Source organism: Apus apus, chromosome 2, assembly GCF_020740795.1.
Source record: "Apus apus isolate bApuApu2 chromosome 2, bApuApu2.pri.cur, whole genome shotgun sequence".
In the NCBI taxonomy this organism is placed as follows: Eukaryota; Metazoa; Chordata; class Aves; order Apodiformes; family Apodidae; genus Apus; species Apus apus.
The window spans coordinates 31856379-31983798 of record NC_067283.1 but is presented as its reverse complement, the minus strand read 5'-3'; the positions used below and the strand labels follow the sequence as shown (position 1 = coordinate 31983798).

Genomic DNA, 127420 nt, shown 5'->3' with positions numbered 1-127420 from the left:
GGCGGAGGCGGGGCCGGGCCCGGCGGTGAAGTCACTGCGCCCGCCCGCGCCTCTTTGTTCGGCGGCGGCTCGTAGCGCTCGTTGTTCGTCCCCGCCGCTGCTCGCCCGGGGAAGACGGGCGGAGGCCGCGGGCACCGCGCTGCCCCGCACGCCCCCGCCGCCCCTCGCCCGCAGCCGCGGGGGCGGCCCCGTCAGCGGCTGTCGCCCTGCTGGCGGTTGTTGTCGCCGCGTGAAGCCGGCTGCCGCAACCGGCCGCTCGTGCTTTCCTCAGCCCCGCTTCCTCATCCTCATCCTCACCCCCGCGTCGCTGTCCCCAGCCTCAGGAACACCCCCGCTCCCTCCCCGCCCCCCCCTCCGCGCCGCTGCCCGCAGCGCGCCCGGCCCCTGCTGCGGGCCGGCGAAAGGTGCCCCCGCAGCGCCCCCTCGCCCCGCCCCGCCGAGTGCTTCACGTTACCTCAAAATACCTCCCGTCCTGTTATCACTGCTATCGCCCTCCCCGAGTAATTTCTGATCGGAGTTTCCACCCCTCGGGGCGAAGTGGAAGGAACGCAAAGGTTAACCATGCCCTGGGCCGGGGGGAAAGTACCTCGCGATGCCGGCCAGGAAAGCCCCGCCGTGCCTAGGTGTGTGTGCTCCTTCCCGCCCTGCCCTCCGCCGCTTCGGGCTCTTGGCTCCTTGGTGTTATTCTTTTCCCCTCGAGGGCTTCGCTCCCAGAGGAGGCGGTGGGTGGCGGTTTCCCGGCAGGAGAAACGCACCTGAGCATTTCGTCCCGTCACACCGGATTTTGGGCCCCACCGCGGGAAGCGCCTCAGGGCGTCTGTGCTGGGCACGGAGCCGGTGATAGCCACCACTGTGCCACCACTGTGCCACCACTGTGCCACCACTGTGCCATCGCTTCGTTTCTGTCACTGCCGAGGAGATGTCAGTGCACAGGGGTCCCAGAATGGTATCTTGGTGAGGCACCCAAGTCTGCCTGTGCAGGGTACAGCGTTAATAAATCATGCAAGTGCAACTAGTGTAAACACTGTGCTGTTTCACAGTCCTCACAAACGAAAGGCTGCTGAAGCATTTTCAGACCCTGTGCTAAGCCTCGTGCTGCCAAGATAAGGATGGTTTATGATCTGCGTGTCAAAGGTCAGAAACTGAATGCACGTTGCGTTTGCTCAAGGTTGCCGAGGAAGAGGCTGCAAAGGAGCAGCCCTGCGCTCCCACTCTTGGGAGTTTTTAAACACTGTCATCTTTCTGCTTCACCTTGGAAAAATTCCCCATTTCAGACATTTTTGTGTTTGTTATTCCTCAAGCGGCTGTGGCCCAAATGGGGATATGGGATGTGAGAAAGCTACATGCAGTAATAGTAACATAAAAGGGTAGCAACCACATGACTTCAAATATTGTGGCATTCTTGACCTAAAAGCACTTGTGATTTCAGAGGTCACAGTTTCTAACTATGTAAGTGGTGAGATAAATGTCCCATGAGAGCTCATCTCATTCTTTGAAATGAGATGCATTTGTTACAGGTGAACTGAACTCCGTTTACTGCAAGTTGACACTGTAATGTCCGGTTCCTGGATCATGTTGTTGCAAATCCACAGTGATTCAAATGTTTTAGGAAAAAAGGATCCAGGATGAGACATAAAGAAATTAAAGGAAATAACTTTAAACAAAATCCCTGCACAAGCAAAAGTTTCTGAAACTTGAGTTCTCTCCACTGTGGGATTTTCACCTTCATAGGTGCTGATGAGAGGAAGAATACAGCTAATACTCCCTACAGATATATGCTGTATGAATCTCTTTGTCAGATGAGAACTTTAGTTATCATATGCATCATAAAGTAAATGGCTCTGTCCTCAACAGCATGAATTGTCTTGAAAAAAAAAAAAGGATAATTTCGAATATACAGTCTGAGAATATGATAACAAAAATGAACTAGTCTTTAGTTTTAGACTATACTACAGTCTTCAATTTGAACACTGAGAACATGAGAAGGTTCTATCTCAGGACAAAGGCCCTTAGAATAGTAAAATCATAGAATCATAGAACTATTCAGGTTGGAAAAGACCCTTGGGATCACCGAGTCCAACCATCATCCCTGTTCTACAAAGTTCTCCCCTAAACCATATCCAACAACACCACATCCAAACGACCCATAGGCTGCCAGTATTGGGTGAGAACTATGCACCCTGAATAGTAAAAGTCACCATTAACAGCAGTAACACTGAAGCCAAGAGCTGAAGGTGTCAGTGACTGGGCCTCTGTCAGTTGAGGCCACTCTAACTGTTCAAAGTATCTGCTGGTTTATGAAAAATGGAGCTTCTCCCTGTTTCCCCTCATGGGAGAATACCAGGACTTAAAAATATTTACTTTGGAGTGATAACATCTTTGACTATATTATGTAGACAGTGTTTTTAATACATTAGTATAAACCCCATCTCAAAGAACATTATGCAGGAAATCTGAATAATAATTCTAGTTTTGCAAGTGGAGAAACTGAAACATCAAGGTCACATGACAGACTTGTAACCAGAAGTTTAAGACCACTGAAGCTGGATTAAGTCTCAGTCCATTGTCCTATAGACAAGGCCCCTAATGCTTGAAGTAGTGTGGTTGTGGGATCTCCATCCTTGGAAATATTTGAAACTCAACTGAACAAGTCCCTGAGCTACCTGATCTAATTGGACCTGTTTTGAGCAGAGGGCTGGTTGGGGGCTTTTTCCAACCTAAGTTTTTCTGCAAATTTTGATAGTGGGAAACATGTAATTATCTGTTCTTATATTACATGGATACGCAATTTATTGAAGTGTTAGAACTGTGCTTTCTTTCCAGCACATACATTTGCTTTATTGAAAACAAAACAGAATTGTTTATCACAGCACTGGCGAATAGCCTCTCTTTTCAGAAAACAGTTTTGAAAATGGTGCATCTGCAATGAATATTCACTAGAGCTGGTGAAAAAACCCAAAGCATTTCTTACAAAAACCATGTTCCTTTTTTGGTTGGATATTTCCAACCATTTTTCATGTGCCATTTCATGGGGGAGAGTCCAAACCAAGACTGGAAAGGGATGAGTGATGGTGTTTCACAACTTCTAATATAATTTTTTTTTTTTAAATGAAAAATGCATTATGTGTTCATTAGCCTATCATGTAACTATCATGGCATCTTAGACACAATTAAAATTCCCATAGAAAGCATTTTGATATACTTATGTGAATTGCACTTTCCTCCAACTTCCCTATTTCGGTAATTTAAAATCTTGCTGGAGAACAGTAATTGTTTTGGATTTGATGGCTTCACCTCATCCCACTGACATGCTAATTGTATTTATTTGCTCTATAACTAAATAAAAGGATCACATGCTTGTCTGTCAGATACAATTGCATTTGCTACAGCTTGGGTTCTTTTTTTGCACATTTGAATATAAACTGCATCTGTTTCGTATAAATATGTTGGTGTATTTTGCAAATCTTTCATAACCCATCAATTTAAAATGATGGAACAATTCAAATTTAATAGCTGTTTCCAAGAAACAGATTGCCAAGGAATCATAGGCCTGTCCCCCAGCAGTATGAACTATGAGCAATCCACCTATGCTGGTTTTGTATCTGGTGAAATTCTACATATATTCGAACTGCCCTGTGCAATACACAATTTTTTTAACAAAATGTAGTTTTGTCATTTTCATGAAGTTGTGAGCATTTCCATGCAATATATTAAAACTACATACGTTGTTTTTCATTTCTCGGCTCTGTTCTCTCTATGAAAACTGGTAATGTCAGCTTTCAAAATAGAGTGTTTATGCCCCAAAATAGTATTTTCCATTATTTTTTTCATTAATGCCTACCTTAATTACCAGTCCACACTACTGAACTTCCTGGTGCACATGACACAAAGAGGAAATTGTGCATTTTAAGGAAAATCAATAATCCAAAATGACTGATACTCTATTTATAAAGCTTCCAGTGATTTCACGTGAGCATTTCATGTTGGCTTACAAGCCTTGCTTGTGTTTGCAACTTCAGTGGCTTCAGGAGGCCTGCATGAAACAACCTGGCAACACCTGAAACATTATCTTTTAGCATTTACCGTCTTGATGTTGACAGTGTAGTCAATGTTATGCAGAGACAGGTGGAGTAACACCTTTTATTTTTCATACATTCAGCCTGGTGATTTGTGTATACTGTGTCAAACTGCTGTTTCTATTCATCATTTATTTGTACGGGTTTAACTATGAGATTTTTTTTTTTCCTGGTCTAAGTGCCAGCAATATTCCTTCCCTCCTGCTTTCTTATAGTGAATTACTTGTAAAACCCCAGCAGTACACTTCTCTTCCTTTCTTATACAACTGATCAAATTTTAAATTTGTATATTAAAAGTAGAGTATGCAGTCCCCTAGGTATCCCAGATCTTGATCTTGTGTGATTCAGATCTTGATCTTGTGTGCTTCAGTTCTTGCCAGTAGCCCACTGAAAAAGTATGTGTTGTAAGACAATAAACCTGAGATATTTCACACCATTTTGAGAGAAAAAAGCCAATTCAGCTAGATTCTCAACCAAAGTAGTCAATGTGCAGTTGAGGAAGAGACCTCAGGTGAGGAGGTATCAGTCTGCTTAGGGTTTACTAGGTGAAAACCAATGCTTTGAGTTCTATAGAGACACTAATTTCCTAGGGCATCTGTTGTACAGAGAGCTGATCTGTAAATTAGCATTGAAGGGGGGGTCAGTGAATGTGCCGTTGTCCTCTTTTTAAGAAAGAGTAGGATGATTTTTCTAGAGGCAAGCAAGCATTAGAAAATATCTTTATAATCCAACTAAGATGCTCAATAGCATCAAAACATGTATTATAACAACCAAGCAAAGCTTAGGGTTGTTTATTTAAATGCTCTAATATCTCTTTCTGGAAGTATTTACTGAAAAAAAACCCAGCAATATATTCAGTTAATAGACATATTCTGAAAGAAGATAATTTTAATTGTTGTCTCACACAGAGTTTTAAAGAATACTGTGACACTAAGATTTTTCAGTACTTGCACTATGCTTTTTTACATGACAGAACTGCTATTTCAGATAGAAGTTGCTTTCCTCCTTTTGACAACAAAACTTGTGGTGTGCATTGCAAGTCTTTCTGACTTAGACAGAAGAGCTCCCCTGTGGCCTATCTTTAAGTAAAACATTTACCTGGCATTCTTCTAAATGCTGTCAGTAATATTTTCCAGGTATTACACCAGAGATTTACATGCACTACAGCTTGATTTCTGGAAGGAATCGGATAGAAGAGCAGTAAGCCAGATAAGTTTTTTCATTAACCTTATTTCAGTGGGACTTTTGCCTGAAGGAGTGAAGACCAGACCCTGTGTAACTAATCTTTGTCCCATTTTCCTGTGGTCCTTCAATGATTAACAGAAAATTAAGATTATATCTTTTAACTTAGTTTTATATTCACAGAGAACTGCAGCCCACCCCAAAACAGTAATTCCAATTTTGATGCTAAGTGTATGGTTTTCCAGCTCCACTGAGGATGGGTGAAGGCCAGGTTTTTCTCTTGGTAGATCCATGGATGCTAAGGCTGCTGAGCTCCCTTGGAAACATGCATTTCAAAGGACAGTTTGTGACATAAATAGCTTTCCGTTTCTACAGGGAAGCAATAGCCACTGTGAAGTCCAGCAAAAGTCACACACTTTTATCAGGTTGGTGTTTTGTTTGGTTGGTTGGTTGTTTTTTGTATTGTTGCAAGCTGAAACTATCCACATTACTCTGGCACTCCACATTGTTTTGCTTTCTTTTACCTCCACCCATTTCCTTCTGTTCTTGTTGCGTGTCTGCCTGTCTCCTACCTTTCTCTCTGGTACTTGAAAAAGGTATTTAATCTCCACTTAATGCTGAGAGCCAGCTTAGGTGCCAATGCAGTGACTGTGCTTTATATTAGTTTTTGGGTTGTTTTTTTGTTTGGTTTTTTTTTTTTTTTTTGCATTGAAGCCTGTTACTACCATTATGCCTCCCTCCACACCTGCATTAAAATTATTTTTTATTATTCTATTTTTTCCCCCCAATAACTTCTAGATGGATTCTTAGACACTTAACAGGCCTCTTGCTTTCCCCATCTTCCTCCTCTCTGCTTCTTTCACTTCCCTACTCGAGTCCCAAGGTCATGAATGCTGTTGTAGCAACACTGCAATTTCTACCCTCATCCTCTTTCCATGACTATTTGAGCCCTTCTCCATCCCCAGGATTTAAGAGATTGTGTTACCAAAGCTGAAGATTACACATTCCATAACAGTACAGTAGGCCTAACATTATGGAAAGTTTTCAGAGAAAATTCCCAGGTAAGCCTCTGTCACCATTACCTCACTTGTATTTTTTCAGAGGTTTCCTATGTAATATTTTACAAGGAACTAGTAGAAAAAAAAAAGGTAGTATATAATGGAGAAAGAGTAGGAAATATTTCTTGGGACTTCCGAAAGATAAAAGTTCCTCCTGAGAAACTATGGAGGAGATTAACTGTATGAGGTCAAAAGGGAAAGTTAAATTGTGTTTTAGAAACAGCACAAGTATGGTTTAACAGAAATTAAAGTTCGTTTTTAGCACAGTATAGCCTCCATAGATCCAACTGAAAAATATCCTATAGTTACAATGGAAGATTGTAGCTGGGTGATTGATGACTACAAATAATTTTCTCCTGTCCTTAGCTAAGCTGCTCGATCTGGTGCACTGAGTGATGGCTGATGAGTGGAAAAATCCCACAGGCAAACTCTGTGTGTGAGTGGCAGAGGGGGGGAGCAGGAGAGCTTGGGAACAGGGGATGAGAGAGTGTGTTTTTCTGTAATTATCAAAGGTTTCGAGCCTCTCTGATGGATTGCATCTGATCTCGTCTTCAGTCTTGAAACATGTTGTGCACGTTACAACCAGGATGCTCTCTGTGGGGTAGTTATCTGCATATTCCCTCCCCTCTAACCAGATCACTGCTCTAGACTCACTGCTAACATGACAACTAAAATTAATCAATAAATGTTTCATGGAAACATTGAGGAAAAATTGAGACAGACGGGGGCATTTAGAAATGTTTAGAAAAAAAACAAAACAACAACCAATAAAAACATTGCTTACTGATTTTTGCAATTGTTTCAAATACGTGTTTGTATATATGTCTCCTTGCTCCTGCTCATCCTTAGATTGTTATCACTTTGGCATATCACCTCATACAAGTTCATCCCTACTTCTGGAATTTTTAAATTCAAATCAGTAAGTCTTCCATTGTCCAATTCCAGGATCCAGTAGAACTGTAGTTACTGGTTTTACTATTTTGCCATCATGACATAGTAAATCTAAGATTCTTTTTAAAATAATGTAGAATGAACTTGTGGAATTAATGGACTCCAGATAAGAACTTTGTAGATTTTAAAATAGATATTTATATGAATTTTGTGTACCTTTACACTACTCAGGATTAAAATTTATAACAGAGGTAAGCTTTCAAGCTTCATAACAAGAACCAACAGCTGTATGGGGCTACAGAGAAATTTCCCCAGCAGGCATATACTGAAGTGGTCCTTTAAAGGTGATTTCTGCCTTTGCTGAAGCATCTCATACCAACTGTTACTGAAGTCAGGATAAGGCATGAAAGGGACTGTGGGATTCTGGTATAGCTGAGGGACAGACACCACTTTGGGACAGACACTTCTAGCCCTCTTTCTCCTTATTCAGATCCTCACTCTATATTCTATATCCTACCAAAAAGGTTTTGATGAGATTCACTCATCTAAGGAGCAAAACATAACAGTCATTGTATAATGATAGAAATTCTAGATACATAGATGCATTAGAAAAACAATTACCTAACATGTGATTTCATCATGTAAAATTGATAGGTCATTGAAATTCAAATTTTTATAATAGATGTAAAATGCCTGTGCAACAAGTCAGTATTGACCACCTAGTACAGACAGAATGAGTAAGAAGAAATGACTTTGAGTTGATTGATGGAAATTATAGATAGTTGTAGCTAAACAGAGAGCTGAGGCAGAATTCTGACAGTTGATGCAAAAAGGAGTCAGTGGCCAGGGTATTATTTTCCTTCAGAGCTCCTGCTATTTTCAAGTAGCTTGAATTTCTGAAGAGTGCCTACACAGACCAATCTCTTCTCTCTACAGAGCATAAGACCTACACAACCTGCCTGCTGCCCCCATTCATTTACCCAAATGGGGGCTGGGCAACCCCCTACCCCCTTTTGCTCTTAAGCCGTCTGTTGCTCAGTAGTTAATGCTTTCTTTTGCATTGTTTCTTTATTCTAGATTTCTCTTTACCAAAACCAAGCAATGGATACTATTTTTGTTTGTTTGTTTGTTTGCTAATTAGATTTGCTTTCAAATCCAAAGTATACACAGAGAAAGGAAATTATTCTTTTTTTTGTTGCACTGTTTGTCTCTTTTTTTTTTTTTTTTTTTTTTTTTCCTTTAAGCTCTTTGAGCCATAGCGACTGTAGAGGCTGCCAGTAACAGCAGTGAGCAAGCATGTTTCCATTCCAAACATAGGAATGTCGTCTGACGGTATTCCTCTAAAGAACAATATGAAACCTTTAGGTGGCAGCCAAGGGCTACAGTTTGAATCCCTAGATTTATTAGTGGTGTGGTTTTACGGTCTCTGCTTCAGGTGGCAAAGAGGATATGATGAAGAATTAATTTCTGCTCCATCCAGAAGTAAAGCAGAAGGAATTTCACACACTGGAAAAAAAAAAAACAAAAACAACTATTAAGAATCTGGCTGTGTCTGGATACACAGGAATGCATTTGGGAGCTTTCCTTGTGGTCTGTTGCCCTTCCGCCACCTCCTGTTTCCTTCGGAGTACTCTTAAAAGCACACCCTAAAGTCTAAAATGTTACTCCTGTTAATAATTTTGTTGTAAAAACGGCATTCAATGTAGTGCTTTCACAGTGTGTTCAGAACATGAATGGTAACGTGTGTCTGGATCTGGGAGGAGGTTGGAAACCCTTGGTAGTCCCTGACATGCATCTCCTCTACTTGAGGGCCCACCACAGCAGGGTGGCAGGGGCTGCTGGTCCCCTTGGCTCTATGCCACTGGAATACCTCTGCACCTCTCCTGGACAACCTGGAGCATGCCATGGGAGAGTGTATCCCAACAGTGGTCATTTAAATGGTATCTTCAGGCTTATCCCCATGCCACTCTAAAACAGAGCTTTGTGAAAACAAAATGTTTTGGTTTGTTAACTTACTTTTTTTTTTTTTTTCATAAATTGGACTTGTCAAAATCCTGCAGTTAGGTTGCTGCATTAGAAGTGTTGAAATTCTGCTGAAATATCTTCTTACGATATGTTAATAAGTAATCTAGAGATGTCAAATTGTTTGTTGATGGAGATAAAACTACTTGAAAGAAACTGTAGACTCCAGTGACTTTCTATTATGGAAGAAAATGCAACTTTGTTTTTAGACATGACTGCACAGATATGTTTTGATACCTTCTGATACAGCACTTTTTTTTAACTGTCATTTTCATGCAAGAAAAGATGGCCACATTTGTATTGCACATTTTGGGCTTTAAAACCATAAAATGAGACATTTATAAATAACTTCATCTGTTTATTGTACTGTTCCCAAAGTTTTTCTTTGTGTAATTAACAACCACATGCAGCTACCAAGCATGTTATTTACCTCTGCAGTCTGATGCAGTATACGTTGTCTCACCATCCCACAGATAAGTCTGAAATATTCAACATAGCCGTGCCAGAAACCTGTATAAGCGCAGGACAAACATCCAAATTTAGCAGTCATACAAGTAATTTGTACTCTGTCTACAAACCAGATGTTAAAAATCAAGTAGTTTAACTTAAATGACTAGAGATTCAATGATTATTTATCCTGGAGAAGAGAAGATTCCAGCGACACCTAATACCAGCCTTCTGGTACCTGAAGGAGGCCTACAGGAAAGCTGGGGAGGGACTTTTTATAAGGGCATGGTGTGATAGGGTGAGGGGTAATGTCTTTAAACTGGAGGGGGGTAGATTTAGATTAGACATTAGGAAGAAATTCTTAACTATGAGGGTGGTGAGACACTGGAATAGGTTGCCCAGGGAAGTTGTGGATGCCCCCTCCCTGGACGTGTTCAAGGCCGGGTTTGAGAGGACTTTGAGGAACCTGGTCTAGTGGGAGGTGTCCCTGCCCATGCAGGAGGGTTGGAACTAGATGATCTTTAAGGTACTTTCCAACCCAAACCATTCTATGATTCTTAGATTAACGAGATTGGTTTGCATCAGTATTTGCATTAGAAAACATAACTTTCTTTTAAACAGCTTGTAAATGTAGGTCTTTCTGAGTATGTGGGTATTTATTAGGTAGGAAGGTTTGATTTTCTCTCCTTTTCATTATCTTTTGACTTTCACATTTGCTGTTTTGTGAGTACCCATGTCAATGACTGGAGACATAAGTAAGCCCCATTTCCAGTATTTCTGACTCTTCAAGTACAAACAAAGGTCTTTCCAGAAGACTTACAGTTGTTTAATACAAACTGGGACTGAGGCTAATATGTCTGCCTCCCTGCAGAGCCTGTCCACTGGCTTGTGTTTATTTAGCTCTGAGTGGAAGGAAAGAGGTGAGTGAGCCTGGCTTTTCCCACCTATGGAGAGCAGCGATACCATTCTTATTAATGCTGTTGTTCTCTTACTCCCCCGTGTTGCTCCATCCTAGTTCACCTCCTGTTGCATAACGAGGCAGGCATCAAGCTTTATACTTTCTTTGAATTTTCGTTGTTCAGTCCCATTATCTGCCCAAAACTTCCTCCCATTCAAGTTCCTGCTTGATTGCTTTCACCTCCAGGAAGCAAAGAATAAGGCATCTAATTCATATGGTTGAAATTCCTTAGTAAACAGAATGGTCTGAGCTGATGTGGAATACAGCCAAGATGCTACAAAAGATGCCGTTGTTATTCAGGAGGCACCAATAGATGTTTACATGATAGAAAAGGTAGAGACAAAAGTTTTCCACCCAAAAAGTTTTCCATGGCCTTTCCCCAAAAGGCATCCACTCATTTTGAGTGCATATTCCTTTTTACTGGCATTTTGTTTGTTTGTATAACACAATACTGGAGCCTGTCTTACTAGAAGTAGAATTACTGGAGAAGTAGAATTAATGGTCCACTTACTTTTTAGTTAAAAATTTATTACTGCATAAACGTTTTATTCAATTAAAGAATGCCTATCCACCTCCTATTCCAGCCATGAAGTCTCTCCAGAGTTAAAATATCTTTGGAAGGTCTGCCTCATTATAATGGTTTCGAAAGCGACAATGGCTGTCTGGGCATTTATGCTCTGTCTTGTACTGAGCTACGCTAAGTTATTTTGTGACACGTTTCCTTTCCAGGGGAACATCTGGGGTATGGGGGTGGTTTTAAAATGTTTGGATGAGAAAAGAAATTATCTCACAAGTTGCTGGGAAGAAGGGGCTTAATTCAATGGTAGGTAAGGGAGGACGTGTCCAGTATGGTGAGGAAGGAATTACACATTAGCTCATATAAATAATAATAGCAGGTGTGGGTAATTGCACTTTAGTAAAACCGTATTAGAAAGCAGTTAAGTTGTAGTTTCTTAGCAACTGCTGCTGACAGCCACGTTGTAAGTGGCCAAGGCTTTCAAATTAGACAACACCCATAGACTGCTATACAACAGCATTAAATGCATGGAAACACTACAGCAGAAGTGTTTCTACTCTCAGAAGCAGAAACACAAAGAGGGCCAGAGCCACAGAGGACATGATGAAATAGAAAAAGCAGAAATTACGTTTACATTTCTAGGTGAGCCTTTTCAGGAAGAACTGTGTAGAAAGAACTCCTGCAGAGAAAAGCATGATCCATAGCCTACTCAATACAATGGGTAGACTTTAGGGAATATCACCAGGGGCATAATTTAGATAACTTGGTTATTTTTTAACATATTTTGTTATGTCTGTTTATATATTTGTCGTGTAAAATCTACGTGTGTGTATCTAAAGGATTTTATTTTATAAGAATAACTATATATGTTTATCATGAAATGTAAATGGTGTAAGAGACATTGATCACTTAAGACCATGCTGCCAACAAGATGATTCTGGATTTTGAATAAAAACATTTAACAGAATAAGACAGTCCTAAGGCCAATGAAAAAGAGGTGAAGGATAGTTAAAGAGGAGTCTGAAGTGTTCATCTTTTTGACAAGTAGACACACATTTACATTTGGCTAATTCACCCTGCAGTGTCTGAGTTGTTTTCAATTCCCTATGAAAAGCACTTTTTCTGACTGTCAATATTACTCCTAGTTAGCTAGGTCCTAACCTAGCAGTCAATAACATGCTCTTAATTCATTATCTATAGAGCCAGCAAAAAGTTCTCTACTATATTTTTTTTTCCTCTTTTGAAACCAAAATATTTTCTGGCAATACATAGGCTTGGGTACATTTTCCTGGGTAAAAGTTCTCAAACCCAAGATGGAAAAGCTAATATATTAATTAAGGCACTCTGGTTTACTGTTTTGGTGAGTGGGAATGTCAATTTGCCTCTTACCTGAATGGTGTGGCATGTTGTGCCTTTATTCCAACTCTGTAAAACTCTTTTTATTCTTTTAAAGTAAAACTTATGTATGCAAAAGAACAGTGGAGTTGCCTTCTATGAGTTTAAGCACCATAAGGTGTTTCCATATTTTCCAAGTGCAAAGCACATTTCTCCAGCCTGATTTTCTTTAACATAAATATATAGAGAAGATGTTTGTGAAAAGAGCCTGTTCTAACATGACATGCAACTGTGTCCTTCAGGAGGACAGTGTTTATTTAGAATGAGGTGAACCTATACAAAACATACACAGTACCAAAGACTGATAAATAGCAATATGACTAATTTTATTTAGTCCACTAGCTCTTTAACTTTTATTCTGTGCATCTGCATGCGACCTCTAGTATGACACAGATTCCAATATAGCCACACTTAAAAGTCACTTAGTTGTTATGTGATCTGAAACACGTACAGTATTCCCAGGGGCTTCCTATGAAGTCTCCACACATTTAAAGACAGTCCTCGGGTTTGAAGAGAAGAGCTTATTTATCCATGGCTGTTTGGTATTAGATGGCAAGTCTCCAAATATTCCTTTTTCAGGAAAAGTCTTTTAGCCTTTTAATAACATCTCATGTAAGTATCTATCCACCAGCATTTAAAAAACTGCATGTGACACTTGCTGATCATTTTAATTTATTGAAATGAGTCTGATTTTTTTTCTTCTCACATTTCAGTGTTTTCTTCCTGACTTGCTTGTTAATTCTCCTATTTCTTCATATGACATAAAAAACATCTTTGAGTATTTCACTGTCTTGTTTTTTTAATTTATATTCCACAGAGCTGATGAAAGCCCACGATTTTCACCATGGGATAGTACGCAGATGTTACACTACAGGATATATTTATCAGAAAACACCAAAACACATGAACCTGAGTAATAATTTGTCTTCCGTACCTTTAATTCTGATGTACATGCTTCTCTTTCTTTTTGCAAGTTTTCATAGATTTTTCAAGCCAAAGAACTGAGTTACAAATATGAATGGACTCTGGAAGTGAACATGGTCTGCTGCATGCTGATACCCAAATTTTCAGAAATGGCCTGGGATTCAAAGTACCTCAGTACTGAGCAACACAATTTTAGGTATCTGATTTAGATGGTAGCTGGTTATCTCTCTAATTAGCACTGAAATCAAGTGGATTGCAATCTGAAATCTGAAGATGGTTGACTACTTTGGTGCACACATTACAATAAAAAAAGCCACACATGCCACATGGAATTTCTTATTAGAGAAATACAGTCTTGGGTCCAAACAAATCTGCCACCCTTTTCTGTGTTCCTTTTTTTTTTTTTTCCTAGCTGAACTAGGAAATATTGGCTTAAATGTGTAACAACAAATGGCCACAGATACTGCCTAATTTCTTTCTTACACAGGATTTTATTTCTCTCCATCATTTTTTTCAAAAGAAATGATGCCATCTTTCTTAACTCAGTAGCTATTTTTCAGTATTTTTATATCCCTACTAATTTTGTATAATTCCAGTATATTGTTCTGAGTGATATTCAGAAACCGCTTCTGTAATTGTATGTCCTGTTTACTTACACCATACAATTTTAAAAGCTGTCTTAATTTGCTGATGGCAGGACAGCTATCCCAGAAACGAACATGTTGTTGTAGTTTAAAAAAGAAAATGCTGCCTCTATACAGCTATTGTCTATTACTGCCAATTAAACCATTGACACTTCATTTCTCTTTTTATTGCCTGTAGTCTATGATTAAAATGCAGCAGTGACTCCCTGTTACGGAAAATGGATCCATATTTTGATTCTTAACTTTATGCTTATTTTCAAAGTATGGGTCTGCCAGCTCTAATGTGCCTGTGGCATCATTGGAAAGGAATTTGGGGGCAGAATAAAAGTATTCATTCCTTTCAGCAGAATATTCCACCTATTTAAAGATCATAAAGCAGGCAGATGGGAAATGCCTTAAAAAATACAAACCCAGGGGAAGCAGAAAAAGAACAGGTTGAAATGGACCATCTGTGAAAACTTTTTGAGTGTCAGATACAAGACTTGAATAGCTGGCATAGAGAATGAAAGCCTCATTACCTCCAGATGATGCAGATGCTGGGTCTGCCTGAAAATATTGCAGAATTGTTCAAACTTCACAGCAGTAATTCTGGTAAGCTGGCTGAATGGCCTTGTCTCAGCTGGATTCAATAAGCTGACACCACCTGAGCAATTAAACAAAACAAGGGTCCTTCCTTTTATGTCAGTTTATACACAGGATTTTCAGTCTTGCTATATTGTGCAATGCAGGAAAGCTGACTTTAGTCAGATAAATTTGGCAATTCCATGAGAATTCCTGAAATTATTTGAGTGAAAAACTAGCTGGATCATTTTACTACAAGACATAAAAGTCCTACTGGCCTATTAAAACTGGTGATAAATAACCTTACTATAAAAATAGGGACAATTTTTTCTCAGTTCTTTTTTTCTCCTCTGATTTTTTAAAATGTGATTGTATTTCCCATCAGATTCCGATGGACATATAACATCTTGTTTGTTTGTTTGTTTGTTTTTAAGGGTGCACACATTTGAAGAAATGAAGAAGCCATTGTTTCATTTGCATTAATGTTGAAGAGCAGTAATTTTTTAAAAGAACTGTTTTTAACACTGTTATCTTTTAGTAATAAATAGTTCTTAACCATAAAATTAACAAGAGAACAGCTACAAATATGAACAGGCAGTGATACTGGCTATAATTTAAAGACCATCTAAAATTACCGATGTTATCTTGAAAGTAGTTTCAAAGTCAGCTTGCCCTGTTCTCCTCCCCTCTCTCCTCTTGAGATTTTTGTTTATTGGGTTGTTTTTAAGTGAAGGTCCCAGTTTCTCAGCAAAACCTTGGAATGTGTATATATAACATAATTAGTAAATACAGTGTGAGGTGTTCAAATTGGAATGAAAAATTCCCCACCAGATTTTATAACAGCTGCTGTAAGTCATGTGGATAAGCCTGCTCTGAGTCTGAACATCATGGGAGAGGAAGTTCAAAGGATTGTTCAGAGCTAACCATGCCTACAGTAGGGTAAAAGAAACAAGGGCAAATTTATGCGGGTTATTTTTTAGGCTTTTAAAAATTAGTTTTGTCCTTAATTATTTTATAGACAACAGAAACATTGTTTTAAAAATTTCAGGCTCAGTTTGAAATTATTCATCCAGATTCTCCGTAGGAACAAACGTGTTGCTATGGAGATGGACCAGAGCAAAGGCAAAATATAGATGCAGATAGATTCCCCAGAGGAATGTAATTTGAGGCCTAAGTACCCTGCTTAAACAGTATAAACACTGTCCTGGTATGCCTTGTTTTCTCCATCAACAGTACAATAAAATATCCCTAATCCTAAATGATTTGTTGTTGTTTTAGGAATAGCTTTTAAAAGATTAGCCATTCTACTGAGAGTTCTTTTTTTTGAGAAACTTTTTTGTTCTTGCTTAAGGGCTATTAAAAGGGGAAATCAGCAAAAAAATGGATAAAACTTTGCAGAAAAAGCAGTGGTGAGAACTTTGCTGATGTAGAGATCTTGCTTGCTGTGAGTTCAATATTCATAGCAAACATGTAAAAATATATTCCTTTTTCTTTGTTGCTGTAAAATATGCTGAGCCCATGTGGAGCTTCTGAGAGAGAAAAGACAAGTACTTCTGCTCTGAAACTCAACCATCTGCCACTTGGAATACACAAAACATCTTCATTAAGCTTTTGGATAAGAGTTGTGGAGTTGCAATTCTGTCCCTGAGAAGCCAGCACAGTACTCCTGAGCTACCTACCTGGACCATTGCACTCAAAAGTAACGTTCATGAAAGAGACACGGCCTCAAATAATCAGGGAGAAAATATTATAATGATGTTTCTCTCTTGTAACCAGTAATTCAGCAAAGGGAAAACTCCTGCAAAGGTCAGGGCTACATTTAGTGAAGTACCCTGGTTTACCTGCATATGCTGTCTAAAATAAAAGGTTCATTTCAGATTAAATAGCTCATTGTATTACCACTTTTCTCTAGCTCTCTGGGAAAATAGTAAGAATCCTAGCACATACTGCATTTCAGCCACGACAACCCCCAGCAGCTCTACAGGCTTGCGGAGGAGTGGCTGGAGAGCTGCCCAGCAGAGGGGGATTTGGGGGTGCTGATTGACATCCGGCTGAACATGAGCCAGCAGTGTGCCCTGCTGCCAGCGTGCATCGGGAATAGTGTGACCAGCAGGGCCAGTGAGCTGATCTTACCCCTGTGAGGCCACACCTTGAGAACTGTGTTCAGTTTTGTGTCCCTCACTACAGAAAGGACATTGAGCTACCAGAGCATGGCCAAAGAAGAGCAGCAAAGCTGAGGAAGGCTTAGGAGCATAGGCCTTAAGAAGAGAGGCTGAGGAAGCTGGGGTTGTTTAACCCAGAGAAAAGGAGGCTGAAGGGAGACATTATCACTCTCTACAACTACCTGAAGGGAGGTTGTAAAGAGGTGGGGATCAGTCTGTTCAATGAAGTTACAAGCAATAGGACAAAAGGTAGTGGCTTCAGGTTGCACCAGGAGAGGTTTAGATTGGATGTTAGGAAGAATTTCTTCACTGGAAGGGTTATCAGACATTGGAACAGGCTGCCCTGTGGAGTCACCATCCCTGGAGGTATTTAAGAGTCTGTCACCGTTTGACTCAGGTCTGACAACAAATGCTCTCGATCCCCTCCCCTTCCCAGCCAGGTAGGGAAGGAGAGAGAGAAAAAGAGAGAGACTTTGCTGGATTGAAAACTAAACTACACAGCTTTAATTAAACACTAATGATATAATATATACAATTATATACAAATATGTTCAGATATCTGCAAAAGCCTCTCGCCTTCCCCCACCCTCAGCAACTCCCACATCACTCTCCTTAGCTATGAAGAGTCCCAAAAAATCCCAGACTGCTGCTGGAGAAAGCACAGAGTGACGAGGGTCAGGAGAGCTTGAGCCTGGGGGTTGATGGAGATGGATGGACGGAGTCCTACCCGGATGCCGGCCATGGACAGAAGAGAAGGGAAGAAGAAGCAGGAAGGAAGTTCTGTGATCTCTGACTTTCCTCTGAGCTTACGTAGATATATGGAATGGAATATCTCTGGCCAGTTTTGCTGTCTGTCTAACTCAGCCTCCTACGGGGGTGGGTCATAGATCTCCCCATAGTGTCTGAGCTGGCAGAGTGAAGGTGCGACCTTGAAGACCCAGCAGTTAGAAAAACATTCTGCTCTTATCAGTTTTAGTTGGAACACTCTGGTACTAGTTAAAAAAAAGCTTACTGAAGGAAAGAAAAAAAAAATCAGTAAAAGGAAAATTGGCTTAATCCTGGCTCAAACCAGTACAGAGTCATATAGACATAGTACTTAGTGATATGGATTCCTATAGTGGTAGAGGAACAGAGAAGAAGGCATGAGCAATGTCAATAGTAGCAACACCACCTGGCTGCTTTCGACTCCAGCTCATACTGAAGTTCTAGCATGTCCGGCACAGCAGCACTGGGTGGTGGTGTCACCTCATTCAGGCCGTGATAGTCCACTGTCAGCCTCCACTTGCCATCAGGCTTTCGCACTGGCCAAATAGGACTGTTGAAGGGTGAAACTGGAAATATTCTGAGGGATGTTGTCTCTGTAGACAATTGTTTGGCTTTCTACAAAGTGAGTTTTTGTTCCTTGGCAGCTGACCTGGGCACCCACAGTTAGAAATTATTAAAAACTAGAAATTATTATTGCAGTTGATCATCTGGGTATTAAATGCAAGAAATCTTTTAGTACCAGCATGGCAATGGAACACTTTAAAAATACTAATATAGCAGGTGAAATAGAGCAATTTCATATCTGAATTTTCTTTTCATCTTTTGCCTTTATATCATCATCAGCTGTATTCAGCTTAGAGGGTAGGACAACTTACACAATATAGTCCTCCTGGGGTGCATCTCAAGACTAGCATCTTTTTGGGAACAAAACCCAGAGATGAAATTCTGGATTGATATATATCAGTGACAATTATTTTTAATGAGACTTTTATTGCATTCTGATTTCTTTTTCCAAGTATTATGCAGATCTATGAAATTAAGTAGTCTTATGACCCTGTTTTTTGAATCAGCAGATCTCATTTGTTACCTTCAAGTTGCATGCAGTTTATTTCAGTTGTTTCTGTTCTTTCCTATGATTTCTTTAAACTTTTATAAATTGGATTTTTTTGCCATTTTACATTCCACACAGCTTTTCTATGAGAGGGGTTCTCTAGACTGTGATTATAATTTCTCAGCATACCTGCCCTTTTATGCAGAACTCTCCCAAGAATTCCTATTTTCATTTTATGCAGTAGTCATTCTTCTGCCCTCCTTGCTGGCCACTGATTTGACATGCACTTTATGACTTGCTTAATCATCGTGTAGTTCACTTGACATTGCAGTTTATTTAGCATATCCCTGTTGTGGGGATTTTCCAGCTTCTCATTCTATTCATCCTGACCACTAACATTTAAACCAACATTGTTATTCACAGTCATTACCCATGAGTTGAGATATTTCAGTACTTGTGTGATCTTTGTACATCAGCTGAGGCATTTGAATGATTGTGTAATCTTTATATAATTGAATTTTACTGGAGTCTTTTTGTTTTCCTCATCATCACATCATTCTTCTTCTGCCAACTGATTTTTAAGCAGTTTTCTACCCATGTAGATTTCTATCAGTCTAAATAATTTTTCAGTTATTTACTTTCACAGTATAATGTAATCATAGACTCACAGAAAACTTTCTGCTGGAAAAAACCTCAGGAGACAGCTAGTCCAACTTCCTGGTCGCACCAGCTACAAGGGCAGATAAGGTTGCTCTGGGCTTTATTATGGTCTTGAATCCACAGGATGGAGACAATGCACCCTCCTTGTAGCCAGTAACCTGTTTCAACTGCCTGTCCTCATACTTCGATTTATGATTTATACCCATTGTCTCTTCCCACTGTGCATAGCTATGAACAGCCTGGCTCCTTCTCAATTCCACACTATCTTCTTGTAGGTAGTCCCTTTGAAATCCCCTCAGCAGTATATTCTCCTTGCTTTATTTGGCCACAGATGGCCACTGAACCTAAACTTTTGTGTTGTTTGGTCATAAACCATCATCGTAGAAAACTAAACTAATGCCAGTAGGTGTGATTTTTCTACTGCTTTACCCTTCAATGCAGCCACATTGTGTCCTCTGCTAGCCTTTTCACACAGAAGTTGATTAATTTACTCCAGTCAGCTCTCACAGGATCACTTTGCCATGTTTTAGACCATTTTATTTTATTAGGATGTGTCAGACTGGGAAATGATGGCACTGTCATTACATTTAATTAGGCACTTACCTCCACCTTTCCAATGTATATTTTGGCAAGAGTCAGTCCTCCCTATTTCTTTTCAATGTTCTGTATTTTTGGCATTTTCTTTGGATTCCCTGCTCCCCTCTGCAATAACTACAGATAAAGATTGAGATACCATGTGCTTTATGAACTTTAGCAACTAACCAAGCATAATATTTTTGCTTGGAAATCACAGTTGTCCTTCTCCTAGGGAGATGATGTACTGTACCTGATATGTCACAGCTGCCCAAATCTGGCCGAAGAGAGTGCCCTATCTTTATACCTTTGCCTTAGTTTAGAACACAGGGAAAGTAATAGAAAAGCAGTTTCTATATGCAGTTTACAACATTTTTCTATACATAAAATTTTTCATTAAACTTTCTTAGCTCAGCTTTCTGAGGAATATCTAAGAGACTAAATAGCTAAGAAAACCTACAACAGTTTACAAAATTAATCTCCTCTGATGTACCCAGAGAAGACAACTATCTACCTTTCTTGGCGTGTGCTGTGAGCCTCTCTGCTTTAGGAATCCTGGAGTCAGGATTAGCAGAGTGCTACGTGTGCACTGTTAAAATACACTATTCAGAAAAGTTTGGTCCATCCATTGGCTATTCACCTCTATAGTGAACCATATAAAATTCCTTCAGGATCTCCAGGAGGACTAAAAATATTTTGATATTGACTTTGATATGTGTAGGTATAAGAACTTGTCAAGAACTGATGGACAATTCTTTCTTTTCCTTTGTGTATAAATACAACAGTACTCCACCTTAACTCAAAGATATGTGAGAGATTTAGCAGGCAGGTAGGCTCTGCATGTTGGCTGTTGCAAAGCTTCATTACACACAAAGAGGGGAAGTTATGATCAGCTCTACAGATTTTTGACCAGCATTCCAGAAAAGGATAGCTAGAAGTGACAGCAAGCTGGTCATGAAACGGTAGGGGAGCTACTTTAAGTGCAGTTTGCCCTCACTGAATCTGATTAGCTGGTTCATTAATTTTAGGCCCTTGCTGTGTTTTTGCTCAGTATAAATTCAAGTTACAATTATCTTAAACTAATTACCTACTTTCAGAAGGTCACCCAGTAGGTGGCACTCCCCATCTGACTTAAAACTGGACCAAAAGCCACGGGATAATCTATGGCAGGCACAGGACAGGGTAGACCGGTTGAGCCTCACCTCCTGGGTTGTAGACTCATGCCTTCATCTCTGTCCCAGCTTTCCCACTCAGCACAGCACCAGGGCATGTTTTGTGCCTTTTCTGTTGCTCCAGTTGCAGAGGAACCTTTCCAGATTTCACATATCTCTCTAGCAGATTTGTAGTGTGGTTTCTTCTCTATTGCACGGGCTACTGCGCAGTCTAGAAAAAGGCTGAAAAGTCAGTCTGTTGCAAAGGAAACTGAAAGCAGCAATGACAAGAAGAGAGCTGGAGAACTTAGCTGAAGGGTGACGAGGAAGTCTGTAAAGTGCATGCCTGAAAAAGGGCTAAGATAAGCTTGGCATTTGAGTGACTACAGATAGATTGACATGCATACATGTCTGTCCCAAGATGTTTAATTTACATCTCACTCTTCAGTAGTTTTTTTGGTGACCTTTTCAATATTTCGTGTTTTGCATAATTAACATATTTCTTCTGGTTAGAGAGGTTGAAAGGTTAGAAAGGTTGAAATCAGAGATAAGTGGATCTCTCAGTTGAGTAAACTGATTAAAAAGGCCCAGTGTGACACAAATTAAAACTATAATTAGTGGAAAATATGAGACAGAAAAAAGCATCAAATATGAAATAAAATGTCAAGTACATAGAAAGTTCACTGTGAGGTTGCTTCTTTTTAACCCCAGAATTTCTATGTATTTTGATGACATTCATCCTTCCACTTCTCATTTTTCCCATTGGGAAACACCTCAAATGTCTTTTACATTCTTCCTCTCCCTGCAAGTCCTGTTCTCTCTACATCTCCAATAGCTTGATTATTCCCAGGTTCCCAAAAAAATTGTTGTGATGGAAGAATATTAAGTGCTACCAAGGCAACAGAAAGTTGTGTCCCACTTGAGAAAGTGAAGTTCTAGATTTTGGGAGACTGGCTGGATGACAGTAGCATGCAGTATGCAAGCAATATAATAATACAGAATATAATTTCCTTGTCAAAGCATGTTTGAAGAAACAAAACCTGATGTGTCTGTGCAAGCTCTCAGTTCTTCACAGCAAATCCCAGCACAACAAGCTTGTCTTCAGCTCCCACACACGTGAGAGGCCTCCTCTGATCTTTCCTTCCTTAATCTTGTGAACCTGCTTGCTTTCACTATGTACTTTTCCATCATCATTTGCAAATGAAATCACCCCTGGACTCATACAGGAGTTTTAAATGTAAGGTAGACTATTAGATATTTATCTTCCCCATCAGAATACCTTAGAGGAAATTCTCTTTGATATACTGCAGTGAATAGTCTTTACAGACTGAATAGAGCTGCCCTTTTGTCTTCCTAGCTGGATATACTTCAGAATGAAAAAGTATGATTCTTCATTCCTGAGTATGTATTTTAAACTCTAATGACTAATTATGCAGCTGAATGTTCATATGATGATAGGTCACTCTACTAATGTTTTTATGCTGTTGATTGTTCTATATTGTTCTTCCTCACCCGTGTTTGTTCAATAAATTGGTGACTGCCATTATGTTTTACAATTTCTTTCCTGCACAGAAAACCAGGAACGCTGTATTTGAAAAAGACACATCAGAGACTGTCATTTTAGAGACTTAAAGCCACTGCCTAGAGTTCAAGAACTGACGATTTGAGAGGTACAACGGGCTTTTATTTCTCATATGATGCACATGAAGTGCTGGCATGTGTGTACATATAAAAGTATGCATTTCCTCTTACTAGAATCAGTAATCCTTATCAATGATGGGCAGTAGTTACCTTTTCCCATTCAAGGATAGGCTTTTAGGGCAAGAACATGAGTGTTCCTTATCACAGTCACCAAGCAAACTGAATAAATGATCTGTGATATGGCTCACAACCAAAAAGCAAGAGATCAATTGCAGCACATTTTTAACTTGTTAATTATTACATACATAGATACATACATATGTAATATATTTGTGCATGTGTATATGGCCCTGTGTTTTCAGTCTGTAAACTATAAATGAATTCTGAATTTATGCTAATTAAAAAATGAGAAAATGCTGCCACAGTCTTCAGATCCCAGAATTATTCTGTCCTGGATAATATGCCAAGACACAGAGAACTACTAATGTTGTTTCTGTTACAGAGTCATTACTGTCAAACTTAAGCCCTCAAAATAAAAAAACATAGCTCATTTTTCCAGAATTGTGAAATCATATCTTCTTAATTTCCCTGTCATCTTTTAATCTTTTACATTTTTTTTTTCTTGGTTTCTTTTTTAAACTTCTCTTAATCTCTATAAACTAGATACACAAACCTGTGAGTACTTTTGTATATTCACATCCAAGTATGTGAAAATTTGTGCATATTTCTTTCTTTTCCATAGATACATTAATTCCAGAGGAAAATAATCCACAGTTGTACACTCCCGAAATGTCTGTTTTCCATAGTCTGTCTGGCAGAAAATACTTTGTTCTGTCGGTACCGTGATAACAGGAAGCTGTATGAGCTCTTTCATGTCTTCATGTATATTCTCAATCTTCCATTTTACAGTGACCTATATTGTATTTTAGATCTTTCAAAAGGAACTGATTAAACAGGTTAATTGTGACAATTAAAAGTAGCCTAATTTTTCAATGGTTATCATATATTAAATTGCAAGTTAGTATCCTAACTCAATTTATGGGCAGTGTCTTGCTTTCAAAGACAGAGACCAACAAGTCTGTAATTATAGTTTGTATAATTTAATTTTTCACTTATTTTTTTTTTCCCAGCAAGACCAAATACTCAAGCTACATTTATAATGCTTCATTAACAGTCTTATTAAAAAAAATTCTTCAGTATCTGACTGCATTATATTTAAAAATATCTATTTTCTTATAATCTGTAAGATGGGAAAGTCTTGTTATCTCCACTGTACACACCAAAAATGGTAGAGAAGACAGAGAATAGAGATTAAGGTCTGATCTTCAAAAGGTTTTAGTTTCTTTAAGAAAAATATATTAAAAAATCTGAATTGTTCAAGGTAATATGGGAAATCTGAAGCAAAGCAAGGTCTCAGATTCCAGGATAGTGCCTTCCTCACATTGTATAATATCCTAAGTAATATATGGATAGAAAAATAGAATGGATAGAAATCCCCCTAGGGGCGAAAAAAAAAGAAAAAAAAAAAAGAAAAAAAAATAATATCCTTTAGAAAAAAAAAGTTCTATAAAAGTTCAGACATGTGTTCAGTTCCCACTATTTTTTTTCTAAGAATAGAAAGTACACAGTATTTTGCAGTAATATTCACCTACAAGTGTACTTTAACATTTTACTCCTTGTGCTGGTCCTCAGAAATGTATAAATGCTTTTTATTCTGCCAAATAAATGCACATTACAGGGTGCAATCATTCTTCCAAGAATTCTGTATTGGAGGCTGTCACTCATGCATTTGAATTGCACCTCCTTCTCCAAATAAACTGAATTCTTTACCCAGATACTTCCTAAGTCCTTTCTGAGAATTTGACAAGTCATTTCACAAAATGCTAGTTTTTCAAAGTATCCCCATCCCAAAGCTTCCCCAGGTATTAGTCTCACCGTTTTTCATATGTATGGGTTTGAGTCTGTTCCCAACAATGAAAAAACAGCTTTTCATCTTTTCTTTCTTAGGTTAAAATCAAACTTGGGAAACAACAAACAAACGCTGAACTCAAGGTTTTGCAAATGCAAAAGCTTAGACATAAAGTTACAGTAGAATAATTTTTTACAATAATCTTATTAACTACTCAGAAGGTTATATTATTCCAGAGAATACAGATCAGCAAAATAAAAATTGTGTAAATCCTGCGCATCCTTGCTAGGATGCTGGCTAAATAGGAAATACACAAATCTACCACCAGCCTTTTATTTGCCGTTTCCTTCTCAGGACCAGAATGACACCATTATTAGCTACCTTTGTTTTTCTCTCTCTGTTACAGAAACCAAAACTTTCCATAAGCCAAAATGGAAAAAATTAAAAAGAAGTCCATCGGTCTATTTCTTGTGTGAGATGCCTTTATACTGATGATGAACCAATGCACAGAAATTAACATGAAGAGAACCTATAGTCTCTTGGTTGTTACTGTTTCTAGGGCTAAAAATTATGCATCCGAGTCTTTGAGATTCTGCACGTTACCTATATGGCAAACATTAATTCACAAGGTGAATACCACATTCACTTTCTATTTTGCTTGAACCTCATACAATTCTCAATACATAAGATTATTTTTCTAAGTGTACAACTGCATATTACTGTTTTTTGTTATAAAACATGGCCTTCTAAATCCTGTGAGAGATTATTATCACTTTTGGAACTGCTGAGCTAAAGGAGTAGTAATGGCTGTACAACGTGCTCTGCAGTGTACAAAGGTTGTGGCACATTTCACTTTCATTTTATATCTAGACTGTGCTCTGGAAGGACTGTCAGTGAATTATACATTGCCTTGACAGGCACCCATTAGGTATGCATGACTGTAAACTATTATTTATGTGCATTCTCATTATTATAATGCACTTCTCTCCCTGTTCTGTGCTGCAGGCTTAGTAGCCAGCCAGGCGGCCAGGAATGGCTGCTCTTCCTCTCTGAGCTGGAGAGCTTGAGCAGCAAAAGCTTGTCATCAAGGTAAGGCAGCTCTGCATTATTTTGCACCCCAATGACAAAAGTAAGCTGGAAGTTAATTTATTTTTGAAAACTCCTTTTGGATATTGCCTCCTTTGATGCAGACTTGAAAAGGAAAGTAAGAATCTTATTTGAAGTGGCTTTACAGCAAGTTTACTTTACCTAAAGTCCAATCCTTAAGCAGTAAGGAGTATTACACAGAGTCCACCTCATAAAAATAATTATTTTTATATTTGAATGAGACATCTGCCTTCAGAACCTGTAGCAAATCTGACTGACAGCTGTGATTTATTTAATTTTTTTTGCACTGAGACCTCTGGAAAAAATGTGAGATAACTGGATGAAAATCTGCAAAAGAAGGTTAGCGGTGGAATAGTTTTCCTGTTAACTGCAAGGTTTCCAAGTGCTAATCATGCTGAAAAAGGGACTTTTCAATGGAACACCTTGGGACAATATGTGACAGTCAGCTCTGAAGACCAATGCTTCTTATTTGTGACAAACTGTCCTACAAAGCACATTATAGTCCTTTTTTATTTTAAAACAATCTCAGGTTTTTTTACTAACAATAATGATGAGACACATCCCAAAGCTTTACAGTTCTGTTTAATTTAGCCACTATTTTAAATCACAGATTCTATAACTAGTTTCTGCAGACCACTGTTGGCCAATAGCTGTTCAAACCAAATATTGAAATATATACACAAGTCAAATTTTAATGCTAAAAGTACGTGTTTTCCAAGAGAAACTTGGAAGACTGGTAACAGTCACTTGTTCTGAACAGCACTTGAAAGCTTTAGTCACCCAGAGTTACTGGATAACCAGGAACCAAACGCACATTAAGTCTACCTTAGCTATTTTCCTGAGCTTTTACTTGTAGTCTGAAAGTGATAATTTCCTCCCAACAGTCATTAGCACAAAGAATAGGTGCTACAATTAACATCACACAGAGGCCTGGCAAACATCCCATCAAAGACAGGGAAGTTGTTTTCTCTCCACCTAGTTAAGACCACAGAAAGGCTATCTGTGTGCCCACTCCTCTGTACCATTCCCTGCTCCACTTAAAATGTATATTGTAAAATCAAGGGCTCGGAAGTTAGGAAATATTGCAGCTGAGATTCTTTTGTTCACAGTAAATCTCTAGTTACTTGATTTTGAAGTATTTTTACCTCTGACCCATGAGGTAATTTCTTTCCACATCCTGATGACCTACGGGATTACCGGGTCTCTGTTACAGCTCCTCCAGTGAGGGGCATTTCAGGCATTCCCCAAAAGTATCCTCATTCTGCCCTTTTCTGTGAGTTTCTTCTGGACTATAATTATTATTGGACAACAGAGCAGATGCAGATATGAAACAGGTATCCCCCAAATTGTAGGCTTCTTGGAACAACATTAGCATCTTTTTGCAGTGTATCTGACAACGATCAAGTATTAACTCTTTGAGTTTTATCTTCAGTCAGTATTATGAAAAGAAAGTACAGAAAAGCTTCTCTGGAACAAGAAGAAAGTTTTTCTTTCTCCCTTAAGGGCATGTGTTCAGTCTGAACATCAAAGATGACAGCTGAAAAAGAAGCAAAAGAACACATAAACTCTGCTAACAAAAAGATGTTTAGCAAAATTTCTTTTGGATAACTGGGCAACGTCATTTGCTAAACCCACGGATCATTTCCATGTAACAGGAAGGGGGTCCCATGGCAACAGAGATGGCTCTTGACATCCTTGACTCCTGAAGCTGCTCAGGTTACTTCAGCTCTGCTTCAAGCACCCAGAGCACACTGCTTGCCCACGTCAATGTCACAAGTTGTGTGGAAAGCTTCTTGTGCGCCTTCTGTGTTCACTCAGTTTGGTAAAGAATGATATTACAGAGGAGTCTCTGATAAATTAAGCTTAATACAATACTGATGCAAAAAAGAAGACAGCCTTCAAGTATTTCTAAGAGCTGTGTATTTTTGTCTTCAGCAAAGTAATTTTAAAAAGGAAAAAAATAATTTAAAAAACTGCCTGACTGTTACTCACTGCATGAAAAGCATGTTATCAAGAGAAGGCCCTATAATGAGCATCTTGCTGTTGCATCTCAGTTAAAATTATCACATGGCTCTACCAAGCCTTTCTACATTTTCCATTCCATTAAAAATTCCAGGGTTGATTTATTTCAGCCCTTTCTACCAAACCCTTCAGCTGTATTAGCAGTGTTCTCTGTACAAACCAGCCCTGGCCTGCTCTTTGTTGCTGTAGTATATTAGACCAATCTTGGCTGTACAAATTCTCTTCTTCACAGGCCTGGCTGTATCTTTGTCTCAGCTGATCTGGAGTTTATGGGATCCTTCATTTCTCATAGATCATAAAGGTAGAAAGGACTGTTGTGATCATCTGTTTTGCCCTCCTAGATAAAATGCTCCTCATAATTTCTCTGAAAAAGATGGCACAAAAACCATTAAGCTTTGCTTGTGCTGGAGGATTTGCCTCAGGCCCCTCCCATAGCTCTTGACAGGCCTCTCATCCAGGAATGCCAGGCAAATATTTTGATATAATACTTTCCTCACTTTCTGGACTCTTCTCTGTTGGGACTATTTCTGATAGTACCTCAGTAGTAAAGATCTGCATAGCAAATTGTATGGTCTATCAAAGGTGGCTGGGTGCCAGGGCCATGGAGTACTCTGAAGGTCATCACCTGCGAGCAGCTGTAGCGTGCAGCATCTCCCTGCTGCTCTCTTCAAAAGCTGTGTTCCTGGAACAAATGCTGCAAGGCACAAACACGCCTGATTTACACCTTCCTGCTTAACATTTTTCTAGCTGGAATATGTAAGCTAGTGATAGATTGACTTTTTTTTCTTTCTTTCTTTTTTTTTTAATATGTTAATTAGGGATCCAGAATGTAAGTTTTAAAATAATTTTATGGAAAATAAAGCAAAGCTTTATTAGGTTTTGAAAAATCTAAGTTTTTAGAAAATGCTTTATAAACTCATTTTTCACTTCTGTTTTTCTCATCAATAATATTTAATTTTGCATCTAATAAAAAACATAAATTCTTAATTTGAAATATGAGTTCATTGACTGAAATATAAATAAAAGCAAAATATGCTTTTATTTCTAATAGTATTATCCTGTCGCAAAGAGACTATGAAAATACACATGGTTTTCTGGTGATTGAAAATGCTGTTTCCAGCCTTGTATTTCATGGGGAAAGAACTGCTGGTTCCATAGCAAAAAAAAAAAAAAAAAAAAAAAAAAAAAAATCTGGCAAAAGTACATGTTCTGGAATAGAATTATTCCACTATCAAACTAATGGGAGTTTCCAACCATTTTTGTGTGTGCGTGTGGAATGAGCCCTGTTGTAGCAGCTTTTTTATTGCAAAGCTTTTAAAATATGACTCATGGGCGTTTTGGCAATGGAAACATTTGTAAAAGATGTTAGAGTATTTTTTGTTTTTCTGATTTAAAATGTTTATACACAGATCACATTCAATAATCTCTTGATTCAAATAATCTGAAAGTAAGTTGGTGTGGATGAAAATCACTACATCACATTTTTGTTCTACTTTCCATAAAACATCTGTTACAGAATAGAGACAATTTCTTAAAAGAGTACATGTTACTGTAGAGGTTGTATTTTAAACAGGTTTTTTTTTTTCAGTATCTGACATTAAAAAATCTTGTAAATGCATACTTCATTTAAATGTAAACATTTCAAGTTAAATGTATAAAAAAACCTTTTATGCCCCAGAGGGGCATATAATAATAATAATAATCAGTACCTCTGGGAATTCCATGACCAATGACTGATTGGGATAAGGTCTTTACAGAAAAAGTAACAAAAAGAAAAAGATCATAATGTCAAGAAAGTTGTTGAGATATGCATAAAATCATTATGTATGTGCAAATGACCACTTATTTTATAAAAAAGGCCCAACATAGTAGTAACATCTGGATACCCCAAATCAAAACCTTAGCCTCTGTTTACTCCTGAACTTATAGAACAATGTATAGAACAATATATAGAACAATTAATAGTGTTTTCTGATTATTTATAATTGGGATACTGCTGATCTTCATGTTGAACATTGATAATAATAATTAAAAAATAATAATCAGAAGGGGAACAAGAAGACAGGAAAAAAAATACTTTTCATACTTCATGGATCTAACCACATTTTCTAATTAGACAAAAATATCTGAGATACGGCTCCTGGCTTTTTACCTTTTTAAAGCCACTGTGCTGCTGGTGATGGAATAAAGAAAGGGCAATTCATTTCTGTTTGTGTACTGGAAATCTTTTTCTTAGTCCTCTGATTTGGTAAAAATATGTTTTCTCTCGAACAAAGTATTCAATTGAATAAACACAAAAGTTCTGTTGAAATTATGATTTGGCAGCATACTTCTATATCTCTGATTCATCAGTATTTTGGTGATGTTTGGAGCCACAAATACATTTCATTCTGATAGTGCTCTTTCTTGTGAAAATGAACCTGAAACATTTGGCAGGACACATCCAGAAGTAAATCAATAGTAAATGGTTGTTGTTGTTTTTTTTTTACCAGACATAGCTCTTTTCCTGGTATTCTGCTTTAATGAAACCCCAAAACAATAAAAAGTGAGAGCAAGTAGCAATTACAACAAGGCTGACACTTATTGAAATTCTGACCTATGTCATTTGGGAACTTTGTATGAGGCACTGATGTAAAAGCGGATCTTGTGCTGAGGTTAGGCTATGGAAAAAAATCTGGATCTTTCTTTTGCAAAATCTATGTGTGACTTCAGGAAGATTCTTAAATAGAAGAAGAGATCAAAAGTTTTTAGTGAAAACCTTTGCATAATTACTTTTTGCTATTTGAGATGTTTTTAAAGAAAAGTAGTTTTTATGAAATTCCCAGAATTTTTGTGGGAGGAGAAAAAACACCAAACTTTGCAATTTTTTCTTCCCCCCTATATTTTAACAAGGTGATTACAACTAATTATCTCAGACCCAGGAGAAGCTACTTCCTCTGTGGACAAATAGGAACCTAACTTTCTATCTTTATCATTCTTCTGTATCAAGGGTTACTTCATAAAGAACAGTTAGCAAGTACACAAGTAAACTCAAATTCAACTGAATGGTTTAATATTTCAGGAGCCCCATATATTTTAAGAAAAGTATTAAGTAGTGATTGAACAGAATAATGAGAAAGTGCAATGTTTTTATGAACACAAAATCAAGCATATCTAAAATAAAATACGCTAACATTCTTTAATTAAAAAACGAAATTCTTTTTCTAACAAAAAAAGAACCCTTTTTCTTGGAGTAGTAATAACCTATACTTATCAGTGTCTGAAACAGGAACAAACAGTGCTTGATCCCAGGAAAATATTTGAAAGATTTCATGAGAGGCCACTGAAACCTTTCCTTCTGTACAACTCAGCGAAATGAAACCCTTCCTCTGCTCACTGTGATTTGAAGATTTTCAGTGTTTCTATTTTGAATTCTGTTACTATTTCTGTAGTTGTGCAGATTTTAATTATGAATAAGTTCTGATTAACCACTCAGAAGAAGCATTTACTTAGCCTGGATCTCCTAACCAGGAAAGAAGTTTGAGGCAGCAGAGGTCTTACTCTTCAAGCAACCACAATGAATACCAGTGACTTGGTAAGTTTTCAGGCTTCCTAGGATAAAGAAGGAAAACTGAAAATGACAACAAAATTCCTAGTTCATCATCATCTTGCAAGACAAAGATTTACACCACAAGATCATTGTACTGAATGAGCTGAAAATATGCTTGCCTCAGAAGCTCAGTGCAACCTGATTCAACTACTTTTTGCAAGCAGATGTGATCCTGGTACTTTACAACAACTGGAAAAGAGTCAAAAGAAATGCACAGTTCCAGTTACTCAAAATGAAGTAACAGAAATCATGGATCTTAAGTCTGTGAGGGCTATTTTCGCAATGGTTTCTTGTAAACAGCATCCAATTACGGTTGATGAAACAGCAAACTTCCCCAAGAAATAGTAACTGACTTTATTCGAACATACATGGGTAATGACTGAAGGTTCATATAGAGCCCACAAGATTACTCAATGTGGAGAAGTAGTTGTAATGGTAAAATTATGCTATTTTATTTAGTCCTAATGTTCAGCAATTGTCATGGAAACTTCTGCAAGGATGTCAATACTATGGAAAGCTTAGTACCATATGTAGCAAAATGGACTTGGCAAGGGCTCTATCTGTTCATTGCAATGCCTACACTAGGAATGTAGCATGGTTTCAGACTGTAAAAATACTACTCATGTATATGATACCCCTGCAGTTGTTTAACGAGCTATCAAAATAAAATAAAATTACACAAATTAGAAATTATTTTTCAGGCCAAATAAAAAGGACTCATAATGACATCAGAAAGAATCTGGCCAAAAGGATAGCATATACATGGAGTAGCACTGGTTTTACTTTCTGAACTGACTAGAACATGTTGCAATAGGAAACAGGGAAGCATGCAAAGAAATAATTTTAAATGGTTGTTGGAACTGATACAAAAGTATCATGAGCTTTAAAAATCACTCTTTTTTTATGCTAGTTACATAGAAAAATTCCAAGAAGTGTAGACCTTCTTTCCAACACACGTTGTAGCAAAAGAAGGGAAATCTTATTTCTCTCCGCTCACCTTGCTGAAATCTAAAAATAAGATAGCAAACAAAGATTAGCACCTTGTAATCCAAATGGCAGAATGGGGATGCAGTAAGAAGTTTTTCATACTAGTTTCAGATTATGCATGCAAAAAGGAGCACTCACCTGATATATTATGCTCAAAGAGCTCTAGCTACAGAATCCTTGGCAGAGAAGCAAGGATAAAAATCTGTGAAGAGTGTAGTTCTGAACTGTCATAGACATTTTGGCAGGAATGATTTGCCAAGGGTTATATTCTAGGACAAATCCACCAAAAAGCTGTGAAGTTAGAAATACTTCGAGGTGTCTTCGATTCCAAGGAAGAGGAAAGTCCCAAAGAAAGCGGGGCTGACAAGACTCTCAAGTTCATAAAAGGATTTTCTAACTTTTTCATTGGCTCATGAATACATTTCCCACTGTCCAGCACACAATCAAACTTTGAACAGAAGAGGCACCAATTACGTACAATCTGGAAATTCATAATGATATCAACCTTAATAGAACCATACATGAAGACTTGCTTTGGATGAATGGTTACAATTGCAACTATGATTGACTGATTTTCCAACTTTATTCATGTGTTTCCTTTCAAGATTAATCTACTTCAATGCATGAGGAAAATTATGGACAATGGAAAGAGGGATGTGATGTTGAGGCCTGAGTTGAAGGGGCTGGCATGGAAGTAGTGCTGTTTTAACCAGAGACATGAGTTCTGGAAGAAGCCCATCCACATGGGGCAATGCAGCACACTCCCCTACTCTGTAAACCAATGCTGCAGGTGCAGCTGGTCAGCAAGAAAATTGCAGTAAAAGAACCAGAGCAGAGGCACAGCCTGGGCAATACATGCGATGTGGCTCAAGCTACAGAGGACCAGGAGACTGGAATCACTACCACGAGCCTTGATCTCTCAGTGCTTGAGGCATGATGGCATGACAGGTCATATCTGCTCTGAGACAGTGTCAGTTCAAAACAACATTGTTAAAGTCAGAGCAGAAATACATATATTTGTTCAACCAAACACCAGTATTTTCTATTTTCAAAAGCAGTGAAGGCAGCAACAATGGGCCTGGTGGCACTGGTAATGAATGCTGTTCATGGGCGTATTTAACTACTGTCTTCATTGTAGTGAACTGTGGCTTTGATCCATAATTTAACAATCATGACAGAACTTGTATATGATTTTACATGTTTATGAGGAGAAAAAAAATGATGACTTACAGCTTGCAGATGTTGCTGAACAATTCATTTGAAGACTTTTATCAGGAAGATCACTCTCTGGACTTTTTTCAGATTTGTAAGTTCTTATTTTCCCTCATATTCAAAAGATTAATATTTTAATGTATAGTATTTTACTATGACTAAATTTTTCCAGTCTTCATAAAGTGAGATAATGAGGCCCTATTCCAAAAAGTATTTATCTATATAGAAATGAAGTTCAACATGCCAGCAAACAAAGCCAGTGAAAAGACTAGCTAATAATATTAAAGAAAAACGTAAGTTTTCATATAGGCAAGTTTTTGCATTTGCATCACTATAGCCTAGAAGTTTTGCTGAAGTGTGCCAGCATAACTGTCCAATTTAGGTAGGTTTTTGAACTTGGCCTTCAGTAAGAAATGCATGCAAAGGGAATCCTCATGGATCCTCTGCGATCCAAACTGTTATTTGAGACCATCTTACTTCATACTTCAATTAGCTTGTGTTTATTGAAATGCAACTGGTTTATTTAGTTCCATTTTGAGATGGATTTATAGGCCTTTTTATTTGCTGTTACTACTTGAACTTCCACCCACTGGGAAGTGTGACTATTGGTCTAAATTTGAAGTTGTTTTAAGTCAGCGAAGTCACAGCTGTTCACACCACAATCAGCTTTGGTGCAGAACTGCAGTTTCATCACCCCCCAGTAATCACAGCTTCCTCACTGCCTTTGTTTTAAAAAGCCAAAGAGAATGTTGTACAACACTGGAAGATGCAGGTTAAGAGCCAGCTGTATTATTTTTGCTGGAAAATGTTTCCTGAAACCACCCATGTCATTTAAAGAAGTTTAAAGCAGTTTGTTATTTGATCTTATCCTGCTTCTGTAGGTGTCAACAAAGACAATAATTAAACTCAAAATTAAGGCAACAGGAACAAACCTTACAAGTTTTCTGAGTGTGCACTCCCTTGAGCCAGTCAACACTAAAAATACTCAGTCCATTGCAGGAACCATAAAGGCGTCAAAGCCAAATATGCTGCTGTTTCCACAGCTTTCAGTTAACAGGGACCTAGTGCACCGGAGCGATGTTCCGTGCTTAACAGCTTTGGTGGTAAACACAGGAATCAGATCCTCAGAGGATGTAAACTGGAATTACTCCCTTCACTTCAGCAGAGTTGTAGAGGTTTTCTGATTAATAGCAGCTGAGGATCTGGCATGATTTCTTTTTTATAACTGTACTACCAGCATATGCTGTGTTTAAATCATACTATTTATTTCACCTTGCAGGCTTTCTCTAAGCTGGCAAGTTATTTTTATTTAGAACATCTGAAAGCCTTAAAAGATAAAACTTACAGAGAAATATGATATTCACAGAAAAATGAGGTCAGAATATTTTCTTCTCACATTGACATTATTCCCTTATTGTCAGCCTCGAAGTAAACAGTGTCAGTACATACAGGGAGGGCAGAGCTGTTGCTGCTGCTGCCTCGTACACTGCGGAGAATGGCCAGGGGTGGTGGCCATGGGTGGAGGGTGCTGCACAGGCACACACTGCTCAGGTAACATAAGCATTAATTACAGTCATTGTGGTAATCATAGGCAATTGGCAGTATTACTGAATAAGAGGATCTCTTTTAAGTACCATAGGCCCAGCAGGTATTCCAGGAGCTGGCCAGATCTGGGAGTGGCTTTTCAGCTGAAGTGCTCTTTGGTTCCAGCCTTATTGCTCCTGAGGCAGGCAGAAACTTCCCTTTCAGGAGACAACATTAAAGACCATCAAGGAAGGTCTCTGGGCCTTCATGTGTGATTCAAATTGGCCATGTGAAGTCAGTTGGGAATTATAGCCTGGTCCTGTGTTTCACATGAAAGATTTTCAGGCCTTTTCTGAAAGCAGTGGGTTTGGTCTGCATTAAGAGGATGTGTGATGTGCTCATAGTACACCAGAAATTTCTTGTAGAGAAACTATTTCAGTTCCAGAAATAGTGTTTTGCAGATCAGGTGCGTGTTTGTAGGTCTTCTGGAAAATTACATTTCTATTTTTAAAAGGTGAGACAGTATTATCAAGATGGTGACAGTGTCTGGTTAGTATCAATTTGTTGTGGAGCTGAGGGATACGTTCTCCAGCGCCTAGATTCCAGCTTAGAAAAAATATATACATATGCAATATAAGTATGATAAAGAGCAAAACAAAATAGTTAAATATACATCTAAATTACATCAGCAACAACAAGATTAACTGATGTTTTGCTGACTCAGAAACCTAATTGAACACCTGTGTGATTAAATAGCTTAATACGTTGTTTATCAGTGGTGTGGATTTTTTCTTTGCATTGTTATTATGTTTTTCCCTTGCTTGATACATCTGTTGGTGAGAAAAAGAGTGCCTTTTTCCAAGTAATAAGTACACAGAAAGTGAGAGCTCAGACCCATAGTTCTGCATCTCATATCTGTGACAAAGTCATAGCAGAACTGAACTGATTAGAGTTGCTATAAAAATAAATATGATCAAATTATCTAAGGAAAAGATATTAAAAATGCATCCAAAACCTGTACATTTTTAATGTACAAAATTGATGTGTGAGTATTTGATGAATAAAACCTGATCAATCCAGGTCTCTTATATAATTCTATGATAGTTTCAGAGAAAAAATGTTTTTCATGCCACAGTCATTATCCGGACCTGACTCCTGTTTTAGTTGTATCTAACATTTTGAAGGAAATGGTTACACTTTGTTATCTGTTGTAACACACAGTAAATATGACTAATGAATACTTAAAGTATTAGACATCAAGTATCAGGTATGATGGGTCAAAAATGTAGGAGGCCTACACTATTGCTACAGTTATTGCAGAGATAGGCAGTCATCTGGCTAATTGTAATAGCTCATATTTCAAGGAAATGTCACAGCAGGAAACAATGTGCTGTGATTAAGGATGCCAGGTGATTGCGATGACGGACTAGAAGTCAGCCTTGAGCTCCACACACAGCTTTGTGCTCACTTGCTGTTTTGTTACTTTTTAGACCACATTTCAGCGATCGTTAGATTTGGCGTTATTGTTAAATCCAGGCTAAAGCATTGTTAAATTTGAAAAAGGAAAAATGCTTTCTACCAAACCAAGGTAATTTCTGAACTGGAGGGAAAAAAAACAAAACAACTTTCACTTTACAATTAAGAAAACATTGAATTTCTGTCCCTAGGCCACAAATATATATAAGGGCTTTTTAGCTCTTATATTAGTGGAGGTACAATCTAGATTAAAGGGATGAATAGTTAGCTTATGTGTAAAGACTTATAATTTTGCTGTAATTGATAGGTATTTAGTAAAAAAATATTCAAGTTGGTAAGAAGGTATAACACAGATATTAATGAGTTTGAGCCTTTCCAAAATTGCATTTTTGTCAATCTGAAGTAAAAGAAAGAAACTGCAGCTAGTAAATACTTAATTTCAAATTTAAATGGCATAAAGAACCTGAAATTCCTATTATTTATGCCAGTGTTAAATTCCTTTTTAACATGGACACAATCAGTTTCAAGTTTGGAATGGTGCTGGAATACATTTTCAGGTCTTACTCTGGTAGCTGAAATTTGATTTTCAGAAGCACCTGCTTTCCATGTAGGCATCTAAACAAAGGTTTGACTTTCAAAAGCATCTTATATCTCCTGACACCCAGTGAGGCACCCGTGGCCAGATTTTCAAGTTCTTAACGTACTTGTTGCTGAAAAACTGGTCCCTGTTGACAATCTATGTGGTCAAAGCTAGTCATCTACTACTTAATTCAGCAGAGCTGCCTGGGATCTGAAATGAGATCAGATTCTGATTCCTAATGTTGTATAAATACATGTAAGTATCTTCTTTTTTATCCCTGTATGGACCAATATTGATCAAAATAAAAAAACCCAAACATATTCTTAGGAGAAATGGGGGTTTCTGGAGCTGAATTTCTCATGAATTTTTGTTTTGAACTGGATTTTCAAGTCTTAAAAAATGAAGCCGCCTCTGGATTTTTTGCTTTCATAGCAGCCCCTCTTTCATTTGTTATTTTTTTTGGTGTGATTCTCTGAGGTCTAATCATATGGTAACCTTTCCTCCATGGAGATTTTCAGCTTTCTCTTTTACTTGGATGAGTCTCTTTGTGAAACTTACAGCGTTCCATCAAATCTGAGATTTCTGTCCTGGCGTTGAGCTGAACTGGCTAATGGATTCAAAACTAGTTGTGAGGAGGGTGGACTGGAGTCTCAGATAGACACAGTGTGTTTGTATAGACCTTGTTTCCTAAGTAAAGGAATCAGGCTAAAAATAAAAACAAGAAATTCTTACTTGCTTAATCTCTAGTAATTTTCTACCCAAGTGTGGCTGAGTACAGTGTGCTACCCATTTCTAGAAACACAAACAGAAAATATAATAAAATATTCTCAGATGAAAAAGTATTTTTCTTGTCTCGCTCCTCATTACTCCTGAACCTTTTGGCCTGGACTCCAATTTTTTGCCTTGTCACTTCTGCCTGCAGAATTTTTTTTACAGGAACATTTTCCTTGGTGACATGCAATGTAAGTGAAGTGATCCATCTTAATAAGTCCATGAAATGTAATGAGGAACTAGGGCAAAACCAGGGTTTTCCTAACCTGAAAGATGTTAAGTTTTGCCCAGCTAAATGCTTTGGGACCCTGTCATCTACTACTGCTTCTGCTTTGGATCTGGAAGCATCATTGCAAGCACCTTTTCAGAATGGGCCTCTGCAAAACACTGCTTAGGCCACAAGGATCTTTACTTGTGCTTTATTGACTGAGGTGGTAGGCTTGCACGCTCAAGCCAAATTGGTTTTCTTCCTTTAGAAGTCACCTGGTGTCTTTTCTTTGTGAATGGAGTAAGTGAACCTATCCTGCAGACCACAGCAGGTTCAGCTGTGAGAGAGAGAAGTTTGCTACCAACGGAGCGAAAATGGTGTAAACACCAAAATAAATTGCTTGTTTAATGAACACACTTTGCATAAAGTAATCTAGCAACTAATCAACCTAACTTTAGTTACAGAGAGAAAACAAACGTTTTCATGATACAAAAGAGATCTTCTGAGTCGTTCCCTAGGGCACAAGTTCCAACCTGCTTGCTGTTTCAGGAGAGAAAGAGATCTTTCTCTATCACTTTCAGAGCCTGCCCTCTAATTCCCTTTTGGCAACCAGATGCTCAAGTCATTCAGACATGATCCTGCCCTGATGTTCTTCAGTCAAATTTGTCAGCTACCCGTTCATACTAATGTTTTGACTGAAGTTTTCTTGACAGACTTTTTTTTCTTCAAAGTTTTCCCTTCATTAGGAAAAAAAATATCTCTTTATAATATAATTCAATGTGCCATTAGCATAAGGGCATGGTATACTCATTCCTTCACTAAGATAAATATTAGAGGAAACCAATGATTTTCCTTGAGCTGTTGATATACGCAAAGCAGAACAACTGTGTTTTCACTAAGACTTTACGAGTGGCTTTTTTTTTTTCCCTTTTTAAAAAAACCCAACCCAACATATTTCAGTTCTTGGTCCAGCTCACCATGGAGAACTGATAAAACTTCTTCCTTTTACCAGAGCACAAGTAGATATATTAAATACAGATATAGCTTCTGCTGCTCAATATAACATCTTCCTTCCTATCTTCCATGCTGCACAGTGTTGTTTCAGTTTGGTCTGTTGCCTTCAGCAATTTCAGTACATATTTTGGTTACAGACTTCGGCTGCAATTTCCTATACTGGGGCAATGTTGCCACAAATTCTATGTGTTCATTAAAATGTAATGTCACAGATTTTTTTTTTAAACCAAATCTTCACTAAAGTCTAAGAGAGTGTCTCCTGAGGATAAAACACTTTTAGGGTTATTTTCTGATGTTTAACACTGACCAGAACTGTATCCTGCCCTTCAGAAGCTAGGTAAAAGCTTTCTGATTGCTTTGGTTCACTATATATCAGGAAAGGTGGTTTGGCCTCTCCACTCATTAGTGTTTGTAAAGCCTGCTTCATATTAGAAACTTCTGTTAGTATAAGTAATGTCCCTTAGGAATGTGATTTTTGGCGATGTTTAATGCTGGCAACAAGCTTAATGTGGACACAGAACTGGCAGAAGAAGTACTTTTGCTGGTATAGATTATAGTCAGGGTTCTGGAATCAGTGAAGAGACAAAACTGCTTTTGCCAGCATAACTATACTATTAAACATTTCCTAGCATAGACCTGGCAGAATCCCAATTTTCACTCCCACACCTCTCTTGGTTATTAAATATTTCATTGGGAGGTATACTCAAGCTGCTACTTCCTGTGTAAATATCTTTGGCCAGAATATTTTCTGTCATGGAAGTTTTTCTACCACTGGTGGGGGGTGGGGAGAAAAAAAAAATAATAATAAAAAAAAATATATATATATATACTTGACCATGTCTGAGTTGCTCCTTTATATCCAGAATGGCCTGACATTGTACCTTTGTTTCTGCTGACATGTACATGCATAAATCTTGATGTAGTGGCCACAGTTAACTTTAATTGGAAATCATTCTACAAGTAACTGTCAGGTAGCCCAGCATTTATGGTGCCCCTCTCTAATGATTTGATGAGCAGGGGGGTCATATTAGTTTTCTTATGAGCTTTAGGGATGACAGAAACAAATGGGATTAAAACAATATGTGATGTGCACTGAAGCTTTGGTGTTTATCATTCTTCTGATGAGAACTGCAGCAAAGATCAGGTCCAAAAAAGTATGCCATATTCTGCCCCAGCTACTCAATCTGTTGCAGGCAAATAAAATGTATTTACTGACACAGCCACAGTGAGTCCTTTGACCCTGCAATCATTACTAGGTTTAGGCATCAAAATACGTGAATATTTAAACAAAACTAAATAAAACAAAAGAGAAAAATATCAGTGGAGTGGAAACCACATACTGTAATCAAATGAAAAGTGGAGACGAAGCTGCAGCTTCCCATATATGTTACGTTATGTCAAGCCAGAATGTGACTGTTTACACTCCTAAGCTTTCCAGGATCCTGCCACCACTACCAGTAAGGATGCAAAAGCCAGAGGATGTGGCTTGGTGGCATTCACCCATTTCCAAAGTGAGGTGAGTGTCCCATGGTGTTGTGCCCTGGAGTTGGCAGCCCTGGTTGCTGCAGAGCAGCTCTCCTGCTCTTGCTACACTAGTCACTGGATTCATGTGGACCAACTTGTTCTATCTGGATTTCACCCAGGGCTTCCTGTACGTATGTGTTACCAGCTTCCAAAGTTTCAATCTCAAAGTTAACCTTATTGGTCCCACAATATACCTCCCCAATTTCCATTGATCTCAGAATTACAAATGAGAAGTGAAATGAGTTTAGCAAACTAAAAATGGGGAAAATATATTGCCAAATGAGCCTGCAAGCATCTGCTCTTGCTGTTGTCTGCCTGTGCAGCATGTGGGTTTCCCCTGTACACAAGCAGCGTGGTTAATTAAACGTGTGAAAATGCTTATTAACTGTCCACATAATAATTAGCATTCCTAAGACCTAACAGTCTAGATCTGCTTTCTGGAAGACTTTACCTTCAAAATGAGTCAAACTGCAGAAAACTGAAGTGTCTCATCAAATGATGTTCAAAGAAAAGCTGTTACAGAAGGATGGGTTTCAGCAGAGGTTGGAAACAAAAGCTGACCGGTCGGATCTAGTTTTGGAGAGGTAGCAGGGCATGCAGTGCCATCTTCTAAGCACCTACTTGAGATGCCTTCAAGGTAAATTCTGTTATGAGACAGGACAGAGTGGCAGAGTTTAATAAAAATGTGGGAATTAATAATTGGTGGCCCTTGGACAGAAAACCCAGACAGACTATGTTAATGCTCAAGACCTTTTCTGAGGCCCAGAGGTCAATTAAGATCTGGAAGATTCTATATGTGGGTCACCAGGGTCCCACCTGCAGGGTCCCACAAAGCTCCAGATAAAAATATCCTCTATAGTGATTTTCTAGCTGACAAACAGCTGACAAGCACATTAGATCCCTGTGAAAAGGGATATTAAAAATCATCAGCCTAACCCTGTCTTGCTGTTTAAGGTAAAGTAACACTACTTAAAAAAAAAAAAAAAAAAAGGATTGTCATAAACATCTGCCTCCAAAAATACTCCTGTGGTGAACCAACATTTCTGTTATGAGCTAATGATCCATTCAGAGAAATGAAATCTGGAAAAAGATCTTATCTAAATGGAAATTTTAAGGAGTAGTCTGAGATGACAGAAAAGGGGATGAAATTTAGAGTTTAAGATACCAAGATCTTAATTTATTATTAAATTCTATAGTATAACAATGAATTTCAGCTGGTTTGTGGTGTCATTGTCATTGGTATTAGAGACACATGATAGATAGTACCAACCTCAAAAAAACCCCCAACAAACCCAGAAAAATGAAATATATAACAAAAATACTTGCTTTCTTAATAGCTCTGAGTAAGATACTAAGTGTCTCTGGAAATGTTTCTCTTCTCATCCTGGTGTCTGACAAGGCTTTATCTGCCCTATATATTCTACTTTCAGATTTGAATTTTTAAACTACACCTTTAGAGAGGCAGTAGGAGTAGAAATTTTTCTGTAACAGATAGTTTTAGTACAAAGTGAATAACCCTGCTGTGTCTCTCTAACCTCTTGCTTCTGACTGCAGGACAGAGCTTCCTCAACAATTTATCTAGTCAGTTAAAGCATTTGGCCATTGGATACATATTTTTTCATCTTTGTCACAATTGATGCCTTACTTTACTATACAAAATAGAAGACATTCCCACCCTAAAATCCCTTTTGGTCAGGTGGGAAAGGCTGCTTTCTGGATTATGGGAGGTGGAGGGGGAAGTGTTCAGTTCCCTGGGGGAACTGAATGGTGCTGCAATAGATTGACCATTTAGTTGAAAGAGCATTAACACAATTTCAACTTTTTTTTTTTTTTTTTTTTTTTTTTTTTTTTTTTTTTTCCAGATGAAACTATTCATCCCACTTTGCTACCAGTCCTGGTAGCTTATTTGGTGGAAATTGCCCTCCAATATTGACACTATAATCTTCTCCATAAACAACCCTGATTCTGCCTTTCTCCAGTTGTTTTGGTTTTTTTAGCCTGTTTGATTTATACTTCAGCTCTTTGGAGACAGCCTTAAAAAGCCTGTCAAGCCTCTTTTCATCAAAGGGGTGTTTCAGCTGGGAGTCCTAAATGCCACAAGAACACAGGCAGCAAATAGCAACGGGACAAGGCAAATCATCTCTTCTCCAGATGACATTCCTGGTGCAATGACCATTTATCTTATCTCTCTGTGGCTATAATAATTGTCCCTCTAATCTTTATCAACTTTATCCTACAAAGCGAGACACTGGAACAGGCTGCCCAGAGATGTTGTGGGGGCTCCATCCCTGGAGGTGTTCAAGGGCAGGTTGGATGTGCCTCTGAGAAGCCTGTTCTAGTGGAAGGTGTCCCTGCCCATGCAGGGGAGTTGGAACTCGATGACCTTTAAGGTCCCTTCCAACTCAAAAAATTCTGTGATTCTGTGAAAATGGTGAAATATTTGAGAAAAATACCTGCAGTAGAATGTCTGGGTAAATTTGCTACTTCCTCAAGCTCATAGAGCCAAAAATAACTCTTTCCCTCCTGCTCTCTGCTTTCCCTCCTCTGTAGATGTCTCCTTAAGCCATTGCCACCCTTCCTTCACTTGTTTCCTCATAGCCAGTTGTCTGCTTCTCTCACATGCACATGCCCAAACCGGTCATACAAGTTCAGTCAATTTTGGTCAGTGTATTCATTGCCTGTAAAACAAATTATTTCTACCCTGAGCTTTATCAGAAAGCCACCCTTTGCCTCCTTCCCAGCAATTTCAATAAATCTGCAACATGGCATGTGAAAGTAGAAAGCCCTATCTTTCAGCAGCACACACAAAACACACAATTCCTTCTTCTCTCCTGTGTGTGCCTATCTCTCCCCCCTCAGGTGAAACTCCCACACCACCTCTTTTGGTTTCAGGTGTAATCATAAAACAGCTGAAGGTAATTATGGGTAATGTAGTTCCTTCACTCCCTCCTGTCTGTTTGAACAAGTGGTGCCAGGTCCCTGCTAGACTGCAAGTTCCAGCAGGCATTGCTCAGCACCTGGAGAGAGGCACACCAGGTGTGCTCTCAGCACCTACCCAAGCCCTGAGCACGCCGCCGTGTTTCAAACCCAGAGCAAAAATAGGTGCTTCCTCAACAGTGCTGATGTCTTGAGCAACGCCACAATTTAGATTTAGGACAGAGCTCTCAGTTCCCAGAATGGTGAGTTTGCTTTTGTTTTGTTTTGTTTTTTTTTCTTTCAAGTATATTTTGCTGGTTTTGTTTAAAACATTTTGGAAGGGGTAAATTACCAGAGTAACTTTTAACCTGGTACTAATGCTGCAGTCTGATACCCTCTTTTTGGCCACAGCTAGCCCTAAGTGGCTCTGCAGAAGGTGCAGAACCCATGTACATTTTGAATTACACGATACTGTACCCTAGGTAGTCTGGAATGTGTGGAGAAAAGCATGGTGCTTGCTAAGTGCTGGTGACTGCCTTTCCTGAGAGCATAAATAATGGTAAACCTCTCATGGTCAAAAATCAACCAATATTAGGCTGGCTGCTTTTTTTTTTTTTTTTTTAGTGTGAAACAAGCCACTGTGGTTATGTGTGTGTGCATGTGTGGGGTTTGGAATTGTGTTGTTGTTGTTGTTTTGTTGGGTTGGTTGGTTGAGTTTTATTGAAACACTATATGTACTGAAATACTCCTCTTCCAGTGTGCATAAGATGGAGTAGCTGCTGGCTTTGTGTGTTGGGGATCAGGACAATGCAGTAGGGTGCTGAACACCACAAAAGAATCCTCCCTGCTAACAAGGCAGCTACTAGAAATCAGAAAAAAAACTCAGTTTAAAGAGCATATATATTTCTGAATGTTAAAATATTTATTCTCTATTAAAATAATCCTTGAAAGGTACTATCTCCCTGCTAAATTGAGGCAAGACCTTCATGGAGAGAAGACCTATCATGCAGACAGACTTGAACCAGCTCCACTTATGGCTAGAAGATGAGGAGCAGAGCCAGCCAGGCTGTTTAAAAATAGAATAATTTAAATGAAGGACAGGAAAGAAACAGTTCTTGTTCTCTTCCCATGTGTTATTACAACTCCGCTAATAATACTTCTTCCTTGATACAGATTTCTTGGTTTTAAGGAGACAGATCAAAATCTTAACAGCTTGGGAATAATTTTTGACTGCCTTTACTATGAAATGGCAATTGCCATTCTCCTGAGGAGGGAGGGAATCATTTGTATTGGGTAGATCTTGGGAGGTGCAAAGTGACAACACTTTCCCTAGCCCAAAACCATGTTTTTGACAGTGGTTAACACAAAATGCTCCGACACAGAACTTAACACACTGAAACCAGTTGCATAGTGTTTGTGTTGGGTGGGAGATGTACAACACAAGTACAAGCTGGTTATTGTCATGCTGGAAGCTGTAAAATAGTGTTTACCTTGGGTACATTAAAATTTAAGAATACCTAGAATCGTATTCACTAAACTATATAGTACAACAATATCCTGTGGGAATGTGTTCAACAGGATAATTATATGTTGCAATAGAAGGCTTACTGAGCATTTAAATGTTTGGTTTAAAATGTTTTATTGTCTCTCCCCCTCCCCCCTCTTATGGGAATGGCTAATTGGATTCAACTCCTCACTTCTTTGTTATTCAGCTTCCTTTTAACTCTTTATCATAGTAAATTTCAGCTTTCTGGCCTAGGAATATTTGTGTTTGGTGGACAGTCCCTAAGAGATTTCTATGAAGGGTATCCAAAGGAAGCAAAACTTTGAAATTCTCTACCTCTGAAGTTGGATGCCTTTCCTCTCTATTTTCCACAACAGATAAACTCAAGCTCCTTGAGAAGTGTTTATGCTACTGCAAACTTTGGCATGAGTCCCTGCAGGGAAGTCCTCCCTTGAAATATAATATAATACAAAATAGTGGAAGAAACACCAAAAAGCACATAAAATGCAGAAATATAAATCCTGTTGCTGTAAAAGCCAAAAGACTGGCTTTTTGGACAGAACATCTAGTTAGTCAGCCTCATCTGATGGTCTCTAAAGGCTGTCTTGTTTGAAGATCTGAGCTTTATGGTAGCAGCAGCTGCTGTATGGCAAACTTTTGCACCCCAAACTATGGTGCATACTTGCAAAAAAATTGTAAAATCATAAGCATAGCTCTGTCTGGAACTATAGGCTCCTCAATTACTTCTCCTATAAAATACTGCATAGGATCCTAAGTCACCTCACAGACCCCACAATGGGAAATGGAACATGACTGGAGAGGAGAAAAGGAGCTATTTCAGCAGCATCCCTTTCCTGATGTTCCCATACTCTGCTACTACCACAAAAATTTAGTCTCATTTGACCTTCTGTCTTTGTAGCTACTTCATCTATGGAAGCCTTCTGTAATCTCTTACCCTTTTTCTTGAGTTCTTTCCAGTTTGTTTCCTTCAGCTCTGTATTTTCAGGAGTAGATAGGGTTTTATTTAGAAACCCAATTCCAGAGTAAAGGTGAGGTCAAATATTAACGGAAAACATATTTCTTTTACTGTATTTTCATCTGCTTCTCAGAACAGACAAGTATCTTACTTGCCATTCTTCACATTGAGCAAACCTCCTTGTCAAACTACAGAGGATCATGCTTAAACTTCCAAGAAACTACAAATAGTTTAGAAATCAACATGTGTGAATAATTTGAAACTACCCCCCAGAAGAACCCCTTCAAGTTCTTATCTAGAGCAAACATAATGTTATGCTGTTTAATTCGTTAGGCTTTCCAATATTTCTTCAGAGTCTGCTCTAGTGTTAGTAATCTCAGTAATTTTGACTTATAAGCAAACACTGTCACATCACTTTGCACTCACCTTCCCGTCCCACCCTCCAGAATTTACTCAATGCACCCATTGTAAGCTTCAATGAGTGCAGGCACTGGAGCACTTCCTTACCGAGGTGTGCTGGGCAAGTTGAATCAGGGCTTTCAACTACAGAAAACTTCAGAAAACTGAAACGAAGTTGTATAGCTTGCAGCAAGTGACACTTAGAGCTCTGGTTTGGTGTTCTCATAGTGGAGAAGAAAAGCTTTTGGGTTTGGATGTATCCAGACATCCTTTTCAAGGAAGTCTACAGGAGGCATATACTGCTTAATTTCTGTAACAGTAAGAGTCCTTTCCTTCCTGGCCTCACCTTGTAAGCCAGCCTACTCAGGAAGAAGCTGGCTGATTATTTAGTTGAAAGCTGTGTTATGTATGCCCAAATGCTGCCGCCTTCTTGCTGTGTGGTTGACTCTGCAGGCTGAAATTCTCTGGAAAGCCAAAGAGTATTCTGGCAGCTCAGAAGAGATTCTTTTAGATCTTGAATAAAAAATGTAAATAGTTGAATCTCTTTGCCATTTTCCTCAGCTTTCTCAATGGGGAAAGGCTCTTTTTGAATTATTGGAGGAAGTCTGCCTTCCCTGGAGACTCAGACTACTTAATAATCTCTGTGTTCCTCTTTTCGACACACCTGTGAGATAAGGGAGCTGCCATTTTACTTTAGTAAGTTCTTGCACTACATTTAAGCGGCTGTAATGGCTACCTGCTGCTGAATGGGGCAGTCCCACTTCTCATACCTTGCCATTATTTCCCACAGGCCAGCACAGGTGAACACTGACTCATCATGCCTGGGCCAGCTCCCTGTGGGACCAGATAAGCACCACTGTTGATGCAAAGGAGATGTAGGACTGCTGCTTTCTGGAGCAGGCAGGCAGCCAGCTACCCAGTCAGATGGCATCCCCAAGAGCAGGCTTAGCTTCAAGAAGAGTGGCAGATGATCTTTCATCTTGTCTAATGCTTTAATAACTTGGGACATTTCACCCTAGTTCTTTTTCAAGCTTGCTCTGAATGGATTCTATCATATCTGTCTCTTTCTTCATAGAGGCATATAATACTTCTCTGCACTAAATTAGAGTTCACAAGTACTTAAATTGATTCTAAAATGTATTGGCTCATACTTTAATCTTCACTGACCTCTAGTTATATATAATGGTATTAATTCATGTTGCGTCTTTACTTACAAACTGCCAACAGCCTTGCTTGTCTATTGTGCCAGTAATCTTGTGATCATGCTAAAGAAAACAGCTCTTTTTTCTACTGGCTGCAATGGGCTGTATCACAAAATATTTGTGCAACAACTTGATGAGAAGTGGTTTGAGTTTCCCACCTGAGCCTACACCTGTAAAAAACCTGAAAGGTTCAGCAGCAGACTCAAAGCTTGTGACCAATCCGTGGCAAATCCTACAGCTTAATTTTTGTCCTGTGATCTAATTGGGACTGAACTTTGGGTATGTATTTACATTGAGAATAAGCTGTATTTCTACATGTACTAAGCTATGTAATTAAAAGGAAATGACTTTGTGTGAAATAACTGGGAGGAGGGGAAGGGCAGCTGGCAAGAGTTTTAGGTGGTTTGTTTTTATTCCTACATGATCTCATGCAACACCAACTCTGAGCCCTGAAGAAAAAGCCTATGATGTGATGATAACCTTTTCATGAGTTCACTCCCTCTGATCCACTAGTGTTAATTTTACAGGATCTCTGTAAAGGTGGGAGGGATGTGATGCAGCAGGGAGACAGGAATTTTGAATTTATTCATAGTACTGCCCTAATTCCTGCAGCACAAATTGTCACCTGTTGCTCTGTGTGAAATGATATTCCTACAAACATGACTAATGCCAGTTTGTTCTTCTGCTCGGTGATTTTTTTATTTTTTCTTCTTTCTTTCTTCTCCCTGTTTACAATTTTTTCTGTTCTTTAGAGCTGACCCTGGTTCTTCAGCTCTGGACTGAGACTGTTAACTTGCTTCCAATAAGATATATACAATCATCAAGTGAAATGAGTAACATCACAAATACATTTGTAAAAGTCTCATTAGTTTTCCAGTAAAACATCTAACAGTTCTCAGCAGAAGCAGCTTCTGATTAAATATTCATAATATCTTTCTTAAGGGGTGAGAAATGGGAAAACTACATTCAAACCTGTCCCTTCAATTTCCAAACTGACAAGGAGCAAAGCTGTCTAGTCTTATAGCTAGGTGGTACATAGGACATGGGTTACACTAATTGAACCAAGTGTAAAAGCCTCCAAGCTGAACTCCGTATAGTTCTGAGAAGACTGTGGGAAGCTAAAGTGGCTTCTCCACTGAGATAACTGCATTGGGTTTTTTCTGAGCACTCTGAAGCACTTGGACTCTGAAGTATATATATGAATCAAGTTGCAAATGCTTAATGTGTGCATCATCCTAACATAAATAATTTCTTCATCTCATCAGCAGAGAGCAACATATGCCTTTAATGGCTCTCAGAGTTACCCTTTTGCCTGCCAGAGCACAGGTACTTATGCCCTGCCATCTGGATCCCCCCCACAGTTAACTTGCCTGGGCTTGTGCTGTCAGGTGGCTCCTAATATGGCTGAGCAGAAAAGTGCTACTAATCTGGAAAATATGTAAGAAAGCCATTCACACCTTGGAATTCTCTGGTGTATTTTTACCAGTAATGATTGTACTATTTACCAGTAATGATTGCACAAAACACAGAGACGGGAGGTACTGTATGCACTACTGACTTGCTCCCTAGAAAAGTAAGAATTTCCCTAGTCTTTTCCTCATTTCATGTAGTATGACAGCAGAAAGTGAAGGAGAATTTTCTTGAATTCTGAGCTTAATGGAAGTTGCATTCATCATCACTGTATTTTTTTTTTAATTTTTTTTTTAAAAGTAATAAATAATCTCAGACTTCTAATTTTGGCTACTGGTCAGTAATTTTAACAAAAACAGAGGAAAGAGAAAATAGTGTGTGTTTGTATGTCAGTAATTTTTTAAAACCTGTTATATGTAGCTACAGTTCACTTGTATCTGGTTTTGATGTGATTTCTGCTCACAGCTGGAAAGCAAGGCCAAACTTAGCAATGGCAAAGGCCCTCAGGAAGTGTGATGAACACCTGCCTTGCTCTCAAGTTAATTGCCTTTCAGGGTGTGAACACTTTGGAACAGAGAAGGGTTCTTGGGATGTTTATGCAGTTACTCTCAAAGCTCAGGTCTTGGTGGCAGTTTTCTTCTCAAGGCACTTGCACAAGCTGTGCTCTGTCACTGATTTCCTGAGTGGCCTGGGACAAGTTGTTTGGAGGAGGATTTTTAGGGGGTTAGCACATGTTTATGCACTTCTTAGAGTAGGGGTTGGAGATGCTGGAATGTGGCTATCAGTCCCTTTTTGTTTTAGTCCTTCCATTGGTAAACTTATCTCCATTTTTTCCCCATCCCTGCCCTTCCTTGTCTTGCTCATTAAACAATTAACTCCTTGTGACCAGGCTGTGCTTGGTATGTATTTGAACAAAAGTTTAGCTATTGCTTCTAGTTCTACCAGGATATAAATAAAAAAGTAAAATAAAACCCTGATTTGGGTCCCACCAGAATATAAACATCAGCTCTCAGGCTTAAAATTGGATATTTTTTTTTCAGATGGCTTCAGTTCAATAAAAAGTATTCAACTTGGCACAGTAACAGCTTGGTCTGTGGCCTTGATTCTGCATAGGAAGAGTAAAGATGATTGCTTTGGTGTTTTTGACTTTGAAAATATATGAATAAATCAAATTTAGTGCTTTTGAAACAGTCTGGCAACTATAGAACATGAAAGGTTTTGAGGTTCTATGCCTGTGCTGCCAAAATCCGTGTGTCTCAAGCCTCGTCCCTCTTGGGAAAGGTAGATCTGGGATGCTGAAAAACCCACATATTTCATTGATGGCAAATCACCCCTCTCCTAATATGGAGCAAGTGGAGCGGAAGTTCACTCTTTCCCTCCAGGCAAAAAGTTCATATATGGATTACAGGTTAAGCCTTAGGGCTCTTCATGCTAATCTCTAAAGAACTTTAAAACAAAATTACTGTTCTAGACGATAGCGATTCATCATACTGAATGATAACAACAGATACTGACTTGCCATTGTGAAATCTTGCCAAAATCGGCAACATGAAATGAATTTGCACAATAAAATAAAATTATCCAAACTAACTTTCACAACAGAAAAAACTCTTTAGCTATATTTGTCAGCTGTTTGCTTGGTGTGGAGCTGAGTGGAATCTCCTGAAGTTCTGAAGGTTAGAATTTACACCAAATTAGGCAAATATCTTTACATGTTCTTACCGATGGTCTGCTGTCTAATAGTTCTCACTTCTGGTGGATCTCACATAGCTATACAATAGCTAACCAAAACCCACTACGTTATAGGAGTTTTTTATATCCTGATTATTAAAGTTTTGAACAAAGTTGTACACGTTTCTGCTTATTACAGATGCAGCAGCCTGTACAGATATAACCCTGGATTGTGATCTGCCAGGAACTAACCTAAAATAACTTCATGCTGGACCACACTCGGACCATGCACCTCCAAGAACGTTTGCCAAATTAAAGTTTAGATAAAGCTTTGGAAGCAGAACATATTTAATTTGAGTTTTGATTTTCATACCTCATGCTTTTCTCTCCCGTTTTGTAGTAGAGAGCTCTCTGTTGGACAATCCTCTGTTCCGCAAATATCTGCTTGTCATCATCAATGACCGGAAGCAGAGAAGAATAATTGCCACATAAGGGAGACTGAAAAGCTCATCCAATAAATGGCACAGCCAGGATTACACATCTGTAGCAAAGAGATGTAACAGGAGTTATATCACCTGCCTCACTACAGCCAAGAAGAAACATCTTAAGCAAAGTAACTTGCCATCACACATCAAGATGTGTATTTGATTTGACATTTATAAATTAATTGTTACACATTATGACAACTGTATACTTTAATCAAGGAACCCTTGAGAGTGATGGCAAGGATACACGTCTGATGGTAGGAGTGAGCTGCTTATCTATACAGTCTTTTAACAGTACTGTAAATGTGTTGTGTATGTTGGTCTCTATAGATAAACCAGAAAATAACAAATGTAGTTAGAAAAATATAAAGTAGAATTTTACATATATGATTCTGCAGTATTTCACATAACACAGTATACATTTTGAACCCTTATTATCTTGAGAGATAGGATCTAGTTCAAGGCACAAAACTCAAGACTTGCTACCAAGGAGGTGAGATGGTTAAGGAAATGCTTTGATCATCAAAGTCAATGACCTTTTGGAAAAGCTGTGAATGCCTCCTCCCACGTTTCTGTACAAATGGAGCAAGGACAGTAAGCTTATGAAGATGAAACCAGACAAAGTGTTTTTTTAGTGTTAGCATTTGGAAGGTGTTGATGAATACGCTGAATTCTCTGAGCTAACATGTGGCTAGGGCCTTCAGATTCCTCACAAGGAAAGTCAAAGTAATCAGAGGAATTTAAGGTTCATGGAGGCATTGATGCTAAATGAAATAGCCTATTCTGTTACCTGCAGGGACTTTCCACCCTGGCCTGATTAGCAATATTTAGATGGTTGTCTATTCCTTTCAATCTGCTCTAGCCAATGTATCGGACACTGTTGGTATCTCCCCCCAGCAGGGAGACATTACTCTGTTTTCCTGTAAGACTGGCTGTCAGAAAAACCTTATCTCTAGGCAGTGCATGAAAATTTCCTTTCACAGTAATAGCTGTGAAATTAATGTGGTTTTGAATGATGTTTAAATATCCTAATGGTCTCAAATCAATTTTCTGTAACTTAATTCTGTAGTCTGACAATAGCCTATGTAGCAGTTTCATTTCATGTACCAGGTGATTATTCTTCTAGTGAATGGAACATTATCTGACTGCAGAGGTGGTTTTGGATGATAAATTATTTCCAAGGTTTTTCTGTGTAGTAAGTGAGTTAGGTGAAAGAACCGCAGCCTTTGTGGATATTTAATAGTATATTATACTGAGTTTGCTCAATCTGCGTGAAATTGGAAGGTGAGCATCCTCAGGGTCTGAAAGGTGAGGCAAATCAAAGGACTGACATCAGAATCTTCACAAGGCTGGACAGTGGGCAGGTGTTACAGAGACTGCTATATCAGTGAAAATGAATACATGAATTTACTGCATGTAAAGCTCTTGAAGGAGTGCAGGCCTGACTGAAGTTGTGAAGGCTTTTTTCTTTTTTTTTTTTTTCTTTTTTTTTTTTAAGGGTGGGAGGAAGAGGACAGGGTCACAACAGTGGGGAAGCTGGAGACAATATATTGAAATGCTACGGTAATATCTAGAAGTTACTGATCTGCGACCCTCCACTTCTGATAGAAAGGCAGGAACTTCAGCTGTGGTGAGAAATAGTAAAGCCTGCTGAGACAGAATAAATGAAATAGAAACCTAGGCACATATTTGGAACTAACAGAGTATAATACCCAGCATTTCTGAATAATTTTCCTGAAGATTTTCTGCAGGGTTATCTTAGAAGCATTGTTTGGGAATTTAGTAAGCTGGGTTTTAGTCCGACTTTCTGAGCAACTTGTAAATGCACCACTCCAGCCACTATTTTTATTTTGAGGGTATCAGCCAGATTTGTTGGGGCAGATAAAGATCTGTCTTCTATAAAACTATTTTTTGTGTATAAAAGGGTTAAATCCATGATGGATCTAGATGATCTTTAAGGTCCCTTCCAACCAAAACCATTCTATGATTCTGCGATAATTTAGGATTTTTTTTTTTCCCCCTTTGAGTCTGACTTGAGTGGAGAGTCTTCCTTATTACAGAGCTTGAGGCAATGACCCCGTCATTATCTGTCCTATGCTAATTACCTCCACACCTCTGACAGTGTCTTAGCCAGTGCACCAGTGTTAGGGAATGAAATAACAAGTAAGGAAGCAATAGCTGTATACCTTCTTTCTCTTCTCACCACTGCCATATTAAATGCAAAGAAATAACACAGAGTGCTTCCTTCATGGAAAATTGCATGGAAAGATGTTACAGGCCTGAGTGAGGAAGATTTCTTGAATGGGTAGGCACCCATCTGTGTATACTGGCTGCTCATGCTACTCCTGAGTAGTGGCAGCTCTTTCAGCTGCTTCATCAAATTTTGCCCTCAGAAGTCAGTGACGATGGCTCAGAAGGAAGAGCTGGAGCCATTGTAGAGTCGATCTGGCAGTCATTATTTCAGTAAAATCACTCTGGTAACAATACTATTATTAAGAAGTAGTTAAGAGCACAATTCAGAGATTGAAATGTCCTTTGTTAATAGAGAAACTATCAATTTAAACATTAATCCCATTTGATACAAATAAGAGGATTTTTCGCTTGCCAGGAGCATGTGTAATTGCTATGTAAAGGGAGAGTCTGCAATACAATGAGAGCTACAGAGTCTGGCTTTTAGAGGACAAAATACATTTTTATGAATTCTCCTCCCTTCTTCCCTTCAAAATTAAATTGTCAAAAATAACTTTAAAATTCTGGGAGGTGTAACTTAATGGGCAGCTCAGCCTATTATTAACAGCACAGGAACAAATGTTTTAGATGTGATGATGTCTTGATGCAGGAGAAGAGTTCTGACCAAATTTTGGGGACTATAATTGCTGTAAAAAGCAACAAAGAAAAAGTGCATTCTCTATAGTATACCTTGGAAAGTGTCCCTGTGATTAAGACTCACTCTCTGACACACTCTTCACTATGTTCCTAAAGTGCCAAGGACCATTAAACAAGTTCTTCAGTCAAAACAGATCAATACACAAAAAATAGGTATTGGCCTTTCCTTGTAAATATTATCACAATATATCAAATGTGCTATTTGTGCTGTTACATATTCTCTGTGTCTGTCATGTGGTCAGTCAAGTAGAGCAAAATGTAATTTGTGGGTGTAATGAAGAATGACTTTGCTTAGAGTTATTAACTCTCTGATGACAACCAGAGGAGTCCTTGCCAAGTGGATTTACTTTCTTCTACTGTATTTAATGGAATTGTTTTCCTAAAACAGGTGGCTGCCTGTTTTATTAATTTTTTTTTCCATGTTGAGCTGGCCACATGTCACCCATCTTCCATCTTTTCTGCCCTTTTGGTATCAACGTCCCTTTGTATTCCCTAGGAGAGAGAGAACAAGTAACTGCCTTGAGTCCTGTCATCCCCTCCTGCCCCCCATTCATGCCGTATGCAACTGGGATTTCTTCTTGGATAGTTTATGTGTTTTGAAAGTTTGCCTGTCATAGTTTATTACAAAGCTTAAACAAAACAAATGTCATAGTTATTGCAAAACAAACTCCCTGTGTGTATTGCTATGTTAACTTATTTTTTGGCATGGATGTGTGTGTTTTATTATTTGTTTGTTTTTATTGTTTGTTTCCCCTCTCCCCCCAAGTTAACCAACACCAAACCAAAGTGGTTCTATATTAAAAAGTCTGTCTGACAGTGCAAACTTCCCGATGTCTTCTTCCTTTCCTCTGAGGGAGAAGTTTGTCATGCTCATAGAAAAAGACCTTTCTAGACTCCTATCTCATCAAAAGCACAGCACACTGCAGTGTCCCCTGTTATCTTTCTCCAGATGCTCACATCAGTTTGCTTGAAAACAGAACATTAGAAGAGTAAAGGTACCTTGTATGTGCCTGGGTATCACATTCAATTTACTTCGAGGTTCACATTGGATGTTTTGCCCCTACATCTTCAGTCCACATTTGTCAAAAATAAAATGTCAGTGTCCAGGTAGCATACTGACAGGCAATTCAGTTCTGCAGTTGGATGTTCAAAACTGTGTCCTGGCATAGTGTCAGACACAGTTATATCATTTTTAGTATGCAATAGCAAAAACTCATCCTACGTGTATGCAACATATCCAGCTTATACAAGTGCCTAAAATCTGTTGTTAATGTTCATGATAATTTTAATTTTAAGCACTTTAAGAGCTGTGAGCAAGTAAAACACTGGCCTTTTTCTGCAGGTGGGTTCCTTAGTGCATTCTTTGCCCTGATACTGTGAAGACAGCACAGCTTCTGTTATCACATCATTGGACCAGAGGAGACATTTTAATGTTGAAAGTTAAGAAGAATTTTTCCCCTGCCTGTGCTTAGTCCTTAAATTTTGACTTTATTTTTTCTATGAAACATGTAATTCATAAGTGCCTCATTGTCAATTCCTAATGAAGAACTACTTCACTACTTGACACGGGTTTGATTGTCTGGAAACTGCTATCCTTTGTCTGCTTTCTGGGTGGATAGTAGATGAGCTATTTTCTATGTGTATCTGGAATAGGGTTAAACAGTAAGATGTTGCCAAAATCAAGTATTTGGGACAGAGCAGGTTTGGGGTTTTTTTTGTTTGTTTGGGGTTTTCTGTTGTTGTTTGGGGGTTTTTTGTTTGCTTAATTCTTTTTTGGTTGTGCCTCTGTGACTCTGAGACATGCAAAGACTTTTATGTTTTTTTTAAAAAAAACACATTTGCTTTATTATCCTCGAAGTTCACTCTGAGATTGTAAATCATTCACTACTGCTAATGCTACTGCTACTTCTGTCCCCCACCACCACCTTCTGCCCTCAAAAAACATGACTCCTATCTGTCCCTCTGCAAAGCTGACTTCTGGCTTTTAACAGGCAGAGACATGAGCCTTTCCTAGGGAAAAGCATAATAAATCCTATGCAGAGTTGAAAGTGCTCTCTAAGCCAAGCTAGTGTGCAGGAGTCTAAGGCTTTATCTTGGCCTTCATCACTAACAGATAAGCTGCTCAGTTAAAGACCCAGTGTCACTTTTGTGTGCAGCTTGGATGTGAGTACAAGTCTAATTTAGTAGAAAGATAAGAAGAAATTAGGGTAAACAAAATAATATACTTTGGAGGTATCCTGTACTTACAAAGTCGTGATCACAGCTATAGTTCACAAGGATATAAATAGGTAGCAGGCATTTTGAGATTCCCAGTTGCTCCCACTCCCTAAGTTGTTAAAAAATGTTGACAGTTGAGGTTTTTGTTTCATCCTAGCAAACATTAAAAGTACCCAAAGATGGGCAGCAAGCGTGTAGTTTACATGCAGAACAGGGTATATAGAGGCTTTGCTTTTGCTCTGCAGTGCTGTATGTATTATGGTGACATTCAAACACATGCAGAACCTAGATATGAAAAATTGTACTGTTTAATGAAACTGCTAAATAAAAGATGTTCCTTATAGAGTGCTTCCAACACCCATTTTGAAGGAATAGCAGTTGTTAATAACTCATAGTATTGTAATCTCTGTGAAGGAGCCAGAAGTGTTTCCATAGGACCTCCAAAGCCAAGAAACTAGCTGTGCTTCCAGAGTATGTATGGTTACATACAGCAAGTGACAAACCAGCATGATTTTTAACTATTACTGGTTTTAGAGGCTTTTGAGAGGTGGTAATTAAATTAAATCAGTTCATAGAATAATTAAGTTAACAGACTTTCACAGTTTTCTGTGTTTAGCAAAAATAAGAAATACTGCAAATAGTTTTAAACTGGATCCTTTAATTCACTTGTTAATGACATCTTTACTTTCCATTTCCTGTTCTTTAAAAAGTTACTTAGTAATGTAAGTAGAATGCAACATACTTATGTTTTCCTGAGGCCAAAGAGAACAACGGAGTATTTCAGAGGGATAGCTGAAACCTGAATGATAACATCAAAACTTAACTACACATTCTTGAAAGCTTCTGGAAAGCAATATTCCCAAATGTAAAGTTTATAATTGAAATTAAATGCTCTAGCCCTTATGCTTACTACAAGCAATTGTAGAAGCAGATGTGTGGAATGGAAGGAAGGGTATGTGCCTTCTTGAGGGAGTGTCTATGGTATAGTCATTTTTGCTTGCATAGTGGTCCCCAACTGGGCTATAAAGCAGTCAGTTCTGGGTTGTGCAGAGCTGAGCAGAGCCTGTAAAAACCTATCTGTGAACTTGTGGAAATCTACTGAGAGGATGACCCACTTCAAGTCCTGTTTTTGTTGTGCTGAGACTATTAGCTCTACCCTTTAAGGCTGGCTGAGACAAAGTATTATGAGCAGTGATTCCCCCAAGCAGTGTGGACATCTGTGAGATCAGCAGAACACTTAAACCCTGAGTTCAGAAAGGAGTGTGAATGGCTCTGCAGTTCCCACAGAGTGATAAATCTTCAGAACTTTGAAAAAATAGGTACCAAATTTGGCAATTATTTAACAACAGGGAAAATTAGCAGATATATAAAAAGAAAATGCTTTTCTGTCATTATAGGCAAAGTGACAACAGGATCATACTAAAGCATTAAATTGCTGCCAAGTATTAGTAAATTCAGAAATACAGGGACGAGATCTCTAGAGGTTGAACATTAAAAGCCATTTCTGTCTCAGTTTAGAATGAGATACAGCTGCATTTCCTTGACTGACTCACACACAGCAGGCTAAGGGACTTTGTCAAAGACTTCCTCTCTTCAACTGCAGGTTTTGTTTGCTCTCCTTTCCTGTCACTAACTTCGGTACCACAGTTCAGCCCTGTAATCAAAGATTGGTAAACTTGTGTCCCACCACCTGTCACCAACTCTGAGCTGTGTAAAGCTGTCAAAGGCCACAAGTACCAAGGGACTGTTAAAATATAGCCTATTACTGTACCTAATATTTAGCTAGAAACAAGCTAATCTTGGGAGAAGAAGGCTGTTGTTTAGATTTGATGATGATGTGTGGCACCTTCCTAGGCATCTCTCTTCTTTGTATTGTTTTCTCCTTAGAATTCCTGTTCTCTCTATTGCATAGAATTTAAATAATTCAATATACTCAGTATTTGGTCACATCAGGAACACTGTATTTAACATTCTGGTGAATATACTTTTCTCTCTTCAGAAATAAATTTGTAAAGGAAGTCTAACAGCCCAACTTATATAATTACCAAGTCATTTTTCCCCATGACAGCTAATAGTGAGCCTGAGGAATGAGGCACATCTCCATCACCTGCTTGTATTCCTTGTTCTGTCTTTGCAAATGCATAAACCTCATCCTCCGGATAAAAGGGGCCATGAATCACTGAATAATGGTATGGCTGAGTGGCAGTATCTTTCTAAGGTGCAGGTAGGAAACCATTGGGAGACTGCCACAGGAGAGCTCTGCTGTTAACACAACCTGCTTTTGAAGAAGGCTGAATAGGTTTAAGATTGAATGAAAGGCAAATTGCTAGTTGGGGTGTTGATACTTTAAAAACACGAAGGAATGTGTTCTCTCTCATTTTTGAGGGCAAAGGCAGTGGGCAAGTGTTTGCTTTGGGGCTTTTTAAATTTTCTTCCTTACCACTATTTTAAGCACAGCAGGGCATGTTTTCTTTGGTAGAGAGGCTGGAAAGAAAAAAAAAAGTGCATTTGAATTTTGAAAGACCTTAAAAGACCTCTTCTTTAAAAGAAGAGAATTATGGAGACATAACAGGCAGCAAAAAAGCCATTTGCAGCAAATCTGCCTCCTGACTTCTGTGAAACTGAACTTTCTACCTAAGACTTTTGTCTTCCTCCAAAGTGTTTTTATTTCCCTGTGTCAGTGCTGCAACATGCCTGAAAGCAGCACTCTGGGTCCTGACCTGAGTCCCCTGCTCTATGGGTCAAGCAATGCACTCCAGGCTTGAACAGCAAAGTGCACCTTGCCAAATCTCTATTGCCCTCATACTGAAAATGTTGCTTCTCTCTGCAGTTGCTCAGGTTCACTCTCTGGTCAGCTCCATAGCCAATCTCTTTCCAACCTGCTCACTTCTTCATTCCCTGCTCATTTCACACTGTGAGCTGACATACCATCACTCAAATAATTCTTTGCACCATCAAGCACTTGTCAGTTTACATCCTTCTTAATCAGTAGCTACACCAAATGAAAAGCTTTAGCTTGTTTCTTCCTATACCTAATTCCCTCTTTTCAGCAAAAGGGTTTCATACCTTTCCCCTTCACCACTGATCAGCATGGATTTATATCCCACATGCATTGATCTTTCTTCTCTTGTTGCTGATCTTCTGTATTTGTACAGGTAAGTCACTAGCTAATAGTTCCATCAAAAGTTTCATTTGGGATGCTATTTTATCACAGAATGTGCCCATGGAAAAGGATGAGCATTGGGTTTTATTATTTTCCTTGTCTCATACAAAGGCACTGGGGACTTATGCATTCCTAGCATTAAGGCTGCAACACAGGAGAGACAGGACCCAACCCTGGTGTCTGATCATGTAACTGTTCAGGAGGAACACATACAGCCTGGTACTCAACAGCATGTGTACAGCTTGTCCTCAGCATTTCCTACATCCCTTGACATGTTGACCAGATGTGGTCATCGTTTGCCCAGAGACGTTTATATCTCATCCCATCTCTCATCCTCTTCTTGGCTGGCCTGAAGACTTGTCTCAACCACAAGGGCCCCCTCTTCAAGCTCTCACACCAAGGAATGCCTCTGAGAGGGGGAGGGCTTATTTTTGACAGTGGTTTTCCTCTTCAGTAACTGCTTTTTCTGTCTTTGTGCCAGGCTAGTGGTGAAGGTTTTAAGGAGTTCCCAGAGGGAACTTTTAGGAAATGGCTTGTTCTATTTGCAGAAATTCTTATAATTTATAAAACTTCCATATGCAATCTTGTTGTGTCTCTGTCAATATACTCCCACTGTGCAAAAAGATTGTTATTCTTTCTCTCTCCCTCCTCTTTCCCCCTGGGTTTCCTATTTTAACCTCTGTACATCTACTTGCAGTCTTGTGCTTTTTCTTCATTCTTACTGCCTCCCACTTCAGGTCTCTGGCTGCAGCGAGTGCCTGAGCCTGGCACTGGTAGTAGAGGGAGCCAGTGGCACCGTGTGTGTGCGGTGTGAGCAAATCAATGATCTCCTCAGGCAGGTGGTTAGACTGACAGAGGAGGCTGAAAGACTTAGAATCATCAGAGAATGTGAGAGCGAAATAGATTGGTGGAGCCAAAACCTGAGGCAAGGGCAGAAGGAAGAGGTGCTAGAAGAAGTGACGGATCCCCTCCCCTCCTGTCCTCAGACAGAAGGAGAGAACGTGAGGGACATGGAGGAATGGAGGGAGGTCCGTCCTCGGAGAGGCAAGAAAAAACCCTCCCAACTCCCTCCACCCTCCGAATTGCCCCTGAAGAATAGGTATGAGGTCTTGGAACTTCAGGGAGAGGAAAATGAGGCTGGAGTGACAGATTTGTCTAGTGAACTGCCTAGGACTTGTCGCTCAGCTCCACGACTTAGGACTTCTTCAACTAAGAAGGAAAGGAGGGTAATTGTGGTGGGAGACTCCCTTTTGAGGGGAACAGAAGGGCCCATCTGTAGAGCAGACCCATCCCACAGGGAGGTCTGCTGCCTCCCTGGGGCTCGCATTAGACATGTTAAAAGGAAACTCTCTAGTATGGTAAATCCATCTGATTACTACCCACTGCTGATTTTTCAGGTTGGTAGTGACGAAATTATTACAAGAAATGTAAGGGCAATGAAGAGAGACTTCAGGGCCCTGGGACGGCTAGTTAGGGGGTCTGGAGCACAAGTCGTGTTTGCCTCCATACCTCCTGTAAGAATGGGTGGAGAGATAAACAGGAAGAGTTTACTTATCAATCAATGGCTACGAGACTGGTGCCAAAGGCAGGGCTTTGGTTTTTTTGACCATGGGCTGCTCTACGAGACACCTGGCCTGATGGTGGCAGGTGGGATGCACCTGTCCCAGAGGGGGAAAAGGCTTTTGGGGCAGGACTTAGCAGGGCTCATTGAGAGAGCTTTAAACTAGATGTGAAGGGGGAAGGGGAGAAAACTGGGTCTGTTAGGGACAAGCGCAAGAGAAACATACCAGGGCCTGAAGGGGGGTGGTCTAAGGAGGATTTGGTCCCACCAGTGTGCTCTACTTGCTTCCTGAAATGCCTGTACACCAATGCAGGCAGCATGGGGAATAAACAGGAAGAGTTAGAGGTCTGTGTGCGGTCTAAGGGTTATGGTCTGGTAGCAATAACAGAGACATAGTGGGACAGCTCACACGACTGGAATGTGGCCATGGATGGCTATGTGCTTTTTAGGAAAGATCGGTCTTTGAAGCGAGGTGGTGGAGTTGCTCTTTATGTGAGAGAGCAGCTAGAATGTATCGAGTTTTGTGCAGGGGCTGATGAGGGGCAAGTTGAAAGTCTGTGGGTAAGAATTAAAGGGCAGGGTGGTATGGGTGATACAGTTGTGGGGGTCTACTACAGACCTCCTGATCAAGATGAGGAAGTTGATGAGGCTTTCTACAGGCAGCTGAAAGCAGCCTCACAATTACAGTCCTTGGTCCTCATGGGAGATTTTAACTACCCCGATATCTGCTGGAAGACTTACACAGCCAGCCTTTCACAGTCTAGGAGGTTCCTCCAGTGCATTGACGACAACTTCTTAATGCAAATGGTGGATAAGCCGACTAGAAGAGGAGAGCTGCTGGATCTTGTGCTCACCAACAAGGAGGGCCTTGTTGAAGCAGTGGTGGTCAATGGCAGCCTTGGCTGCAGTGACCACGAGATGGTGGAGTTCAGGATCCTGTGTGGGAGGAACAGAATACCCAGCAGGACCAGAACCCTGGACTTCCACAGAGCAAACTTCGGCCTCCTCAATCAATTGTTAAGGGAAGTCCCATGGGACAGAGTGCTAGAAGGTAAAGGGGCTCAAGATAGCTGGACAACATTCAAGGACCACTTCTTGCAAGCACAGGATCAGTGTGTCCCAATGGGTAGAAAATCTAGTAAGGGAGCTAGGAGACCAGCGTGGTTAAAAAAGGAACTGCTGGGCAAACTCAAATGGAAAAGGAAAATCTATAGATCATGGAAGGAGGGGCTGGTTACTTGGGAGGAATATAGGACTGTTGTCAGAGAATGTAGGGAGGCAACTAGGAAAGCTAAGGCCTCCTTGGAACTTAACCTTGCAAGTCGGGTTAAAGACAATAGAAAGGGCTTTTTCAAATACATAGCCAACAAAACTAATACCAGAGGCAATATAGGCCCACTGCTGAATGAGGTGGGTGCCCTGGTGACAGAGGATATAAAGAAGGCAGAGGTGCTGAATGCCTTCTTTGCCTCTGTCTTTACTCCTGCAGGCTTTCCCCATGAGCCCCAGTTTCTTATAGCCCCAGTAGAAGTCAAGATAAAGGAGGAGTTTGCCCAGGTAGATGAGGATTGGGTTAGGGATCAGTTGCGTAATCTGGACATCCATAAATCGATGGGTCTGGATGGAATGCATCCAAGGGTGCTGAGGGAGCTGGCGGAGGTCATTGCTAGTCCACTCTTCATCATCTTCGGTAAGTCATGGGTAACAGGAGAGGTGCCTGAGGACTGGAGGATAGCAAATGTCACCCCAGTCTACAAGAAGGGCAAGAAGGAGGACCCAGGTAACTATAGACCGGACAGCCTCACCTCCATCCCTGGAAAGGTGATGGAACAACTTGTCCTTGGCACTAACTCTAGACATATCAAGGAGATGGGGGTCATCAAGAGCAGTCAACATGGTTTTACCAAGGGTAAGTCATGTTTGACTAACCTCATAGCCTTCTATGAGGAAATTACTAGGCGGATAGATGATGGTAGAGCGGTGGATGTGGTCTATCTTGATTTCAGTAAAGCATTTGACACCGTCTCCCACAGCATCCTTGTAGATAAGTTGATCAAGTATGGCTTTGATGATCAGGCAGTGAGGTGGATCAAGAACTGGTTGAAAGGAAGAAGTCAGAGAGTTGTAGTCAATGGGGCAGAATCTAGTTGGAGGCCTGTGACTGGTGGAGTCCCTCAGGGGTCGGTACTGGGACCGGTGTTGTTCAACATCTTCATCAACGACCTGGATGAGGGTACAGAATGTACCCTCAGCAAGTTTGCTGATGACACCAAGCTGGGAGGAGTGGCTGACACACCAGAAGGCTGTGCTGCCATTCAGAGAGACTTAGACAGGCTGGAGACTTGGGCGGGGAAAAACCTGATGAAGTTTAACAAGGGCAAGTGTAGAGTTTTGCATTTGGGGAAGAAAAATGTCATGCACCAGTACAGGTTGGGGGCTGACCTGCTGGAGAGCAGTGTGGGTGAAAGGGATCTGAGGGTCCTGGTAGACAGGAGGATGACCATGAGTCAGCAGTGTGCCCTTGTGGCTAAGAAGGCCAATGGCATCCTGGGGTGTATTAGAAAGGGTGTGGTTAGTAGGTCAAGAGAGGTTCTCCTCCCCCTCTATTGTGCATTGGTGGGGCTGCATCTGGAGTATTGTGTCCAGTTCTGGGCCCCTCAGTTCAAGAAGGACAGGGAACTGCTTGAGAGAGTCCAGCGCAGAGCCACAAAGATGATTAAGGGAGTGGAACATCTCCCTTATGAGGAAAGGCTGAGGGAGCTGGGTCTCTTTAGTTTGGAGAAAAGGAGACTGAGGGGGGACCTCATCAATGTTTACAAATACGTAAAGGGTGAGTGTCAAGAGGATGGAGTTAAGCTTTTTTCAGTGATGACCAGTGATAGGACAAGGAGTAATGGATACAAATTGGAGCATAGGAGGTTTAAGGTGAATATCAGAAAAAATTTTTTTACTGTGAGAGTGACAGAGCACTGGAACAGGCTGCCCAGAGAGGTTGTGGAGTCTCCTTCTCTGGAGACATTCAAAACCCACCTGGACGCCTTCCTGTGTGATGTGCTCTAGATGACCCTGCTCTGGCGGGGGGGTTGGACTAGATGATCTTTCGAGGTCCCTTCCAACCCCTATGATTCTATGATTCTAATAGCAGAAGCCACAGAGAGGTTAGTCTTGGAGTCTGGCTTTTACTACTACCTGAAATCAGAACTTTTAAGGCCGACATCTGAGATTTCTGGTAACAGGAACTTGAAAATCCATACAGCCCTGTGGCAGAGAGGCTAGGTGACAGTTGGACTTAGCCTGATTTTACCCTTTGTGTCCTGCCTTTGTGCAGATCAGCACCAGAACAGATTGTTAGCTGAAGGTAGCTCTTGTGGGAAGAGAAAAAAGTACCAATTTACATTTGCAGTGGAAAAACCAAAACATATCTTAAACCATGGCAGTGAGCAATGGAAACAGCTGGCTTCCAGTTTCTATTCAGTAATGCTTTGATATAAGGTATGCTTGCTTTTTCCCATAACTCACCTAGTAGAACTGTAACTGAAAATTCCTTTTTCTCACTGCTGCAGTAAAACCAGGCCCAGTGCATCTTTTTATTTTTTCCCATTTTAAACGTCATTAGGCAAGATCTGCTTAGGCTGTAGGTGCCTCTGCAGAAGTAACAGGCTGCAATATTTCAGACTCCTGAACAAAGCTCATTACTGTATCCTGTGGATGGACCCAAAAAAACTTTTGGCTTTTTGACCTTTTGTTTGTTTGTGTTTGTTTGTTTCTTTCCCCTCAGGTTTGTTTGGGTTTGTGTTTTTTTTGGTGTAACCATTGATGTATCCATTGCCTGTCAGCATTCATACCCCACTAAATATAGGATCAGTAAGAGGATTCTGGGAATGTTACTAAAAGATCTCTTGGTTTATAGCACTAATTTAATGAGCTCTCCTGCACAAAAAAGGTCTAAAAGATTGTATTTCCTCCAGGGACACAGGAACTTTGGCATGTAGGACATGCAACACTGCCTTGAAGACCTGAAATCCCTCTTTCTGGGCAGCTGAAAACAGCATTAAGCAGTGGTACCTGGAGAGGTACATTCTCCTGGCATTTGCCTCAGAGTGATGCCCCTCCTGTGTGCCCTTGCAATAGGTTTGCTGTTGACCCTATTTAAAGCACAGCATCTTATTTACAGCTCTTGTGTAGCCCAGTCCACATGTGAACTGTTTCAAAACTAAACAGAACTTCTTGTAACCAGAGCAAGGAAGAGGAGAGACCTGAATGTTCTCTGTTGGTTGCTGTGCTGGCACAGGCCCTGCAGAAAGGTACTTTAAGTCATTCTTGTACAGACTAAAAGGAAAATCTGACCTGATGTTCCCTCAGGGAAGAGCATAAGGAGAATAATGAAACAGAAAGGGCTGGCAATATTTTATGTTACTTGGCAAAGGAAGGAACAGATCCAGTTCTTCCCCTTTTATGGTTCTAGTAAGCTTATCTGAAAACAGGAATTAGGGTTATTTTTTTTAAGTTGTTTTTCAAGACCTTCTGAAAAGAAATTATGATACAACTGGCTCGGTTCCAATTGCAAGATGTTTAATTATGTGAGTTACTGGACTTCACTATGGACTGAGGTACTGTATTGTACTGCAGCTTTAGCATCTGGTATTTTTACTGTAAATTGGACAGTAAGACTCGCTCACGATTGTGATGCTCTTGGGCAGACTCCATGAATTTACTCAGAAACCATAATTTCACATTTTTTCATTTATGTCACATTACAGGAGCAAAGCTCAGTTATTCTGCAACACTTTCACCTTTTCCAAAATGCACAGTTGCTGATGTGTTACATGTTTAACTGTTTCCTAGGAGAACACTTCCAGTAGTGGAACAGACTCCCTAACCAGTGGGGAGATTCCACGAAGCAAGTCAGAGGGGACTTTGATTGATGTGGATGACAGAACACCATCAGACAGCTACAGTATGTCTCTTCTGCTATTATCTGTACTAAGGCTTTCCACCTAAAGTCTGTGTTTCTGCAACACGCTCAATACAAGAGCTATAGCTACTCTGTAAACTTTTTTTTTTTTTTTAATTGCTTGTGTTTTGCACTATTCAGGCCATCATACATGTCCCTGGAGTCAGAATATGAGGACTTTTCTCCCCTAGGAGAAATCTGCCATATAAAAGAAGTCCCCAGTCTCCTGCTATAAGAAATGTGGGTCAGGCAGGTGGGGAGGAAGAGGTGAAATCATTAACCTTACATGGGGTTGAGATGGGGAAGAGGGAGTTCTTAGCCAAACTACGTTAATTTAAGGCTTTAAGAATCAGGAAAGAAAGGTAATTTTGGAGTTAGCCCAGTTTAAAAACTGGTATTTCAGCAAAACTGATTTAATGCCTATCTTAACCCAAAAACTAAGAAAGCTTTCCCTGTCACAAGGTAGGCATTATCTTAGTTTCTTTTTCCAGCAGCAGGTGTGAGTAATGGCAAGCCTGGCACTTGCTGTGTGAGTTGGGGAGCAGGAATTCTTTCCTCACTAACCTCCAGCACTACATTAATCTGTGCTGTTAAATCAGAGTAATAAATTATCCAGCCTAATGACTCAGGCTTTGCCAGTTTTCTGCACAGATTTTTCACATAGAAACATGCCTTTTAGGATGGAGAAACAAACAAAACCCCTAACAAGTCTTTTGGGATTTTATTTTTTAATAGATAGTAATGATCTGACTGTAATAGCATCACAGTGCAAGGAAATCTTTTGGCCTGAAGGTAGAAACAAAAGGACTATTCAGCTTGTACTTAGCAGCATAACCCTGTCTGGTGGCCCTGGCCAAGGCTGGGTAGCCGAAGGGAAAGAGGCTGTCCCTGGGCTGGCTCCCCCTCAGCAGCTCACCTGGAAGGCTCTTGTCAAGAAAATGTTACAGCCTTGCAGATGGGTGGCTGGGAAGCAGGTAAATTCCACTTCAGTTCTTCTAAACTGGGTTTTCTGGAACTTGGGAAAAGCTTAATGGTTTTGGCTTCTTATCATAATTCACGGCAAATGAAGCAAAAAGAGATGTACTAATATATCATTCTTGCAATTGAGCAATAATTAGTAAGCCTGGAGATGGAAGGAACCATGGAAGGTGTAATAATTAAGAATATAGATATACTGAAAGAACAGAAATGCTGAATTTTCCCTCTAAAATTAAAATCTTTACAAAGATTACACAGAAGGGATGGTATAACCTCTATATGTAGAAAAAGACCAGCAAACAGAAGTAATACAAACTCTTAGTGCAAATATTGTGGATACTCTATTCATTACAAGAAGTGTGAGTCTTAACCTATAAAACAGCTTCTATGAACAGTTGTTAATATAAAACATAAGGCCATCTTGTATGCAGAACAAACATACATTACTGTTAATAGTATTTTTATTACAAAGCGCATTAAATATCACTTACCCACCCCTGTGTCCATTTGAGTGCAACCTCTGAAAAATTAGTAGCCACAAAAGCATTTCTCTCCAAATTTCAGATTGCACAGGACCTCAAATTATACCAATTATTTTTTTTAAATGGAAAGCTAGTATAACAAATTCCACATACACTGAGATAAATTGTAGAGCATCCTGTTGCCACGTAAATGCATAATCACTAGAATGAAAAGGAATCCTGAATAATGCACTTTTCTGTACTGTCTCCATTGTTCAATAAAAGAAACAGTAGTTGTTTAATCTTTGCAGAGAGTTAAACACAAAGGAAAGAAATCCATGGCATCTTGTAAGAGGCCAAAGATTACTGGAATTTAAGGGTTCGAACCTTAAGGGATGTTAATGTACTCCTTGCCAATTAATAATCATAGGAGTTGATAACAATCAACACCCTGTGGAAGATGCTTTATAAGCTTCAGCACTAATTTATTAGCACTATTTCTATTAACAAAGATTCTTAATGTATTTAGAAATCAATATTGATACTTTTTAAAAACCTGAAGAGAAACATATACATTATCTGTAAGTATTTTAGGAGGATAAATTTAGTCACCTGTTAGGCTAACAGACTGCCAATTGGAAATGAATGGAATGTCTCAAGTCTCTGTGCTCCAGGAAATGTTTCTGTTTTTTCTTTTAAACAGACTTCAATGAAAGTAAAGTGGCTTTGGACATTGACTGGTCTGATGTATTCAAACATGCCCATGCTGTTTCCAAGACTAATCCTTTCTGGAATGAACTGTCAGCCTCCAACCCTTTTGTACATGACATAGCTGAAACCAACAGAAACAAAAATAATAAATACCTTTCAATCTTAAAAGAAAAGCCCTATTTGTTCACTAAAGTTTCTAGCAACAGAGACTCTTTGGCTTCCTCAGGTGATGAGCTAGATATTGATTGTCTTTTAAGAAGGACTTCAGCAAGAAGATCTGGACGATCCAAGAGTGTCTCTGACTTCCTGGATATTGTTGATAACCAAAGATTTAATTCTCACAAGACAACACCTCAAAAAACTTTAGCTTCAGAAGTGACACGGCTTCAAAATGACCGCGAAGCTTACAAGATGGCTTGGTTGAGTCAGCGACAACTCACCCGATCTTGCCTAGATTTAGAAGCCATGAGCCATAGTCCTGGATGGGCACAAACACAAGCTACAGACATTCAGGTAGTATGTAAACTGAATCATGAAGGGGGTTCAGTAAAGCTACCCGACTCAGATATCAACATTCACATCCCTGTGGGTCATGTATCACCTGGTGAATTCCAAGAGGTTGGTTTAAAGGCTATCCTTAACCCTCCATCATCATTTAACAATGAGCTGTCTAGCACTGTAAGTCCTCTTATAGAACTTACACTGAGCAACCTCAACACAAGGGAAGCCATTTTCCTAGAGGTGAAAGTTGCGGCTAAAGTGAAGAATGATCCACTCAGCCAAGTTATGAGTGATATTGTGTGCTTTTTTAGTCACAATAAAGAAGGGCCTTTTAAGAAGCTAGAGAATTGCTACACTTATCAGGATACCATACAAGTGAAGCTAACAGATCTAAGTCACATAATGTATGCAGTCATTGCTGTACAAGCAAACAAAATCCAGCCTCCTGCCACTACTGTCTGGGACTATATTCACAGGACGGTCTCAGTTGGAATTTATGGTCCCAAATATATTCACCCATCTTTTACAGCAGTTTTCACAGTCTTTGGTCATAACTACATTCCAGAAAAGCTCACAGTTTGTGATATTAAAAAGAGGGGGAAAAGTATGCCTCCGGTTGTGTTTCAGCTGTGGGGAAAACATACATTTCTGCTTGAGAAGCCACAAGATCTAAAAATTTCTTTGGTATCCTGTGATCCAGATTTTGAGGTGAAGATGGAAGACCAAAGCAAAAATATTAAAGAGGAGGAGCTGAAAACTGGTGAAATGGTCCGCCAACAATTTCTGTTTTCCATGCTAGGATGTAGGGAGATGCACTTCTTTGTTTTCCTTGTTCAGATTAAAGTCTTAAAAAGTAGCCAAGTAATGCAGTTCCATGTTACAACTCCTGATCCAGCTCCAAAATTAAGTGGAATTATCAACAGGCCAAAGCGATTGCAAAACCGCAAAGAAATCAAGTCTGCGCCTTTGCTTTTAATACCAACAGTTAAATATCCAAAGTTTCAAGATAAAATTTTGAGTGTTAATACTTATGGGGTGGCTTTGAAAACTGTCTTACGCCAAAATAAGATTGACTATTTGCTAGAATATTTTAAAGGGGACACAATAGCACTTCTTGGTGAGGATAAAGTAAAAGCCATTGGACAAACTAAAATAAAAGAGTGGTACGTAGGAGTTCTCAGAAGGAAGATTGGCCTTGTACACTGCAAAAATGTAAAAGTGATTTCCAAAGAACAAGCGATGGACACTGCTGATAGTGAGCTAACAACCAGGAATCTTGTTGAACAAATTGCATTGCCATTCAAAAAACTGACTTACATCTACTCAGTAGTTCTGTCTACAGTATCAGAGAGTGTTTATGACTGGAGAGCTTTGGCTGAAGTACTAGGATATTCACATATGTCTTTGGAAGACTTTAACGAGGCCCACATTGATAAAGAATCAGAGAGAGTTGCACACGTTGTGAAGAGGATGAAGGAAGACTGCCATGCTAACAAAAAAAAGAGACTATTTCTTTATGAGCTCATTGTTGTAAGTATTGCATGAACTAACTTGGTTATTGGGAATGCATTGCCAAGCAGCTACTCAATAGTAATATGTGAACAAGAAAACATGGTCCTGCACCCTTGTAAGAATCTTTCCAAACCTGAACATAAATGGAAAATACATCCAGACTCTCATGAATAATAGCACTTTGATGAAATATTTCTAAACAGTGACCTGCCAATGCTCCAGGAGCCTTGCTCATTTAGCAGTTTGACTGGGTTGACTTATTTTGTTTTTAATCAGCCATGGTTGAAATAGTTTTGTCCTGTGTCATGGAATTCATCATTCTGAATTGCTTCCATGAGAAATTCCCTTTATGAAGTATTTAGTAACCTTATAGTGTAGAAACTCAATTATTTATATATCTTGTGTACCCTAAGGTGCTTGCCTAAGTTTGCTTCATATTTTTAAAGCAAGGAAATCCTGACACTCATGTCGAAGACAAGATTTTCTATTCACATATGGAAACTTCATAGTCAAGGTTGTCAGAACCTAAGGACAATATTACAAGTATCTCAGGACATATTTCCATGGCCCTCATTTGTAAGCCACTGGACAACTTCTATGTGATTCAGCACTGTTCCATGTGAATTAAAAGTGTTTTTTTTTCTAAATACTTCCAGGTAATTGGTTGCATTGTTAACCATCTTAATTTTTATACAGATCTGTGTGCAAATTAATTTGGAATTAATAATTACCCTACACTGTCCTTGGCTCTGGCTGAAAAGTCTACCAGTCTACTTAGGGTCAGAAAAGAATTCACTTTCTCATATGAAAATAAAGTATCCTAAAAATGGGTGTTTAAGAATTCATATTGTATCCTTTCATCTAAAGTCTTTTGACTATCCTGAGTTGCAAACCTGAACAGGGTTTACTTCTCATAACTAATCCATTCCCTTTGAAGTGCTGACAGCAATTTCAGCAGGATCCTGAAATTCTGGTAGCAGTGACCACTTGAAACTCTTAAGACTGCATTAAACTGAGTGAAATAAAACTGAGCAAGTATGAAGTACAGTTTAGTCTGCTGTGTCTCTGTACAAAAAAGGGGAGGTGGAGAGTTAAAAGGGAAAATGATCCAAACTTTAATACAGTGAAACAGAGTTCATTACAGAACAGGAAAAAAGTGGGGCATAATTAGATTAACAAGATGTCCCATTTTGTTGAGGTGTATATGATTTTGAGCTATGAAATGCTATTGCAGGTCCCTGTCTTTGTCAAGCTAATCTTATAGCTAGATATTATCTGTGTCATTTTCTGGTAGAATTTACTGGTTATTTCTTTTAATTAATCTTGTATTTTTATGTTTAATAGGGTTCTTCATTATCAGAGCAAAGGCAAACTGGACAACTTTGTCTCCACTTTGCCAAAGCACAGGGGAATTTGGTACTGTACACTATAGCTTCTCACTACTGTGCTGACCAAAAGTTCAAGTGTTAGCAAATGACGATTTTTAGGGAAAAAAGTTTTGCAATTGAAATGCACAAATGTCTGATTTCTACAGAAGTGCTTCCTATTTTATTAAAAATTTGTATCTAAAACCAACAAAAACATCCAGATTTTGTTCTAGATCTTTCAGAGAAAAAGTCAACATTTTCAGTGGAACATTTTGCTGTTAATTTGCGGAGAAGAAAAAAAAAACAACACCATTTTGCTCATTAGCTCTTACCCAAACAAATAAAGGGGAATGCGGCATACCTGCCTTTAAGGGTTTCCCTCCTGGAACCATTTTGTTATGTTTGCATTTCTGCTTAATGCTCTGCAAATATTCAGGTCTATGGGAGGAGTAAATCAAAAGGTGCTGGCCAACGTAACCAATTCTTTTCCAGAAAAGCAGTAGACAAAGGACCACATCTTAGTATAATAGTTCTCTAACTTAATTTTTAAGTTTCATGTCATAATTTGAAGAAGCTACATTTGATGTCCCAAATATTTTTGTTGGAGAAAAGTATTTTTCATTTAGGATTTTTAAGCTTGGCAGGATACATGTCATATTGGAATGCTGAAGCACCTAAATGCCAGCTTAATTTTTTCTTAAGCTTGTGGGCAGTTTTCCTTCGAAACTGTTGGAAATGCCTTTACTTAGGAAAGAAGTTACATATTTGTAAGAACACACAATAGACAAAAAGCCTTCCTGCCTTCTTAGAAATGCAGGATAGTGCTATAAAAACACCCAATAATGTTCTGTTTGTAATTACTGGTGAAGGAACACTAATGAAAATGATTGTTGCAGGGACTTTTGAAAATAGATTGCCAGGGATTAGTGGCACGTCTTACCCAGGACACCATCATTTTGACTTCAGCTGTCAAGCTTGGCAAATGCTGGCGGGAGCTTGCGGAGAAGGTAGCCCGACTCACAAAGCAGCAAATTGAGGCTTATGAAATACCCCACCAAGGGAAAAACGGCGTGGTAGCTCTGGAGGTAAGGCTTTGGTGTAACAGTGTGGTCACACTTGCTCCTCTGCACAAACACAGCCAGGGACCTTTCTTCTTCCTTGCTTTGTGAGCTTCTTTCCTTCTCCAGTTTGGCCCCTTATTTGATTTGTAAGCTCTTCAATGCAAAGAATTCACTTCAACTTTCATTTACAATTGTCTAGATATTCCTTTGAGGCCAGTTGCCTCAAATTATTTGTGCCAAATAAATTTGCTGTGAAGGTGCTGGTCTCTCTCTTGAGCTTCAGCCCTTTACTCCCACTCCAAGGACCACTTTCAGTTCCTTCTTTTTGTCCTTTTCACTTGTTAATCTTACTCCTCTACCCACCTCTTTCCTAATTGCTGCCATTTCAGGCACAGTGAGGAAGACCATTCAGTCCTTGCATGAGCTACTTCAAATCACCCTGATACAGCTTTTGCTCTTTTCACTGAAAGGAAGCTTACCTTCACCACTCAGACTTCCCTCTTTTGCACCTGTGTAAGGTTTATCACCATTTAGCTTGAGTAGCATGACAACACATTTGGAGCTCAGACACCAACTCCACCTCTGGCCTACTATGTGAACAATGCAAAGCCATGTTTTAATTTCATATTTTGTCAGGTAGGTCACACTAGTTATCCTCCTTTGTAAAGCCCTCTGCTTATAAAGAAGTATGAGTTCTAAATAAAAGTCAAGTTGCCCTTTCAGATGTGTTTAGTGTTTACACACCTAAGGAACAACTTAGGTACCTAATTGTATCTCTAGTGCCATTTGAGGTGCCCAGAGGTACCCATGGCATCTGTGCAACATCAGATATGTCAAAAAGTTTAAGGTAGGCCCTTGTCCACACCTCTGAACCTGTGCTCCTGGCACACCCTAGCCTGGGCAGCCAAGTTGCTTCCTGCATTTCCCTACTCCAACTTTAATGATGCTCAAGCTGATCTTTCTGTCTTGAGCACTTACACTATGGCTCAGCTCTCCTTCTGCCTGTACTGCCATCCTCTGATTATTGCAGGTAATGCCCATAATCCAGCCTGAATTCCTTCTCTCTCAGCTCTCAGTACCAAGGGAATTGCTATTTCCCATTCAGAGGTTCACAACTACTCAAGATAATTCTTTCTTCTGTTTTCTTTCCTGTAGCTGATTCTTTCTGTTCCTTACCAAGTTAGCCTCCTTTCCAAAGTCTGAATCCGGTGAGTCTTTCAGCTCAGTTTTATCTGCCTGATGACAGCTATCAAGAGATTTCTGCTCTAATCATGAACCACAACTTCTAATTCCCTTTGAATGCTCCACCCTGCCTCCCCAACTAATATTCAGCCAAAATGCCACAACTTTACTTTCAAGGTTCTGCACTTTTCTGCAAAATTATCTCTGTATTCACTATTGCCAAACACTGCCTCCTCCTCTGTTGTTTCTGGTTAGTTTTGGGGTTTTTTTTGGCTTGTTCTGAGTACATCACCTTTGCATGGATGCATCTTCCTCCTTAGATTTTTTTTCTCATACAACCCTCAGCTCTACCAAGTCCTAGTCCACTACTTTCTTTTCGTGAAAAAAATAATAATTAAAAAAATCACTCTTTGGCTCTGTTTTTGCACTAGCTTATTCTAAAATGCTAAAATCAAAAATGCTTGTAATATCTATTATGGTTTTTTGTTTGGTTTATTTAAAATATTTTTTTTAATTTTATTTTTTTACTGGTATGCAGTGGCTTAATTAACTTCCTAGAAATGTATTTTACTTACTAAGCTTTCTGTGTTTGTCTGAAAAAGCTCCAGCTTTCTACAGAAGGTATTATTATACCTGAACATGTGCAACTCTACTGGTATCCATGGTATTTGGAAATGTTTTCTCTTTTGTTAGCAGACAGTAGAACTAAAACAAGCATTTTTTCCAGAACCATAACTATTTATTTTTATATATTTAAAATCTAGAAATATATTAAAATATACATATATTCATTGCTTTAAATGGATATCTGTTTCCAGGAAGCCCATCTTCTGCCTCATATATCCTATTATTTTATTTTTACATTGTTTTTTACATTGTTTTATTGTAAAACACCCACAAGATTCTCTGCCTTTCAGTGACAGTGTCTTCTGTCAGAAGACAGTACTGTCAAATTCATCATAAAATAGAGTGTGTTGTATTTTTTAAGAGAACATTCAACAAGAAATAAAAGATTAGAATTTTATTTTATGTCATTTTTCAAGGCTTAGGATGGGCCCATGGGAGTCTTAGGTTTCATGTAAGCTTTGTAACAGTGCTTGTCCACACAGGTTTGAGTTCAAAGCACAGCAGGTTTTCAGCATTGGTATCTCACATGAATACTCAGCACCCTCACTGTCCTATGAATCTAACCTTAAATTTCAGTACTTTCTACTAAAATTCAGTGCTTTCTTCAGATCTCTGAACTTTTCAGTCTACTGGCAAATTCAAATCTCTACATAGAGAAAGCAATACTCTGTTTATAAAGTTTTGTGTATGTTGTTCAGCCAGGATGCAAAATGAATGTAGTTAATGCAGTGTAAAATCATATGTAATTTCAGAATAATTGCTGATCCTTACACTTACTTAGCAGGTATAACAGAATCCTGATTAAAACCATCTTACCCCATCCCGGAGTTTTCTAATAAAAAGTTTTCTCATTGACAGTAGTTGTTGGTGTGAAAATAAGAAGCCAGACAAAGATGGGGGAGTACTAAGTTCTGACTAATTTTTGAGGATAATCTGAAAACATTAACCAACTCGTTAGCCATCATGGACTGTTCTATAGTCAAGAACACTGAGTGGCTGAAAAATGTTTCTGCTTTTAAACTTTATATTTTTTGTAGTGGGAGAAATCCTTTTCCAGATGATCACAGAGGTAACCTGAGGTACACACAATTGGTGTCTAGATTTTGAAATGCTTTTCATCAGTAAATTCCAAATCACTTTAAAGAGGATGTAGGTATCATTATCACCTACTCAGCAGAGGCAGTGAGAGCAGACAGAAAACTCATGCATGCAGCTGAGATGAGACTTGCCCAGCATGCTGCAGTGATTTCATATTTTTCCTGAATATCTGCTTTGATATAATTCAGGAATGTCAAATGCAATTCATTTCACCCATTGCATTAGAGTACGTGGATGTGGAGAAAGACCTGCCTTAGAAGCCTGGTTTGCAGTGTTAGTTCAGTGTGGTGAGCATGTAGATTATTGCTGAGTTAATCATGCATCACTGATGACAGTTTATAAAGCTTTTGATTCCCTGCCCTCCCCCATTCCCCCCGCCCCCTTTTTTCTTTTGTTTTAGTGCAGAAAAAAAACCAGCTGCGACAGAGTAAATGAAAGCAGGGCTTATATTTTAGCCATATTTCAGCCAATTCTCTGACACTCTGCAATCAGAGTGTCAGACTGACCTTCAGCATAAGTCAAAGCATAGTATCTTTTCACACTCACTGTCTCTTCATGTTATACTGAAGACAGAAGTTTGTACCCCAATTCTTCATATATCCTGGTCTAACAGAATACCAGAAAATTCCAGCTTCTCCTGTTGGCTCGCATGGTTATCAAGCTAAAAACAGCAATACAGAAACTTTCTGGACTCAGCATAAATACAACAGTGGTGAGCTGCTGTTCATTAAAATATGTTGTACTATCTAGTATTTATAGTAGCACATCAAAAGCTTCAACAAAGCCTCTCTAACAAAAGGAAAGAATTCATGTTTCTCCTTCTGCCCACCTACCTCTGTATTACTTTCCTTTCCTCCTTTTGTAACCATACAGTTATGATTTAAGACAGAATTGCTTAAAGCAAGAAGTAGGCATCATTCATTTTGGGTAAATGTTTATTCCCTTCCCTCCTGTAGACCTAAAATGAGAAGCTTCACTGAGTGCATAGACCCATTTTTATGGTTTAAACTGAAGGCAGAAGCCAGAGTAATCAGACTGTGAGGCATGCTACTGGGGATATGAGTTTGATGGTTTTTTTCCGCTTGGGGATGGGGGAGAAAGACAGCAGAAGCTGAGGGAGATGTTTACAGATATTACAACAGAATGAATTTTGGGGCAAGTTAAGAGTTCTTGGCCCAAATGTGGAGAAAAGCTCAGAACTATGAGCAAAAAAATTCTCCTGGTGCTCAGTTCCTCAAGGAATCAAATGAATAAACCTTAAAACAAGGAAGTAGAGCTTTATGTTGTGTAGTATGTGTAAATTAATAAGATTATATTCAGGAAATAACCAATTTCCTCCTGAATTGTCCTTTAGAACCATAAAACCCACTTTTCCATTAAATGAAAAAAAAAAAGTTAACAAAATCTGGTCTTCCTGATCACTTCTGTGTGTGTGTTTATATAAATATGTATGTACATAAAAAACATCAGTCCATATGTTTTTATTACTATGCATAAGTGTGTTTCTGTTAAAACAGCAAATGCCAGAACTTTTAAGGAAAGTGATAGGTTTCTTTTTGACTTTGTGTATCAATCATGCCTGCAATTGCTAACTCAATTGCTGTTTGCAAAACCTCCAATGAGGAGTGGGAAACGAGAAAGTGGATAGTCCAAGTCAAAGCTGGGAAAGCAGCAGCTGGAAAACCAATATTTTTGTTTGTAAACTGAGTAAACTTATTCTGGACATCAGCACTTTGAAAGATGTAAGTCCAGCTTAGTATCTGAATCATGCTGTCATAGCTTAATTAATGTGACTAGACCAATGACAAATGACACCTGCTAAGGATGTGCTCCAAATGTTTGGTATAAAATAAGCATAATGTAGTTTGAAACAAAGAGCACTGGTAACCTGTCTTTTTATTTCTTTTGTTTCTTACTGGACACTTTTTAAATTGCATGTGCTGATTAAAAAGAAAAAATAAATTATAAAAGCTTTTGAAGTGTTTGGGTTTTTCGGGGGTTTTTTTGTATGTTTTTTTAGCAGAGATTTTATAGATAGATTATCTTCCCACTGTTATTACCAGAAAAAATTTTTGTAAACATAAGAAACATGTTTAAAAGTTCCAGGCTAAGTAGAGGGACAGTGGGATGTTGATTACTGAAACAAAGGAAGGCATTAACCATCAAAAGCACAGTCAGATTTCAGATAAGGAAAATGATGCTGGGTGTATGCATTGCAAAAATGACCAAAGGGAAAAGTGTTTTCCTTCCATCCCTGTGCTTTGAATTATACTTTCAGACAGGGATATATTTTGACTTGGTGATAGTAACGTGAATGAAGAATTTATCTTTTCATTTTTTACCTAAGAATTTGAGAGTTACATAGAAATGAAGCACATAAGTTTACTGCAGGTTTTATATCAATATATCTTTTATGATAAAGCATTTCAGTGTGGCTAGAGATCAAACATTTATTTTCTTTTCTCGTTTCTATGGCTTTCCTACTTTAGGAAAAACTCTGATTTTTTCCTCCATTATTCAATTCCTGCAGCTAAACATTTTCCCCCCTGCCTTTATTCACAGATGATGTGGAAACCTGCATATGACTTTCTCTACACGTGGAGTGCCCATTATGGAGACAGTTACAGGGATGTCTTACAAGACCTGCAATCATCCTTGGATAAAATGAAAAGCCCAGTAACAAAACATTGGCGGGAGTTAACTGGAACATTGATCCTTGTGAACTGCATGGAAGTGTTACGGGCAAGTGCTTTCTCCAAAATGGAGGAGGAAGAATAGATGACCAAGATCCAATCTGGGGAAAATATCTCGTACCACTATTTGTGTTTCTGTGATGCTTGCAGAACAGGACAGAATGCAGTTTGTTTTACCTGAGTTGATGTTGGGTCTAGCTCTGCAGTTCTCAGCTACAGATAGTCAGAGCTTGCAAATGACTACAGAGTAAATAAGAGTGGGAGATTAAGCTAGTGAGGTAATCAAAAGTTAGTTTCTGAAAGGAGTTATTTCTGATTGCACTGACATTTAACTGGAGCTCAGTTTAAAAAACAGAACTATGCACAAATGAGTTCAGCCTGTGGGGCCTAGGTTTACATTGTTTTCAGTGGGGTATTAAAATTAAATATTTAATATGCATTTTAATTGGTGCCCAAAACCCTCAACTCTAAGCCAGTGATTACTAGGAAAACCCTATAGGATTCTTGCACCCTAGAGAATAGGATTCTTGCACCCTAGAGAACAGTTGGGACAAAATTAATTGCATCTTACCACAAAACAGGAATTCAAGAGTTATTTGCACCTGGAAAAATAGATGTGTGCTGCTCAATCCTTCCAAAAGAGCTTCTGGTGTCTTTTTGGAAACTGAAACAGACAGGCAATTTAATGGTCAAAGGTGACTGGTTTTGGTTTTGATTGGTTTGTTGATGTAACTCCACAGGATTTGTCTTTTTCTTTCTCTTTTTTTTTTTTTTTTTTTTAAATTCCAGGAAATGTTTAGATTCTGCTGAGCAGAAATTCAGGAAGCCTTCTTGGTGTACACTGTCCATCCTTCTGATGATTTGCTTATTTCTACTCTGTTGTTATTGAATAGGTAAATAAGGAAGAGTGGCTTTGTAGGTACAAGGACTGTAGATAGTTCATACCCACTTCTACTTTTCATTTTCTTCTACCTTACTGTATGGAGAATATGGGTGATGGCTATTATTTTTTGAAAGCAAGTTAACAGTGGGGTGCCTTTAGATTAATTTATTTATGGAGCAATTGATTATCATTAGTCATATGTTCTAAAAAGAACCCTGCTTAGATGCTGTCAATAAAAATCTTTCAGTTGCTGAGTAGCTTATTCAAAATACAGAAAATAGGCTGAATAATAGCTACAGGCTAACCAACTTTTTATTTTTTAACACAAGAAGTTAAATATATTTTTAGTTAATTAAGCTGTAGATCTAAAAGGTTAAATCCATTCCAAGCACCTTTGATCAACATTCATTCAGAAAAATCAGCAAATACTCATGACAGCCAGGTGAAAAGGAAATTTGCATTCTGCTGTCACTTGCAATTGACAAGAAAAAGCCAAATTCTTTCAGGAATACCACAGATTAGTAGCATTTCAGTCCAGATCCTGTGCTTCCAGTGCTGTTTTTGTTTAGCTCTACTAAGAAGGGAGGTTTTGTGATTCTGAACCAAAACAGTACATTTAATAATTCCCCCCCTCCCTTTTCCTCTCATCTGCTTTCTTTTCTACTTTTATTAAGCTTTCCCAAAGCATGCATAGCTGAGGAACAAGGCTGGGGAAAGAGCACTCACTCCAGCAATGGGAAAGCTCACTCACCAAAAGACCCTTTAGCATCAGGGCATGACTGAATTAGCATGCATGCAAGCTATCAGGCTTCAGTGGACTTGCTCTTGATTTGCAACAGAATGAGGAATTCAACCCACAGAACAGTGATTGCTTTTTCTGAACAAGGAAAGGTGGAAAAAAAGGAGTCAGATTACCAGAGCTCCCTGTTGTTACATGTGCTTGCACCTATTTTCTATCTTGCTCTAAGCAGTTTTAGAAAGACCTGCAGAGAAAATATAAAATAACATTAACTTGTTGTCTGTAATTCAGTGTACAGAAGAGCTGTCCCCCAAAAGGGGAGAAAATATCTGTTTTCTTTCTCTTTTGTGCTGCTGGGTAAGGAAAAGGTCCATAATGGCTCCTTTCAAAATAGGCTCTTTTAAAGGTAAAAAAGATAAATTAAAATATTAAAATTCTGAATATTAAAGATAGACATTAAGTTTATACAAATTATTTAAAATAATACATACAATGTGGCACTGCATGCTCCAGGGAAATTTTTTGTAGGTTTCCCACACTGCTGCTGCTTTCACCTTAGACCCTGCTCACAGTAGAGACCGAACCTAAACAGGATTTTGCAGCAACGCAACGGGTCACACACCATCTCCCTGCTTAAAACTGAAGGGAAGTACTTTTATTGCTCCCTAAGTGTTAAAATACCAGAGGAGAGATCATGGAGCAAATCTTTCAGCTTCTGCATTTCCACACCAGCTGATCATTATCCACCTCAGCAGGCCATGCTTCTCTTTTGTTAACCTGGCTGCAGCTCAGCTTACTCCTGCTTCTGCAGACAGGTCTCTGCTTCCATCCTGTTTTTGCGCATCTTAATTTCTTACCTTTAGTAAGTGTGTGTTTATCACATTCCCTATAGAATGCTGCCTGGCATTCTCATGGCCAGGCCATTTCATTGCTGTGAGACAAAGCAAAGATGTTTCTGTCTTTAACGGCAGTTGAATTTGGCCTGGTAGATTTAGCAAATATTGACTTAGTGAGTCAGTGTTCTCTTTAGCTTGCATAATTATGCAACTGGTCCTCCAAGTATATTTCTTTAAAAGGGAATTTATATCTGTCTGTAGTTGTGCTGTACTCCAGGGCCTTTGTGGGCTTTGGTTGTGCTCCTAGTTTGTGCTTTAAGCTTCTGCTTATATGAATGAAATGTGCACTCGTGCAATATTGTGTTTACTTTAGCAGCCCTCAGTGGATATATTTTAAAAAAAGGTATTAAAACCCCATATTTCATTTAGTGCTCTAGTACGCAAAACCACAAAATGCCAGCTGAGAGTGGAAGCAGCTGCACTCAGTGGCAACACACAGCCAGGAGCACATGGCTTCGGTAAACACACTGTTCTTGACCTTTTCTCCTTCCCTCCCACCCTGTCAAGAGAGAGCAGCTTTCCCATGAGCCTGCACACATACCTTCTTGGGTTTCTGCAGAGCAGGATGAGATTAACAACTCATCAGCAGGAGACAAGAAAAAATTCCAGCCCCTGGTCCTTGCCTTAAATGACCTGGTCTCCCTGGATTTTTTTGTGTAGCCTGGGGAAAAGAGCTGTGTTAGCCACTTACATTTTCCTTTCTGTGTGTTGACAGAAAAAACACCTCTTTTACTGTTCTTCTAACCGCTGCATAGGTACTTTTCCTTAGCAAACAAGCAGACAAAAACTTGTGAGCCTACCAATTGCTTTATGATCCCACCTACACAGGATAGAAAACTCAAATTATTGCCTGACTAAAGTTTGAATCCTTCAGCTGGGTTTGGGGAAGAATTTGGTTCCCTAGGTTTCACTTGCTTCTTTTTTTTTAAAACCAGAGGTTTAATTAAAAAAAAAAAAAAGAGGGTGTTTCTTTTAAATTGTGAGTAAATGGCTAGTCCCCAAGGCAGTCTCCAGGCAGCAGGTTGGACACCAAAAGCAAGCTGCAGGTTGAGGTGTGTTCTTTGTGGAATCATCCTGGGAAGAAAAGGGGAGGAGGCATCAGCCATCCTTCCTACTGAGGCCAGAAAAATGGGGAGAGGTGGGCAAGTGCCTCTTAATTTTTTTATTATTATTTTGGTGAAAATGTCTGATTTCCACAAATTATTCCTGTAAACCTAACCTCTGTGAAAAGCAAATGCTAAGTAGCTCCAAAGGAACAACTCTTTTGTTGTGCTGCATTGACTCTGAAAACTTATTCCTAAAGTACTTCTGGACTTCGTAAGTGATCAAGCCAACAACGATCTACTAATTAATAAATGTTTGGAACTGCAGATAGTAATCCCATGTTCTCAGCTAAACGCAGAGATACTGCTTTTTCATCAGCTAGTAGCTTGTTCAGCTATGGATAGCTGAAGCAAATAGAAATATGAAGCTTTGCTTTGTGTCATAGCTATGAAAATTACCCATGAAAAGACAATAAAATGCAGAGTAAGGGGGTTGGATATCCCCACTTCCCTAGGACAAGCAGGGAGCAAATGGTATTCTGCACCTTAGTGTGAAACACCAGCCAGTCTATTAAATTATCTGGATAAGTCCTAGAACAATTGTAAATTTGTAAAGAAAATGTTAGTCGAGCATGGGTGGTAACCATTGATCTTGATAGTTCCACTGTCAGTAAATGTCCGCAGAGAGTACGGGATGTAGTTCTTTAAGTAACTTGTGATTATTCTGAGTACAGAAAGTGCCATTTTATATTTGTTGCCAATGTGTGTATATATATATATTTTCTATTTTTTTAACTTACAGTATATATTTTTAAACAAAATAAACAAAGGAAAATTATATTGACTGCTGGAATATTTTATGGATTTTATTTTGCTTTTGTATGAGAGGAGGATGGCCATGGGGTGAAAGACTCTGATTCTGTTAGTACCAGGGAAATAAGCAATGACTTTGTGCACATTTTTTTTCCATTTTAAAATTCTGTGTGTAAAAAAGATTAATGTACACTCCTTATAGCATGTGCATAAGCAAAAGTAATTTGCTTATATTGCTTCCTGAAATTGAATCAACTCAGTATTGAGAAGAGGGCTGTCTGTGGAGCTTGCTGGGGATTCCCCTTGAATTTTTTCTTTTTTTTGTTGGACTTCCATGAAAGTGAGTTGAAAAGGTGAATCTTTGTTTGAAAAGGTCACTTAAAACTAGCACAAGCTTCTGAACCTTCAGTAGAAAGAAATAATACTGCTGATTGGTTTTAATTGAATGTTTATTTCAATTTTCTCAAATAAAATTGTTAGTTACAATCCTTTCAGTACCAACTGGCCATGAATACAGCCTGTATCTTCAATTCTAACTTTATGAGCAAGACTGTAATTTAAAACTAAGTGGCAGGAGTTACTATACCAACTGGAAGGCCCATTTACATATCTATTCTAAATCCCAAGTTTTAAAATATAAATGAGCTGGCCTGTCAGACATAGAGATGGCAGCACAATAGCCCCAAGGGAGCAGACAAAGACAAAGTGCATTCAGCTCTACTCCATCACTTTGCAGCTTTAAACATTACATTTGTGGTAAATTCAGAACAAGATCCAAAATACAGCCTTGTCAAATAACAATACCCTGAGAACACAGGGAATCAGGAGTGACAGGGAGGAAATGCATACACAATGACTGCTTGGTATGTCTCATACAATGAAGTTATCAGGCAATGGGTTTTAAAATAAGCAAAAAAACCTTTTCACACAGTGAGGAAGTGGAGAATGTGTTGTTAGGGGATATTGTCGACGGCAAAAGAATAAATGGGTGAAAAGGCAATTAGTCAAATTTATGGAAAAAAGTTGCTTGTGGGTGTGGGGGTTTGTCTACAGCCACCAGCTCTCTGTAACACAGAGTCAGATACTGAAAATGCAGCAGCGAGAAATATTATCCCGCACCCTCCCTGTTTCTCACACTCTTCCCCGGGGACTGTGGGGCTGGAGCGGGCAGGCGCTTGCTCTCACCCTGAATTTCCCAGAGCTTTTATAATCACGGGACTGGTGCAGTCTGTATAAACCCTAATAGGCTCCTTTCTAGCACCCTATCTCTCTTCTGCCCCCCATCACAGTGACAGCTCATAAATTTATTCAGCAACAGCCATGGCCCCTTTCCTGGTTCGTGGCCTCAAGTGCCAAGAGCAGCTGGTTGAACTTAGCCATGATCCTCCTACTGGCTGCCTCTGGCAATGGTGTCACTGATAGGGGAGCACAGAGATGGCAACCTAGCCAGAGTCCTCAGGGCTGGCCCTGCCCCATGACCTTTCTTTTCTCCTAGGATTTGGGATAGCCCTACTTCATGCATCAGAGGGAAACATATGAAGAGGGAAAAGAAGTGGCAGATTTTAAATGAAATCTCACATGAGAAAACTCATTTCTTAATTCTACTTCCAAGTAGGAAATGTTATTATTAGAGTCTGAAACCATTTAATATAATGCCACCCCCTATTCTTCATACAAAAGCCTCTATTGCTATTAATAAAGGATTTAAAAAACAACAACAACAACAGCAAAAACCAACCAGCTAATGGATGGTTTAATAATGCTGCTTATAAAACTAATTGTGTGTAACTGAAAAGCTCTCCCCGGGGTCCCATTTGCAGGAGGGTTAAATAGGATTATAAAATCTAAAAAAACTCACCAAACCCCAAAGCCCTGAAGCTCCAGCAAGAAGATGTCACAAAGTAAGAGGGAGCAGGGACATTTTGCTGAATAAATTTCAGAACTTAGTCATTAGTGCCAGGGGATTATCTCATAGAAATGAAAATGTGAACTGGCTCCATATGCTTGCTAGCATCATTAAAGGTTTTAGGTCAGAAACCCCATTTTCATACATACAAATAAGTCTCTTTACCTGGAGAACTCCTGACAGCAAGATGACTTCAGTGCCATTTACACTGAATATCAGGGTATCAAATATATCAAAATGTTGTGGATAAACTAAATTGATCTTGTCCTTTCCTCATTATTTATTTGCCTATAAAACGCTATATTGCTCCATAAAGTAAAAGTGATGGTGCAGCTGAGATGAGGAGCATGAGAACAAGCTGTGCAGACTTCTGTGTGAGCTGTCTTGTGCATGTTTCCTACTACAGGTGCTGGTCAGAAGAGTTTACATCAGTGCCTTGGTTGCACAGACCCCACTGCGACCCCTGCTGCCAGCCTGCCTTCCCAGGCTTCTTCATCCCTTCAAAACCTCTTTCCTCTCTGCATAGAGGTGTCCTCTCCTTGACCTAACTGACAGCCAGTCAGTGTTGACTCCCACTCCATCTCACATCTCAGCTGTTCTACTTCAGCCACTGCTCTGGGTGCTGATATTTCTGAGATCACCATTTCCTCTGACCCTCAATTATCTGCTCCTTCTCCTTCCCCCCAAAGCTTGTCCTAAACTGAATCCCTACCTCCAACAACCTCAGCTCCCTGGGCTTTCTACCACCCACAAAGCACCTCTGTGAGCTTCTCCAGATCTAGAGAGCACCACCCCATAGCCCTGTAGGTCTTTGCTGGGCTTTTACAAACCCTGCAATTACCCCTTGCTTGTCATCTGGTTGCCTGCCTGCAGTACTTTCTTATTAGTGCCACAGTGGCTGAGCCCAGCCCTTCTTTTGGCTCTTTGCTCAGGAACAGATTCCTGATGAGTTTGAAAACAACCTGGACACAGGCTATCCCAGCCAAAAATCTGCCCACACATAGCTTTGGAGGCAAGAGAGAAGAACATATCCAGACAAAAATCAAAACACGGAAATGTGATAGTCCTGACTGTAAATAGACAGAAGCCAAAGATGAAGGATGATTTTTTGACTCTAGACAAAAGACAGGTTTCCCACAGGTTTCTGGTTTCTTGCTATTTTATACTTTTTTTTTTAATGAACTCAGGCAAGAAATTTAGCAGCAGCACAGTAGTTAAGGGCAGTCTCCTGTTTTTGACAGTGCCTTTAACCTCACAAGGCTTTTGTCCTTTTGAAAGACATTTACAAGTTAGATTATACTTTGGAGATTGGGTTGCACAACAGTAGGCATTGCTGGCACAGAAACTCAGTGTGTTACAGCCTAGAAATAATGTTGACAGAGCTTATGTGGGACTACTGCACTCCTGCTGAAATTCATGCCATCTTACTTTGCCAGAGAAGGAAAGTATAACTAAATACAGGACATGGAAGATATAGTAATTAAAACCAGTACAACATATTATTAGCCGATCAACGCATTTCAAGCCCTCTTCACAGTTTATTTTTGTCTGCTCTGAAGTATGTCTGGAGAGGAGGGGAAGGTAAAAGAAGAGAAGGGAAAAAAAGAGAGGTTCTTATTACTTGGACCACTTGGATTATTATTATTGCTATTTTTATTATATCAGTGGCTTTTTTTACACTGATGGCCTATTGTGCCTTGATCTTCAATAACTGAAAATGAGAAAAAGCACAAGAAGCAAAGTGAAGGTAGAAAACCTTTTTTAAAAGGCCAGCTAAGGGGTATCTCCCGGATTTTTCCATACTAGTTCAGTCTTTATCTATTAGGCATTGCTGCCTTTACTGGCTTAGCATTAAGCAGTATGTTAAGAAATACTGGTCTTTTGGCTGCAGCAAAGTTCACAGGTTCTTCACAGGAAGCCTTTGCAAGCTGTATAGAGTGACCATTTTTCCCTTCATGTAACCAGACATACATCAATCATCTAACTAAACTGGGCATCCTCTGCCATGTGCTACCTGTGCATCTCACTGCACGTGTTGCAAGTACACTCCACCTCACTGGTTGGTGCACTCATGTGAGGGGTCAGTGATACCCTCATACTATGTGCAGATCTGGGGTGAACCTTTAGGAGAGAGGAGCTGGCCTGGATTGCAACTATAGACCAGAAATGGTGATGAGCTATAACATTAGCTACGTAGGAGATGTTTTTATTCACTTACCAGTGGACCTCTGAGGCAGGATGTGTTGGGGTTTTTTTTAGAAATCCTGACTGGTGTAATTTTTTTATTTCAGCTTTGGCAATGTATATATGGCCAACAATAACAAAAGCTGGGAAATATCTCTAGCAGACAAAGGAATTAAAAAAGGAGTCCCTCTGTCTCTCTCTGTAATACCCAACTGCAAGTAAGACCCAACACTGTGTAACACTTGATCAGCAAGTCTGTCTGAAGAGAAGACATTTCACTAATCCAAGAGTCTTTTCTAGTATGCCAGGCACATCTCCAGAATAAGCAACAATGAGAATTTTGAGCACTTTTTATTAATTGAAGTATTATTTTATAATTCACTATATAATTGGGTCATTCCCCAAGTGATCAGCTTTCTTGTAACTATCTAATTTCAGATGAGCTTTCTCTAGCAGACTGGATCTTTCAAAGCCGGTATCACTGAGCATAGGAAAATAGCATCCCAGGGTTGCTAATCTAAATGAGAAATCTTGAACCTGGGCCCACCTACAAGCCTCTATATAAGGTACTGGCTTTGCATTATTTTTTTTTTTTCCCTCAAGTCCAATTATTTTTGTCCTCAGGAATACCCATTAACTTAGAATAGTGCTGCTAGCTCTCTCTTTTTCTCATTAAGGCAAAAGGGACTGATTAAAAGATGTGTGTAAGCTAAGGATATTCTGGTCCTTAATTATGTCCAGTAATAATAGTTTTCAATGTACTTATTAAAGTATCTTTCTTTGTTATATAGCCACACTGGCCTATATTCTGCTGGGTTTGTGTCACCAAGTGCTACAATTTTAGGAGTGTTGTCTTGCAAATACTGACAAAATGCTCCCCACCCTAAGCCACCCTAAGCCACACTGTTTCCCTATACTTACCTGTACTGAATAGTCTGCAACACAAATCATATTCTTCCCCCTCCCCCCACTCTTTTTTGCAAGAGGAACTTAAAATTTCAGATTACCTCTCCTCTTTCCCTTCTTCTGTGCACTAGAAGGGCACAACATTTGGTGTACAATACACAGGAACATTTTTGTGGGAGGTGCTTATTGAGATACTAGCAGCTCATGACTAAGATTGTAATGAGCAGAAAAGTGCTTACACAAATGTTAAGAGAAAGCCAGCATAGTACAGAGTAACAGCCAGAGAAATAAATGTTGAGGTTAGTTATAGGGTTCCTGTATTAATTATGGCTCACCAAGATTCTGAAAAACAACTTGACTTAAAAGGAAATAATGTCAGCCATTGCCTTAAGTCACAGACTAATAAAAAACAGTGACTCTTCATCATTTTGGAGTTATTCCTTTTTTTTCTGTGTTTCATTTAGGAGAAGATGCCTCATAGTTTCCATGCACGAATGCAATAAGTAAGAAATATGGATTCCTTCTTCTAGCCTTGTTTGGTTCATACACGATTCTGGAAAATATTCCTGTGGGGCTAGTACTCCCCTCAAAAAAATCAGTCATTTCTGAGCACAATACAGGAATCAAAATCCAGCTTCCATAATCTTGCCCGTGCTTCTATTTGTAATTACCTTAAATAATGAAGGAGAAGTTCATATGGACATTTAAAAGGTTTAAGTACTGATAAAGTGCCTACAGACATTGAAGTGATGGGATCCAAGATCTGCCTTCAAAATTCTCTCCTTTTTTCATATTCCAATTGTTAGGTTTTGGGGTTTTTGTGTTTGTTTATTTTCTAACAGTAGTTTACTGTTTCCCCTTTCTCTGGCACATTAGCATGAAGACTCCTCAAGATTTCTTTAAATGCAACACATAATACTATAACCCCATCTTTGTCTTTCATGAGTCATGTTACAACTGCACCTCCCTCTGCCTCTTTGCACACCTTGAATATTGATGTAAACAGTGAAAAAGCTGTACTGTGGAAATTCGTATTCTAATGCTGATAGGATGCAGCTGAAGGTCATGAGATAATTTAGACCAATATATTTAAAGGGATATATTACTGTGCTATTTGTAGTAACTAATCCAGAAAGAGGCAGCATCTGCACTCTGTTATGCTAGGCATTGCATAAAGTCAGAGCAAAAAGTAGTTGTCAAGATCTCCTTGAAGCAACTGAAGAATTCAACTGTAAAGGGCACAGAGATGCTTTTCATCTGTGCAGAAAGGCCACAGATGTCTGCTAATTTACAACTGTCATAGTTAACCTTTGATCATGACTGCTATTTTAGTACTATTAGCCACCTGATTCTGCAACAGGAATGTGAGTACCGTGACCTAGTTTTCCCTCAAACAAGGACTGTACACAAATGAATACTCATGATCCACTGCCCAGGATGACTGGCATGAAGTAAGGAACAGAAACTCATGAGTTCTAGCCCCAGTCATTGTCCCAGTCATTGCTTACACTGGTGCCTCCTCACATGATGCCTGACACACAGTGATGAATATATTCTTAAGCTGAGGGTTCAGACTGACCCAACTACCTTGTTTAGAGCACTATCAGTCTGCCTGCTCCCATTACTCGCTTGTCAAAGCTTCCATAACTCTCAGTATAAATTACCAGGAACAACAAATCCAGGCTCTTTCCAGAACTGTCTACTTCACTAGGTGCTGTGAGCTACTTATGGAGGAGGAGAGCAGGAGTCCAAACACGCATCTCACTGTCTTTCTGCAAGTTTAATTGTTTTTATGGTCACCCCCTTCTCGGAAGAACTTCTTTCAGGCAACTGCAGTACCAGACCTTCAACTGGCCCCTGCAGCTGGAATAGTGCTCCCACTTTCTGGATCCTCTGGAGGGTACACTGCAAACCCAGTTTTGCTCCAGCACAGAGATTTGTCAAACTATAATATAAGGAAAACCTTCCTGCTATTTACTCACCATGAAGCTGCACTTCATTCAAGCCAAGTCAAGGTAAAATTCAAATGAAAGCACACGTTCACGTAACTCTAAAGTAGGCAACACAGCTGCACATTATTTATACAAGACAGCTGCACATTTGAAAGAAAAACATTGTGCTTACCCTACTTAATAAATCAGAAATGTCTCTCTTCCTATATCCCTTATAAAACTGATTTGCTGTCATGTCTTACCAAGCTGATGTATGTCCCAACTTCTGAGTGCTAGAGAGTTGATCATTAGACAGACCTCATCAGAAAGCACACCTGTGTCAGTGGGGCACGTTGGCTTTTATAGCCAGTCTCCTCTTCACTGCCTTTCAAGAGATTTGGATAAATTTAACGCTGCTTTTTAAAGCTCAAGGAGGAGATTTTCAGCTGACCAGCTAAATGAGTCATTGCTCCTTAAAAGGTCAGTGCTTACAGGTATATGGCCCTTCTCTCTCCTTTGCAATTCTCTGACAAATATCTGAAATTTACTGAGCAGAAAGAAAACGAGTCCCTTCTCTTCCTAAATGAGTTTTCTACTGATTCAGTGATTTGAACTGGCTGCCTTCAGTGTCAGAGCACAGCTCAGCTCTCTTGTGAAATCCCACCTTGAATCTGTTTCATGGCCAGGAGATACCTGCCCATTCTGAATTAAAATAATCATGGTGCCATGTTCTTGGAAAAAATGACAAGGGAAAAGAGAAAAAGAAAAGGTGCTAGAGTGATCAACAGTCTCTTTTAAGGATGGCACAACATGTGCTAGTACAGGTATTGTGGCACAATCATAAGCACTCAGCTGGAAAACCTTGGCTTGGCTGCCTAGAGCAGAGCATACTGCCACTGTTGCAGGGTTTGAAGCAGCAAGTGCCCAGACAAAGCACGAGAAGCAATGCTACAGTGGGCACCTCAGCATTGCAGCACACAAACAGAGCACACCAAACTGGGACTGTTAAGGAAGGAACTACAGTCACCTTAGAACAGCACCATAAATCTGTGACTGATTCATTCAGTACCAGGGGCTATCTTCAAAATTTTCCATTTCTTAAATTTTCTGCCTATAAAACAGATATAAAAAACTTGCTTATCAAACTCACATGACTGGTACTTACAGGTCAGATGTACAGCATCTGTGTATATCAGCCCAGCACCATGGATTTCAACATACAATAAATGAGACTAAGATCCAAAGTTTTTTATGTGGTAATAAAAACATACAAATGGTATAACATTTTTAAAAGCTCTGCTTTTAAAATAATTGTTAAAATCTTGTTGTAAGTGTGCTTCAGTTTTACATCAGTGACAAAAACCAGCTAGCCACCCCTTTACCTTCCAAACTAGGAGCATGGTCTGCAGACCTCTAGAAGCTGTGGCAACTGCCATTGGAATTTTATTGCAAAAGCCAGCAGGTATTTGGAGATACATTATAAATGGGCTACTGGTTTTGCTAAGCTGCTTTTATATGGTTGGCTTCTTCTGGGACACATACATCTATGACACAGCCTGGGTAACTAACCACAAAATGCCCATTTGATGTTTGTGAAAGAATGCCAAGAGCAAGGTAAACTGGGTAAGATTTAAAAGCAATGCCCTTGAGGGCAAAGCACACTAATTATTTTTCAGTAACATTCTATTTGTTTGACCGTGAGCTCTTGTCTTTCCAGAAAGTTCACTGTTAATAAAATTAACATGCTGGGATCTTTTAAACTTCTGGTTTTGTATTGTAAAATAGACAAATGGTAATGAAAAAATATCGCCGAGTACGCAACTCCCTGAAGCGTATAGAGTATGTTTCTCATGAAGGATAAAACAAAGTGCAGTGTAGCATGTGAGCAGAAATATTGGGACCACTTGTTGTGGTCTTTAGACCCAGGCTTCAGACTGAGCCTTTTGCACACCTTGGTTGCTTACCATCTTTAGACATTTCATTCACTCTTCGTGATGGCATTTGCCAGGCACTGAATAAAAGGAAGAAATGCTTCTTTCTCTCTTTAAACAGGTACCTTTGCAGAGAGAAAAAAACCCTAAGAAATACAGAACAATTTTCAGAGATGTCAAGTTTGGCATAATTTTAACATCCTGGTTTAGGAAGAGGTATCACCTGCCTCTTTATGCACTTTGAATGATAGTTTAGTTTTACACCATAACTGACCATAACAGTAGTTGCTCATTCTCAAGTCAACTGAGGGATGCCTAACAGTGCACATGCCATATGGCCCTGTAAGACTTTCCAGTCTAATTAAAATGGTAAGCAAAAGAGAACATATTGTTTGTATGTTCTTTATTCTAAATAGGGATGTAAATTTGTTTAGACATAAATCAGAAATTTTCTAAGCACTGGAGGCTATGTTATGTTGTAACTAAGCCAAATGACCTCACTAGAGTTTTCACTGTTCATATCTGCAATGAAAATGACTCTCTTGGGCAAGTATCTTTTTTTTCTTTTAATGAAAACCACAAGTAATCTAAATCAAATGATCAAGCCAGGTTTCACATCTTAAGAGTGCTGACTTACCATTTGCTCAAGTTAATTGAGCAACACAGATATAAAATGCTACAAGCTTACAATATTAGTATTTTATGGTCAGAGACTAATGTACAAGTTTTAATATACCTAAAACTGCATCTGTATCCCCTGTTGTGGTTAAACTTTCCAGCTGCCTCCTGTTAAGTTCTCAGGAGCAGCTCAACCTCAGCCCTTCTGCTTTGCCACATTAAATATGTCTCCATTGCTCCATTGCTCCTGTATTCCTAAAAAGAATTCTGCTTTGCCTTATAAGCAAAGTAGGGCAGGAAACCTCTCCTGAAGTATGAAGATCTTCACATCCACCTTCAAAACACATGATGAGAAATGTGTAATTAAGAAGATGAAGACCACAGACTTCTATAATGAGGAGATGGAATCATGGCAGGACGTCCAGATTCAGTTAAAACAATTCAGAATTCCAGTAATAACTACCCAGTTCAGAATTATGTTTTTTTCAAAAATTGCCATGGACCATATTTTCTTATGGTCAGGTTTATTTCCCTTCCCCTCCATTTCCTTCCCTTTCTTTCATGAATCCTGACTAAACTATCATGAACTTGTTCAGAGAGGGGAAAGTAAAAACTATGTAACACTTCAAAATAGCCACAGATCTTTAGAATACTGCTGTTAATTCTCTCAAGCTTTTTATTTTACAGTGGTTAGGTCAAATATTAATCTCTTTGCCATATTACTGTTTGACCACGTATTTCTTCACATAGAGGTCCATTTACTAAATTTTACCATTAAAAATAAATTTTACAATATTTCTTAAATTGAGGGATGATGGAATTATGATGGAAAATTTGCTGTCACATATTCTCTGTTAGTCCAGTTTAAGATGACTACAAGTATCCTCATCAACAATTATACACAGCTGGCTATTTTTTATTATTCTAGTAAATGAAACATGTCACATCAAATGAAATAATGTGAAAGGTGTCAAGACAATAATACTAGCTAAGAGTCATTTTGCAGCTTCAGTGTAACTAAAATAAAATGTTAATTGTCCTTTTATTCATTCTCACTATTTTGGTCAGCTAGCTTTTAAATCTAACTGACAATCATTAAACCTACGTAGAAAAGTAAGTCTCTTTCTGCACCTTCTCATTTCAAAAGTGCTGTGGCAGATCTGAGAAGCATCATAAAATTTGAACCAAACTCAGTCTCACCAGAATGACTAAAAGTGCCTGAATACATCTACAATGGTTTTAAAATGTTGTGTGTAGTCTCTGCAGAGATTAAACGAAAGCAGCAGAAGTGACTGAAGTGCATTTTAGAAATGATGGATATGAATATCATGTTTTTTTGACAATAGTTCATTCAGTAACTTGCTTGTTCTTTCAGGATTTTTGCCTCGTGTTGTTATGGAGTTTTTATCTGGCTGCTGACTCACAAGTACAGGTTACAAGCTGCGCATGATTTGTAGTTGTATGGCACTTTGTGAAACTCACTGAACTGAAGAGTCAGCATCATTGTGATAAGTAATAACACAGATTTGGTACTAGCCACCATACTTTGCTGCATCTCAAAGCAAAACCTAGGCTATTACTCTGTGGTCAATTCCCCAAGTGCAAGGAGGCTTGCCTTCTCTTTGTGGTATAAAATACAATCAGACTGGAGCCATATCCTCCTAAGTGCCCTGAGCCACAAATGTTTTATGGGACCTCTCAAAAAAGGAGACAGTGGAGAATATCTTTTAACCATGTTGAAATGAAAGCATACACTTCTGGCACTCTCTAAAACAAAAAGCCAACTCCTGCAGATCAGTGTGTCCACCCTGTGCTTTTATCCTCATCAGCTTATCTCAGAGGAACTAAATGAGAAAGTAATAAATGAATACAGCTTCTGCAGTGAATTAGACATATTTAACACTTATCTCTTATAAACAATTCTACATGATTAAATTAACTCCAGAATCTTTTGCTTCTAATAAGAAAAATCTACACTTTGAAATGAGACACTACTTTGAAAGAAACTACTTTGCAAGATTTCTGTAAGTCTGTTTCAATACAGCTTGCACCATTTATTATGATTGAGAAGTCTGGATTATGTGTTATTTTTAGAGAACTAATCAATGTCTCCTATTCAATATGTCTATATATGTGTTTGTGTGTGTGTGCATATATAAGTTGAATGCTACTGAATAAATAGTCCAAAATCATGTAGTTATACCTTAAGTGCTTATAGTTCAGGTAAGACTCATTGGAACCACCACTAGAAAAATATTTTATATGCTTCTGCAACAACAATCTGCTTCTTAAGACATGGAGAAGTAATTTCTATAACAAAAGCAAATTAAAAAGATGTTCCCAGGATATAAGACACAGGTGGCCTAAGTACTTATCAAAAGCCAGAGTTTACAGTGGTTATGGTGCTACAAACTATGGATCAGCCCTTCCAATTTCAAATAATTTATGTTGACTATCAATAAGTGAGGAGCAAATCTCCTAGGGTTATTTTTTCTGTTTTTTCATACTTTGAGAAACTCCAAAGATTTTTAAATTATTTTTTACAAGGAAGCCATGGCTTTGGAGCATCCTTGCCGCCAGGCTACTATGGAAATGCAAATCCAGAAGGCCCTGCTTTGTTTTACACTGTGAGTAACCTCAGATTAACAGGCACTGTTGAGTGTGACAAATTTTGCTTTCAGATACATTTTTAGAACTGGTGAAGCAATGCGGGTGACACTTGCCTTGACGCAAAATTGAAAAAAAATTTTCTCAAGTGGAGAACGTCATCAAAGAAAATAAAAAAAATGTATAAGACACAGAACGCTGTCTGATAAATCAGAATATAACTGCAAATGAGAGATTTGTATCTAACAAAACCAGCCACTTTGGCAGTTATGTAGAAAGATAGATTTGAATTCAGCATTGCATTACTGGAGCATATCAGTCCAAGTAGCAGAAGTGAATGTTTAAGCAGAGAGACAAAGGGTTTTAATAAACTAATCCTTATAGTTACAGACCAATTTTCTTGAATAAGGTTAAACAAAGAAGAGAGAATTATACATCTGGGCAAAAGCAGAAACTTGATTTTAGAATCCCAAGTCTATAGTAATGGTGGCCACGGGTGGAATTCTCAGAAGTGACAGTAAAAAAAACAGAGTAAGATCTCCTGAAGTTAGTTATTTTTGTTTTCTTCTATGGTTATGGTGATTTAAAATCTAGCTTATTCATTTTTATTGATACTGTTTTATTTGATCAATACTATTTCCTTACCCATATTTTAAAATCTTTTATTACATTTCATTAAGTTTTAGTTACCTTTAGAAAAGTAATTCTGACCAGGCAAAATGGAAATCAGTGTAATGTGTTCCATAGTTCGCAGAGTTTTGATTAAAATCTTTAAAATTATGGATCATCTTGTTCTAGTTTCATTATGGCAATTAAAATCATTACATTACCATGCAATAAATTTCTATGTTTTAATGAAATGAAGAACAACACAGTAGGATCCTGTGAATAAATAAAAAGCTCTTATTTACAATCCTTCATCCTCCCCAGTATCTTTCTGATAAGCCAAGCTTTGCAGGTGAGAAATGAGCCCACTCCAGATACCTAGTAAGCCCCAGTCCGTTCAGTCTTTGAGCTGCTCGGCAAGAGTACCAATAATAGAATCAGTTTTGACAGTGATTCTTTGCTTAACAGTGATGTTAAGCTGATTACAATGCTAAAGACTGGACTTAGCACAGACATGTATTTTAAATAGACCACTGAATACAGCTAGGCACAGCTGGATGAGTTACTTATAAAAGATCTTTTACAGAGGTATCTTCTCCTCTCCCAATTATTCAAAATTTTATGGCAAAATTAGGAAAAACACTAGGAAAAAAAATGATCGTGGGTTCATTCAAATATTGGAATATTTCTTTACATTTTCTAAACAGAACCCAGTGGGCTAATTTAGACATGAATTAGAGAAACATGACTGTCACAAGTAGAAAATAAGTAAAAACGAAATGCAGGGTTGGTTTTGTTTTGTTTTGGTTTGGTTTTTTTCCTGGTTTTTGTTGTTTTGTTTTGTTTTGTTTTGTTTGTTTGGGTTTGGTGTTTGGTTTTTTTTGAAAGTTACTAGTTTTAGCTAGGAAAAAAAAAAAGTTTTTTGAGTCTACTTGGTGACTCTGATCAGTCACTGAGCATCAATAAACCAATGACAGAATGATTTGTACAGCTTGGCTGGAAAAATTCTCAGATCCAGAGCCAGAAGGCAGTCTGTTGCATTCTGCATCAAGTACATGGGTCTGGTACTACTTTTGGGCTTCTAAACTTGCCAGGAGATTGCAAAAGTGAGAGTTTTACTAGTGCAGTGTCAGAATACAGATTGCATAGCTAATACAAGATCTCTCTCTCACCTAATGCATTTAGAAGGAAAGGTTAAGATTTTTCTCTAATGTCTGTAATATCCTGCCTTTCCAAAAATCAGCCCCAAGGTAAACACTGCACCCTATTTATATTTTTAAATCCTTTCCTGTAATGGTAAAGAAAGTGTTTACACAATACATTGCAGCATGCAGTAAGTAGGGGCCATCAGGAAGGGTGATGCTGTCTCAGCTTGAGTCTGTATTACAGTTATTGATTTAACTGCACAAGGTTAACACTGAGCCAGCCCTTCTGTTCTATACTCATCTTTCAGATCTTTCACTGTACCAGAACTTGTGTCTAAGCTGAAACCTATCCTCATGACTTATGCTGGGGAACTTTCTTACACTAACTACCATGTCCCACACTTCTGAAGGAGAGCTTATGAAGAGCTCTTTGAATGCAACAGATTTGTCAAAATACAGTGATCCACTCTAAACTGAAGACAAGATTTTTAAGATGGACTAATGACTTGAACTAATGACTTCAATCACCAGTCTGAGACAGATTTAAAGGACTGTGTTTCAGAAAATGTTCTTTCAAAATCATGCAATTTAAGTCTTTAGTCTGCCAAAATACTTGGTCACAATCAGTGGTTTGGGCCACTTTCATATCATATTGGTGACACAAAGTTATTCCCTTAAGCATCTAACCAATAAAGAGTTCAAAGAATGTTTTCAGGTAGGTTAAATTATCACCCAGTATTTTCTAGAAAGCATGATACTGACCATCTGTTTGAAACCTTTTAGATCAGTAGGATCCTTGCTCTTGAGCATCTGATACATAATACATTTTTCACAACACTTCAAGAAATGGGGGATTAGATTAATCCTTACTTTACAGCCATAAAACTGATTTACATGAAGCCAGATAGGAAGCCTGGAGCAGAGGAGTGAACTGAAGTTGGCTCTCCCATTTCCTTGTCAGCCTAAAGCCTGGGAAAGCCTTAATCTCCCAGTTCTTCTTACAGTACTGGAAAGAGAATGGCACTGTCTGTTTCATTATTTCAACAGTTAGCAGACCTACAGACTGAATACTTGGTGTTTGACAGCTAGGTTGTAGTGGAATTTTTCCCCTTCGGCATTTTTCTTTAATTCTAGAGAAGCAGCATCGTAATTGATAGAAAGATGCAGGAGACAAACTATGTACCTTTGCTCTTGACAAACTCTAGGAGTTAGGCTAAATGGCAGTTTTAATTTTCATTACTACAAAATGTATATTAACCAAATTACAAGTGTCTTAAGAGAATTCAGAGTGCAATTCAGCTTAACTTCCATTGAAATAAAAGACTTTATGCTCATCCTTAAAATGCATTGCTAAATTGACCCTTCGCCATCACATCTGTAGTATTCAGTACAATGCTGGAGTTATTTATATAGCTCTGTGTATCAACCTTAAATAGTCATGTTTCTAAATATTTTATTTCATATATAATTAATATGCAACACCAAAACTAATATATAAATAATAACTTCTTGCAGATACTTTTATACTAGGTTCAGAAACAGAATTACAAATAAAATATTTGGGCATTATATAAAAGCCATTTTGCTTGATAAAAATCACCAGTTGTCAAAATATCATGTTCCATTAAGCTTTTAAGCCTACACTCTACACAAAATTTTTTTTGAGTGGTTGTCAAAAAATATGAAAAAAGGATTCCATCTAGTTTGATTTCATGGGATTCTAATTGGATAAGCAGATATTAAAGGTACTGATTTTAGGCAAGATATGACTATTGCCAATAACAATTATTTTGGAAAACATTACTTCTGCTTGATTACTTAAAAAGAATGTAATTAGAGTATTGCAATCATCCTAAGCACCACTGTAGATTCCTAAGCATCACAGCAGAAACCATTAAGTACCACATTTTTTCACTGATCTAATTTTCAGTTGCTCCTCAATTAAAAAAAAAAAAAAGTTAATTTAAAGGATGTCAGTCTCTCCACTTTGTACTTGCATCAGTATTCCTACCAGCAAAATACTCAACTGTGTTAAAAGGGAACATAATTTAAAAGTTGATGCATCTCCTACTGATAATTGCTTAGTTTTATTGTAATACAGTGTGTTGAAATATATTGCCACAGCAGGAGCAGTCAGAACACCTGGGTGAACTTGACTTGCAGGAGAAAATGTACAAGATCATTACCAGAAGCAACCTCACAGTAAGCATGAACCCACTACTGACGAAACCATGCAACCTTTGGTTTTAAAATGCCCTAAACCTGGATGGTCTCACCCTGGACTGGGGCAGATCTCTTCTAATCTTTTTTTTTCCACAATCCTATGATTTCTTAACATACGGATCTGTAAAACATATTAATTAGGCTTTTAGATTTTAAGATGAGTAAGAACTCTGGAGTGAAAACCCACTTGCTGCTAATCCAGGAACTCTTCCCCCCCCCCCCCCCGACTCATTATTCATTATGTGAGCACACAATTAGAGTGGTTTGGAAAAGGCTGGAATCCAAAGCACTTTCCCAGCTAACTCAAAAGAGAAGCAGTAGTTTTGACAGGGGAGAGGAAAGATTGTTTCTGTAACATCATTTCAAAAGAATTTTATATAGAGATTGAGAAAAAAGAATCAAGTGTCATAATATGATCTTTTTGCTAACACACTGCCTGGTGTTTTTCAAGAATGAGAGGTTACATCTAACTGTTCCAGTGGACTACTCTTTCTATACCCATACATCTGCTGTCTCTTAGATGTCCAACTACTACATTGCTAGTTCCCCTGGGACAAGAATATCTTTCTGTTATAAATATGAAACTTCTACTACAGTATTTGATTGCCTTAATGGCTTCATAACTGGATTTCTGAGCTGCTACAGCAACACAAAGAACAACAATGATAAGATAAAAGGAAAACTGGTTGCTCAGCAATGCAGCTGATAATTAAGTGAAGTTTGCATGGTTTAAGCATGTTGCCTAATCTCTGCCTAATTTTTATATTTAGTATAATCTTTGATCATTTTATTAAACATCTTTCTTCATCTTATTATAGATCAGATAATTTTTCTGCAGTGAAACTCCTTTATCAGTGCTAGCATGTCATTGTACTGTTATGGGGTGGGTTGTCACTAGAATTGGCATGGACAGACAAGCATGAAAACTTTAAAAGCTCTATTGCATTCCTTACTGACTTTTTTCTCTCATGTAAGATTTCTTATGCATATAGCTTCCTACCATTTTTGATCAATTAGTTGGCTTTTTGTCACTGGAAGATGGTGAGCTAGTCTCAATCATACATGCATGAGTTAGTTTCTAGAAGTCCCACATAGTCCTGAAATGAGTACAGAAAGTTGCATTGCATTCCTCAGGAACATATTTTCTGGCAGACATACTACACTCATTCTCCATACTGGTTTGAACGGACTACCAATGAACTCTGGAAGACAGAGCAAAGCTGAGGTCTGAGGATTACAGTAAACAGCTTGTTCCTCCAATATGGTGGACATCTGTGCCAAAATGGAAGAGTTAATCTGTGCAAGAGGCAAAGATTTGTGGGATAGTTCTACTTTTTCCAGAGTTCCTATGCATAATGAAGCCAAAAATAAAATTAAATAAAACATGAACCTAAAAAAAAACCAACAAAAAATCCTACTCCCTCAATCCACCTAAAATAAATACAGAAAAAAACCCAACTGTCAAAATCCAAATCTACAGCATTCAAGTCTTCCTATGCAGAGACAATGAAACAGAAGAACAACTGCAGTTACTAAGTTACTTAATATTAAAGTCTTCATGTACCAAGCTCAATGCAACTTTCCTTAGGAAAAGTTTCTCAAGTTGCAGAAAATTGAACTATCACAGAAAGAGACTATTTGCCTTTTAGTTTGGACATTCAGGTGAGAAGCAAGAAACCTTGGGTTCAAAGCCAGAGGTTTCATAATTCAGACCAGGAAATGTGAGTCATATTGGTTGTTCCATGCCTTCATGACCCACATGTAACCTGTTTCCTTACAACCGCAGTCTTTGGTTTAGATCTCATAATTCAGTATTTCTGAAGTGGGACAGAAACTTTAGGATTTTTTTTGTTTCATCCTGTTGCTGATCAGTAAGATAAGTAAGATCAGATCCTACAACTGTCATGCAATTCTATACGGCAGAAATAGCGTTTTACCAATAGCAGGAGTAAAAGTAAGGATGCGGACATGAGCAATTCAGCAGTACAAGGTTCAGCTCTGGATGATGTACCTACCCACTGCTGTGTGATACTGAAGAGCCTGGAGAAGAATTTGTAATTAAAACCCTCACTGCAGCATTTGCAGTACACTGCAGTCCAAGTGACGGGCTCTGGCATACCACATGATAACAACAATTTTCCTGTGTCTTTGTGCAAAATGCCAAATTCATTAATGTTCTTCAGGTCTGATTAGCAAAGTTACTTCAGTTAGATTACCAAAGACACTGCATAAAGTAATATCTTATTTTAATGGATTCCACACACATTAATGAGAGCACTTCAAGTGCATATAGAGGTTGTTCTCTGCCCATCTTCTACGTTGTTAAATTGGTCATTTTATAACCACAGTAAACCACAAAGGCATACTTCAAATTATTTTCTTCCTTTCAGGTGCTCAATGTGCAATTTACCATGTTATTTACTTAAATTTATTCCATTGCAGTGTCCCTGCAGTGCTGAAATTAAAGCCTTCATTGTTTTTAGCATGAAGCTTGGTTTCTGAGAGCACAAGTGATGAATGCAGACTCTAGATGAAAGACTTCAGTAGTTTGAAGTCATGTTGCATCTCACACTTGGAAACAAGCTGGATGCTTTGAAGCCCAAATTTTGCCCCTGAAATCACAATGACACAGCTTATCTCAAATCTTCATGGCTTCCTAGCCATTAGAACAAAAAAGAAAATTGATACAGGGAAAGTAAGTCCCTCTTTTCCATCTACATTCAAATGTTAGAACATAATTATAGGTCACTTAGTAGCTAAAATCAATACAGTGCTAACTAAGCAAAATTTGAACACCTAAACTCTGAAAAACAAATCAGAATAAATTACAGTTTCCCCAGGCATCCTAACATAATTGAATCTGTGGGAAATCAGGAACCTCTTTATGCTTAAAAATCAATGATGTGGTACTTTAGCTTGAACAACAGCATAGAATCATCTTGAAAGAAATGTCAGTAATATCAAAAGACAGATATTAATTATTTCTACCACTCAGGTGAAAAAATCCTAACAAATTCCTGTGGTGGAATATGCAGCAATTTATATTGCCATGATAAAAGAGCAGACTGATCTCAAGAGGTTCTAAGTGTGCAAGCTGAAAAAACAGGCAATTCTATTCCCTCATTTTGCTTCCTTGGCTTTTTCAGGAATTATGATAAATCAAATAAGCAAGGTGATCCTGTATGAACACTCCTTTCATCTACTTTCTTCTACAATGAAAGACATCTTTTAAGAGGCTTGAGTCTTTCTGTCAGTACCCAGGACCTGACTCAAAGCATAACAAACACTCCTCAGAAATCTAAATAGATATAAGGCTATATTGCACTGCCAGGCAGAGAAATTATTATCTTGCATAATTCAGTGAATCATTATGGTACTGGTTTCAAAGAAAAAAAAAATATATATAACCCAAATTAACAACACAACAAATCACCCAAAACAGTGGAAACTTTTCTGTAGGGAATTATGTTTCCTATAAATCCTAAACTTTTATCTAGATCCAGGTGTTTTTAATCCCTTGATTTGTTAAAGCAGCAACAGCAAAAATAAACTTTACCCAAGAAAAGCAGATGAAAAATTCTCACCAAAAATCCCATCTATGCAACTCTTTCAGAAAGACTGTAGGAAAACTTGTGAACGAAACCTTATATGAATTTTGCAGAGTTGGAATAATTACAAATTTTATATAGCTGTTAGTGATAGCCTCTAAAACAAAGTCTAAAAACTTAAATGAAACTTGAGTTGACATTAATATAATTTTTCCTGTAGCTAATGAACAATACAGTAACCATGTTTTGTTGAGCAATAAACTGGATCTGTTACGTGTTTCATTAATCCTAATGTTGAACAGCATATCTTGCACTGCATCTCAGAAAGTCACTATTGTAGCTGAAAATAAACCTAATAATTGTATAATTTCCATTAAAAAATATTTTAAAGGGACAGCCCCTTTGTACCTGCCATACTCCATATTTATCCACACAACTCTGCTCATTAGTGCATCGTGAACACCAAAGCAAGTTGGCCTTTAATAGCATGTTGAATCTCTATTTTTTTTTGCTGCTCTTTGATTAGCCCCAATTTCATTACTATTTCATTATTTTATCATGGTAATGAAATGTAATAGAATCTCCCCAAAGTGTTCCTGATGACTCGCTGTCATTATCACCAGCTTGTTAATGGCATGTGATGAGAAATTTAACTTTCTCCTCCTTAATGTGACATAGTGACTCCATAAATACAGCACCAAAATGATTAACAGCAAGTATCTATCACTGCTCTTACAGTTTCCATTAAAGTCAATTAATTCTGTTCAACCAAGTCCTTGAGACTTAAACAAGGGGCGGTGCTCAGAAGCTTGTCATTTATCCATCAAATGCATGTCTGAAAACAGCTGGGCATTTTGAAGTTGGTAAAACAATTAATACCTAGATTAATCTCAATTTGTTATGACCATTGTATTACTTGCTGTGTGTCCTCAGAGTCAGCCAGTTAACTGAGTATCACAATCTCACTATTTGCAAAATCAGCCTAACACAACCTGCTTGATGGGGGCCTGCCAAGATTAATACAGTGGCCACAAGTTACAAGGCACTGTAGAACTACAGGTTTGGGCTTTGTAGGACACCAAAATAATGATTCCTCTTGGCTTAAAAGCAATTCCATGAATCAAAGTGCTTTGTGCAATCCTGAAATGAAAAATGCTACATAAAAAAAGTTAGTATTATGAGATTCGCCTCGAAGCTGTTAAAAGCTCATATTTCTTTTGGATAGAGGTGGTTATGAGTTTTCAGTTGTAATGCAAAAGTGTCTTGCACTTTGTTGAACTTAATATCTGTTGGTTGGAATTGGCATAGCTTCCTCAGAAACCACAGTTACCTCCAGAAAAATGATTTCACCAGTAGAAAGTTTGACAGATCTGTGCAATGACATAAGTGGACCCATATATGGTTCCACACTGGGACTTCAGCTCCATGTACCAAATTTTTCCATAGAAAACAAGACAGAATAGGGGCATATAAGAATCTGACCTTTACCGATACTTCTAAAGTCTTGTTTCAAGTACTGGTCATTAATCACACGTAGTTTTTATATTACTGAGTTTATCTTTATGGTCTAAAACCATGGAACTTCACAAAGACTCCACAGTCTCTAAGTATTTGCCATTGTATAGACTCAAAGGAAAACAAGTGAACATCACGCTGATATTAAGAACAAACTGATTTTGACATGTTATTTTAGTCCCATTCATTTTGGCCACAAAATTTATTGGAACAGACTTTTTTTGTTTAGACAAAACGATAGTGTTCACATTTCCCTTCTGGGCCAATTGATATATGAAGGCTCTGAAGTGCTGCTGAGCAAAGTAAAGGTATATTTTTCTAGGAGACTATAAAACTGTCAGTTCTGGCTAAGATGTTTCTGAAACAGTCTTACTACCTGATATTAACCTTACCCATACCGTCCCTGTACTCTGCATGATCTGACTTGCTTTATTATCTCACTGTGCAAACAGTGTTTTGGTTAAGCATTACTAATCAAGGAGGTCTAAATAGTAGGTTCTTTGCTTTTTATGCAACAGCTCCACATACGTCAATACTTCACCTAGAAAATTGCTATGACAGTTTGTGAAAGTCATGGTGATTAACTTCAGTAGCTACAATTTTGAATTTCAGAGTTACAGAAATAAATTTACCCTGGCTCTGAAGGATTACTGTGAGACTCCCAGGTGACTGGGCATGAGCAGTGGTACGGAGGACCCATGGAGCTGGGGCAGGGAGCCCTTGCTTTGCTATCACATTGGCCTCCTAGACCAGTGGCTGCAAGGCCATAGGGCTTGCAACCCACACCGCTAGCCCTCTTCTGTCAAGGTAAACATCAACCCTCTCTTCTGAAAAATAAATAAATAAATAGATAAAAAGATATGAAAAGGCAAACGTGCAACAGTACACATTTATCCTCTAGCAGCTAAGGACAAGCCTAGCTCTTCACTACAAGAAGGAGGTCAGTTCTGGAAAACAAGCTGCATATTCATATTGCAACTTTCCTGCTTCGAGCCTTCTTCGTTGCCCAAGGTTCGTTGCTGTTCCTACACAAGTTGCTTGCAAACATTAGTTCAAAGACAGTCAGACTGCATGCTAAGTTAATATCCTAGCATAACTGACTAAGGGAAAAGCTCCGTGAGTCAAATGATGCAGAACCTGCTGCTTTGTTCCTCAGGCACTGTCTGTGGTGGTTTGGGCCTAACCTACCAGAAAGAACCACGCAGCCGCTCCCCCACTGCCCCCCGCTGTGGGACGGGGAAGACAAAAACTAACTAGAAACTCGTGAGTTGAGACAAACACAAGAAGGGGTCCCTCAACAATTAGGATCACAGGCAAAACAGGCTTAATTGGGGGGAAAAATACTAATCTAATTTATTACTAATCAGATGCAAACAAGACAAAGACAAAACAAAAAACAAAGCTTAAATACCTTACCCCATCCCTCCCTTCTTCCTGGTCCCAAATTACTTTGTTCCCAATTTTTCTACCTCCTCCCCCACAGCGGCACAAGGGGACAAGGGGACAGAGAATGGCATTTAGAGTCAGTTTGTCACAGGTTTTCTGCCGCTCCTTCCTCCTCAGGGAGAAGGATTCCTTACTGTCTTCCCCTGCTTCCCCACGGGATCCCTCCCGTGGGAGACAGTCCTTCACAAACCCCTCTGACATAATTTCCTCCCACTAAATGCAATCCATCAGGAACAGACTGCTCCAGTGCAGGCTTCCCACAGAGTCAGGGCCTGCTTCAGGAACAGTCACATCCCCTGATGTGGGGTCCTTCACAGGTGCAGGTCCAAGTCCATGGACTGCAGGTCCACATCTGCTCCATCGTACTCCTCCTTGGGTTGCAGGGGGACAGACAACCATCTCATCATGGGCTGCCGGGGAACCCCTGTTCCTCCTCCACCTCCTCCCCCTTCTTGCTCACTGTGCTTTTGGTATGTCTGTTTTGGCACTGCTCTCACCTCTGCTCTCAGGTCATATATTCCCCTTTTTTCAAATGTTAATTGCAGAGGCACATTGTCTCTGATGAGCCCGGCCTTAGCCAGAGGTGTGGCTGCATGTTTTGGAGCTGTGGGAGTTTTTCAGCTTCTTACAGGAGGCAGCCCTAGGGCCCCTCCCCTGCTACCAAACCAGTGCCCAGCCAAAATATCACCCTTTATCACTGTTAAGTGAACAACCAGTGTGCTCCAGCACTAACCCATAGAGAAAAAAAGTCTGGAAGTAGAAGGACAAACATGGAAGTCCTACAGAAAAAGGACTTCCTGTAATGTTTGTGAGAGGTCAAAAATAAGCAAATATATCACTTGCTGATATAATCCTGGGCTAACAGAAATCTGTGACAGGGTTCCCGTATGAGTACCACAGGGCTTGGCACTGACCTCTCTTTCCTGCACAATGGCCTCTGCCTTAAGCAAAGCTTTTCCAGACCATTCAGAGTGTCAGACATGATCAGTTACAGAGAAATGCCACTAATTAAAAACCTGTCCTAGTGAGCCAATTCATGTGGAAATGTTCCTTTCTGAGGAGAGCTCCAGGCTGGGTGACATGATGCTGGTGTGGCCCATCCCAGGCTGGCTCTGGGCAGCAGCAGGTTATGGGCACTGGGGAGGAACAGCCACTGCCTTGGTGGGAGATGGGGAACAACCCAAAAACTATTACCAGCCGGGGACCCCCTATGCCAAACTACCCTTCAGAGCTATAATTTCTGCAGCAGCATAGTTAGATTATCTAAAATGAGGGGATCAAAATTATGTGCTCAGAACCAGGCATATCACAGTCGCTGTAACCAGAAGACTTTTGAAGCATTCTTGTGCAAGACACCTGCTTTATTCATGCCAACCTAGAGCACTATAAACTATAGGCTATAAACTCCCACCCGTCCCATGCCACTGCCTCTGCTGTAAGCTAGGCTTTCTGAGGACTCAATTTAAGAGCAAGATGAGGTAGCAGCTGGGACTGAAATTTCATTTATATTTTATTATTCTAAAGAATTCCATAATTGATCTCTTAGGGGTTTGGGAAAGCAGGGATTACCTATTTCCAAGGCAATGCAGACTATGCTAAGGTTCTAGAGACTTGTCCATGCCATTGTATTGCTGTTTCTTTATAATGTGATGCAAAGCTTTTGGATACGAGCCACTGCATAATGATGTCCCCAGTGGCAGTGTCTCTCCCAGGTTACAAAGACAATGCTGGCATTGCTGCAGGGTCTTCTGTGGGCTGTTCTCTTTTTCAGTTCTTGTGAACACTTTGTATTTTACCCACCTTTGCTCCTCTGTTCCTCCAGGAGTTTTAAAAATTATCTCTCAGTGAAGTTTTACACAGATTCAGCATCAGGTCTTTAAATAACATGCATCTACCTTTGTGAAAGAAACTAGCATCTTTTGGTACCAAGGTTTTATGCAAATATTAAGACTAGTGGCTGCTTGATGCAGAATTTAGTATTTATGACTTCTATTGGGTAAACATTTTCCTATAGCAGTCACATTCATTCACGCAGAGAACACTAAGATTTATTCTGAAATAAACAAGTAAATAAGACACGCACCTTTATAATACACTAAAAATACTCCTTTCTGGTGATAGCACAGGGATCAGGTGAGACACAGTTGAACACAAAATTGGGACACTTTCTCTGTTTACCAAAGCTACCCTCTTTTCTATTGAATGGTGAAACAAAACATCATTGTATATGTGTTGCAAGATTAGCAGCCTATTCTAAAGGTAGATGTAGATTCATACATCTGTAAATTTCTAGCTGTAAAAGTGCATTTTAGAGACCTCAGAGGGGAAAAGAGTTGTCTTAAGTGTTCATTGACAATAAGGAACACGAATATTCCTATCCCCATCGCCCCTTCGTATCTCAGTTCCTTTTGTAGCACCAGCTTCTACTTTCTGTTTCTCCCCCACAATGTTCCCTTGAATTTCCAGTCAACCTGTGGCTCTGGCATGATGAGCACAATTTTCTTACTATTTCTCCAGAACACAGCACTGACTGTCATCTAGACTGAGCAAGGAAAAGGGGAACAGGGGAAAGAGGATGAAAGTGGGGTGCTGGTTAGATGCTTCAAGTGCAGTCAGCAGGCCTGCCTGTGAGCACTGTCTGACCTGACAGAGGTCGAAGACAGACTTTCTCTCCTGAGTGACGTTTGAGCTTATTTGATGAAGCATGATGTCATTCTTCCTCTTCAGTCCTCCCCTTTACATTTTCACCAATACAATCTTTCAATTTATTTTTAATTTGCAAAATGTTTCCTTTCCTATGGTCAACATCTTCTTCTTAGTTGTACAGTGAGAGATTTCCTTAGATGTGGCCTTTTAGCACCCCCTGCAAGGACACTCTGGATGGTCCTATCTCCAGAGTTACATCTATTACCATTTTGATTATTTTCTGATCACAGGTGGTGTGCGTGTTTCCCGGCCAGTTTCTGTTTCTGAGCAGTGAGCAAACATTTTTCTTCAATACCAGCTCAACTCTACTATGAGGACATATCTTATTAGATAATCAAAGCTGTACAGGAAAAGGAGGTGGGAAAAGTGGTAGGTGAACAGAAGAAGGGGGAAAACACACTGGAAATATAAGGAAAAAAGTTACAAAATAAAAATATGAAAATAAGCATAAAATAGAAAGGTGAAAAACCTCCAATATGTTTTGGTTTTTAATGGAATAAGAACATAGGTCTGACCTACAAAGCCTACTGATGAATCCAAATGCTAAATCCACTGCACTCCAAGATGTGGAAAATCCATTTCTAAGTGATTTTTCTAAGTGATTTGCTAGGACATGACAAATGCTGTCACAGTTATGCTGCAAAACCACTTTGCACGTGCTTCTGCTGCTTCTAGTAGCAGGCTACTGACTTTGTAAGAGTGGTTATTGAGGGGGGGAAAAAAAAAGTTTAGATTACATTGTATTGCATCATATACTTCCTTAATGTAAAAAAAAAAATGTCTTGCAAGATGAAAGAGCGAGCCATGAAGCATTAACTCTCATTGTCTTTTCTGCATTGCCTTGGCCTGGCTGAGGTTCAGCTACCAGCTAGCAGTAATTGAATACTCAAACGAGGCTGTTTGTACTTGCTGAATGTACTGTTTGAACACCCTCTTGGTATTGTGAAGTGGCAGCCAGCTACTGGTGAGGCTGAGAAACCCTGCTGTTCCTTGTGCCTGTAGGAAAGCATAGAAATTCAAGGCAAGGTTAGAATGACAGTAGTTGAAACAGAATAGCCCCCTTGCTACCCTTTAGCAGTGTGGATGTGTGTCCAATACAAGGTAAGCTTTGCCATGGTGTACTGACTGCAGCTGGGACAAGACAGTGGAGGTGCCAGAGCCTCAGCTTTGGTTTTAAGCAGAAGGAGCTGAACCAACTCAAACATAAGTTTCTGACTCAAGAAAATCTGAGCTATATTCTAAAAGTGCAATGGTTAGAAGGCTAAAAGTTCATCAGAAGAAATACTGCCGTCTTATGCTCCAGGGATTAAGGAACTCATATGAGAGGGGAAAACCTACTTTTACCTGTTTTGGTGTTTTTTATTTTTTTTTTTTTTAATTCAGTGATGATGTCATACATTTGTGTATTTCCATGGAACATGAATCTTAAACAAGGTCTTTCCTCTACCAGTTAAGTGCCCTAAGCATTAGCCTGCAGAGTCAAGCATACAGGCATTCTCCAAAACTAACTTCATGCTGGTTTAGAGCTGCAATAGGGTAGTTGGTCTCCAAAACTGGGCTCTTCCTTCTTTGACCTCTTTAAAGCACTCCACGGAGTTTTCTGCCCCTTTCCCCACCCAGGAGGCAGCCTCCAGCTACTTGTAGCATTCAAAGTTTAGTCATAGCACAGCATAGCACAGCATCCTGCACATCCCACTGCTTTATTTCTGTGAAACAGCAAGACATCTCCAGCTAAAAAAATCAGTTTTCCTTGGAGCAGAATATTTTTTTATTACAACATGGCTACCTCTCTTTGTGTTGGGATAGGGTGCCAGTTCCAAAAGTTCTGGCTTCTTGGTGCTAATTAGCCCTCTGAAAATGAAACTGCTAGAAGAAAACTACTCAGATTTTCTCAGTTGTCCTTTCCTTCTAGCACCTTTCTGTGTCTGTCAGACATCTGTACCCTAGTTTCTTTATGCTTAAAACTGCTTCCACTACTATGGATAGGATATCTTTGGTCAAGAGCAAAGAGCTCATCTGACAAACCCAAGGCATTGGGAATTAATTCAATTTCTGAAAAATCTCATGTAATTGATTTGTGCATAGGGAACCCTGGGTCAACTGACTAATCAATATGCTATGCTAACTCTGATCATTTACAACCTGACTTAACAAGAGGTAGTAATCTGAGAGATCTTAAAAACCATTTTCAGGACTTAAACTTCCTGACAACGATGACAAAAATGACATAGAGGTAATGTGCTGTTTTACCAAGTGAAAAAGATTTGCATTTAGACAAGGTGCTTCAATCTAAAACGATAATAAGAAATCTGTAACATCAAAGGAGACTCCTAAAATCCACAAGACAAAATATAATCTTACTTAAAAAAAAAAAAAAAGCCTAACATATTTTTAATTAGAAGGCTCTGTCTCTGTTTCTGAAAATGTAAAGTGAACTCAGAGTAAGTTTTCAAACTTTCCCATGCAGTTACAGGCCTAGAGACTTCACCTAAATGAAAGCAGACATTCTTACAATCACCAGTTTTCAACAGACAGGTCATTAACTCAAACAGCAAATGTCAGGAGATTTCAGCTTAAAATCATGAAGTTGGCAGTGTGGAAAGGAATGTTCCCTGCAAATCAAACCTATAGAGTTCTGGAACATTTGGGTTCAATGGTCCTTATTTTTAGCACAAATCCATTTCAAGAAATAGCTTTAAGTGTGTTGGGATAAAAGTCATCAAAAGAACAAGACTGGTGTAGAGGAGCCCTTAAAGGCCCATGGTAAATGTAGAAATGTCACTTGCCATCAGTCTGGGGTAGTGGCATGGACCGAAGCTACAGCTCTGCCAGCAGAGGTTATCACTGCCACTCCTCATGTGGGGCAATGGCTAGAGGGACAGGTGTCTTACTAGTACCCAGAAGTTTTGGATAGTGCTGAAGAAGCAATTATGTTGTTTTTTTTTTTTTTAATTTTAAGATTGTTGAAGGGCTCTGCAAACAGTGTAACTGTCTGAGGCTGGAAATTCCTCCACAGTGATTTGAAAGTAGGCAGTAATGATCACGTAATGAATAACCTCGAGCATGACTGGGAGAATGTCAATGAACTTTGTGTTAGAAAAGAGGTACTAAACCAGAAAAGAACAGGAAAGAATATTAATGCTCAATCATGTAATAAGTTCTCATGAGACATTAGATTTCCCTAAATCAAATTGCATAGAAAATGGCTACTATGTTACTTTAGTTACAGTAGCCATTCTAGGTTTACAAGTGCATAAAACACAATAAAAGGCTACAGTCATTTGTAAATTCCAAGCAAGTCCCTTGCATGCAATTTATAATACTGCACACCGTGAGGAAAAAAAAAAAATCTTTATAGGTGAATCTATTTTCCCTGGAGAGAAAAATGAGCTTGTTAACTGACTGCCAATACTTCTATAAAAATCTCTACTTTTTCGTGTGCTTATATCATTCAGCAGATTCCTTTGTAATGAAGCCCCTAAATTTCAGTAGTACAGTTCAGTAACAAAAAAAAACCAAAACAGTTTATGCTTCCATTGCACCCTGTCTTCTGTTGCAACTTGCCCATGATTTGCATTAATTAAAATGCCAGAGGTCTGCCATGAGGTAGGCAAGCATTATTATTAGCACGTTCAGAGAAGAGCAACCAAGCTGAGGGGAGACCTTATTTCTCTCTACAGCTACCTTAAAAGAGGTTGCAGTGAGGCAGGTGTTGGCCTCTTCTCACGAGTGAATAGCAACAGGATGAGAGGAAATGTCCTAAAGTTACTCTGGGGGAGGTTTAGACTAGATATTAAGAAGAATTTATTTACCAAAAGAATAATCAGAAACTTGAAGAGGCTGCCCAGGGAGGTGGTAGAGTCACCATCCCTTGAGGTATTGAAGAAGTGTGTAGATGTGGCACTTCAGGACATACTCCAGTGGACATAGTGGGTTTTTCAGTGTTTTGTGTCATTGTTGGTTTTGTGGGATGTTTGGTTGTGGATGTTTTGGTTTTTCCTTTCACCCCCACCCCGCTCCAGGTCTTGGTGATCTTAGAAGTCTTTTCCAACCATGTTGATTCTGTGATTCTGTGAAGAAGATTCTTCAGGTTGCTCTGTACATCTCAGGCCTGGTGAACATGACATTCAGGCACAGTAACTTTTACATTTTTGTACTTTGGAAGCGATACATACTCCCTGATACTTAATTTTTTCATTTTTAAAATTTTTTAATTTTTTTTAAGGCAGGATATAACAATACAAGTCAGTCATTTTGCTGTGAAGACTACACATTGGCGAACTGTAGCTACTTCAAGTGAAGTTATCCCTTCCTCCTATAGGATATGCATGTGAGCTTGATATCTGCTAGAAAGTAGAGAATGAGTTTCTAGAAGTGAAAGGAGTTTTCCAGCTGGCTTAATTTTAAAGGAATGTCCTTGTTCCTTTAGCTTATAATCCTGCCACTACTCCCACAAAATTAAGATAAATTATTAACCATCTGAGTACCTTGCACATTTCACTTGTTAGAATGCTTCTGGTTATGCTGCTAGGGTCACTTTGCTCCAGGGGAATTAACATGGGTATAGTTTATCTCATTTGAGAAAAATATATATTGTTCAAATTAGTATTTACTAGGTTTTCATGTCTGTTCAGACTTCTTGATAAGTTTCTTGCCAGAACTATTCTAGATACTAGAGTCTTTTGTAACAGTAATATGTAAGACAAATAAACATTCCAAATCTGGAAGACACAGTGCTCATATATTGACTCACATGTAGCAAAGATGGGAACTATGTGGAACATTAATCTTTTGCAAATGTCAGTATTCTTTCATGAACTGAAAATACCTGTACTCCAGAGAGTTAATTAGAAAAATATAACCACTGTTTCTTTCACTTGCTTTAGCAGTTATTCTGGAAGGTCCTGAAAGATTTTAACACCACCCACCATAAAGCATACTGGTGATAGGCAGTAAGAGAATAAGAAACTTAAGGGACTTTCTGCTACTGTTTGAGAAATACCTTTTTGTTTACATTAGCTGCTGGCTCCAAGATGTCCAGATGCCCTTATGATCAAGAAGATTAATAAGTTTATACTGGCTATTTTACTGTTGATTGCAAATAATATCTGCTTTTTTCAAAACTTTGCTATGATAGGATCAGGAAGTCCATTATAGCAAAACCTGGAAGCAACAGTGAGAGACCCTAACAAGCCAGAGAGAAGATGGAGTACTTGACCTGTCAGTCTTGGCCATTAAGTGACCTCCTTCCCATTGTACATTATTCCCAGGATACTGGTGAAAAGAATTAAACCTAGATATGAGTTTTTGGTCAGAGTCCAACAATGCCCCACATATAGATACTGAAATCTAAGGATTTCAAGAAACATCTTCATCCTGATTGGTTTAGAAAGCTTAGTAGTTCTTCATACCATGAACGGCTTAGGAGCTTTGGGGAAAAGGAATTTAAAAAATCTCAAACATGAAATAGGCAATCAGCTGCAACAGCAACAAAAAAAGCCAAACCAAACTGCCAACCAAGTTTTCTTTGCAATTCAGTGTCTGAATCAGACATAGACTGCCCCAGAATTTTTATAGAATAGTACATAACATAGGTTTTATTTTATTTGCATTAATTTGTAACACAATATAGTTCCCGGAATTCTAAAACTTTCAAACCTAAAAGCAAGAATTTCTGTGAGGTGATCAGGGCACACTAGGAGTACTCTATTGAAATTAGTGAATTCTTATTCTTCTCCTTGTCTGACTCTATCATGATTTCTTGCAGATGTTTCTATTGAAGTACACTACTACTCTCAGCTCTCAAGAGGACTAAACAAAAAGCTTAAACAGTGGAGAAAACACACCATTTTCTTTGTGAATATAACGTGGGTTGTCTCCTCTCTGTCTGCTTCCTTCCAAATGGGTAATGCTCCCACCGGAGAGGTTCGCTCACCCAGTGGAGCAGCACTCACCATCAACTAGAAGAACTCTCATCATGTGCCCTGAACAAGACCCAGCTCTACACCTCTGTGCAATGTCCCACTGAGCAAGCATTAGTATTTTGCACTCTTTGCAGCCCTCAGAGTTGACACCCAAGCCAAAAAAGGACTCCTGATCAGGCTCAGCATCAAGTGCACACATGCTAAATTTCTCTAATTAGAGGACGAGTAGGTAAAAATCAGCTAGTGACCTTGCTAGTCTTCTGGTGACAATACTAGAGCAAGAGCTTCTGTCTAAATCTATAAATGTATTTCTATTCTAAATATATATTACTTCTCTGACCTCTCCTAAACCTGCTTTCCAGTTAAAATAAAAAGCTGTCCCAGCTATTTTTACCTGATTTCCCTGGAAGTTAAGGGTTAGTTTTGACATTATCTAGAGAAGGGATTTGAATTCTGAATGATTCTGAATAAGAAGGTTTGAGTCATTTCAGAGAGGCAGATTATTGCTCATATCCTCTTCTGAAGAGGCAGCGCATGAAAAGACATTTCTGTACAGCAAATTCACGTAATAAACTATTCCTTTTGACAACTCGCAGTGCTTCAGAAGCTTGGATTACTTGCTTGTGTGACCTCAGCCACACTCACATACGACAGAGCCCAAAATAGATCCAGATGAGTCATGATGTTCAGGAAGGATTTCAAAACAAATGAACCTATTTACTCTTGCAGCTGTCTCCTGAAGCTAGTACTATTTTACAATGGCGTTATTTATTTGCTCTTGCCATCTGCATCTGAGAAGTTAATTTGTTTTTGTTTTGCATTGGGGGTGAGGGGTACGTCAGGTAATTAAAGCAGGAGTTTGTCTCTTCCAAGGAAACATTTCAGGAATAAATACACCACACATGGTCTGGATGATCTGAAATGAGAATATCATAACCAAGACATCCTCAGCACTGTAGGGATTTTACGTCTCGCTTGCCAAATGCTAACCAATTGCACAGAAGTTTAATTCTGAACTGGAGAAAGTTTTTCTGTCACTGCATGATGGATTCTCCATGTTTCACCAAATCTGCTTTGCAATATGCTTATTAACATGTTGTATTCATTGTTGATATCTACTTAATACGGTGGCAGTGCTGCATGACTAAAAGAAAAGGTCCCATCACAGAGTGTGACTACAAAAGTTTGTATAGAAATGTTTTTCAGGTACACATAGTTCTGTTTCAGCACAAATCCCAGTGCCTTCCAAAAGGTAACAAAAATTTAAGTTAGCAAAACTCTTAACTTGGCCTTGTGACATAACACTGTATTTCTTTGACTAAGTGATGTGCTTCTTTTAAATAGAAATCTTATTCTAAACTGGTTCTCCCATTTGACTGCCAAACCCGTTGTGTTTCAGCAAGTCTAAATATCTCCCTAATATTACACTGCTTTAAGATGATGATGAATTAATTAATAATAATAACAATAGTTATTATTGTTGTCATTATTATTTCACCCGTAAAAGCCTAAGCCAACTGCTATTGGCATGATAAAACATACAGTAACTTTAGTGGAAGCTGGATCAGTTACTAACAGCAGAAGATAATTACTACATAAATCTTAGCATCTCGTGTACTTCCAGTTTAGCTGACTTTAATGGCAAAATCTCTGCAAGAAGATTATGGACCTAATTCTGTACTATGGTTTACTATGGCTTCATATAAATGACTCAAAATTTGTATTATGAAAAGTGAGAGGCAAACAATCCTCTAGCTGGCAAAGTACTAAGTGTTAACGTATATGGCTGAAATGATGTTTATCACATGTGACCCTTGTTGCCAATCAGTAGATTGAAATGAAAATAGGACATGAATTATTGTGTTACTTAAGTAATGCAAAAAAGGGGTGAGGTGAAGGTTCATACTGGTGTTGCTTGTACCATGGATTTAAGATCAGCAGGAATTATCCACTTGCTTTGTAAGTTACGATGTGAGAGAAGGACCATTTCTCACAAATTTAATGATAAAGCCCACATTCAACAAGGTACATAAAATGAATTTACCTTTAAAATGTTATAATGCCACAAAAAATACTGCAGACTTCTATTAAATGTACAATCTAAAATATAGCCAGCAGGTGACAGAGGCAACTTCTGAAGGATTGAGATTCACTGGAATGAAACTGAGTTTTATTAATCACCTTCTAGAGCTTATGCTTATAGAATTTATCTTTTACACTTGGATTAAGACTGTTCAATGTCCTAAATGATACTTACATTTCTGAAATGCTGATGATCAAGAGCTAAACTGATGCAGGCATTGCTTCTAAAAGACTTCTTTCTAACTTCTTTATGGTATACCAGACTCCAGGCATCAAACAAATAAATTGATATTGGTATTATGTATACAAGCAACAAATACATCCCTGATTACAATAAAATAATAAAAAAACCTATTTTGTTTTTATTTGCCAAGCAGCAATTGTGTCCTTTACTAAAGATCACTTGTTTCCACTTCTGAAGTGGCGTCTCCTGCATTTTTAAAACAAAAACAAGTATCACCAGTATAAAATGAAGATGAATTTTAAAAGCCATAAAAGCATTTGTAGATGCAATCATAAAAATAATAATAATAATTTTGGTTTAGTGACAATAATTTGGTTTAACCACTGAAGTCATAGATAAGCTTGCAGAATGCAGTGATCATTCTAAAAATAGGATTTACTCTGGCAAGGACAGCTTTGGCTCACTCAGCAGACTGTGCTTGTCACTAAGCAAACTTCGGAACACATATAGTTTTGAACTCTTCCCTTGTTTGATTTGCCTCTACAATTTTACATTGCTTATCTTTATAAGCAAAAAATTTGAAAGATGCTATTGCATTTTATTGATTTTTTTATTATTTTTTTAAATAGCAGACTAGGTGACTTTACGATGTTTTTAAGAATATTCTATTGCCTTATATATGGAATGAGAGCTTACCTTCCTTTTTCCTTTGAGTGAATTTCCATGGAAACTGAACACATTGTGTTCTCCTGCTGGCTGCTTTTCTTGTCTACCAGAGATAGCGCTTTGATTAAATGTGCCCTCACAGCTAAGTAAAACCATTATGAGGGTTCTCTGAAGTCTCTGCTATGATTTAAAAAAAATATTTTCATGCTTTGAATGTAATTTAGCATACTTGCATGGATAATAAGAAATAGTATTTCCTGATCTACCTGCGTGCTAGTACTGCTCAACAGTTTCAGTGTAAACACAGAATTTCAACATGTGCTGAACTGAGGTTCATGACCAGCTATAGACCCTTCAGTATGCCATTAGTTCTCCACTTCACTGATTGTACCTTTTTTACTGCCAACTGTTTCAACAACATAATTTCCATTTCCATAATCTCCTTTCTCTAAGCTGTTGTCCTCTATCTTGCTGACATCACAAAAAAAGACACTACACGGTAGTTGTTTCAAGCCATAAGAGGCTGTAGCATTTTCCTAGAAATGTTCCCTTTTGCCATATACAGCTCCTGCTAGGGATGGAGTAGTGGGTTCTGATGACTCACTGCAGAGAGCATTTCATTTTATCTATCCAGTCTAGGAAGTATAAAAATGGTTTTGAAACAGGATCTATGTTATGGGAGGAATAGACTTGTGATAAAAGTCATAACACCCCAAGAACTAAACATAATGCTGATAGATTTTTATTTTCTTTTCTAATGAATCCAGTCCCCTTCCTCCAAAAAGGTAAATTTATTATATTCCCAGAGAGTAGATCTTAAAGAAGGCTGTGGCAGATACCTCTGAACGATATATTTGTTCTTTTTCATCCTAGGCCATCGCATTACAGGCAGAACTGTAGACTTCCCTGAAGAATTGGAAGGGTGGTGAGAATCAAGGAAGTAACAAGTGTGCATGCATGAATTAACTTTGGAATGAGCCACAATAAGGCATCTTATGGTTTCATCCTCCAGAGCAGCACCAGTGCCTTCATGAAGCCTGGCTCCCCTAATGCTATGGAACCAGCTTGGAATAACAAATCTGCTGTTGGATTTGTCATGGAGAAAGAAGATGATGCCATTTTACAGACTATCCATCCTTTCATGCTGCTCCTTACTAGCATACATGTGGCTTTCAGGCAGTCTGCTTCACAGGTATTTTGCTACTTTATAAGTGATGTATATCCCCTACATCCCACAGCAAACCCTCAGTTGCATGGATGGGAAAACCTGATCCTAAAGGTCACTTTTGGTCACTGGAGAAGATTAATAGAGACTATGATGAGCAATAAAGGCCAGTAAATGATGACTGAATGTTTAGAACCCAGGTGTCTCCTCTGGGTACACATAGTTTTTTCCTAGTTGTCAAAGAGCAGCAAGGGCAGGTCCTGCTCCTTGGCTGAAGAGAGTGGGGATTGAGGAACAGCCTCACTGTGCCTGAGCAAGGAGACCAGGTCTGAGTTGGTAAACAAGGTCATGCAAGAGCCCAGTCATCATCCAGATAGTTCATAGTGATGAGGCAGGTCTGAGGTCAAGCCAGAAAGCCAAGTCAGTGATTCAGGGTCAGAGTGAGGGAAATAAGAGAACAGACACAGATAAGGCTCCGACGTAGATTAAAAGCAGTTCTTGAGAACAGGCAGGATAAGCTCCCTCTAAAACTTCTTGGCAGAGTGGTCTCAAGGAGCTCAAGGCTGGACACCAGCACCATTACCTATGTGCATGCTGAGTCCAGACAGCCAAACCCCAGGCAGAGGCAGATGCACTTAGTGCTCCGACATTAGTGACAGCCACCGATGGAGCAAGTATTCTGTGTTTATTTTGAGGATGGTGGAAAAGGACAGCTAGATGCTTGGTGATTAAATTCTGAAAGACGTCTCTGATTCTGGAAGCTATATGGACTCGTCTCTGAAGAAAAGCTTTTGTCCTAGACTTCAGATTCAACATTTTCAGTTTTTGAAATTTGATTCATCATGATATGCTAGAAACTGGTCTGTACCTGCATGTTAACTTCAAATTCAAAAAATAAATCTTCCTGCAGTAAAGCCATGAGTACCACAAGGTCTGGTGCAGGAATACATCAGTTTGAACACTGTCCTTCTAAGCCTGTAACAATTTGTGCAGTGGTAAATGGATCTATGGAGACGATGTCTTGCATTAAACAAAGGAAGAGTATATAATCACTGTAGTCCATGCAAACATGAGGTTTGTTACTTCCATAGTATACAGAGGGGTAGGGTCTCAAGGACCAGTAACTTTTTGGCCAGACTTCTTCAGAAAAGGAGCTAGTTCATCCATGAATGAAGTCCAAGTACGTATTAACATCCTCTTAGTGGATAATCTGAGGACTAGAATCTCAGTGCAAAAGATGCATAGAAACATTGATGTTCACACCCTTTCCAATGAATGGGAAATGTGTGTGCAATGCACTGTTAGAGAATGAAAATGACAGAATAATAGAAATCTTAAATAGAAAGAATTCAAAGTCAGAATCACATCTGTATTTAGCATAATTTAATGACAAAATAGCACAATATTTTTTTTTCTGAAAAGAAATCTTCAGTAAGAACCTCTGGGCTTTTAAAATACTTGTGCTCCTGGTTAGTAAGGATAAAAGAGAATAAAAATAGAGAAAAGGCAAGACAAAGACTTTTTGGTATGATTTGAGGTCCTAAAAGCATGAAACCATGCTATGCTTCCCCTGGAAACAAAACAAAAAACCCACAGAACAAAAAACCCACAACATTTGCAAACAGGAGTGAGTCACAGTGGGTTGCCTCATGGTCCCATCGGGTTGTCACCTCAAACAAACAATGCTACCATAAATAGGTGACATATTCCTCCAACCTGACACACCATAAAGATAATAGAGTCTGTCACTTTGCTCAAGAGAGTCACTGCTAAGAGGCAGAGACACCAAACCTGAGAAGAAATATGTTGACTTTCCATTTCCTGATAGAGTTGGAAAAAACAGCAGATCAGATTTATTTCATTTATTTGCATAATATCTGGTCCCTCAAGAGAACTGAATACTATAGATAAGTTTGGTAAGAACTAAAGTACTTATATAAATTATATATAATTTATAAATTTGGGGTTCAAGTCTTAATATTCTGCCTTGGAAGGAAATGCATAGCATCAAGGCTTGTGCCAAGCAGTATAAACAGCTCGTTCAGCAAGTGCAGTGCAGTGGTTGTTTTTTTATGGACAGCCAGTTACAATATAAAGCAACTTTCTTTTTAAGCCCTGATATAATAAATGAACATTAAACATTCCTCATTAGACTGCATGGCCCACTATCTTTCACTAACAATCAACCTCCAAAGTGTTTAAGTTACTTTTGGAAAAATCTAACAGTAATTGTAATTATTTCAGGTTATTGCAGAAAACTGTATACAGGTGTTGGTAAGAGAGGATCTCTAGACTTTGTGTCCGGGCAATGTTTTGTCTCTGTCAACTGGAAAAGAGATGGTAAAAAGGCAATTATGTCTTCAAAGCAAAATACTTTTCCTAGGAGCTGATACTGGCCACACCATTCATTTGCATACCCTAACTCCTGCTTTTCTTCACATTTTCGGTCACTGGTAATCTGAACCATATGAAGGGTCCTTGCTATTACCTAGTCTTTCATATTTGCAGCACAAAATCTTCAGCTTAAAGATGGAAGAGCCTAATTTTCAAAATTATGTCTGTTTTGTTTTGTTTTTTCTTGAAAGTTCAGGTGTAGGCAGCTCCCAGTGGAGCTCAGGGTTTGTTTCATGGTTATTTTTGTACCATTTCTGCTTGTCCTGCAGAATTTGATAAATGAGGAGTTATGGATTTACTTATGGGAATATGATTATACAGAACTAAATTGTCAGTCTCATTAATTATTCCAATGAAAAGCACAAAGCCAAGTGAAGGGATTTTTGTTCCCCCTACAATGAATTGTGTGCAGCCAATCTGCTAGCATTTATATTTTATGCTCTACTAAATGCATCTTAAAATGCAAACATAATCACTCACAGAAATAAAGCTGGAGTTCAACTCACAGGGGGTTGCAGGCAGAAACTTCTCCCATTCATATACAGATATTTGCATGGTTTTCTGACTTAGCCTAGTAAGTTCACCAGCCACCCTAATGTGTATGTTGAGCCCCGTGCACTGCTGCCATCACTCTTCCTTTACACTCAGTTTGCCTTCATTTGTATTTCATTACAGAAGTATGCAAATAATCCCTTTTGACCATTGTAAATGGTAAAATTAGCTTACAAGGAAAGATAAAAAATATTTTGTCTTCTGTTCACCCATAATTATTCTGGTGTGCTAAAGGGAATGGGGGAGAGAAGGAGTGTGCAATTTAATTCTGATACCTATCACACAAATAAGAAGCATCTATCAGCTGTGTTTTCTTCTGAAGTACTGACCCATTCTGTATCATTTAATTGCAAACTTTGCATTCTGAGCAGCCACTAAAAATAAAACAATTAGTGAAAAGAGCACATAAGATAGCAATATAATAATAATAGGGTGACAATAGGATAAGATACCAATAAAGACTACAGTCACAACGACTGTCACTCTGTTAGGTGTCCAGAGAAGACAGAAATCCTTCATTTTCATCTGAGAAAGTGTCAGATTCATGCAGGAACCAGATTAAGAATCTGATGGACTCTTTCATTACTTTTGTTATTTAACCCTCCCAGTAAGTGGGGGAAAAAAAAAACATGAAGTTTCAAAGTGTTGGGGAAACTACTCTTCATTTTTTGCCTTCATAATAAAGAAGCTGAATTTTTTCTTGAGGAACAAACTCTTCTTTTTCTAAACTTTGAAACTGCTGCACATACTACCCCAGTAATGTCAAAAGAAGGTCCAGGAAGAGAAAGAAAACAAAACAAGCAGCCCACAAATACTACAGATAGCAAGAAACACAGTCCTGAGCCCAGTATTAAAGGTTTCTTAAACTCCTGGTAGCAAATCTTGTTTAGCACTGGATTCCCAACTTTTCCTGAAGGTCAGTCTAACAGCCCACTAAATAATGCTAGGAAGAAACAACTCTTTCATAACTGACTTACTGTATGTAACTTAGGTACATTTAACTACCTAAGATATATAATTTCTCCTACTTTATCACCTGAAGACTTCAAGTTCCTGTTACTACTGTTACATCCCTACTTTTCCTACTCTGGTTCTATAAAGGTGTTAGACTAGTTCATTTATGCATCTACATATAAATGGGACTGTAAAAAAGCCATACTGAAGTTTTGTGCTGAGTCCAGTCAGGATGACATTTCTGATAATTTTCATCTCTGTTCTTTAAATCCCAACCTTTGGATCAACAGACCATGATAAAACCTTAGAATTGTCCATGGACTAGCATATACTTTAATAAAATTTGTGATTTATAAATGCTTCTAAGCCTATCAGTACTGTGTATCTGATTGGCCAAACAGAGGTTTCACATCTGCTCAGAGCCTGTGCCTCAGAGAGTTTTGAAAGGAGAGACAAAAGAGAGGAGAGTGATAGGTTCTTTTATTCAGAACAAATATAAGAGGCTTTGAAACAGCAGAAATCTTGACTTGGAAGCAAGAAGGAAAACAGTAGAGAGAGCTCATATATCAGCTTAGAACTTCTTCAGGTCACAGACCTCACAGCTTTACTTTGATATGTAACAGCAAGGTGGACAAGCACCCTTGTCTATCACCAAGAGAAATCTCAGCTCAAGGTTAAGCTTCTTACTTCATAGCTTAGACAACTAGTTTACAAGAAATATGTCTCTCATTTCTACACTGCAGCTGAGCTTGAACTTTCTGGGAAACGTTTATATATGACCTCTGTGGTTCTCTTGATCCTTGATCCATAATGTAGAATAACCTAATTTCTTCCAAGTTTCCAAATGCTGGTTACCCTCTCTAGGAGCCTTTCTGTCCCTCTCACTATTTATAAGGCTCTCTGACCTGGAGGTACTTGCTGCAGCTTTGAAGGCTGGTAGGAAAGTTCTGTGCAGGGTTCTCTGGAGACCTCAGTACTCAGGATAATACGTGTCTCTAACCCTGTTCATCTTCCTCTGGGAGAAATCTTCCATCTGATTATTTTAAAATTTGTCTAGGGATTTTTTCAGTTTTCACTGGTGTTTTTGACTGTAACTGGAATAAAAATAAGAACCCTTGCCAGAAAGGCTTTAAAGAAGTTTTTGTTCCAGCGTCACTGTCTGCGCTGACTGCTGACATGAGCCCTTCACTAGCCTGTAGGGGGAAGTGATTAAGATAAATCCCACAAGGACTACACTCAGCTTCCTGCCACTAACAATGACACGAACACAGTTTTATTGCAAGGATGAATCAAAGGTTATGCAAGAAGGCTTTTTCCAAATTCCAATTTCCCCATTTACCCAGTGCTGCCTCCTCTTACTCAACACTAACTAGATACAAAATCAAAAACTGGAAGTTTGAGAGGCCACCAAATTCATTGCTCATAGCAATATTTGTGCTGGTTTTGCTGCATATTTTTCTTTCAGGTAGTGAGGGTATACAAAAATCTAGCATATTGAAATCCATTCATTACTGCTCTGCTGTTGCCTAGGGCCAGGTTGGAAATGTAGAACTGGTTCCCTGCAGCAAAACTTTAGCTTCTGGCTCAGAAGCAATGACTTCCAACAGGTGCCGAATGCAGTTTCTCTGGACTTCATACATCAGGGCCCTTTGCACCAAGTACAAATCTGTGCAATGATCTGAAGTTAAGATTTGTAATGTTGAGTGTAGTGAGTGTGTTCCTCTCCATTAAATTTCAGCAATTGTGATATTCAGATATTGTAAGAAAGAGACATCCTTTAACTCTTTCTTCTCTTTACTGCCTGAAAGACAGTGTTCACATTTTACATACACACACTCTCATGCTTCATATCCATTAAAGATTAAAATATAGCAGTGTGTGTTTTCTTTCCTTCCTATATCATTTATAGTTTGTTGCTTTCCATTTCAAAGTATATATTATTGAATAGATGAGATGATGAATTTTTGAAACAGAGTTTTTGAAACAGAAGCCAGACACAGTAGCACTGGTTAAATCAATTGTACCTATAAATAACTTCATAACATGGCCAAATATACAGTAAAATGAAGTTTGCATAAATATCTCTTGATCCAATGCCTGCGTTTCCTCTAACTACTATAAATCAGTTGCTTGTGCCAATAAATGTTTCCAACATGGCTGTGATATTTCTTGTAGAAACAGGATTAATGTCAATTGCTACAAGCATGAAGTGTTCCACGTTATTTTAAAGGGTAAGACTGCTGCTCACCTTCATCCATGTGCTAGCTGTATGGAAATGAATGGTGGTCTCCAGTGACACATACCTTCTGAGAAGTTACAGGCAATCACAGGCCCTTAGTTATGAATTTAAGAGATTTCAATGTTCTTCACCCTAAGTAGGTAGGGAAGACATGAGCAATTCCCTATTGCCTATGCAAAATGAAACCTCTAACTATCATAGGTATTGAAGAAAGACTTTCACCATTTTAAAGTTTCCCTATATGCTAAAATATGGTTGGATAAGATAATTGATTCTTCTTTTCACTATGTCCTCTATAGCTTTATCACTTGTCTGTACATACAAATCTCTGAAATAGTTTGTTTAGCTCTTATTTCAAAGAAAGCATACAGGCTTAGGCTCTGCTTAGAGTGCAAATTTCTTTAAGAAAAATCTGATATCTGGCAGAAGTAGAAAGAACAAAACAAAAAAAAATTACTAAAACAATCTGTTCAGATGAATGTTTATTTTTCTTTTGTTAAATTTTGCCTAATTTTTAATCCTACATTTTCGTAAGTGGATATTTTCCTGAATGTGCTTCCTCAAAGTATAAAGCTTGACCAGGATGATGCACATAGCACCTAGAACTTGCTGCTGTAAGTAATCTCTGCATGCCTCATCATGTTGCTGTTCATTTTTAACTGTTTTTTCCAGAGTCAGCAATGCTGCCTGTGCAAAAGTGACAGGAAATTGTTTAGCTCTGTGACGGTTTGATGCATTGCAATTCATCATTTTCTGCAGAGTTCAGTAAAAGAGAACACTACTTGCTCAATATGTGTCTTTCTTACCCTGCACATCTTCCTTTCCCCCTAATTCTTAAATCTCACATCAAAGGAAAAGCATGAAAAAATGCTGAAAAGAAATTTTGGTGATACATTGCATTCAGTTTAATACCAACCACATTATGACCTTCAAGCTTTTGTTCCCTATTCAGAAATATATTGGGCTGCTTTGATGCTTACAGTGTCAAAACACATGTTGGTCTGTTGCCCCCTCTTTTCTGGGTTCTACTCTCTTGCAATGATTTTCTTTACCATGCTCTTTCAATCTAATTTTCAACCTCATTCACATTGCTTTCTGTGTGAATGAAAGCATTATCCAAATATATTTTGGTTTCCTTTACATTAAAATCCTCCTATTTTTCAGAGCTTTCCATTTTGATCTCAGCACCTAAAATCCAGAATCCTAGCAGTTCTTATGGTTATGATTTGAAATGCATTGATTGCCCTGACAGTCATTAACTTAATCTTTAACACTATCTTGAAGGGGGTTCGTGCAGATTGTATGGTCCTTCTTGTAGAGGGACTATTGGCATATGAACATGACTTATGTTAATTGTCTTTTCCTTATTTGGGTTTTTGTGTTCTGCACATCTGTAAGTTAAGGCATACAGCAGCATATAAGGCATATACTGCCTCTGGTTACTAACTACATGTGGTGAGAAAGTATGCTCAGCTACTCAGTTTTCTGGGTTTTGGTGGGGTTTTTTGTTCTTTGTTTTTGTTTGGTTGTTCTTTTTGTTTGTTTTTATAGAACATAATTTGGATGCACAAGCCCTGTTCTCTGTTCTGTGTGCATCTTTTGTGTTCATTTAGATGTTGTGGCTATCAGGGGACTGAGACAAGGACAGCTGGACCATTTATGGGATAAGCTGCAGAAAATTATTCACCAAGGAGTTATTCAGCAAAGTTTCACTCCAGCATTCAAACCTTTTACCTCTTGTGCATACTGCTGTGAGGCTTTTAGGAAAACCATAATGTAATGGTCTCACTGGAGAGCCAGGTTATCAAAAAAGGCTCTTTAAAAAATTGAGCAATAATCTTGTTGTTGCATTTAGCTAATGGTGATAACTACCATGGTTTAATTATCAAACATGTAAACAACAGCCTGAATTCCAATCATAAAAAAAGAAATTAAAAAAATTAGTTTAATCCTGTGATTTTTTAAATCAGAAAGGTAGGAGGTACAAAACCAGAAGGATTCCTTCAAGTCAATTTTAAATCTGGTTGTTATTTTTCTTTCTTAAACATCAGAATCTAAAAAGGAGAATTTCTTAAACTTTCCAAAAGTACGTAGTTCAATTAGAAACAAATAATATCTATTTTTTCTCCAGATTTACCTGAATTTTGCAAAAAATTTACATACAAGTTTCATTTTAACAGCACTGTGTGATTCTGTCACTGTAACAGGAGAGATCCACTGCATAAGCAGTTAAACACATGCAGAAATCCTCGTGTATGTCTCTATAAATAGCTTCCCTTGGACAAGAAAGATTTTGCTTGAGTGTAATTAATTTTCATAAAGAATACCAGACACAGTTGTTCCTTGTAAACATACAATATTGACCAGCTATCGCCTTTTTCCTGAAAAACTTAGCATTTGCAGACATTTGGAATAGGAAATAGCTTCTGTCAGAGATCCTGCAGTGAAGGAACCATTGGTACAAATGACCTTCCAAATGCTGACCTTTCAATTGGTCTGTAGCCAGGATGTTCTGAACTCCAGCTACAAATTAATTACAAATTAATAAAGAGGTTTTGCCAGCAATCTTACTTATGTTATTTCTTATCCAAGAGTGATGGTCTTGATCCTGAATCCATTTGAATCAACAGAATGAAATTCTCTAGTTTCAGCAGCCTACAGATGATATTCTAACTGAAAATCATATCATACTCATATTGCCAAGTATATTGAGTATATCATCTCTACAGTCACTAGAAATCCTAAATTGTTTTATTAGCTCAGAATATTAGAACATAGGGTATAAGTTAAAAGCGTGAAAAGGAATAAAAAAAGTCTGTATACAGTTTCAAGTACAGTAAACCTGTCAATATTGTAAGAAGATTGACCTAACCAAAAGCACTTGCTTGGAACAGTGGTGTAGGAAAATAACAGGCTGCATGGGATAAATTATACAAGCTACTTCTTGATTTTTATGTTGCATATACTATGGCCAAGCTATACCTTTAACTGTAAGTACCATGGACTTGAATTTGCTCTGACTGAACTTACAAATAGTTTCTACTGTTGTCAAAATTATGGATATAGTGTGGAACAGACATAATATTAATGTATCAGAAAAAAAAATGAGTATTTGATTCTAGGGCATGTTAAGGAAGCAACAACAATCTTGGGTCAAATCCTTCCTCTTTATGAAGTTTTTCTAGGCATGTAACATTATTCTTGGATTTCATGTGAAACACATGGATTGGCAACATTTTAAATGGCAAGATATATGCTATAATCTGTGTGTGGATAAGCAGACAGAAGCCTCCACACATGCACACACACAATAATAGTACATGAGCAATATGCAGTGCAGAGTGAAGATGTCTGGCAGATGCTTTAAACACCAAGAATTTTCTTATTAGGGAATCAGTTACTACTAGCTGAAGAATGTACTTGGTGTTGTATTCCTTGAAAGATGGACATTAAGGTTTTAATAAAGTAATACTTTTAT

The 127420-nt window shown here is 38.7% G+C and overlaps 1 protein-coding gene and 1 long non-coding RNA gene across 3 annotated transcripts; both read left to right on the top strand.

The window, feature by feature from the left end:
- The first annotated feature begins 13005 nt into the window (after positions 1–13005).
- Positions 13006–16558, top strand: LOC127381099 (uncharacterized). Of its 2 annotated transcripts, none has more exons than XR_007888652.1 (3): positions 13006–13158; positions 13521–13666; positions 15110–16558. It is a non-coding gene; the product is annotated as an uncharacterized LOC127381099 (long non-coding RNA). The 2 variants fall into 2 exon arrangements; XR_007888653.1 differs by having other exon boundaries at positions 13364–13666.
- Positions 16559–39558: 23000 nt separating this feature from the next.
- On the top strand, positions 39559–78221 carry MACC1 (MET transcriptional regulator MACC1). Its single transcript, XM_051609336.1, has 5 exons — positions 39559–39621; positions 65837–65948; positions 68088–70126; positions 72372–72560; positions 78006–78221. The coding sequence occupies exons 1-5, from the start codon at positions 39559–39561 to the stop codon at positions 78219–78221; spliced, it is 2619 nt and encodes an 872-aa protein (XP_051465296.1).
- The last annotated feature ends 49199 nt before the right edge of the window (positions 78222–127420 follow it).

Excerpts from the sequence above, each read along its gene's own strand:
- MACC1 (XM_051609336.1), top strand. The coding sequence starts at position 39,559 with ATGTTTAATGCTGGCAACAAGCTTAATGTGGACACAGAACTGGCAGAA. Across the intron at positions 39,622-65,836 it reads CAGAAGAAGTACTTTTGCTG|GAGAACACTTCCAGTAGTGG; the intron begins GTATAGATTATA and ends ACTGTTTCCTAG. Across the intron at positions 70,127-72,371 it reads TTCTTTATGAGCTCATTGTT|GGACTTTTGAAAATAGATTG; the intron begins GTAAGTATTGCA and ends TGATTGTTGCAG.